This window comes from Cuculus canorus, chromosome 19 (genome assembly GCF_017976375.1).
Source record: "Cuculus canorus isolate bCucCan1 chromosome 19, bCucCan1.pri, whole genome shotgun sequence".
Taxonomy (NCBI): domain Eukaryota; kingdom Metazoa; phylum Chordata; class Aves; order Cuculiformes; family Cuculidae; genus Cuculus; species Cuculus canorus.
In genome coordinates, this window is record NC_071419.1 from 2782834 (window position 1) to 2906048 (window position 123215).

General features: G+C 44.5%; 4 protein-coding genes across 11 annotated transcripts; all 4 read right to left on the reverse strand.

Annotated features, from left to right (window-relative positions):
• Window positions 1-37067: 37067 nt before the first annotated feature.
• Window positions 37068-43759, reverse strand: LHX3 (LIM homeobox 3). Of its 2 annotated transcripts, XM_054083766.1 has the most exons (6): window positions 43626-43759; window positions 41280-41451; window positions 40861-41063; window positions 40499-40650; window positions 40233-40404; window positions 37068-38639 (listed from the first exon to the last, which is right to left on the reverse strand). In XM_054083766.1, the coding sequence occupies exons 1-6, from the start codon at window positions 43693-43695 to the stop codon at window positions 38221-38223; spliced, it is 1188 nt and encodes a 395-aa protein (XP_053939741.1). In that variant the 5' UTR covers window positions 43696-43759; the 3' UTR covers window positions 37068-38220. The 2 variants fall into 2 exon arrangements, with proteins under 2 accessions (XP_053939741.1, XP_053939740.1); XM_054083765.1 differs by having other exon boundaries at window positions 40499-41063.
• A 2391-nt stretch (window positions 43760-46150) lies between these two features.
• QSOX2 (quiescin sulfhydryl oxidase 2) lies at window positions 46151-74338 on the reverse strand. Of its 2 annotated transcripts, none has more exons than XM_054084344.1 (12): window positions 74092-74338; window positions 68229-68329; window positions 66949-66997; window positions 65719-65824; window positions 65447-65537; window positions 63539-63684; window positions 62748-62891; window positions 60839-60968; window positions 58490-58612; window positions 57190-57340; window positions 53063-53251; window positions 46151-50481 (listed from the first exon to the last, which is right to left on the reverse strand). In XM_054084344.1, exons 1-12 carry the CDS (start codon window positions 74327-74329, stop codon window positions 49931-49933), a joined length of 2019 nt encoding a protein of 672 aa, XP_053940319.1. In that variant the 5' UTR covers window positions 74330-74338; the 3' UTR covers window positions 46151-49930. The 2 variants fall into 2 exon arrangements, with proteins under 2 accessions (XP_053940319.1, XP_053940318.1); XM_054084343.1 differs by having other exon boundaries at window positions 65719-65827.
• A 2507-nt stretch (window positions 74339-76845) lies between these two features.
• Window positions 76846-110808, reverse strand: CCDC187 (coiled-coil domain containing 187). 6 transcript variants are annotated; one of them, XM_054084521.1, is made up of 24 exons: window positions 110566-110806; window positions 107778-107906; window positions 106655-107400; window positions 106226-106317; window positions 105298-105971; window positions 104498-104597; window positions 99291-99475; window positions 92818-92924; window positions 92323-92433; window positions 91861-91973; window positions 91136-91242; window positions 90481-90626; window positions 90165-90352; window positions 89482-89569; window positions 88333-88500; window positions 88055-88239; window positions 85840-86021; window positions 85161-85273; window positions 84478-84646; window positions 81012-83881; window positions 80495-80836; window positions 79674-79817; window positions 79093-79218; window positions 76846-78797 (listed from the first exon to the last, which is right to left on the reverse strand). In XM_054084521.1, exons 1-24 carry the CDS (start codon window positions 110627-110629, stop codon window positions 78642-78644), a joined length of 7305 nt encoding a protein of 2434 aa, XP_053940496.1. In that variant the 5' UTR covers window positions 110630-110806; the 3' UTR covers window positions 76846-78641. The 6 variants fall into 6 exon arrangements, 4 of the variants coding, with proteins under 4 accessions (XP_053940496.1, XP_053940497.1, XP_053940495.1 ...); XM_054084522.1 differs by lacking the exon at window positions 79093-79218 and having other exon boundaries at window positions 76847-78797; window positions 110566-110805; XM_054084520.1 differs by having other exon boundaries at window positions 78657-79218; window positions 110566-110807.
• Window positions 110809-111065: 257 nt separating this feature from the next.
• On the reverse strand, window positions 111066-117033 carry LOC128854126 (uncharacterized). The gene is made up of 7 exons (XM_054084563.1): window positions 116705-117033; window positions 116280-116363; window positions 115507-115550; window positions 114601-114694; window positions 113603-113672; window positions 112550-113067; window positions 111066-111196 (listed from the first exon to the last, which is right to left on the reverse strand). Exons 2-7 carry the CDS (start codon window positions 116320-116322, stop codon window positions 111066-111068), a joined length of 900 nt encoding a protein of 299 aa, XP_053940538.1. The 5' UTR covers window positions 116323-116363; window positions 116705-117033.
• Between the last annotated feature and the right edge of the window lie 6182 nt (window positions 117034-123215).

Below are 123215 nucleotides of genomic sequence, written 5' to 3' on the forward strand. Positions count from 1 at the left end.
TAATGAAAATTATTATAGTGACTAAATAACGTACAGTGACTAAACAATGGCTCTGCTGTCGGGTAAGGGAATGATCATAACTGAACCGGCAGCTTCCCGAGGTCCAACTGAATTAACCCTTTTCCCCTGACTTCAGAGGACCTGGTGTCAAAGCAGGCTACCAGCCCTGCTCCTTGGACTGCAGGAACCGAGTCTGCCTGATCCAATGCTCTCACCACCCAGGGAGATCTGGGCAACACCAGAGCAACCGCAGTAACTGCAGCTGCCTACAGACAAAAATCAACATCTGTCCTTCCAGTCACCAGGTAAGAGACACCCTTCTCCCTGCATCTCTTGCTGGGTCACTGCCTCAACAGGAGTTTGAGAGGAAAGCAAGATCCCAAACCGCTACAGCTTAACTCAACAGCAAGGTCAGAAGAGTGACCAGATATTTGTTGCAACAGGAAGGCTGTGGATGGAGCAGTGGAAGAAGAGAAATATGCTGTGCTGGGGTACCTGCCCAGAAAGGCCAGAATTTCATCTGAGTGAGGAGGGTCACGCTTGGGAGCATGGGGAAATGTCCTTTATTTCCCTCTCTGCAAGGCACAGAACCAGCCCGAGCTGGCTGCCCACCTCCCAGGGAGGCACATTCAGAAGGTATCGATCCTGCCCCATCAATTCACACACCTATCTCCCCTCTGAGGTGCAAAACATGCAATGTCCCTGTGGACACGCAGCTCCGGGTGGGTACAGAGCATCACCTGGCAGGGCAAGCACAGCAACATAGTCCTGTCTCACAGGCACATTTAATGTGTGCTTTTGGGGGGCTGTGGCCAGAGCGCCCCAGACAGGGAAATTATGCTCATCAAAACCTCCTCCAAGTGCCTGCGGTGCTGAGCGCTGGAGGGACTCTGGTGCGTTTTTCAAGGCAGAAGTTTGCAGTAATTCCTGGGCTCAGATTAAACGGAAAAAAGGCTCGAGTTCAGAGCAATAAATAAACAGTCCTCTCTCTGCCTCAACATGCTTCTCATGGATTCATTCGTGAGCTTTCCCGCATCTTCCTCCTTAGCTTGCTTGTGCCCAGCTCCTCGTGGCACCCATTTTGCATTGGCAGAACAGCCCACAAATCATAGTGACACACCAATCAAGAACTCTGAGATTTTTTACACCACTCTACCTCTTGAAAGATGAGTCACCTTCTGCACCACGTTCCTGGGCATCCCGATAAATCTGTCACAAACTTCTCCTTCCCTCAAGGTGGACAATTCTTTCCCTTTTTTCAGTAGAGCTGTATTTCCTCTTTTTAAGCTCCTCTTTCTCACCCCAACACGCATTCACATCCCTCAGCCATCTCAGTATATTTCTCCCTTTGTTCCTGTTTCACTGACAACTTCATCCTAATAGTCTCCTCAAAGGAATGATGAATGCATAAGCTGCATATTGATCACTGCAGTGATTGATTACTGGATCTCTTTGACAGATGAGCCTACTAAGGTAGTTGCCAATATGGAGGTATGGATGGCAGGGCCCCCTTGTACAACAGTCTAATGGTATCTGACCTGATAGGGCAGAAAGGCAACTCCCTCATTTCAGCAGGAAGAAAGGCCTCTTTATACTCTTTATAAAATAATTCATAGGAAACTTAAAACACTCAGACACAGAGAGATTGCAAATGGGGAAATATGATGGATTATGGGTTGAAAGGAGCCGACTTCTAGAAGCTAAATTGATCCCCAGGAAAATGTTTTTGTCTGCTGTGAAAAATGGGCAATATCTCAGCAGCTCTGGAGGGCTATAATCTGGAAAATAATTTGCTTTTGATTTCCTTTAGTTTCATGCAGGGTTTTTTTTTTTTTTCAAGTTGGTTCCTTGCAGGCTTTGTTGCTCAGCTGGGAGAATCAGTGATGAAACAGGCAAGGGATTAGCCGTGCCGACAAATACGAGCTGATCCTTACTTATGGCTATAAAGCCCTTACCCCACCCATTGTCACTTGTTCCACGGGAGATGTTACATCCCCTCCAGAAAGTACTCTGCTTACACAAAAAAAAGAAAGTCAAGCACTTAAGTGAGTATGAGTGCATCTGTGAGGAGTTAGAGAATCCCCAGCCAGGATCCTGCGGAGCCCTGCAATCAACCGGTGCATGTAAATGTTGGACACACAGCTCATTCTCTAAATGTTTCCTGGTTGCCTGCGTACTTCACTAACAAGAAGAGAGTGCACAGGGATTGCGCAGCTTCCTTAGTCCTTGCTCAGCAAGAAAACCTCTGTGTGAGACCCTGAGAAGCAGCAGTAATAATTTGTGGACAGCTAGCAACAAAGAGCCCTGCAGGGAGAGAATCCCAGCAGCAAAAGAGGTTGCTGGGGTGGGTGCTTCACCTGCTGAGCAATTCCACTGCAGAGCTCTGGCTCCCTCCCAGAACTACAGAGAAGCAGGGCAAAACAAAGAGCAAACTGACTTTTCCTAACCGCCTCTAACTCAATGCTCGATGACTGTTGAACAGTCATTGCACATAGCTCATCAATGAGGCGGCCACAGCACCAGCCCTGTTTGTGGGCAGGGAAACTGAGGCACGGAAATACCGAGTCATCTCGGATCTCAAGAGCTTGAGCTGGACAGATTCTGGGGTCAAAACTAAGGTTTTTAACTGCTGCTTCTGCACTCCTGTCACAGACTGTCCTGCTTCCCTGGCTTAGGGGCTGGTAAGAGAGAGAACAGAGTCAGTAAAACACATTTTGAAGCTTCTTGTCAGAAAAGGAGTTTCTCTGGCTCTCCTTTTTTAATCAGCTTCCCTCTTCTATTGCTAATAATGAGAAATGTTGTTCTGGCAATAACAAGAAGAGTTTTTTCTGAGTCCAAAGTGCTAAGAAGAAAATTTATAGGGAAGTATAATAGTTACAGCCTCCCAGTGCCTGGAAATTCCTTGGCAGTAGGCTTTTGCTCCAGAGAAACACTGAATCAATGGTGTGCTAACAGCCCAGGAGCCTATTACAATAACATGCATACCTCGAGTCCAGACAATCGATAACTCAGCAGGATGCAGCTACCAGAAAACAACAAATTAGTTAGATTTCCGTAGACTATACATTTGGTGAGTAATAATCAGTAAGTAAGAATGAACCTAGCCTGGAGAGACCATCGAGCCAAACGGAGATCTTTTATTCATGGCTTCAACTACTGCATTCACTGAGAAGGATGTTTGTGGAGGGTTTCAATCCTGTAAATATACACGTGCATGTTTGACTTTACACATATTCCTACTGATTTCAGTTATTTTACTGTTAATGCGACTTTGCATTAACAGCGGGTTTTCAGTATAAGCGGGTATAGAGGTCCATAGCGAAGGCTGAGCAGGCTTAACTTATCTTATTATTTGCACACTTCTGCTTTGAGATACAACCGAAGATGCCCTCTGCCTATCAGTAAAGACAGTGGAGAGGTCAGATCTTTCTCAATTTATACATTCCTGCTGCTGGCTTATATACCTACAAGTCAGCCAGAATTGACCTCTTGCTGTATTAAAGCACTTTGAGCATAGGATCTCTAGGAACAGCAGAACCACAAATCACCACGTCCAAGTACTACAGTTTTAAGGCTACTTCCACAGTACCTACACAGCCAAACCGTTGTTTCATTGGAAAACCTAAGTTTATTTTTCTCCCTCCAGAACAAAGAGCGTTTTAATTTCTTTTTAATCATAAATACCTACCGAAAGCTGATTAACTCCTTATTGCCAGAGCTTCTGAGAACTAAAGCAAAATGATAAAGCAAAGCTTGCAAAAGCACAAGTAACATCCGTACACTCCAAATGAATTCATTCAGGCCCCAGTTGTGGTTGTCCTTCCCCCCATAGCTTTGTGTCTCAGCAGCTGACTTACATTTTGCCTAATACCTTTACAGAAGGGGAGGGGGCACAACTGATGAGCTAAATTACACTTGGCTGTATTCAAAGCAGCTCAACTTACCTAAGTGTAAAATTAGAAGAGGAAGTAGCCCTAAAGCATTAGAATTTTAAATGTTTTTCACACTCATTTGTTAGGCAGTTTCTGAGGAGCCAGATTTCACAAGCTGGTAGTGGATTTTATCTGCTCAGGTATTAAAATCTCTTATTATTCTGGACAGATTTTAAGGAGCTTTTTTTCTGAATACAAGGTTTTATTTAATAGTAATTCTTCCTAGCAAACTTGAGCTCAATCTACTCAGTTCCCTACAGCTCAGAGCTTCTATAGGATATTTCTGTGAACTAACATAACTTTATACCTGCCAGCAATATTTGGCGTACCCATGTGCGCTCCTTTAAAATAAATACCACTCCTGAAACCCTTCTAAGGTTGTACCTTTCAGTAGAACCAACCCTTTCAGCTTCACTAAGACAAAGAATACTTGGTTTATTCGGTACCTGGTCAGAAAGGAAAAAAGAGGCTACAGTTGGCAGCCGCTCACTTTCTCACTATAGGAAGTGTTTCATGCTTATTTTCATTTCGCTATTCATTTGTTTTGATGGGAATGCTGATTAACCATGCTGTGCTTCAGGATTTGCAGCTGCACTCCCTGTTTCTAGCCCTATCTCCACAGATGCAGTTGCTCTCCATCAGAGCACCCAGTCACTCTCAGGTGCAGACCCCCAAATCTACCCCTCTGAGCAAACATGTTAGCTGGTGGCAGGAAAAGTGAGCAGGAATGGGCAGAAGGGTTGCAACGCAAAAAATAAAACATGGTAAAAATGAGCTTTGTGTTGTGCGAAGGGATTGTCCACTCCTGCCTTGCTCCAATCGCAAGCCCGCTGCAGGATCAAGGTTATTCACAGCCTGTGAGCTCATCAGGCATTGCTTGTCTCTTCCTACACATTTGCACTGCCCCGAGCACCCTGCTGTCAGCACACAGATGATAAGTAAGAACTGCAGAAGCAGCAGCACAAAGCAAATGGTCAACTTGAGGGAGCTCCCCGCTCCAGAAATGCGGCGATCCAGGGAGACACATCTTAGTTTGCATTCCCATCATTTGACTTGCCCGAGAGTTCATTGCATGAAACATCGTCCAAGGGTTTGTCAGGAAGTTGTGCTTAACGGCAGACTCTCATAGGAGGCACTTGATTATATTAGACAGATAATTATTGATCCAGCTATAGTTTATCCTTGCTGCCTAATTTCAATAAACAGCAGCGTGGGGGAATTAGCAAGGGATTCTGTTCCACCTCCCCCTGCTTCTTCAGGATTTGTCAGAAACAAGATGATTTATGTGTATTCCAGTAAGATTCTCGTTTGTTGGCAGGCTGCAGGGATTGTTTGGGGTTGGAAGTACTAAGCTTTTATATTTAAATGCTTCCATGCGAGTATTCACAGGTCTCACTGCCTTGCATTGTAATATCTGAATAATAACTGTGACTTATGCAAACCAGTTTTCAGCTCTTCACTGTGATCAATTTTTCATTTTAAGCAACTCCCTGTCATCCCAGGGAAAAAAAATATAACCTGATAGGCAAGAAGAGTGAGATCCGAGGAAGGCAGTAATACTCTTCCTTTTTTAAGTAATGCACAACTCATTTCTGGAACACTTTCAAATGTGTTGCTTTCTATTAAGCACAGACAATATTCTGAAGATGTTCCTTCCCTCCCCCCCTTCTCCTTTCAAGTGAAGCTTTTGGAATAACAAAGTGTAAGAATGCGATTCTATTTAGTACAACACGGACCAAGTCTTGGCTGGGCAAACATCCACCAAGTACAGGCAGGACTGCAGCAGCTCAATGTTTGGCATAAAAGCAACTAGGAGAATTATTGCCCGGTGCTGTGTGCTGGTACAGCACCTCCTCCACCCCACCCGAGGCATACCCACGTTCTTAGCAGTGACTAGTATTTTTAGAACTAGCAATATATGAAAAGCATTGCACAGACACAACACAGCAGACTCTTCCAAAAGCTTCTAAAGGAATAGACCATCTCTCTCCGAAGAAGCCAGTTTGGCCTAAAGGGCAACGGTCACTGTTGGACTGCGAAAATATTCACTCCCTGGCAATATTCAAGCAGACCAAGTCAACTAATGAGAACAGGTTCTTCTGCTAGCAAGAAAAGTAATGCTTAACTAGAGAACTTCACTTGATAAATGTGAGCATCCCAGACAATTTCACCCAAATGTGAGCTCGTGGCCATTCTCCCAGGCTGATTTCACCAATGTGCAGTGGATGTCTCTGAATGTCACTCACAGGATGATAAATAACTTCAGTTTGCTTAGGGAACGGTTCAGTATCTTTTATCTTTTGTAATGAAAACCTCCCACTTGGGAAGTGAAAGAAAATTCTTACTGCTAATGGTTGCACCAAAGCTGGTAAGCAAGTTCTAGCATAACCTTGGTTTTATTCCTGCTTTCTACCTCATTTGGGAGCTTAAGTTGCTGGAAGACTGCTGGGGATTTAGTTCTCTCTTACTAGTACAATTTAGAAGCTTGCTGTATAATAAACACTTCATTAAGCATCAGATTTATGCACTATGCCACTATTTACAGCTTGGAAATCAACTGCTCGCTTCCAGGCCTGAGCTTCCCAATGGGAACCAGCTTACTGCACGCAGTTTTCTGAAGGCCAGTTAGATTGATGCTCTGGTATTTCACTAATGCCTGGGAGTCAGAGTAGCCAAAAGTCTTTCTTCAGCTATCAGATAGAAAGGTCACTTAGAAAATGACTTTCATGCGTATTGATGAAGAATCCCTGAATCAGCAATATCCACATACTACCAGTCCGAGATGTTTCATGAAGCTGTCTGGAGTTAGGAGGAGCCTGGACTTCTTATGGGCACCAGCGAGGAGTCCTTTTGTCCAGCAAAATATAAGAAAGGCAGATTCTACACATGACTTATTTCACGCTGTCGCTTAATTAGTTACTTTACTTTTGGGAAAGGTTTCAGGACAATCCTTTTATTGTGTTAACCTTTGAAAAGTAAAAAACAAACAAACAAAAAAACCCCACAACCTTCTTCCCATCTCAATTTCAAGGCTCCTTGAGACGTAGCCCTTATCACCAATTGTAGATTTTGTCTAAAAAGGTGAGGGAAGCATCGGTTGTAGCTGGCAACCCCAAGAGAAGCTGTAAAGGTGGCTGGCACAGCCTGCATGTTTCCTTTTACCTCCCCCAGATGGGCTAAAGCCCTCTGTCCAGAAGCTTTTGCAGCGGCTGAGCAAGAGAACAACCTTCTGACTGGCACCTGGCCTTGTTTGAGACCTAAGAGATGAACATCACCACAGCCCATCGGAAGTCAGCCCAGCAGTGAGGCACTAGCACAGAACCGCCTGCGAAAACCTGACAGGTTCAGTCAAAAATTATGGGAGTAGAGATGGTTTTCACAGAATATTGAGGCTCCTTCAGAAGAGATCCTGGGTTGTTTTTCACTCTTGCAGTACAGTGGTGGAGAATCTCCTTTGCTGAATATTTAGTGAACAGCATCTGCAGCATCTTAATTACAGTAGCTGTTCTCATCTTAATCTCTTGCTTCAGAATAAGGTTAAGTGTAATCTGTCCTAGATTCTTATACAGATGGTTCGTTTCTTAAATACTTGAGAAGAGTTTAGTCGATCTTTAATTCCTTAATCTGGGAACCAAGACCAACCAACCTGATTCAGAGTGATATTTTACCAAGTTTTACCAGAAAAATAACACGCACACCCCAGCAGGGGTTGATTTCAATGAAAGTCGCTGCAGTCGAGGAGATCCACACACAATTCTCCCTTCCTCCCATTAACCCCAATAACTACACAGCATTATGGATAAAGAGCATCTGAATGGCAGGAGAAGCTGACGAGTACCTTTTCCTTTTGCTCAAACACAGTGGTTTCTAAACAGTTCAATCAAATATTCAACAAATGGGTTTTTATCTATAGCCAGATTGCCGGCATCACCAAACCATGCAAATTGCGATCAGGCACAGATTCCCTTTCTGCAAGAAAACTGTACCTAACCAATTATGATTCTGGCAAGGACCAAAGTATGACACATAATGGCAGCTTTCAATTAGGTTAGAATTGAAACAGAACACGATTACAGCTGTGAAAATTGCTGAGAGAAAAATTTAAAGCAGAGTTTTGTCTTGTAATTTTTTATCTGAGTCTTAAATCAAATTCCTTGACCTTCATGCAGCTATAAACAAAAAAAGAGAAGATATTTCACTTAGACTGGAGGAATAAAATGCACAAGGGTTTTGACCACGCTCTTTCTTGTCTGGTTCAATTTCCCTCTACTAGCAGAGTTGCTCTCTCAGTAGAGAGAGCTTTTCTCAGTATTGTACCAAGGGAACACTAGCTGATAGGAGAGCATTATGCTCGCTACTCTTCACTCCAAGCGATGCCAGCCCCCAAAATCAGCCAGAGAAAGTTGTTTCAACCTCAATCTATTTCACATTTTGCTTCAAATGAGGAATCGCAGCCCCAAAGTCCTGTGGCAGAGTCAGCCCAGGGCCCCACACCTCTGGAGTGTGACCCACAGTTGAGCACACAGCCATTCTTTGCAGAGGAAACAACTGTGTTCACTTCTTTAAGCTAATAATCACTTCACCATTTTAATTCCACAGCTCTTGGCTTGCGCTTATGATTTCAAGCTTTGTGGTCAGTAAGACCCTAAAGGGAGCTCAAGAAATGAGCTCCCCAATAGAGTCACATCTCTGTGAACTCCTCCAGAAGAGGCTCTGCCTACACTGGCTTTGGCAAGCCTCCAGGGAGGCATTTTGACACCCTTTCCAACAGTCCTGGTAGCTCTACCTAAGAATAATTGAGAAGTTTTATTTCCCTGGCCTTGAACACGTCCAGGGAGGGGGCAGCCACAACTTTTCTGGTCAGCCTGGGCCAAGGCCTCTCCACCCTCACAGAAAAACATTTCTTCCTAACATCTCATCTCAATCTCCCCTCTTTCAGCTTAATACCACTCCGCCTTGTTCTATCCTTGCAAACCCTGATCCCTCCCCAGCTTTCCTGGAGTCCCTTTCAGTACTGGAAGGGGAAAGATTACCTACATACTTTAGGCGTGAGTGTTGGACTAGACCTGCAAAGGTCCCTTCCAACCCAAACCATTCTATGATTCTATGTAAATGCCACCTCAATCGTTGCAAATTTTTTTTCAGAACGAGGGACGTCAGCAAGAGGAATTCATTTTGGGGATGCAAACGCCTGTCAGCAGTGACAGAACCCAAGGTCTCTTTGTTGACCTGGGAGCCAAACAGGGACCCCGAGGAGCCTCTCACTGTGCCAGCTCTGGTGATGCCCCCAGGAGCCTCCAGGTTGTGTGCATTGACACATTGATCTTTTGTGTTGACAGTAATCATTATCACCCCTTAATGCATCCATGGCTCTCCAGACTGAAGCCAGGTAGATAAGAAGCTCAGGGATGGTTCAGTAGCAGACAGGTATGGTTGGAGCTCAAGGATAGCTCAGTAGCAGACAGGTACCGTTGGAGCTCAGGGATGGCTCTGCAGCAGACAGGAATGGTTGGAGCTCAGGGATGGCTCTGTAGCAGACAGGTATGGTTGGAGCTCAGGGATGGCTCTGTAGCAGACAGGAATGGTTGGAGCTCAGGGATGGCTCTGTAGCAGACAGGTATGGTTGGAGCTCAGGGATGGCTCTGTAGCAGACAGGTATGGTTGGAGCTCAGGGATGGCTCTGTAGCAGACAGGTATGGTTGGAGCTCAGGGATGGCTCTGCAGCAGACAGGTATGGTTGGAGCTCAGGGATGGCTCTGTAGCAGACAGGAATGGTTGGAGCTCAGGGATGGCTCTGCAGCAGACAGGTATGGTTGGAGCTCAGAGATGGCCCTGTAGCAGACAGGAATGGTTGGAGCTCAGGGATGGCTCTGTAGCAGACAGGTACCGTTGGAGCTCAGGGATGGCTCTGTAGCAGACAGGTACTGTTTGGGCTCAGGGATGGTTCGGTAACAGACCAGTACAGTTGGACCCAATCACAAAGGTCTTTTCCAACCAAACACTTCTCCGGTTCTACAACCCCTCCAGCACCGTGCAGGCTCTTTGTCACCACTCCTGCCTCCCTCTGCGCTCTCAACTTCCCCAACTTCCTAATGGGCCTCTTGGCAAGCAGCAATTTTTCTCCACGATTATAAATTTCAGCAGTTGCCCCGATCCAGCAGATGTTGCTCTTCCAGCTCGCCTCGATTGGTCCCCGGTGACAGAAAACGATCGATTTTTTTCCCTTTTTTTTTTTTTCCTGCCTCAGACCGCGCGGACGGATTAACACAGTGATAAATGGCTCAGGATTGATTTGCACTTAATTGACAATTTGGTGAACCTGTTCTAAAACCGCGAGGTTTGGCCCCCGGGCATGGGGGGGGGGGGGGGGGGGGGGCGCCGGGGTGATGAACGGCACGATCGATGCTGCCCCGGCCTCGCACCTCCTCCTCCTCCTCCTCGTCCTCCTCCTCGTCCCCGGCTCCACCGGGGGGCGGCAGGGGGAGCCAGAGCCCGCGGGACCGGCCCTCAACAGGCGTTACGAGGCCTGAAGAGCCGTTGGGGCCGTTAAAAAGCCGTTGTCGCGCGTCCCTGAGCCTCGGGGTCAGGTTCCATCCCGGCCGCGCGTGGGCAGAGAGGGGATAAGCACAGAATCACAAGGTAGTTTGGGGCAGAAGGGACATCAAAGCCCATCCAGTCCCACCCCTGCCATGGGCAGGGACACCTCCCACTGGATCAGGGGCTCCAAGCCCCATCCAACCTGGCCTGGAACCCCTCCAGGGATGGGGCAGACACCACTGCTCTGGGCAACCTGGGCCAGGGCCTCCCCACCCTCACAGCAAAACATTTCTTCCTGAGATCTCATCTCAATCTCCTCTCTTTCACCTTAAAACCATTCCCCCTCATCCTATCCCTGCACTCCCTGATCAAGAGCCCCTCCCCAGCTTTCCTGGAGCCCCTTTCAGCACTGGAAGCTGCTCTAAGGTCTCCCCGCAGCCTTCTCCAGGATGAACAACCCCGACTCTCTCACCCTGCCCTCATACAGGAGGTGCTCCAGCCCTTGCATCATCTTTGTGACCTCCTCTGGACCTACCCTAACAGGTCTATTTCTTTCCTCTGCTGAGGGCTCCAGAGCTGGACGCAGTATTCCAGGTGTGGCCCCACCAGAGCAGAGCAGAGGGGCAGAATCCCCTCCCTCGACCTGCTGGCAACGCTTCTTTTGATGCATCCCAGGACCCCGTTGGCTTTCTGGGCTGCGAGCACACATTGTCAGCTCAGGTTTAGCTTCCCATCCACTAGCATCCCCTGTTTCTTCTTGCAGGGCTGATTTTCTCCCTCTACTTCACTCTTGTGAAATTCCCACCTGGAGTCCTGTGTCCAGTTCGGGACTGTCCAACATAAGGAGGATATGGAACTGTTGGAACAGCTCCAGAGGAGGCCACAGAAGTGATGCAAGGGTTGGAGCACCTCTGCTATGAGGACAGGCTGAGAGGGTTGGGGTTATTCATCCTGGAGAGAAGGCCCCCAGGTTGCCCAGAGCAGTGGTGGCTGCCCCATCCCTGGAGGAGTTCAAGGCCAGGTTGGATGGGGCTTGGAGCAACTGCATCCAGTGGGAGGTGTCCCTGCCTGTGGCAGGGGGATTGGAAATGGGTGATCTTTAAGGTCCCTTCCAACCCAAACCATCCTATGATTCACAGCGTGGTGACAGCAGGGACCATGCCACCTTTCCAATTCTGCACCAGAGAGGGAAAGAAACCCCCCGGACCTGGGCTCTCTGCTTCCACACCACATCCATCGACCCCTTCAGGACACAGGCTCTCCTGACCACCTCCCTCGCTGCACTGCCTGTCCCTGCTGTGCTCTATGACCAAACTCTTCCAAAAGCTCCATTTTGTGGGCTGCCTTCCTTACCAGTAGATAACTTAACCCCACCAGACTTGGGTGGTGGAGTTTCCCTTGCCCAGCTGCTCCGGGAGTGGTTCCAAACTCATTACCACTGGCTTACCTCTGGCCTTATGTTTATCTTAAATGTAACATAAACTCCCCCTTGGATCAGTCACCTGTGCTACACGGCTTTATGGACAAAAGTAGGGAATTAGATTGCCAGCAGTAGTGAAAGTAAAGGCCAAGAAGGAAGTTAATTAACAAAAAACATAACCTCTCTTTGCCTTTTCTGACATCTTTTGTTCTTTCCTTCTGTTGTGCCAAATCCCAGAGCTTTTAACCAGGCAAAAGCCCTACAACATAGTCTACATTGAGAGATGAAAGCCCTGTGCAATTCATGACAGTGGAGCAACATTATCCTCCAGTATTTATCTATTATTTAACCACAAGTACTTTTAGAGTTGACAAGAGAAGCACTATGAAGTCAATCTGTGGAACAACCTGATTCAGTCCCACCTCCTGCGTATGAGTTTCCCGATGGGCTGTGTGGCTGTACCCCCAGTGAGCATAACCCAGTCATCCCCTGAACATAAATGATGTCTGAATTAGAATCTTTTCCAATAGCTTTCCAATTCCAACTAACCCGGGCTTCCGCTCCAGCAACAGCATCCAGAACCTCCTCTGGATTTCTGTCTCCAACTTACAACCACAGCTGCTAAGTCTCGTAAAACAAATTGTGAACAAAGCTAAATCCTTCATCTTGAAGAATAACCTTAGGCTACAAACCTTCTCACCCCAGCCCTGTCTCACCCCTGGGAAGCTGGACAAACGCTGCAATGAGTTTAGGCTTATGAAATAAAAGCAGGACCCCAGACTTGATAAGCCCAGCAGAGCAGACCCTACCTTCCCATAACCATGCTGTGCACACGCAGAGCCCCTCTTCGTGCAATTGCAAAGCTCCTCTGAGTAATGGAAGCTCCAAAACTAATTACGTGGCCCATGGCAGGCATCCCCGTCGCAATGGGCTCTGACACGGCAAAGGCAGCCCTTCCTCTTGGGCAATTGGGCTTTGTGGAGCACACAGAAATGAGGCAGTGGAAAGGCTCTGATTGAGGGCAGTGAGTTTAATTCACATCTGCCTGCTGCATGCCTAACTTGCAAACCTGGGCTGCTCACTAACTTTGGGGTTTTTTTTCCTTGAGAACAGAACTGCTGTTGCTGCTTTCTCTACTGCTTTCTCCTTTATCACATCTTGGCTCTGAAAATGCGTGGAGTGCTAGCCACTGGCCACATGCTTTGCGTTTATTTTGAAGCAGTGAAGGGACATCTCACCAGCACAAAAATTATAGGGTAAGGAGAGATGAAAACTTCCCAGATTTTTGTGTCTTCCTCTTAAAATTCCATCTCAAATACAAAAAAATAATCTTTGTTTTCCCAAACCGCAGGACTTCAGCTCTGCTTCACCCAAGGAAGCCCAGCTCTACTGAAAAATTAGGCCCACCTTCTTCTCTAAGGCAGCTTCCTGGGCTATTTGGTTACACTGCTTATATAATGGAATGGAGTGGAGACAGAGGCAATTAATTATGTGGGATAAAGAAAAGTTCCTTTTAACATCACCTGTAGCTTTGTGGTGTCTCTGTATTGATTACACCAAAGGGAAAATGGTAGATTACAAGCCAAGTCGGAATGCACTGTCAATACATTCAATTGGAAATGAAAAGACAAGTTTACTAGTTAATTAAGAACCATATCAAAACGGCGGCTAAAATTACGTGGAAAGAAAAACTTAAAATTTGTCTGGCCTCAGAATGACCTTTTCTGCTGGCTGCAGCTTGCTTTGTGTTCAGCAGAGCCAGATCTGTATCCTTTGCCTGGAGAGATAGGTACCTAGCCAGTACGCAAAATAATTCCATATTCATTTGTTATGCCAGTGACTTATAACTCCTGAGCTTGGGGGGAGTTTAAATAATTATATGTTCAATAGTTTTATTTCTTTATGCAAGAATCAGTGGGTTATGTTAAAGGATTGTGCTGCTGATACTGCTAGAATGAAATAGCATCTTTGACAGCTTCAGCATGGTAAAAGTTGGTAAGTGCTGAGTATTAGGGTTTTAATTATTGGACACACACAAATCATTTATTAGACATTGATTTGCTTTTTAAGAATGTTCTGGTAGTGTGAAAATAGCTGGTAATTAACCTATGATTAGATAGATTTACCTCACTTAGCAAAGCAGGAGAAACTCTGAAGGTTGATATTTATCAACTATCCCACTGTTAGTCTTAAAAACAAGTCAAAAGTTCATGTGGCCTTGCTGACGACACAGAAATATTCATTTGAAAAGCCCTGAAAAGTTGTCAGAATTCTCACTGTCTGGAAGAACCAAGAGTAAGGATTCCAGATGCAGAAGATTTAGATTTGTGCCTGTGATCTTATTAGATTCCTGAAGTGTACCCAAAGGAACAGACAGCTAATTGGACATTAGGTGTTCATTAGCCGTCCAGAAAAGCAATATCGGTTGAAAATAGCTGAATCCTAAGGACAGCAGGATCTGTTGGACCGGTAGTTTGGCATAATATGCCACAGCATCGAGTTCTAAATTCTACAGTGGTCCTGAGCAAGCAGCTGCTGACAGCCAGCAATTTTAAGGAAAATGCAATTTATCAAATATTTGTTAGCTCAGGGAGAGAAAAGACCTAGCAAACCAAGCAGTATCTTTATTCAGCCAAGAATGGAACTTAATTCCCATTAGATGCTTACTACTGATACCCATTTCAGCCACAGTTTCCCTATGGCGAAGTTCCCTGATCTTTCAGAGTGTGTTTTGTTGTTCTGGATGGGAATATTTGGGGAAAAAAAACCCAAAAAAAACCTGAGTGGAGTGACAACAGTGCCTTTGTTGAGTTCACTTTCTGAAGTTGGAGGTGTGAGGTGGCAACCTCTGAATTTGTGCATTCAGATCATCCTGTAAGAATTATTATTTCCATTTCCATAACAGCTTTCAGCCAAGGATTTCAAATCACTACTAGCCCCAGATGAATTAAACTTCCACCTGGCAGGTACAGGAATATTATCCATCATTTCAGCAAAAGGACGGGTTTTAGATAGCGCACAGCTAGGAAACAGAATCCACACTTTCCAGCTCCTTGTCTGCTTCGTTGCTAAGATGACCCTTCTGGGGAGCAGGGCCAAAATGAGACGTTTGGGGTAAAATCCCAGGCTCGCTGAAAACGAGAGCCAGGTATCCACTGGCTCCTGTGGAGTCAGAGCTTCATCCAAAAGCTTGAAAACTTCTTCTCAGTTGATAAGTTATTTTATTTGTGGCACTTCCACAATGGAGCTCTTAGAGACTTTAAAAACAAACACAAAGAAACGGAAATGAACCACTTTGTAATCAGCCAAGTCAGTGCAGCAAATGAGACAGACTGGCTTGAATTTCTCATTCAGATGCCATTCAATACCACTGTTATTTCTGAGCATGACAGTGCAGCCAAGTCTGGAAATGGAGGGATTTGAAGAGACAACAGGAAGAAACTCCATATCCCCTACCTGTCCTGTGAGATGGTGGGAGACCCGAGGATAATTATTACCAGGCTGTACTGATTGCAATCTGGGTCTGCACCAGGTGACAAAGGGTTAAGCCCGAGTTATTTTGAACAATAGATTTCACTTTATTTTCTGTGTTTCCTACTTTGCAGACTTACGTTCTGAGGCTTTACTACTTAATCCCCACTGTAGTAATAAAATTTTTTAATCCTGTGTTTAAAATATGAGATTTACTTGTCAAAATCTGGATATACAGCAGGAATTATAATTGCTGTTCAGCAAAAGCAATTCCTCTCAGGTTTAGGCTGGTGTTCAGAAGAGTTTGCCAGGTGCTTTGTGTTAGCGCTTTAGGTATGTGGATTGCAGAGGGCAGAGAAGCTTTCCCTTTGCACTGGGGACACTAAGTTCACATGCATTTCATAGGTACCAGCTCAGGTTTCCCATTTTTCTCCTCTGTTTTTAATCCATCCATTCTTTCTGTGATGTTAACGGTAACATCAGCTCCCTCCGGCAACACCTGCCGGGCAGTTCATGGGCAGAGAGTCTTTGGCCAGAACTGAAGGGCAGAGCAGGTTTGCCACATCAGCATCTCAGTAGCACTTAGTTAAGCCTTTTGCACAAGTCTTTAGTTGGGGAGTTTGAAGTAGTGGTGTGCAGTGTGACCTAGAGAAGGAACAGCAGAAGCTACACTGAGCACCCTAAGCAGGTGCAGGATGGCCAAACCTCCTCAGCACAGGCTCTGCTTCAATGGGTCAAGGCTCAACCTCAGTTCCGGAGCAGCACACATGCTGATAAGGAGCAGATGTGGAATCTAACACAGATTAACCTTCAATTGACAGTACTGCCTTTCTAGGAGAGTGACTTTCAGGCTGGAGGACAGACATAGCCTGGCCACTTTACTGTTAAACTTCAAATATATTCCTCACTTGACCAAAACTTATTTTCTTCACCCAATATTTATTCAGAGCAGATTTGGAGTGTGCCACCCACACCTACCAATCTTTTGTTATAGTAATATGACAGAGAAGATGAAACTCCTTTATGTTTTAGTGTGCTAAAATTAATGCCAATATCCCCGAGCTGCTCAGTGAATTCCTAAACGGGTCTAAGTCCTCATACTTGTATCTGTATCTAGTACAGACATATTGGCGTAATTCTGTTTCCAACAAATGCATCTCCAGGAAAAAGGTTAAATGTCAATTTATCAGCAGTTATGTCTGATTTTCTGGGGTTGGGTTGATTTTGAGACCAATAGGCTGGAACATTGTATTTGTCATAATGTCACCTTTCCTAGTGTTAATCTTAAAAAAAAAAAAAAGACGTCACTGCTAGGATATCTATATTTCATTTAAACAAAATCTACTGGTTTGGTAATTGCACCATTTCCTTTGCATTTTTGCAGCTCATCTTGCATTATTGATTCAAACATTTGGTGCTTGGAAAGGAACATACATCTGAGCTAACCCACATTCATGGCAGGGGAAGGTAGTTATTCTGGGGTTGGTCTTTGCAGACTAGCTGGTTATTTCAGCATTGCTTTGAGATTAGTTCCAAATGAGCCACTATTTCAACAGAGCAGCCCTTTTTCTTGTTCAATGGTAAGAATGTTTTTCCTTTCTGTCTAAAAGAGCGTTTAAGACCTTGATGAGGAAGGAAAAACTAGGAATAGTGATTATTTTTTAATAAAAATATAAGCAACTATCAACTAAATCATCTAGACATGACAGACTACTTTGAAATGGTTTTTTTTTTTAAGTGATGCTATGACTTTGTGGTTGAAGCAGTAGCACTTTTTGCTTCACTGGGCCCTATTTATCACTCTATTCCTTACCCAGCAGAGACTCCATTGTGCGGCGATGGGGACACTTCATTGCTAGCAATAAGATAGAATTAAATGATTTTATTTGTCTGATGCCCACGTGTCTCTGCCATACCAGGTCACGTGTACCACACAGGGCTGCCTTTATCTGACAAAAGTGCTGCCCTGCCTTCTTCCTTCTTCCTAAGAACTTCCCTACTGGCATTGTTTTGGTAAGACAACTGGGCAGAGCTGCTGCCTGTTCCACCCAACTCATACCTGCATCCAGCCCTGGCTTTCTCCCTGTTAGTTATCTGCTGCTTCATCCAGGCAAAAAAGGCCCAAGGAACACATGACAAACCTTTAAAATGCAATCAGCCCTCAGCTGAAAATTCTCACTCGATTATCTTCACTTGAAAAAACTGTTCTACAGAATCAGCTGTGGATTCCAGCTCCAGTATCTTCATAAAAATGAAGACGTTTTCCCTGCCTCATTGGACCCAGCACAAATTTCCTTCCTGGCACGTCCAGATGCATCTTTATTCAAATGCTGTGACTTAAACACAACAAATGTAGCCAACCCTTCCATCAAGAAAGGCTTAATTTATTGTGAGCAAAGAACAACAAATCATAGGCTTCCAGATTTATGGGCCCCAGGATCTGAATTGACCGTACAGCAAAGCAACCTTTCCAGCACTCTACTCATTTCTTTAATAAAGTTGAAAATGTAAAATATGCATGCATGCATGCAGAGGCTCCCGATCTGAATTTTATGTAAAGTGCACAATAAGTTTATGGATGGTAGTAACATATGACTCCTTGTAATTTCATTATGTAAAAAGACACAGTTGGGATCTCTTAGGCCCCTATTAAAACATTTGTGAATTAAATAATAGAATGTATGCAAGACTGGGATTGAGGAAAAACACTTTCCAACAGACAGAATTGATGAGGAAAAGGTTTTCAGTATTTTATGAAGCTGTAACAATCTTTGTTGCCCAATTAGGAAAGGGAATCTGACAGGGAGCAAGAGAAACACAAGCTAAAGCAGAAATCTGTCAAGATGGGGAGAAAGCAAAACCTAGAGCAAATTTAGGACCCTGGAACAAACCCACCCTGAACTGCAGATAATTCTAGGGTCAAATCTAGGTGCAAACTTTAAGACTTGCATCTGTCACCCTTTTACCAGTTGAAACAGTTCTTACTCTCATTATCACAGCATCAGTCTCATGGAAAGCACCAGAGCCCTAACCACTAATAAAAGAGGCCACACCAGACCTGAGAAACAACAAAAACTCCACCAACGAAGCGCAAAGACTGGCTTGGTGGTTCACGCACAGCCAGCATGCAGCAGTGACAATGGCACAAATACCATAGGGGAGTGCAGAGAAGGCAACAAACCAACCTTCTTGAACCATAGCCCCTCCACCCTTTGGCTCTCGCTCTGACCCCTCTCCCCGAATCCATGCACAAGCAGATGGCTAATATTCTCGGAAAGTCTGCAAGCTCTTCCATGGTCCTTCCCATAGGAAGTTTAAGGACACCATCAGGCACATCCAGCTACCTCCATCAAACTGCACCCCGTTAATGTAGGATCCCCTGGGGCTGGCAGTGGTACCCAATAATGACAAGTGGACCCCATACCTCCAGTCTGCCAGATCAGAGCACCTAAGGATTTCTAGAGCAGCTGTATGTGTGTATTATGAATGGGCCTTTGCTATATCTTGTCAGATAAAAAATATAAATGTTTTCATACTCTAGGTCTGTTCCCCTCCTCCACTCAAAACCCTTGTGTTTAATTTCATTAAACGCCTGTCACAAGTTTCTCTGTAAAACAGTTTGGTCACAGTGGCAGTATAACCAAGGGAGGAAAAGGATCCAGTCAGTTTTGGTTTTATGATGGTATGCATGGGACATTTCATGCCCTGAGTTAAGTAAACTCTAACCTGTTTGGGCAATACCTTTTGGTCAATAGAAATGCCATTATTTAGACTATCACAATCAATAAATTGGATTTTGCTTTTGCAAGTGAAAGGGCTGTTATTTTTCATACAGTTTGTCAATAGGCTCTAGGTTACAAGATATATGAAAGATATTCTACGCAGGCCAGAGAGTTATGAGCTCTCAGGCAGATGAATTATTTAAGTTCTTTTCACTTCTATAAAAAAAATAAATATAGAGATGGCCAAAACGAGTGCCATAAATTGTGAGTTTGATGTAGTATTTCTATCTTTTCTTGTCCGTTCTAAAAAGCCTGGGTTCTTTGTACTGAAAATCCTTTTACCATTTGCATCCATGCAGGGAAAAGCATCACTATACACCAAAATAGCACCCGATGAACTGGACTTAAAGGTGAAGACTTACTACGCTTGAAAACTGAGCCACAAGGGAAGTGTGCGGTTCTGGGTGGAAGCTGAAGGGAAAGATGTAATCTTTCCAGGCTGAAACCTTTTGTGGTCCAGTAGGGGCAGCTTGCAAACCACCATGGGGTTGCTGCTCTCTACAGACAAATAAAAAGCATCACCTCCTAACAAAAGCCCTGGCAGCCTTCCTCCTGGATGTTGCACTGGAGAATCAGAACGAACACTGCTTCCCAGGACACTTCTGAGCCCTGATGTGTAGCCCAAGGAAGGGCTGCAGCTCACCACCACCAGCCTGGCACAAGCTCTTGGCTCATCCAGGGAACTGCAGCAGCTGAAGACATTTCCTTCCCCCTCCCTTTGCTCTCCTCAGAGAGCCTCCCATCTCCAGTCCTCAGCATATCACAGCCAAGGAAAAGGCAAAAGAACAGAGTTTAACTTGCATTTTTTTCCTGACAGCTCCCCATATCATTCCTGCCTCTCTGCCATAGTCTGGAGATTATCTGTCCCCATGAGCTACTGCAAAGAGCCCTCAGCAAAGGAAACTAATTCATTGCAAATAGAAATGAATTATTGGAGAATATGGTAAAACCCCTGTAGTCCGGACAGAGCGCTTTTATGTCCCCATGGTCTAGAACTGTCTTTCAGCTCGCCCCCCTCTCTTTGGCTTCAGTAATTCTCTAGTCCTCACACTGGTTCAGCAGAGTTTTCTGCTCTACCTCTCCAGTCTGACACGATCCATTATTTAATCTTGATGTGCTCCATATATACCTCATCAGCACATTAACTGTATATTTTTTCATTTGCAAATGCGCTCAGAAGAGCCAGGGCAGAGAACGGAGCCTCTTTGTTGCCAGATGCTGCCAGGATGTTTAAGTAGAAGGGGAGTTCTTGGGTCCAATCTCATGTATTATGATAGTGCTTCCTTTTCCCCACTAGCATGAGCTTGGAGCACTCTAGGACAGCCCGCTCTGCCCTTGCTGTTTCCTTACCCAGTCCACTCTAGTTAAATACCTTTTTCATAAGGAGTTTTAAATTATAAGTCTAAATGAGGCCAATAAATTATACTTCATAAAATCCCATGCACATCATTTTCTCACAGAAAAGGCTCCAAAGAAATAGTTTCCATGCCACCACCTATGTTCCCATCCCTTTGCAATATAACATTTATTCTAATATTAAAATGGCAGCTGCTCTATAAATTGTGAATCATTAGCACTCTTCATTGATTTTTCCCTTGCAGCCTGCAACCCTGGGCAGCGACTGCATGTGAATATCAGTCTATTGGATTGAGATTCATATCCTATTTGAGGGTCAAAGACCGAGACCTCGTGAGCTTGAACTTCTATCAGCCTAAAACTGATCAATACTTGGAGATATATTTGATCCTGGCTGCTAGCACAGATTAAGTGGCCATAAATACAATCAAAAACGTGAGTGCTGCTGGGATAAGTGGCCGGGGAATGGGAGCACAACTGCACACATGCCAGCTCCAGGGGGCTTTCTGAGAGCAGGGAGGAACCTGCAGGTGCTTCCTCAGCCCAGAGCTGGGTCCCACACTTTTGGGGAGGGGGCTGGGGGCTCAGACCAGCGTGTGGCACTGCTGATGGAGGGGAAAAAGGATTTGTAACTGCAGGCACCTCAGAGACAGGATTCCACATGGTTTTGCAAGCCTGGTGTTCAGACTTGGACATGGAAATCCTTCAAGTTCCCACAGTCCACACGCAAGGTATTGCGGGAGGCAAGAAGGATTGGCTCCGGGCATGTCTCGGAGCCACCTGCACAACCACTGCTGCACTCAGCTTGGCCTCAGCACCACAGGCTGGCGCACCGCGAGGATTAGTTAGAAAATAAACAGATAAAATAAGTTCCTCTTTCTGCCTTCCCTCTCCTCCATCTCCGAGTAAAACTTGAAATATATGATTAAAATGACCTATTAAGGAGGAGAGACTTATTCCATTTCAGTATATTAGTGGTGATTCAGTGCTGGCTGAGAAGAAAAAATCCATAATCATAAGCCTTATTATAGAATAATATCCTTCTAGAGCTTTGTTTTCCCCTTTAGATAATGTGAAGCCTTGAAAAATAGACATAGAAACAGAAAGAAATAGAGACACTGTATTGCACTGCTACAGAGACCATGGCACCCAGGGAAATTGCTTTCCTTTTTTTAGGTACATATATAACATACAAATTTGCAGTATTACCTCTGATCCTAAACTTTAATTTAAATGATTCTTTTAAATGCTTAGGAGACCCAGAATGGAAATAATTAGAAATTGGCACAGTCAACAGGACGCTGAAAAAGGAAGGGACAAACTCTGCCTAAAGTGGTTGTGAGAGGACACCTAGGGTGGTTGTCTGGCTGAGCGGCAAAGGGCACAAACCAGCCCTCGCGGTGTGTGGGAAGGGACCCACCGCACCCCTGGGGCACCCGCCCGATGCAGCCGCCTACACCAGCATCCCTGCAGCTGACTTTAGGAGAGAAACCTCTGGTTACAGTCAAATGCAAGCTGCTGTTTGTATTTACGTGGCTCCACGTCCTTGTGTTGTCCTTGTAGGAAGAGACTTCATTATCATAAAGAATATGTTTTTATTCCGCTACATAAGTACTACTTATTATAGTCTCATATATTTTCTGACACAACCAAGGGGTCCTTATTGTTGTACATCGGGGTCACTGACAAGTAATATATTCAATCTATTAAGTTATTAGGGAGATAAATAATTTGGATGCCAGCTGAACTCTGAACTTTTACCTTTTCCCCCGACAGACGGGTAGTTTCTTGGCGTTCATACTAATCTCGCCTGGGCTCGAATAGTAATTCCATTAGGGTTATGACTGCAGCTGTACATATGCAATGACCTCGAATACAATTTCTTTATGGAGATGGGCAATAGGAATATTAAAATTTTAAGCCAAAGAGGATGTAAGGTAACTTTACGTTATTTATTGGAGACACAAATCCTCTGTAATATTAAAGGATAAAGAATTAATAAAAGAAAAACCCCATAAACAATCCATAAAGTCAAATGTAGTCCTTGATTTAATGCAATTGCTTTTTAGTGTCTTCTGGTTAGACTTGCACCTCAAAAAAAAAAAAGTCTAGTTAAGAATCAAGAGCCTTCTAACTTGATGGTCCCTGGGTGCTTCTGAAAGTAGCTTCTCAGCCCTCTGGTTCTCCTCCTACCCAGAGACAGCTACTCCTCAGCATGTTTGGGATTAATCTTAATCCAGAGTTTATTACCATTAATTGGTCCCTGAAAGAGGGACCTCCACACCCACTAAACAAAGCATCCCTCTCTGCAGGACCTCAGGGCAGGTCCCTTGGCACTGTCAGGAGACCCTGGGGTAGGCTTTAACCTGGCAATGACCCAGGGAGCATCTCTGGGATTTGGGAGTCAGGTTTTTAACTCACACTAATATTCTACCAAATAGTTTTCATTCCTGGTAAGCTTAGCTACAAAGCATGCTGAATTCTGGGAAAGGAAACATTTGGAGCATCCTCCCTGCATGCTGCAGCAAAGATGACGCTTCTGTATCAGCACAAACCACTATGGGATGCGGAGGGAGAAGCCATCACCCTCCAGACTCATCCATGAGTACCGCAGGGGCAGACAGGAATAGAGTGGCAGGTTCAGGAGCCACACGGCTGCCGTCGAAGCCAGCCAGCCCCAGCCCAGCTCTGACCACTCTCCCACGTGCCTTGGCCTAAACACAGGGACACAATCAGCTTCTGGGCCAGGCTGGGGAACCCAGTTGCACTCAACAGTTTTAAACTGGGATTTCAGTCTCAGTACAAGCACCCATCACCCTGACATCTTCCTCTGGGCTGATGTCATAGTGCGCGAGATTGCGATCCTGGTATCAAGAACGTTAACTGTGCCAAAATCACGTCGTATATTTAAAAGCTGCTGACAACCAATGTGCTAAAGCTGTTTACACGTCAATTCTCTTTCTAATTTAGACTTACGATGTCAGGAGAATGTTTTCAGCAAGGTTTACATCGGTAGTCTAAATAATTAACTAAACTTTGGAGCGAGCTTTTCTCTAATGAGAGCAGAATGAAAGTGGGGGGAAAAGAGCAATAAGGCTTTCCTACCATGACTATTAATTTTCCTGTTGCAAATACCAGTGTATTCAAATATCTCATTATTTTACCTAAGAGAATACTTAGCTTAATCAAAAAAGGAATTTGAATCACGAAAAATATGTCTTTAAATTCTAAACCTCCAGATGCTGTCAATGACCATCACCTTTTGCTGAAAATCCCCAAAATCCTACTGTAAAAATGATGAAACTGGAATTTTGCATCCAAGTTTCAAAGAAAGCAGGCTTGCCACTCATCACATCCCTGCAGCAGTTTTCATCTGCCTCACTTTTAGGACAATGCAGGAACCATTACCTGCCTGAAAGAGGAGCAGAGCAACCCAACTGGCAAACACCAGCATGAATTTTGTGCCCAGATTTTCTTCAAGCCTCATCTGCTCAGTGCAAAGATCACCTGTGTCTGAGCCACAGCCTGCAGGACCACAGGGAACAGAGGGACTCGGCATTTTCTCCTTTACATCCCCATGACACCCATGGAACACAGCTCAGCAAAGCGATCAGGCCAGCTGGTTTTACACTACAGACCAAAAAATTCTTTTGATTCAAATTTGATGTTTGTCTCAGTTTTGCTTTTTCAGCAGTGAATGTTCAGCTTTGGGCTGATCCGGCTCTGCTCCTGTTACAAACATCAGCTTTTGTATTGCAATAAACAAGGAGCAAAATTCATTTAACATTCCATTACCACTTTTAAATCCGATGTCCCACATGCGCTATTAATTTAGATACACTCAGAACTATCACTCATTAAATAATTGCCTATTGATTATAAGGGACATTCACTGAAGATGAATCATACCTGGCATATTACATGGCTGTTAATCCTCCTCTGGCATGCCTTAGATAGTTAATTGGTGATTTCTAAGTTTGCAAAGAGGCTCCTTAGGTAGTTACACTGCAGTGAAGCTCTTCTGCTCAGTGTTGCTCAGCACGGACAGTGGGACTCTTTCTGGAGAGCCAACACAAAGTCAAGCAGAGCAAAGAGCTTTGGGACTTCCCCACAGCAGCTGGTCCCTTACCCAAGTCTGCTGTAAAGCCACATCACATCAGTGACGGATGGGTCTGTCAGGTGGACATGAGCCCTAAATAACACCACCGAACTCTGCGGACAAGCTGTCTGGATGATGCTCATGTCCTCAGGGTAGGCTTAGGCCCTTTAAATGAGCAGCGCTGCCCAAGGAAGAGGTCTCCACCAGGCAGGGTGGGCTGAGTTATCACTGCAGCACGCTGGGGAGCACAAGTCCTCATTCTGGAGGGTGTAGGCTTTGCTGTTGCCAGTCAAATGAATGACATGGATTTCTGGCCTATCATCTTTTTCAGCCTCCTTTAAACTGCTTATTTTAAAACAGGATAAACAGAGGATTAATAACCTTGCAGAACAGAGCCTGGTTCCTCCCAGGGCAAAGGGAACAGGGAAGCCTCTGGAGCATCAAAGCTGGCACTGGATGAGGGTCTCACCCACCTCCTGCCCTGCCTCCTACGAACTCTGTCCCCAGAAGTGAGCTGTTTCTGCCTCAGTCCACAAAAACATTCTGCAGGTTCAGGATATGCCCCCGATTCGTTACAGGAATAAGGTAATACTGAACCCAGACCTTCCTCTGCACTGCTTGAATTAGGAAAGCTTCGCATTGTAAACCTGAAAACAACGTTTGACCAAAAAAAAGTCAAGACTAATCCTATAGCTCAGGAACCAACAGTGGGAGGGAAGACAAAGAAGTGGCTATAGAATATTCTAACCTGTCACAGAGAGACAGGGCTCAACTCAATTGCTCCACTCGGTACAAGTGTTCAAATAGAGACATTTCCTTACCCTCAGATGATGTCGGGGTGCGCCAGACGACTGCGCTGTCTGGGGAGCAGTTTTAGCTAACTAAAACATTGCTGTGCTCTGCAGCCACCCAGATGCCAGAGCTATCTCTCCGCGATTTCTGCCTTTTCCCAAAGATTAAGTCCATGCTCAAAAGAACTCATTTTTTTGTCAGCAGAAGATGTGAAAGCAAAACCAACAGAGAACCTTAACATCCTTTTGGAAAATTATCTATGGAATTGCTTTGAACCTTGGCAGCATCACATGCGGCTGCGTGTCAGCTCAGAAGGAAACTAATTTGAAGGTGATTGCAGTTGATTTTCTTAATTTGTCAAATAGAGTTACAGGCACAGTCTCGGTTTGTGTCAAACCTTGTATTTTTCTCAACCAAAATAAAAATCATTTCAAGGTCAAGTCATGTTTCAACGCTGAAGAAGAGTCTTTGCTGCTAAACACCAGCACACGCATATTTGCTGGTGAGTACCCACACTGAACAGCACGGGGAGGGGGCTGTTTCATGCAAGTCTCCACATCACTCCATCATTTCAGGGCAGATTTTCCATTTAGTACAGCAAGACAGCCCCACTGAGCCTGTGAGGTGTAAGGGTAAGTGCGTAGGGAAGAGCAAGAAGATCCCTCTCACACTTCTGTAAGACCTTGCTGACTCGAAAATGCCACATTTTCAGCAAAGCAGCAACACATCTAATAAATCACATCTGTACACTGCTTTATTCAAAGGCACTGACAGTTTAGGATTGACGACACCCAGGGCAACCTAGTGTCAAGCACTCCTAATGAAAACTATCCCATTTTGCTCCAGTAGTAGCAGCTGCCAACAGACATAATCTACTGGCATATGGAGAAGGCCATGCTAATCCCTGCAAGGTCATTAACAAGAGGGTGAAAATTACATGCAAAGCACCAGCTGTGGCATCCCCTGCTCCCTCACACTTGATGTAGCAGGGGCAACAGAGGTGAAAACTGCAAGTACAGCTCAGCGGGCCAAGCATTTCTATTAAGAGCACAGCTATTTCCCCCACCCCCTTCCCTAAACCTAAGGTTCAGTACTGTTGAAATTCTTCCCGTGCAGAAGAGCAGAAAGCTTTTCACAAGCATCACCCATTTTCACAGTCAGAAATGACTCAGGTGGAGATTATCTTCAAGTCGGCATCGCTGCAGACAGCTAGAGCAGACAAGGCTAACAAGAAGGTCCTGGCCCACCTTGTAATGTGGGCTGTGCTCTGCCACCGCAGGAGCTGGTAGCCACATCCAATCCTCCCTGACAGCCTGTCATCCCGGCATTATCGCCTTTTGAGGGACGGATGTGGGGCTTTCCCTTGTCAGATGCAACAAAAAAAGGTCTTTACACCCTTCTTTCCAAGTGTTTTTCTTTAAAACACACTGACAAGCCTGAACCTTGTTTTTTAACACTCAGCTTAGTTCCACAGTCCCTGCTGGCCACCCTTCTCCGATCAGGAGCCTCCTCTTCTGCGTCCATGCGATGTTTTGCGCTTCATGGAAACATGGAATAGTTTGGGTTGGAAGGGATCTTAAAGATCATCCAGTTCCACCCCCTGCCATGGGCAGGAACACCTCCCACTGGCTCAGGTTGCTCAAAGCTCGCTCCATCCAACCTGTCCTACTCGGTATTGAAGTTGGAGGTCATAGGTACCATAAACCCACAACTGATCATTCCTGTCCCAGCTGATGGTGACACCAGGCAGAACTGAACTCCAGATTTTGCGCTTGGACTGCATCCTTGGAGAGTGCTTTACATGTACAGAAGTCTGCCAGTCTTTGTGCACTCTGTGCACTGCCAGGAGCACAGAGACCCAAATGCCCTCTTGGCAGTGAGGAGCAGCACTACACAGGGCTAAGAGAAAACCAAACGTCCGACCTATCTTCCCTTCAACCCTTAATCTGCAAGTAAAGGGCACCGTGCCTTCAGGGTCACCTCACATTACCATACTTTCACATTTACACACAAGCTCTGCTTCCACAATCCCAAATTCTCTCCTAAGAAATATTCTACCCACATACTTGTAAAGGAACTCAGGATTGGATTTTGTCTTTTCATTACATCATGCAAGCATTTTTATAAGTAATAAATCAGAAATTCTCTTAACCTCCCCCCAACAACTACCTAAAACAAATCTTTTCCAATTTAAATCCCAGCCTGTGTAACGATCAATCCCATAATCCCCATGATTGTTAACATTACTTTGGGTAATGTTTAAAAACATTAATTTCAAAAAAACATAATAGGAAAAAAGCTCTTTAAATCGGCAAAAGAGATGAATGGGCTCCAGCAGCATGACCTTTTTCCATACTACAGTGACATTGAATCATTTTAAAGTTATTTACATTTTCATTCTTCCTTGGAAAAATGTTGACAAGGCTTTCACGGGCCATAATGGATACTCAGCAGCATCTATGGAACTGTAACTGCTTCAAGAGCCCTTCCTCAATTCCTCTTCACTACTTCACACCAAACAGCTTTAATTAATGGAGGAGAGGTGACTTCAGAGTGAGCCTTCTCATTAGCGCAACTAACTGATCTGTGGGAAGTGACACAGTTCCCCAAAACACAGCTAATGCAACCTGCTTTATTTTCTTAACCACCAGTGTCTTTCTGCCTCAAGCAGATGAGCCTTCAACTCCACTCCTCAAAGATGAATTTGACCTCCACGCTGGTAATTGCCATCAGACTGCAGGTTGGTCTGTGACAGCTGAAAAATACCCGAGATAACTCTTGGCTTTACTTTCCAATCTGTAACTGGCGTCTCCACCCACTGCTGGCTGCCTGGTGAGAGGCAGTGTCACATACACATAACCCACGGGGCCCGACACACAGCGTGTGTGTTATATATAACGCCCTCGCAGGCACGTGTGGAGCTATAGCTGTGTCTCCAGTAGAGCTATCGGCACAGGGATCTTTCAGATTCCCTTGCACACGAGCGTGATGGGGCACAGGTAACACCCAACAGAGTTTGGAGCCGCACGTTGTAACTACGGCTCTGCCTCGAGTGCTGGTGCAAAGACCTGTTAATTCACAAAGCCCTTCCCTGGGGTGGGCTAAAGCCTGACACCTTCCCTGCCCTAAACTGCAGCAGAAGCGGGAATAGTCTTAAAGGAAAGACTGCCTTTCCCTTCCTCCATCCTTTGCGGACCTTCTGGGTATTTCTGCCAAGACTAGCAGAAAGGAAAACGCCTGCCACGCTGGAAGCAGGTGACTCCCAAGCAATTCCTTTCCCCTCAGTTCTGGCTCATAAGCCTTCACCTTCCTGCTGCCAGTTCCACTCCAGGCACCCCAGTTCCACCCGAGGTGTCCCAGCCCTCTCCCTGCAGCCTGTTGGGCACAGCAGGGAAAGCACAACTGTACCGAGGCACTGCAACTCGATCCCAGCTTCACTTGATATATTATTAATGACAAGTAATGTGTCAACCCTCAGAGCCGCAACAGCGATCGTATTCCACCTGTGCTACGCCTGAAGGAGAAACACAGGCTCACTTTGACTCGAGGGCTGTGCTGGGACCCAAAAGCCCTGCAAATGCATGGGTGAAGAAGTTCCTCACACCCTGAAGCCCTGGATCTCCTGTCTCTGCCTCCCTCTGATGCCAAGTGTATTGGTGCTGTAAGGAAAAGCGCAGACAGCTCAGGTGGAGTGGGACACCTCACCCAGCACAGCACCTCTCCCTCAGGCATGGAGAGGGTTCCTACACCTGGGACAGCTGTTGGGGCACAAGGACACGTCTTGTGGGTGCCCACCGCAGCCGGACCTGACACCAGGCACCATCCTACAAAGATCTAAACTGAGCACACAGTTATGTCAGCGGCAGCTCCTGTGGATTCTCCTCATTGCTCAGGACCCCACTGCATTGCACTGCACTTGGTCTGAACAGTGGAATTTGCATATAGGACTTAATGCTCTACTCCTTATATCAAAGGGGGAAAGAATTATCCCATCTGACTAAAGCATGTCCAATTAGCGTTCTTCTAACTTAATGAAATGCTTCAGTTAACACAAGGGAATTTATTTCTGAAAATTGTTATCTTTCTGTTGGCAAATCTAGTGGTAAAAACCTGCACAAATCTGTATCTCGATGATCTGGGCTACAGCAATGTCTCCAGACTGACTCGGTGTGGTTACACTGCCCCTGTTGCTGCGGCACAGCTAATATCAGCATCCCACAATTAGCATGCAGCATATTAATCAATGCAAATAAATGAGCTTGGTCCTCTAGTCCAGAAAAACACTTGAGGGACCAATTCTTTATTTCTGAGTGTATGATTAGTACAAATTAAAACCAAAATAAGTTTTAATTTTGCCACATCAGGCAGGTTCATCACAACGCTCTCATCCCCCAGAGTCAAGTCCCAATAAGAGCATAACAAGGGGATGTTTCAACTACAATGATTAGGGTAGTCCAGGAAAATTAATTTTGAAGTTCGTGGCAGCCTCCTGTCAGAAACAGACCACAGCGAGGAGAGTGTGTTCAGAAAATGAAAATGAAAAGCCTGTGCTAAGTGCTGCTGGTGGCGAGGAACAGAAGCGGGCTCTGGCTCTGCTCCTGCTCAATCGCTCTCATAAAAGCCCCATTTACTATGAAGCCAATTCAACATAAACTCAACAACCGGAGCTCCGTTCCCGATCAGGGAGATCTGCTGTCCAAATCCTCTCTCATTTAGCTAAAGGCTCGCGATGGCTCTGGGTTAGGGCTGGTCAGAGCAGTTGCTGCTAGACTTGAGCCTGAACTGGGCCTGACCGAGACAAGCAGGATACCCTGTACCACGTGCGATATTTCATTGAACTCTCTAAAGAGCATAGTTACAGCAAATATCTTTTTAACATACAGACCATCTGCCTCCTTGGTCTGCTCAGCACGCAGAGCCTCGCTTTGCTCAGTCATCCTCAGGCACCACCTGGGCTCTGGGACCTCCATCCCACTGCACCTGAGAAACCAATGGTCCTGGTGCAGAGATGCACAACCTTCAGCCCTTCCTCAGCCAGAGGGAATCACCATCCCTCCTCTTCTACACACACAAACACAGCTTGGTTTGTCCCTCTCGTTTGCCAGGACCCTCCCATCCCCAGCACACAGAGCCTCTACAGATGAGGCAGCAGCAGACCCAGGGTAGGACTCCCTCCAGGAGCAAGCAAGAAGGAATTTGAGCATCCAGGCTCTAGAAATTCTCCTTCTTTTCCAATTATAATTTGTATTTGGGAAAACAAAACAAATGAAAATAAATCCTAGTCCAATTTACAGCATAGAGGATGAAAAGCAGGTGCAACTCAGCAATGTGTGGCATCACAAAAAGGAACCAGCAAACAACTCCAACCCCTCAAACCCAGGCTGGCGCTAAAGTAAAGGCTCACTGTGCACCAAGATGAGCTCGCCCGAGGTTTGCTTTGAGGTGTTGTAGTTGAAAAAAGAACCACACTTTGAGAACCAACCTGCCCATGGATATAAAGATGCACAGTCCTTAGTCACGAGCAAGACCAACACCAGGACAGATGCTGGGGAAACACCAGGCAGCATCTTCCAGAGATGAGATCAGCCCAACAGCCTGTGAACTTGCAGCAGCTTCCCCCCAAACCAGCCCCACAGCGCACACAACTGACCTTCAGCACAGAGGGAAGGCTCAGTCCCAGGTCCCAAACAGTCAGTGCAGAGTGACCCCACAGTGCTTGAGGGAAGCCAGGAATCAGCAAGGACACAGCCTTGGGAATAAGAGGCATTAAATAACTTCCCTCTGGCTTCACCTGCAGAACCCAGGTGGAACTTGTTGAAGCTGATCCCTCTTTACAGGCAGGTTTGAGTAAATCAGCTGTTTCAAAGGGAATTAAACCTTCCACCCCAAATCCTGCCCAGCCCTATGTGAGGTGTTTGTGTGGGACTGAGCTCCTGTCTGTGTGGGGACTCGGCTCTGGGACCCCCATTTCCCTCTGCTGCCTTACACTTCTGTGAAATGCCCCCTGATTTACACCACTATAAGAGAGGGAAGCTTAGAGTTGCACCCCCCGTGCCTGCTGTTAATAAGTATTCCGATGTGCTATTTCCATAGATTGTGAACAACATCCTCCTTTGGAAAAACAGACGTGATTCCTGAATTAATTTAGATTTCCCGCTGCCTTGTTAGACCAGCTGGATATGGCACGCTTCATCTTCTCTGCAAACAGTGCCCCCGTCCCTCTGGGACACTCAGCACTTTATAAACCTGTCAAGCCCTTAAAGCCGGTGACCATGAGGCTTCACAACAAAACACGCTGAGGTTTATGGCCACACACACGCACAGAGCCAGCCCTGGAGAGGAGAACCAGCACGGATGGTTTTGGAAGTGAGGGGATGATGGTTTGTGCTACGGTTTCATTTAGAAGCAAAGGGGGGGAAAAAAAAATGCACCGCATGATTTATTTTAAAGCATCCAAGCTGCTGCACGCTGCAATGCTTTGAGAGCATATGTATATACATGGGAAACAGGAGATTGTCTCCAAAATCATTTGCATTTGTCCCTTCCCTCCCTCATGCAGTTTTTAAAAGGCCTCATCCCGGAGGCAGCTGGAATACCTGCTACTCCTGCGGAAATCAGAGCCTTCTGGGTACAGAGCCACTGATCAGCCTGGTTTTCATTTACAAAACACATTGCTCCCCCAGCTCCCCCCGGTCCGGCACCTCCGAGGCTGGTTTATTTTCTTTACTCTTCCAACAAGCTTCAGATGGTATTTTTTTTACACAAACAACACCGATTCAGCGTCCGTGCGACCTGCCTGAGTCCAAGGGCTCCCCGCGACCCTTGGTGTGCAGCTCTGGGCAGAGCAACACGGACAACGTGTGACCGGCGTGCCCTCGCATCCCCTGGGCTGCTCCTTCTGCCCATCCATGCCCATCCCCGGGGCATCAGGCCACATGGTTCGGGGTTTGGAGCTGCAGGTTGGTCCCTGCGAGCCGCGCTCAGCTGGCGGACGCTGGCTGTCTCCCAGCTGGAGGGGCTGCCAGCTCCCGGCCGCTCCGCTTTCCTCCCTCCTGACAGTTTGCTCAGCCTAACAAGTCAGCATCTGATGAAGTCTCTGCCGTTTGGGTCCCTCAGGGATTATAATATGACTGCAGCAGGTCCCAGCTATTCTCTGCAGCCCAGCATGTTGTTGCTTCATTAAACTCCAAATTGTTACATTAATTCTAACTGCCCTGTAGAGATGTAGCTGTCAGGAATGATTTACTCGCCTCCAGCTGACTCGGAGACTTTTTTCAAGCTCCTGCATAGGAGCTGGAAGAGGCCAGTGCCGAGTGGGAGTGGGATGCGGGACGTGAGTCCGGCCAGATACTGGCAGCAAGTGGCTCTGCCCTCCCTGGAGAGACGGAGACGCTCTTCAAACCACAGGGGAAAAATAACTGGAGAGCTAAAAAAAGGTGTGGAGTTGGGTTTTGCTTGCACTGGGGGCTGCTGATGGGCAAAATTGCCTGTTCAAATGCAGCATTTTTGCCGGAATATCTACTGACTCCAAAGCTCTGGGATCTCTCTTTCACCCTAGCAGGCAGCTCTGGATTACATACAAGTGTCAAAAAACGTTCCTGGTGAGTCAAGGCTGAGCCATTTATTAGCTTCCCTCTCTGTTTTTCCTGTGTTCAGAGCAGGAATCTCAGTGCTTCATCCCCAGGAAATCAGTCAGGTCATCAGCTGTGTGGGAAGGGACGCAGGTCTCTCCCTTTGGATACTCCTCTCTAGGGAGCATGGGTGTTCCCAGAGCCCTGGAAGAGCAGTGAGGGTGCGTTGGATGATGCTGGTCCATGCCTGGACCCAGAGCCCCCATAGCTGCCCCAGACCTCTTTTATTTGTTTGTTAAAAATTATCCAAGTCTTCATTCAAAATGGAAAGAAAATTTCTTGATAGCCGAAATGTAATTTCTGCTTATAAACCGGAGAAGATGATTTAAATAACATCTTCTGTCAGGCGATCATGGTCTGGGTTTTCCATGGACACTACACATACCTTCCAGAGACACCACCCACCCCCGCCCCCCCATAGACGGTTATTGTGCAAGAAAAATGATGTGCAGAGACTGCCGGTGTTCTTACGGGGAAAAGTTCATTTAAATCCAGAAGCTTTGCAGATTTGGCCATTAAATTATTTTTCGTCCCCAGACTGCAGAATACTGAGCACAAAAGCTGCGCTTTCCACGTCCTAAATCAACATTTTCCCCAGGGTCTGTTCCCTTTCCACTACACCCATGTGCCAACAAACACCTGCATGTGCAGTTTAGTGCAAAATGCGCTCCCACCTACAGACATGATAAAGATGTCAGAAAGGGGAAAACATTAATTTAAATGCCTTTGCTTTTTTTTTCTCGTAGCTTAGTGTTCTTGTCAGGTTTTAACAAAGTCATTTGCTGCTTTTAAATGTTATTTCAGTGTATAAATCACGCCGGTCTTTGCTTTCCTGCCGCGTTCCCGCAGCCCTTGGTGCTTTCAGGGAGAGGCAAGGTAGGATGTGCAGAGCGGTGCGAACGCCTTTGCTCGGAGGCTCTGACCCATCTGGGAGAAGCTGGAGGGGACCCTGAGGATGACCTGGCCTCAGATAACTTCTCTGCTCCCTGTAGGTGAGGGCTTACATCCTCAGAGGTGCACTGAAGTGTCCAAAAAGGGGCACTGATGCCCCCAAGCCCTTCACCCCAAGGAAGAGGGCTGTCTCCAGGCCAACCCCAGATCCCCAGCTGTAGACATCCCCCTCTTGCCTCACCATTCCCCTTTTTTCAGGCTGGACAAACCCTCCACGCCCCAGCTCGGCTCCCACCGGCTCCAGAAGCTGTAGCTCCCGCAGAAGCTGTATGAGCCGAGCCGGATGGATTAGCCGCTCTCCCAGCTCACAGATCCCACTGGCCTCGCTGCTCGCTCCCAGGCGTTGGGTTACTGCCTGCTGCAAGCGCCAAGCGGCCTCGGCCGCTGCAAGAAACAGGTCCCATCGCGAAGCTGACACCCCCGCAGCTGCTGCTGAAAATATTTAACAGTGGTGCCTTTCCCTCCCAGCACGAGAGCGTTGGTTTCATTGGCTTCATAGAGGAAATCTAAATAAGAGAAAAATAACATGTATTACTTGACACAAAATCTAATACTTTCTTGCATCCGTAGGGAATGTAAGTTTAGGCACAATTGCTTCTAAAAGATGAATGTGCTGTTTGGGAAAAAAAAAAAAGGTTCAGTTGTTAGGTTTTCCGCGCTAAAAGCACAGAAAAAAGTCCTGCACTCACGCGGATCATCAGGGGCTGTAAAGCTCACCTGCAAATTGAGCAATGCAAAAAAAACCCAAACCCTTCCTCCTAATTCTGTTTGAGTTTTACAAGCTGTCAGTCAGGTGGGTAGCGTTCGTTTTATTTGCTTCTTTCAAATTGGTTTTCTTTTTAACGGGAAGAAAGCATTTATAATAATGGAATCCTTGAGCCTCAGCCCTGAAAGGAGAGGCTGAAAAGCAATCCCTGAATTTTATATTAGGATGTTCGGGGAGCTCTTCTCCGAGTTCAGACGAGTACAAGCACGGGCAACTTTCAGCCCGTTCTGCCTTTCAAAGCAAAGCACAAAGGCAGACGGGGAAATTTGCATTTCTTCCTTTCTTAAATTCAGCCATCGCTGAGAATTCCCAGAGTGAGGAGTGAGGGCAACAACAGCACCCGTTATTTGCTGGGAGGGAAATGGTGAAAAAAAGGTCTATAAAATACTTGTTCGATTACTACAGATCCCAGACAGTGGTTTTATAACAGCAGCTTATCCTAAAATCAACTACATTTCTGTCTATCTGTTCTTATTTCCTTCTTTTTTTTAGGAAATGAGTCTTTTTTAATCTTTTGTAGGAAAATATTCTCTATACTTGAACTGCCAAAATGTTTTGATGCAAAACACACAGATTTGGGGGGGGGGGTCAGGTGGGAGGCGTTGTTTCTATATCGTAGGGCAAGAGAACAGAAACTACTGAATTTATGACAACACAAACTCTTGTCTTCTGTTTGGGTGAAGTTTTGTAATCTGCTTTTTAAAATCCTGTAATTTCCTAATTCCTCCATGAATTTAATAAGCAATGTCCTTGCTCTGTGCCTATGAGATAACGGCAACGGTGGTTTCTTTATTATTCAGTTCTGGAGAAGGCTCTGCGCTCGGGCTCGAAAGCTCAGACCTGAATGAGGCAAATTCCTGCCTTGGCTGCAGGAAACAGAGCTTCACAAATCGTCCCCGTGGAGCAGAGACACGAGCAAATTTGTGCGTATTAACCCCAGGTCCAAGTTGCTGTGTTTTTACACCAAAAGCCCCACAGTGTCACACAGTGGGGCTTCTCCCTTCCCTGCCATAACTCATGGACTGGGTCTCCTGAAAAAAAAGAGTGAGTTTCTCTGTTGAGTGAATATCGCAGCTCTAAGGCACGGTGTAAGTATCTGTTTTGCTTTGGGCAGGCTTCTGAGATCTCGCTGAGAGCAAAAACGGGACACGTTTCTCCTCCTGAAGTGCAATTCATTAGCAATAGAAGGGGGGAAAGCTGTAAAGATGCTGACAAGGCACTGGGGGTCAACAAGGAATTTGCAAATCTAAATCTTTCCATAAATATTCTCCATACCTGCTGGCTGCCGGAGGCATCGGTGCCTCACCGTGCAAAGGCCCAGAGCAGCCAGAAAGCAGGGAGTGACGCCGGGTGTGACGGCAAGCGCACAGCAGCAGCAAAACAGCGAGAGTGTTTACAGCAAGAGACCAGCGACGAGGCCAGGTCACCCAGTTCCTGCAGTGATGACGTGTCCTTTGGAAAAGGTGAGGTATAAAAGCTCCGTCTTCCCAGGTGTCTCTGCTTGACACCTGGTCCCCGCGCTGGACGCCGGCAGCCTCTGGAGCGGCACAGCCCTTCCAGCTCTTCCCTTGGGATCCCCAGTGCTGCCTCCCCGCCCAAGGGGGCTGCCCGTCTCCCATTCACGCACTCTCAAAGATGAGTAATGCACTGGAGATCCCGGTACAAATATTCCCTGGCTTCCCAGGGGAGTGAGAGCCTCAAAGCCCAAGTGCTTCAAAAAGCATCTCCCACCTGATTCCTAAATCAGAGACTTCAGCAGAGCGCTCGCTCTGCTCTGAGGAGCTGAGCACGGGCAGTTGTGCATGAAGATGAACATGTGCGTGCGCCTCTCATGTGTGCACACACACAAGCGCTGCGTGTGTTCGATCGAGCTTCATTCCTTGGGCTTGTTTTTTCCCTTTTCTTTCTGATTTCTCTTTGCAATATTCCAGTATTTTTTGCTCACACATAGACAGTATTTCCCTGCCATTTCCTATCATCACAGATTTCTGCTTTACATATTTCTAGTGTGGAATAAATAACCACAATCCATCAAAAATTGCTTGACCACAACCAAAGCCTGTGCCTGCATAAAGCAGGAGTTTTGGATGTCTCCAGGACTGCCAGCCTCCAAAACTGTGCTTTTTTTGTTTCAGCTTGTCAAAGCGTTTTTACATCAGTGGGATTGTTCCTCTATTAAAAAGGCAAAGTGCATTTCTACCCTTCGTTGAATCACGGCATTGAGTTGTGAGGGCTTAGTTTCAGGTATTGTATTTGCCTATATCGATGCTTTTGATGTGAATTTAGCAAAAGACTGTTTAAAGTTTGATGAATTTATTTGTAATCTTGAAGTATTTGATCATCAGAGAGAAAGCGAGAATTTAAATAAAGGACACTGGACATTCACATAATCTACAGTTAATTCAATCATTTTGTACAGATAATATACATAGTGTCTTGCCTTTCCTCACAATCAGCTCGCATGATATCTGCGGAAACATACAAACACGTGGAACAGAGAAGGGTCACCCGGAAAGCGTGTGCTCACTCCAACACGCTCCTGGGGTGTCTGGGGAATGGCTTGAACTAAACCGGCTGAACCCTCCTGCTGAGAGACAACCACCCCCCGAGAAGGTATTTGGCAACAAGACATCAGGGTGAATTTTGAGACACTTTGCAGTAAAACCATTGCAAAGGGATTTGAAATAAAAGCATAAGATTCACAGCCCAGAGCCGCTAGTGTTCCTGGGTCAAGAAAAATCACCTCTTGACCTCGTGATAAAAGTGTAGTTATTTGGTAATAAATACATCTATTCACGGTTTAATGCTTTATATGGAAGAATCAAACTACCAATCTACAAATCGAAGAGATGAGAAGCAGAATTAACATATGATTTCCATTTTACAAAGGAAAAGGGTTGTTGATAAATGATTGGCATGTGAAAGAGCATTTCATTTTAGAAAAGTTAACGTAAATTCAAAATAAAACAAAACATACCGCTTCGGCGCGCTTTTAAAAAATCAGCTGGAAGAACAGAGTTTTCTACCATGGGTTTCTGACGTGATTCACTATGAGCATTTCTCCTATAGAAATATAGACATTGTCACACCTTTTACCGTGGATGAGGACCTTTTTTTTTTCTCTTTAAAACGTTTCGGTGTGGATGGGTGATGAAGCAAGTCCTTGCCTTGGAGAATGCACTGACAACAGAAAGCAAAATACCTTATATCAAATCTGTAAAGCACAAGTCTTGGTGTTTAGTAAAGACACAAGAATCAGTTTCGTTTGGATGCTCCGTATCACTGCAGGGAAGCTGCCTTTGCCCACTGTCTTCTGCCAACCCACTGCTGGGTCGCCTTCTGAAAGCAAGTCCGCTCTCTCCATGTTGTCGTGCTTTCCTGCCTCGCTCGGCAGCCAGTTTGTCCTTCCTTTATTTCCAAGAGTAGATGACGTTAACAGCACCGAGTCCTTTCCCTTCCCACTGCATGGTGGTGGACCCTGTATCAAAATTGAGCGTGGTCAACTTCATCCAGCCAAGAGGCCGGGCTGGCAGGGAAATCTGGGTATCCCCCACTGCTGCCGGTGGAGAGGTCGGAGCTGGGTCCATTCCCAGCCAGGACCCTCATGGACTGGGGCACCCCTTGTCCGCTTTGTCCCATGATGCCCAAGCCGTTGTCTGGGTAAACCAAGCTGGAGATTAAAGGCTGGTGGCTGGGCAGCGCTTGCAAGGAAGCCGGTGACTGGGGTATCCCGTAGGGGCTGTTGGATCGCAGGTCATGGTACTGGTCCTGAGCTGGGATGCCGCTATGATCCAGAGCGAAGCTCCCGTTGGTCCCAGCCTGTCTCCCCAGAGCAGGGGATGCTTCGTTGAGATTGCTGTAAATCCCGTTGGAATGGCTCATTTCGGACATAGAGGGCTCATCTGAAAGGGAAATAGGCTGGTTTTACTGGGAGAGCAATGGCCACGGCTGGCAGCGGTCACAGGGGAGCTCCTGCAGGCTCTGGGTATAAATAGATTAGATGGATGGGAGCTGAGCAGCTATGCAGTTGCTACTTGTAATTCCTTATTATTCCCATCGCTGTTGACAGATCTTCAAAGAAGGACACGGGAGATTATTTTTTGCTGAGTACAAACATGTAATATATTTTGGATTTGAAAAATGTGCACGAAAAGTACATATTAAAATATAAGACTGTGATTTAAAAATAATCCTGTAAAGGAGGATGCGAGTTCAACGTTTTTCCACCTTTTGTTCTGCACTTCTATTTGTTGTTGAGGTTTATCTTGAATTTTGATAACATTTTTAGGAGCTACCTGAGCACCCACTGATGCAGGAAAACCTCTCCATTGCTCAGGAAAAAAAGGTATTAAATCTCAGCAGCGTTTGTCTGCTCAGGCACAGGCGAATGAAATGTATTTGTATGACCTCAAAACACTTCTGAAAAATGAGCGATATTTTTAAAGTTACCAGCAAAAATTGTTTGCATTCGTTAGGGGCTTTATGGACAGTGAGGGCTGCTCTGTTGCCTAGGATACAAACCTGTTCGTGGCATCAAGCTATCAATAATTGTTCAACAGTTTTTAAGTTATTATTTATAGTCTATTCATATTTAATGATGCTGATGCCCAGTGTGTATAAACAGACTAGAAAATCAAATAGTTTTAGGAACGCGGGAGAGAAGGTGAGATGAAAATCTCTGTATGCATGAACATATATGCATTACGGACGTGTATCAATGTAAATATGTACACAGACTTTTGCATTTCAGCTCTTCTCCCCTATTCCTGAGTACGACACACACGCACATGTGGGTACTGCGGTAGAACAGAGAAGAGAACATTGACAGAGACCACCTGAGGCAGCTCTGGGCTGGAGCTGGGGCCGTGCACAGTAAGGGGACACAGGGTAAGAGCCAGAGTGTCTGTGCCCCTGAGTTTATCAACAAAAATCACTGCTCCAAAAATAGGACCCTTCAACGCAGAAACCTCCGAAGACGCAGCAATCTCCCTTTTACAGCGCAGAGGCGAGCGAACAACTCTCACAGAACTGGGAATGGTCCTAATTAGTAGCTACACAAATAAAACCACCCCTAAACAAGATGAGGGGGGGGAAAAGTATCCCATGTACTTTTCCCATGGAAATGTTCGGTTATCCTGGACTGTTTTTTTTCGTATTTCCAGGGGACCCGTTGAAAGGTTGTGCGGGAGCAGCGGCTCTGACACCCCCAGCACCTGCCCGGCAGCTCTCCCAGTTCTCCCTCCACTTTTTGGGGGTCCCACACAGCCCCGGCGGGGAAGGAGCGGAGTTTCCCGTGCGGTTCCTCAGCCACCGCTGCCCCTAGCTGCGCGGATCTCCCCCCCCCCCTCTCCCCGCAGGGGCCGCGCAGCCTCCGGCACTCGCTTTCCCTCATTATATTATGGTTGAAAATTATTAACGGGGCAGCGAGGGGGTGGAAGGAGCCTCGACACGGACAGCAGCTCGCAGGGACCGCGCTCGGAGCTCCGGGGACCGACCTGTGAAGGAGACCTCGGCGTCGCTGTCGGGCCCCTCCTCCTGGATGCTGTCCTTGTCGGATTTGGAGGTCCCTCGGGAACGCTTCATGTTCCTGAAGTACTGACCCCAGCGCTGCCTCCCCGCGTCTTTCTTCAGCCTTTTCTCCTTGGCCCTGCGGTTCTGGAACCAGACCTGCAAGCAGGGCAGGCCGAGGAGCTCGCTCCGCCCGGGACAGGCTCCTTCCCAGCCCCGGCCCCGGCGCGGGGCGAGGCCCGCCCCGTCTCACCTGCACCACCCGCATGTCCAGCCCCGTCTCCGACGAGAGCTGCTCCCGAACGTGCCGCGCCGGCTTGGGCGAGTTGTTGTAAGCGTTTTTGAGGGTTTCCAGCTGCTTGGCCGTGATGGTGGTGCGGGGTCTCTTGGCCGTGGACTCAGCCTCTGCCGACACGGTGAGAGTTAGAGAAGAAGTCACCGCGGAGCATCCCCAGCGACGTGGGGTCCCGGTTGTCCCTCCAGCCGCGCCCCCTGACAGCAGATGTTCCCGGCACCCCTCCCGCCCGCTGCATGAGCGTGTCCCGGAGGACGGAAGGGCCCCGGGCAGTCTCCCTCTTGCCCTGGAGGGATGAGAGGGACGGGAAAAGGGGGTACCTCTCTGCTTGGCCGTCTCGTAGTCCGCTTTGCAGACCAGCCTGCTGTCCTCCATGAGATAGAACTCGTCGCCGGTGGCCAGCTGCCGTTTGCAGACGATGCAGGCAAAGCAGTGCAGGTGGTAAACGAAGTCTTGGGCCCGGCGAACCACCTGGGTCGGGGGGATGCCCTGCTGGCAGGCGGCACACTTCGTCCCGAAGCGCCTGAGCGAGGGGGGGACAAACGGCGGCGGCGGCTGAGCGCGGCGGGAGTGGGGGGAGCTCCCCCCGGCCCGGCGCTGTCCGCGGTGCTGAACCCTCCCGCCGTGCCGCTGTCCGCGGTGCTGAACCCCACGCGTGTCCTCTCCGCGGTGCTGTCACCCACCCCGAACACCGAACCCCGAACGCTCTCTCCCCGTCTCCCATCCCGTCCCCACGCACTTGAAGAAGTCCTCCTTGCAGTAAACGCCGTCCCCGCGGCTGAAGCACTTCTCGGCCAGCTGCGTCTGGCAGTCGGAGCATTTCAGGCATTTGCTGTGCCAGTGCCGGTCCAGGACCTTCAGGATGAACCTATCCACGATGTGCTGATTGCAGCCGGCGCACAGCGGGATCTCTGCGGGGAAGAAAACCCCGTCAGCCCTTTCTCCATGGCCTCGATGCCTCCCGCTACCACCCGAGACAGCCCGGCCCGCCGCCCCAGAGGTTGCTGCCTCCCGAACTCGAAAAAAAATGCAATATTCGTTGAAATTCGTTGCCGCGGCACCGTGTGAGCCTCTCCCCGCGGCGTGCACACCGGGGAAGCGCCTGAAGGCACCGGGGAAAACGAGAAGGGAAGTGATGGGAACAGAATTAACTCCCCCGGCCGAGCCACCGGCAAAGTTGCATTGCAATTGTTCCAGGCTCTTTTTCCTTTTCCTACACTTTTAAAATCAACCTGCAAATAATGGCAGGTTAGCCCAGACAAAGTGGGGAAGAACTACGAGAATTACACAGAAATTACGAGAATTACACAGAAAATAAAAACACCCTAAGCTTGTCCAGTCGCCCTGCAGATACCGACAGAGATGATATAGAAAGAGGTGATATAAAGCTACAGATATAGAAAAATAGAGATATAAAACCGAACAGATATAGTAGATGGAGAACGAAAATGTACAGATATGTAAACATAAATCTATAGATATCTGTATACAGGTATAGTTATAGGCAGGTCGGTAAAATGTGGAAATAGAGGTACGTAAATATAGATATATCAGTATAGATACAGATGGGGAGATATATAGACGCGTAGATACAGATGGATGCAGACAGAAGCGAATCTATACATAAAGATAGGGATACGGAACTATACAGAGGTGTATCGCTGAGCGCAGGGGTAGAGCTGGAGATGATCCCGTTATAGATATAATCGTTTCCTCAACAATTCACCGCGTCCGAACAAATAACCCCAATAACGGCAGCGCTAAAACCAGCGGCCCCGGGATGCCCGGGGAGGACCGGCACCGGCTCGGTAACGGGGCACAGCCGAGGTCCCGTCCCACGGCTCTTACGCTGCATGGCGACTCGCTCAGGGCCGCGGGCACCGGCGCATCTTCCGCGGGGCTCAGCGCCCCCCGCCCCGCCGCTGCCCCCCTCGGGATGGGATGCGGAGCCGCCGCTCCCCAAATCGCGCTGTTCCCCCCTTCCCCGCCGCTCCCACCCCCGCGGCGCAGGGGATTGAGTTGGCCAAAGCGGGTTATTTTTAGCGGCCGGTGCCGGTCCGAAGCGCCGGGCAGGGCGCTGTATTTAATCCCCTCCCGCCGCCCCTTCCCTCTGGGGCGCCCCGCAACGAAACCCGGGCGGGGACCCCCCCCGGCGGGCCTGGCGCGGGGCAGCTCGTTGTGAGCCGAAAATCTGTTTTTTTCAAGGGGTAAACCCTTCGAGAGCACTACCCGCGCGCCCCGGTGAGCCCTTCCCGCCCCGACGGAGCCGGGGACGGCGGTCCCTGAACGGGCATCGAGTCCTGCGGCAAACGGTGTTTTGATGACGGTCGTTCTACCGCGGCGGGGTTCGCTTTGGCCGTGTCGCCTCCTTTACCCCGACAGCGAAAGCATCGCCTGATCGCCGGGTCAAACGGAAAGACAAACCGGAGGCACCGTCCCGACAGCGGGGTCGATGCCTCTCCCGGTGACACCCCGGTGCCCCCGCCCCGGCTCCCCGTTCTTTTGGTTTCCAGCCCCCGTTGGCCGCGGTCGATGCTGGCGAGAACCGGGACGGATCCTGTCCCCGGTGAGACCCCCGGTGCCCCGTTCCCCCCGCCCCGACAGCGCTGCTCCCGTTCGTTAGCGGGGAGGGAAAAAAAAAACCTTTAGGGAAAGGAGGAATTAACGGGAGCTTCTCCGGAGGGGGAAGAGCAGGCTCGGGGCTGGGAAGGGTGGCCCCAGGGCTGCCCGCCGTCGGGGGGAACCGGCGGGTAGAAAGCCCCTGTCCCGTCCCTGCCCGGCGGGGCCGCGGGGAGGAGAGCCCGGGGCTGGGCACGGGGAGGCAGCCGCTGGGTCCCCCGGAGCGGGCGGAGAGCCCCGGTCAGACCCGACGGGACCCGAACGGGCGCGGGGGGCAGAGGGGAGGACTCGAGTGTCGGGGATGAGGGGGCAGAGAACGGGAGGGAGAGAACCGGGATGGAACCCCCGGTGCCGTCGGGTCACCAGATCTCCCCTCATCCACCCCCGACGGTTCCCGCTCCCACCGGGGCTCCCAGAGCCGCTACCGGAGGGGGCACGCGGAGGTTTGCAGTCCCTCTTCCCTCACCTGGGCTCCGCGGGAAGGGGCAAAGCTCCGCTGCCTTCTCCGAGCCGGCACGGACCCGTTCCAGCAACATCGCGGGCGCCGTCCGAGGTGCGGAGTGGCGGAGCGGCGCGGAGCGGAGCGCAGGGAGCGGCGCGGGGCGGGGCGGGCGGGGGGCGGCCCCGCGGGGCTCCTTAGCATCACAAAAGCGGGAGGGGAGGCGGCACTGAGTGTCCCCCCGTCCCACGCGTGGCCGGGGCCGCCCCTCCCGACAGCGTGGGCTCAGGCTGCAGCCGGAAAACGCAAAGCCCCCGCGAGGTCCCCGAGGGCAGCACCGCGGCAGGGCTGGGGGGGAGTGGGAGCTGCCGTCGGGAGGGGCTCCTCCCCGGGACCCCGCGACCCCCGCTCGCCCCCGCGCCCGGATTTCGTTTGTGCCCCTGGCTTGGGTCTCCCCCGACGTGTGTGTGAGTGTGTGTGTGCGAGTGTATTCACCCTCCTCCACTAATTAGTTAATGAGAGCTGAGAGGTAATGGATGAGGACTTGTATCTGACCCGTGGCAATCAGCGCCCCGCAGCTGGAAGGGGTTAATTGCACTAATTGAGGGTGGGGCAGACATGGATGTGCACGTGTGTTTGTGTGTATTTGTATGTGCAAGCGGGTGTGGGTGTGCAGGAGCACACGTGTCCACAGGGATCAGGGGTGCACCCCTGTGCTAGCATGTGTGTGCATGCAGGGGGACAGGGGTGCACGCGTGTCCAAGCAGGTGTGTACTTGTGGGGTGCAGCAGGGTGCGCGTGTGCTAGCATGCGTGTGCACACAGGGATACAGGGGTACATACATGCACTGGCACGTATGTACACATGGGGGTGTGCATGTGCTAGCACACACGTGCAAATAGGGTTGTAGGCTGTGCACGTGCAAGGCTGTGTCTGCAGTTGTGTGTGTAGGCACCAGCGTGTGCTTGTTTGTGTGTGGGTGCACTTGTGTGTGCGAGGGTGGGTGTGTGCCCAGTGTATCCACAGGGCTGAGCATGATGGGGTGTGTAGATTTCTCTCTGTGTGTGCAGGTGCGTGTGCCGATGTCTGTCCCTGAGTGTTTGTGCTCTGCTCTGCAGGCGTCTGTGTGTCTGCGTGTGCAGAGGTGTTTACATGTGTGTAAAGAGGTGTGGGCATGTGTCCATGGGGGTGTCTGCGCCGGGGGAGACATGCGTGTGTGCCCCGCTTGCCCCAGGCAGCCGGAGCTGATAATTGTGGTTGTTACTGTGAGCCCATTAATCCCCTGAATCCCTTTACCTCCTGCTCGCGGGGGATTACAAATTAATAAAAGCAGCTTAGGGGCGGGAGCCTCCAAACACACATATGTTCCTGCCGGACAGCAGCACGGGGACTTTCGCCGGCACATGGGGGTACCTGGGGGGGAGTGGACCCAGTGCTGAGCTCCTGAGGGTCCCAACATCACAGCACCACCAGCATTGAGCACCACCACTGAGCACCCCTGGGTGCCAGGCTGCCTTCCTGCCTGCTCTGGGTCCTGCAGGGCTGCAGGAGCCCGCGGTTGGGTCAGGACCATCCGCTTAGATGGGTCTCCTGGCAGAGGGACAGGTCCCAGCCGAGGGAACAGCAGTAGGGTTGGAAAACAGTGCAGGGAGACATTTCCGGGACCAGGATCTGTGATCCCCAGCTAAAGAACTTGGAGATGCCAGGCTAGAGCTGGGGTACAGGTAGGGCACTGGTGAAGCATCACCAGGACCATGCTGGAGTAATCCCAGGCACCATGGTGAATCCTGGTGGGTATCAGCAGCACCAGCTGCACTGGGGCATCTCAAACCTCCTCGGGGCCACGAACAGCTTTGAGGGAGGGGAGCAGGTGATGAAACACACGGGCTCTTTTAAGCCTAGTTTTATAAGTGGATTTTTAGTCTGATCCTCTAAGGAAGCATTTTAAGAAGTGTGTGTGTGTTTCTGTGTGGTGGTGGCTGTCCCCCTGCGCACACGGCACAGGGCAGGGTGGTGCTGGTTGTGGCTTTGCAGGATGCAGGGCAACAGCCCACGTCCCACCCAGCTCCATTTCAGGCTTTCAGCCCCATGGGTTGCTCACACTGCGGCCCCATCTCCGCAGGTTTCCACAATAACCCTGTGGGATGATCTCTGTTTTTAACCAGTCCCCCATCCCATCTCCTTGGTGGCACTGTGGATGCCAGCAGTAGCTCCAGAGATTCCAAAGTGGCCTGTGGAGGTTTGCACTGCCCTGGCTGAGATGAAAGTGTTCAGGTTTAAGGGGAAGGTCAATGTTGTGTTTTCAGCTTAAAACCGTTCCCCTCATCCTGTCCCTGCACTCCCCAATGAAGAGCCCCTCCCCGCCTTGCTTGGAGCCCCTTTCAGCACTGGAAGCTGCTCTAAGGTCTCCCCAGAGCCTTCCCTTCTCCAAGCTGAACAATACCTGGAGATGCTGGAAATGTCCTTGTGTACAAACTGTCCTTGCAACACAGTTCAGCTAAGAAGAACTTGAAAATAGAGGTAAAAAGACAAAATGCATCGCTTTGCCCAAATCTTTGCAATTTATTTTAAACAAGCACATTAGTTTACAATTTAGTACAAAACGGTCACTTTTCCTTCCTAGAGAGGATGAGACTGAGTAAAAAAAACAAACAACTCAAAATACACGTGAAAGTGTCAAGTTATTGACTTAAAATAAATAAAACATTTAAATTATTGAACTGTTACATTCACAACTTTCAACGCCTCATCTGCAAAGTGCAGACCCAGTCAGCACACCCTGGACCTTCTGTTAGGATGATCATTCCCATCCAGCTCCGAGCAGGAAGAGCAGGATGGATACGCTGGAAATTAAAGAGTTTCCAGGAACAAACACATTAGGTTTCTTCAGCACTTGCAGCTTTTCTCCTGACACGTCCCACAGTTCTCCTTTTACTTTTGTCGCAGGTTTAATATTTCCCCTATAAAAACATCTGAAGGGCAAGGGCAGCTCCATGAATTACCAAGGGCCAAGAAGTTCTTCTTGGAGATGACAGCCACCAGCACAGCACGATCCACAAACGAACGTGGCACCACAGGAACTTCCACAGTGCAGCACAACGCCAACCAAACCTCCAGGGCTGAGGAGATGGCAGCTTGAGGGAATTTTTACAGAGGAAACACCTTTGTGTGTCTCCCCCACCAATAACATACCACAAAGCAGCACCACATGTTCCTCACCAGACAGAACACATCTTCACAATCAAAAAAGGACGGAATTTGTCATTATGAAGACAGAAAATAAGAACGAGAAAATCAAGATTTACACAACTTAATTCAAAGCCAAGAAAACTTCTCCAGACAAGGTCACTACGAGCAATTACAGCAAGAGCCTTCACCCATTAACTGGTGACAGAGTTAGAGCAGCAACATGGAGAATCAATCCTAAATTCATACTTTTGCACTCCTAAGAAGCGAGAAACAGAACACTGGGGGTCTGAGTATCGGTTCATTTTGACACATTTCCAGCAGGGTCACAGCAACATGAATGTTAATGGTGTGTAGCAAACCCCCACCTTTTCCAAACTCGCATTTGCTGCCGTTTTATTGGCAAAATCATTCCCACAAGCCTTTTATTTTCATTTGCAGATGCAAACAAGCAGGAGTCAAAGCTAACAACTTCAGGTCTATACATTTGACAGAGTTCTGATAAACAGCAGCAATGACTGATTTTCAACTTCAAAACGTGCGACAATACTGTCAGCAGGAAACTTGGTCCCACAGAAACTGGCCAGAATTTCCAGATCCAATACCTGCTGTGCTGTAGTTCTGTTCTTTTGGTGTTTGGGTGGTTTTTTTTTGAGGCTGAATGTCCCTGCTTGCTGGCCGATAAACACCTTCCCAGATCAGGTCAGTGAAAAGCTCTCTCATTTTCAAAACCAAATGTGGAAACTCTGAGATTTCTGCTTAACCAGCCTTCTCCTGGCACCTCTCACTGGATTCCAGCACCAAGCAAGAAGCGCTGAGGAGCCAGCCTGGCCCACCTTCCGCCCCTGGTTCTCTGTCTTTCTAGTTACTTACATGCTGTTCTAATATTCAAGCCCAGGTGCTATAAAGATAATTACAAGGACTCTTCTAAATTCCTAAAGAGAGACCCACGATTGCTCTTTGTGCCAGAACTCTCGGACAGTGGGGGGTCCTTAAAACGCACGAAGTGACTGACTGTCAAAATTAGAGCGAGGTTTCCATGTTAGACTGCAGGCAGAGGCAGTTGGCCACTGCTCCCAGCAGCTCTCAGCTACGGAGGCATCAAGTGGCAGAAGGCAGCTTTGTGGAGAGAGCATGGAGTCAAGTTTCCCACATTGGAGCAAAAACCATCGGGTGCGTACAATAAACAGTGAAGATGGCTTAAGGAAACCACAGATACTGTGCCTTTTCACATACATCAGACTGGCAACATCGTTTCTCCCGCTGACACAGTTTACAACCACCCCACAGGGCTATTGCTTTATGTACATGTTATTTCTATAAACTTCAGGAAATGGGGACAGTAAATCTTTGAAGCTCAATTTCGCTATTCCACTCGGAAGCTGCAGGAACTCACGTCAGAAACATACAGTTTTGTGAACAAAGAAGATTTGATAATGAAAAAAATACCCCTGATGAGTTTTTGTGCTTTTGGACCATTCTTGTTGCCAGGCCTTAAACTTTTGTGCTAGGGCTTACGACAGAAACAAGAAGAGGCCACACTATCAGCATAAATACTATGAATTGGCCAGGGACTATTTATTCCTTCTCGTGTAACAGAAGAGCTAGTGACCATTCAATTAAATTAAAAGTTGCAAATGTAGAATTGAAAGGAAAAGCCTTTTTATATAACATAATTAATCTGTAGAAGTCACTGCCACAAGAAAACATTGAGGCCAAAACCTATTAGGATTAACTAAAGATTAGGTAATGGATAACTAGAACATGCTCAATTACATTGGATAGGATTATAAACTTCACTATCCAGGATGTGAATTATCCCCACGGCCAGGATCAGAAAGGAACTCCTGCTCTGAATGGTAATTTTATAACTGCTTTCATGGTTTCTTCTAGTTGCTGCCAGCCAGGACTCCAGCCAGACCTGTAAAGGCAACTGCCACGTTCCCATTGCTGCCACATCCCAGAATGCAGCAGCTTGGCCTTAACCATTCATTAAACCCTTCTTGACCCAAACGGAGGAGCACTCCAGCAGAGGGGCAAGAGAAATGGCCTGTTTGTCCAAGCACTGGACAGACAGCTGGACCGCCAGCGAGCGATGCTTCCTGTGAGCTCAGCATTTGAAAAACCAAGCGAAGCGTTTACGCCACAGGAAGAACAATCACTGTACTGCAACAGAGCCATCCAACATCATAAGAAATGTAGTATTTCCAGTCCATAAATTTGTTTGCAAATATCACTGTCCTTCACTAAAAACAGTGTTTCTTTTTATTGGAACTCATCTGAACTGGCTTCCATCTGGATACCACAATCATTACTCAGCTACTTTTCTGGGCCATCAATGAGTAAGGAGAGTTATCAAATGCTCTATCAACACATCCAATAGAGGAGCAAGGAAAGCACGAGCTCTGAGTTTGTCCTTGCTTACATCTAAACTCCATTAAAACAGATGACAGCATCAGCAATCAGAGTCAGGCTGCTTACCGAGATAAAAACTGCCCCAAACTCTCTGAGCAGAGACACACACATACTTGGCTGGAACACAGGGGAGAATGGAAGATTTCCTGGAACACGTAATGCTTTATACTTTAAATATGCAATGTGAATAATATTTGAGAAAGTCACATAGGTTTAGAATTGATTTAATCAGAATAAAAACTCTTGTTTCCTGAAAAAAAAAAAAATCAGAATTCTTGCTTCTCCAAATGAAGCAGTCAAGGTATCAGCGTAACCTTTCAGTACTCTGGTAGGTAAAATCAGCTCTGGGTAAATTAAAGAAAACCCTGACTTGAAATACACAAACCATTATCCAATTTCCTTGAAAACCAGGCACAGCTGATTGCATAACGTAATGTTTACTCTGAAAATGAGTAAAGGATGTAGGTGGTAATTCATGGAAAAACCTTAACTGAAAAATGCCGTGCTTGCTTCAGTGGACATTTTATGACAGCACAGCGTGCCTCAGTTAGAGATCGGGGTTCTCGCAGTGAGCTCCACGCATTAAGCCAGAACATTTGTGAAATGACTTGGGAAGAAAGGGGGTTTTAAACAAGGAATACTGCATATAAAATCCCTGATCATAAATATTAAAGCTGTATCTGGGACTGAACAGCCACATACAATGAAGACTCTGTTTCCGCTTTACACTTCTATACAGATGAGCGATAATACTTCACTTTCCATCGTTTAGATCTCATCCGGAAAAAAAAGTACATTATCATTAAAAATAAGGACGAGGCTACATACAGGATGACACACAGGCTCATGTCGATGTTCGAGAAGCCGATCCCCAAGAAGGACATGGCCTGCTTTGTCTCTTTAAGGTTAACTGATTCAACTGCACCTTTACCACTATCTTTGACAGGTCCACGATTTGCTATATGCTGATTTAACATCTCAGATTCAGAATCTAGCATGTTTTCTTTATCCTGGATCTTATTTTCCCTGTTTCCACTTGATTTCTTCATTAGGCTTTTGTCTTTCCCTTCCCCTGTATCTCCTTGTTCAGCTTCACTGGCATCAGTCTGGCTTTCAGTGTATTTATACAGAATATTTTCACTGTTGTAGTGATACTTCAGGAACTGTAGAACTTGGGCTTCATTCCAGCTATGCAATCCTTTAATTTCTTCATGACAGGCAGGACAAATGTCTGGAGTTGGCCACTGAACTTTGGGAAATTTGGGATCTTCAGTCAAATCACCTAATTGTGAGGAGGAAAAAAAAAATAATCAGAATCGAACGCGCTGGGAAAACTGAACCATCAGACCCTTTCCTGAGTGGAAACTGCAGAGTATTTTCCAATCATGAACAGTGAGACTGGCAAACGCAGCCTGCAGCACAACAGTGTCTGTATTAAACTGAAGACAAACAGATTTGGAAATTCATACGTTTCCTTACAGACGCATCAATTCTACCCAGAAGCATCAATGCCTCTTTCAAAATACAAACACTAAATCATAATTATTTTCCTTTCTTCTCAGTAAAAGCTGTAGGGTTCAAAACTCTACTACAACCAGGCACGAGAATTGCTGTTTCTAGAAGGCATGAAAACACCTCCACCTGAGCCCTTCAGGGGTTAACGTGAATTATGGTTCAAATCAAACTGCTCTTTCGAACTCCATACGCTTTAATCCTGCCTGGTTGCAGAAAGCAGTTTCAAGGCCAAACACTGGCAGATATTTCCATGTTTCTACATTGTGAACCATTCCATCCTGAGTTCGCTTTTTCATGGCTTACATCATTACTACAGCAAACTATTTCCAGTGCTTTAAAAATCATTATCATATTTAAGATGTATTTTTCAGCTTGCTTTTTAGCATTTAAACAGATAATGCTGTCTTGAATGAAACCCAATTTTAACATTGCAGTTGCTCGTAGCTCTGGCCCCTTTCTGTCTCCACGGCAAAGAGCTGAACGCTGTAGCCAGTGCTGCACTCTGCTCTATAAAATAACATTTGAAAATGTGGATGGAGGTGATTTTTAGAACAAAAAGCTCTACCTGGTAAAAAAAGCAAATTTATTTAGCTGGTTGTTATTAGAACAGCAACACTTTTAAATATTTCAGAAAGAAATATATACTTAGTTTATTACTATTTTTGTCCTTTTTAAAGGCAGGGAACTTCCTCATTGAGCAAAATATTGTTTAGGGATTCAAAGGACGCTTACATATATTTTTCTCCCTGATATATGCAAGTAAGAGAGCAAGTTTGATTTCAGATACCTTAAATAAAGACAATTTGGTAATCAATTTGTTTCGGTAGAGAAAGTAGAAATGAAACATCTTACAGTAGCAATACAAACAGAAAACTCACTGTACTTCATGATTTCCTGCCAAAGAGAAGAATGCTATAAATCCTGTACATTCTAAAGCAACAGGAAAGAATTAAATATACACCAGTCTCATGACCCACACTTGAAGGCTGTGCCAAGGTGTTTTCATTGACCAGACACCATTTCTCATTCAAAGCCATCTATTACCAGGAATACAGATGCAGCTTTTAAGGATTAAAATACATCACTGTACCAAAGAGAAATTTTAGCAAACTTAAAAAGCATAATTTAGCATTATTATTTATTCCAGTATGTTTATATTTCTTACTAAAAGGGTATTACAGCCGGCTGTTGCATCATCCAAATCAATATCCATGTGAGTTTTCCAATAACTTAATGTTCTAAATAAGTCCATTGCTCCACTACTTAGCAACTTCAAGTCAACAGCACTACCTTTTCCTCTGTTCAACCTGGCGATAGTAACAAACATTAGAGGATGTTTGTATTTAATGTCTCATCATTTGCTTTTTTCTCCTTGGAGTAAGGAGACAAACTGTTTATACTCACAACGGTATTTAATACTTCATAAATCTTGGGAATTCAGCATAACCATAATATAAACACAATATAGCATATTTAAATTCTAACTAATGCTACATTACACAGATCCATAACAGCAGACAGGGATTTAGTGCAAAGAGAAACCAATTTTCTTTAGTGCTTTAGTTACTTAATATCCCCATAACAGAACGGATTAAATACAACTCCTATTTTAACGGTACTTTCAGTCTAACTGAAAACACAGCAATCTAGCAGGGGAACAGATTTTCTTCATGTAGTCATTTTATTTTATTTGGTTGCTGATATGCTAATACTTGAGGCTCTTTTATCCTGAGAAAGTCTCCTGTTCAATTATCATCATTTTCTATGCAGTATCTCTCTAGAACAGAATGAAGACAGGTTTTAATTTCTATTTAAACCGTTACGGAAAGAAACTTCGAATTTTTTTTTTAATCCACTGATGAGTAGCTGAGCTCTATTGCTCTTTTTGAAATGGCTTTGATTTGTACTCCAGAAAGATGCTCTCACCAAGCAAGGAGAAATCTCAGCAGAAACAGTATTTTTGAGAATGGTGAAGTTTCCCCATTACCCACCACAAGAGGTAACCGCGCTCCTGGAGGACACGGCACCTCAGGGGCGATTCTCACCCATGCAAAGGTCAGCATGCTAGTCGTTAGAGCTGTAGTGGGTTGGGATAGGTTTTGCTCTACACAAAAGTACCCTTTCCTGTACACCAGTGTACGTGTGGAGTTAGGCTTTTGAAGTCAGTATTTAATAAAAGCAATGTCAAGCTGTAACAGCTGCCACCGTTGTTTCTAAACCTACGTTCCAGTGGCTAATTTGCACATCTCTCTCTGTTCAAATACAAACCACGTTGTATAAAGTCTCACAGCCTTGTCTTTCAGGCACAGCTGCCTCCAGTGGGTTTTCCTAAGCAAGGTCTTCCATACCTGCGAGCCTGTTGTTCACCACGTTGTGTTTCTCCCAGAGCCAGAGAACAGCCTGGTCTAAGGTTTTGATGGAATCCATGGACTCTTTAGCCATTTCTTCAAAATGCTGAGCGCAAGCCTTGCATCCAAAAAAGTGGTGAATGTATCTTCGCATGACCTGAAGCACTATTTGGGGATCGTCTTCAAGACCTAGGAAGACAGATGACAGACGCATTTAGCACCATCCGGACAAACACAGCTTCAACACAGGCACTTTAATGTATGAAAAAGTGAACCGTTGGAAAAGGAAATGCTGCTACCTTCTTGTTCTATGCAAGTTTACACCTCCACTGTAGAGATAACACACTACCCACTTCTATAATTTAAAGATATCCATAGTACATGTGACATCATGCAGAACCTACACAGTACAAAGATATTAGAGGGATGAAAACTTCACATGTTCTTGGACAAAACACCTCTCCCCAGAAATACATACATGACATTGTCACTAAGTAGCTGAGGTGAGATATTTGGAAACCAAGTTATTTGACGATAAATAATGTAGAGTTTAAAGTTATCTAAAACAGTACATCTCAAAACACACTGCTTTGAAATTTGTCTGGGATATAAGAAAGAACTACAAGGGAATAATTTCAAACACACTTTAAGTGAGCAACAGCATTATTAAAAATGCAAAGTAGCTCTTTATAATAATATGCACAAACACATTTAGTCTATACAAGTGTGTTCAAAGTTACCTGAACAACTGAGGAAAACAAGTGTTAAAGGTTAAGTGTTCTTCACAGTGAAATTTCTCCTTTCTGGGAATATCTTACAATTTAAAGAGGGAACAAACGTCGCTACAAGAAAACATGAATTCTTTTTCAGAAGCCGCTTATCGGCGCACACTTCGAATTTGCTAAAACATGCAAAGCCCACACTGTCCTTATTGCACACAGTTCTTCTGGAAGCAGAGAATCTCTCCAATATCTTGCCAAATAAGTGAATGAATATTTACGTGATGCATTCACCATTTCATTCATGCTCAGGCACTGAAGTTACGGTGACGTTGCTGCTGAAAAACCAAGAGTCAATCACACCCCCGTAAGCATTTCACAAGGAGCCTGTGATATTTGTTTGTTAATCCATAACTCCGAGGTGTTACAGAATACCCGAATCTCACTACAGTTACCAATTCCATGGCTTTTTTGGCAGGCTCTGAATACATATCAACTACTTAGCAACATTGAGCTTTCAAGAGTAACTCAGGAATTCCTTCTAAAAGAAACACACACTATTCTCTCTACAACATCCACACTTCTACATTAAAGATAACCCACAAGAATCATTATTTTATTCAGAAGCAAGCTAAGGTCTTTACAGATTGCAAACTTCATCCTGGGCCTCTATTGTAGCCTCTACATCCATGAGTGGCTTGAAAACCTGACATAATTCCTTGGAATCCTAATGGTTTCATCTCTGCCTCGCTGATTTTCTGATTCATGCTTAATTGACCTAGTAAATTATGCCAAAATGTATTTACAAGTCCACGAACACACACTTGTCAAAGGGAACACATTTTATGCTGCAGATTGATCAAATTACTGACTCCTGCAGTTGAAAACCTCTAGCACCAGTAATTTACAGTGCAGGTTTTGTAGGTTCTGCAGTAAAGGGTTACGGTGCTTTGCCACTGTCCTGCTCTGTAGAGAATAACAAACAGTTTGCTAGGGCACGTGTCCTCTGTACATGAATTGTTTCTCGGAAAAAGAAAGATCCTCAACAAAAACTGTTCAGAACCATCAGAGTACTGATCTGTTTTGTAGATAAAAATGCACAGAGACTGCCATAAACACCTTTATTTAAAACAACAACGTTCTATTCTTAAACACGGCAGCAAAAAAGTCTTTAAAGCTAAAAAGAAATCATAAAAAGCAAACAATCTCTACTCAGACATTCAATATCTGTGATTGAATAGGCATGTATAAATAAAAGCTATGAGATTAAAGCAGATTAAATTACAATATTAAAAGAAAGACTGGAAAATAATTTTGGAAAGTTGAAATGAATTTCAGGCAAACCAGTTTCCCCATGTCTGCTAAAATCTATACTTAGAAAGAAATAACAAATGCAACAAAAGTAACCACTCACAAATCACCTCTTTATGGAGGAAAAGAGATTCATATACAGATTTAATTATAATCGTTCTCCTGTGTTAACGTTAGGCTCTTGAAAACTCACTTTGGGGGAAATCTTTCAAATTTAGCGGCAGATTAAAATGAATTGAGATTTTTTTTTTTTATGAAATCCACAAGTCTGCCTTATTCACTCTTAACAGATCCCATTACTGAAACCACATTTCACATAATAAAGCATGTTGAGGACTAGGTTTCTGCAATGATTTCACCCATCCTCAGATGGGAGCAGTTCTTTTGGATTCTTTTGGTTCTCAAATTTCCTTTGGATTCCCTTAAACTGATCCCACTGCAGGTTCAAATTACACTGTTCAACATTAAAATGTGTCAAATATAAACCAGTAAAACCATTGTATCACGAAAGCCACAGTGAATTCAAACCAACTGCCAGAGTCTGCAAGTAGAGGAAACTATCAAGAAAAATACAGCTGCTTTCAAAAGAAAACAAACAATTGGAAAATGGCTCATTTTGTTTGTTTTTCTTTTATCAGCCCAGAGATGAATCTTCTATTAACATCTGCCATGTATCATCGTGTAATCCTCCTTTTCTCTTTCCTCCCAAACTACTGCAATTCAGGGTAACCCTAATCTTTAAAGTGGACAAGAACCATAAAACCCTACCTGTGGTGGGAAGGATTAGGGAGTACATCATGCTTTTTAGTAGATGGGATTTAAACAAGCAATAAGGAGAGGAAAACCTCCCAAGACATAATCCGACAGTCTCAGACTGACCCAATTCTTTCGCCGTAAGAAGTGATCATCACATATCTGTCCCGATTTAAATCGATGGTTAAGCGTGCCAAAGAGTTTTGAGGTCCTGCAATGTATTTTTAACTTTAGACTGATGAGACCTCATGCTTGAAACATGGGAGCAGTTTAAGATGCAATTTTGTACCATTAAATATTGAGAATGTTTTATACATACTAATTAGAACAGTTTTGGCAATTGGGACAAAAGGGAAAATTTAACTCGTATGTGATCCTTTTGGACAGCTGAAGTACCATCCGGTACGAAAAACCATAAACTCACCACACAGAGCACGGTACAAAATTAAAAGGATTCAACCTACTGTCCCAATAACAAACAAAAGACAAAACAAAGAGAGAGAAACAAAAATCAACAACAGACAATCAGCTATCCAGAAAAAGCTGGATCAACTATCTATATATTAAAAGGCTTTAAATGAAAACTAAATAGCACCCTACCCTAACGAAGCACTGTCCCAGCAAGAATGAAAACAAATGATGTCCCGTATTTTGGCATTTGTGATTCTATTTTCATTGTGCCAGGAAAACAGATAATATACATTTCTTAAATAGAAATAATCACTAGAATAATAACACTCTGCTTCACAAGATGCTGCAGGTCTAAAAATGAGCAATTTTACAGAGCACTTGCAGAGCAGTGAATCCCTGCACATATCAGCGAACACTGGGCGCATTCAGCTGAAAAGCTCGCTCATAACATTTGGTATTTAAGAAATAACACTCCAGTATTGGCTAATGGCTGTACAGCTTTACAGCTACTAAATTGTACAGCTAAATCTCATTCTGCTCAAATTAAATTAACAATGCCATCTCAGGTAACTGGAACAATCTTCATCCCTCTTCAGGTAGTTAAAAATGTCTTTGTCTGAAATTCTCTCCTTTTTTGCCTTTATTGCTCACATCTTTAAAGCCATGCACTTTATCTACCAGGTTTCTAAGCAAGGACAAAGTGACAGGCTTTCTGTCAAAACCTCCCCGCTGCAGTAAAGCTCGGCTCTGACCCCTGCTGGTACAAACCAAAAGCTGAGTCTGGAAAGCCACTGTCCACCACTAAAGTATCAATAATCGGCTGAGTATTTGCACACAGAAGTTTGCTCTAACCTGTTAATTTTTCTATCACACAGCAGAACTGCTGCACATATTTGTCTGGTCCCTGAACCCTCTCGCATAACTGCTGCTCACCTGTATTTATCAAAGCTTTTGGTCGCAGCGCAGCTTGAACAGTCAGGGTATGAAAGAGCTTCCAAAGGGAGCAGGTATAACCTCTCAGCTCTGGTCTGCTGCCCTGACACCCGACCCACTGAACTTTCTTAGGGAGAAAGATCCCGGAAATCTGGAAAAAAATGCGTTTAAGATATATGCAGCTCTGGGATCTCAATTCTCTAGTGAACATAACAGCAGTTACAGTTGATCTTACCTTGAAATTGAGGCGAATAAGGATAAAGAACAGTAAATAACTGCATTTGTTGCTAATGAACTCGCTTAGGGCAAACCAATTTTAAACTTAGAGCAGTCCTTAAGCCTGAGATATTGACAAATCATTACAAAACCTCATCTCTCTTGCACGCATATTTCATGATATACAGTCACAGTCTAATCGGTCTGCCAGAATGCATTAAGTAGCCTAACCTGTCAAGTTTTTTTAAGCATGGTAATAAACACAACACAGACACACAAATACTACTGAAACTCCGAGAGCTACATTTCCCTGTGCACATTGAAAAAATCACATTACTCAGCAAGATCTACATGACTTACACTGGTAAAGTCCTAACAGGCTAAGATGTAGAATTAATTATTAATTTTTTCTTAAAATAAATGACTACTTTGTCATTTATCATAAAATAAATGACTAATTGTACTTAAAATCCAGTGCAAGATTTTAGTTTCTGACACTTCTTGGCTTCCTAAAGTACATAGAAGGTTTCCGAATTTCAGACAGCAATCCCATTTTAAGGGAAGAAAGCTTCAGATTGACTTCAGAACAAAGCTAGTCCTATCTCCCCGTTTTGCCTCACCAAAGCGAGACGGGATTCCTAGTAAGGCCTCTCCTATGCTAGGAAATTCGGAAGTATTTTGAGAAACTCTTTTGGAACGCTGCCCATTTCAAGTGGGAAATTTCCCATTGCTTAAACTCCGACCTTCCAGAGAACCCTGCTGACAGCAGTCAGAGCAAGCAACGGCACCTCAAACATATCTGCTGGGAATCTTGCAACATTTGAAGCTGACGTTAGGGAACATGTCTACTTTAACGATTGCTTGCTCATTATAAACCAGACAGGATTGTGTATTTCCATTCTCTCATTTCAATTCCATCCTGCATCTTTTTTTTTTTTAGCAATGATTTCACTTAATTTTTCATTTTAACCTTCTTATAACTCCATTACGATCAACGGACATCAGTAAGTGATGTCTTAGATTTATACAGAATCTTATCCTTAGCTAATGCTGTATTTTATGCTGGAAACTAGTAACAGCTTACCCGCATTTTGTTGTTGACCAGATCTAGGATAGCATCATAAGGGATTTTGTCTAATGGAAGGCTCACCAGCCACTCTTGCAAGGTCTCTAACAACTTTACCACAGGCTGGCGGCCAGGAAACAGCTGAGAAAAAAAAAACAAGAAGAAAACACCCACATTTTAAAGCACAGATTTCATTAGCAGCAAGACACTTATCTTTATCTAAATGTGAGTTTCCTGTTTAAAATACTTCAGATTTTCTTTTGTCATGAGAAAATAAATTACTTGGTTTGCTTTCAATAAAAAAGCCATCTTACACTAAGTTTTGCTTACAAAATTTAACAAGTTGCACGCACAAAATGTTAACCGGTAAAACGAAGCTATTCAATAGTGGGCAGAAATTCTACAGAATGACTTTTGACAGATTATATAACATTAAGGTAACTCAGCTCAGTGTATAGAGCTCAGAAAGACCTAAGTGAATCAGAGAGGCTGAAGTCCTCATTCTTAGAAGATAAATCACAAAAATTAGTTCTGATAGAATATTTGTTCAGATTTCTGTAAACGTAGGTGATGTTGATTACTTAGAAGAGCATTTGCAAAGTGACTTGGAAATAATGACTTCCTTAACTTACAACTTAGGAAGTAAAAGCCCAGCAGATGCGTGAGGGATTGTAAAGCAAAGGTAATGCCATTATTTTACACTAGTAATGGTATTTCGCTTTAGTGATGGTTGTAATCACTATAGAGTTAATTAGAGTGTGCAGACCATCTTCTAAGCAGCCTTCCAGAGCAAGTAACATTTCAACAGATAGGGAAAATCAAGTCCCTGTATCTGCTACATCAAACACAGAGCAATTTATGAAAGACCATACGCTAGTCACTCTGCAGCCGCTGTCCCACTATCAATAACATCTCTAATTCACAGACTGCTCACTTGATACCACACAAATCTGATGGGCAGGAACTCCCTTTGGCTAACTGTATTGCATCTACGACAAGGGGCCGTGTGCACTGTTTGGGTTAAAAGAGGACTCTAATAGTCTGTAAAAACACAGGACACCTCTGGACTACAGACTGCATGCTGTAATTACGTTTACTCCTGTAGGAGCCCCAGAATATCGTGCCTTACTACTGAAAAGACAACAGTATCTTAGGTAGGTATCAGGCTCAGCAAGGATTCAAAAAACAATGGACTTCTGCACTGATTAACAAAAGAACCTAATTCTACAACCATGAAAATTCCCCAAGTGGGGAACCAGAGCCCTCTGTGACTTAGGATTTGTCCTCGCTATAAATGCTGTTATATCTGAGAATCATGAATGAGAACTACGAGGAATGTGTTACACAACCAAGGAATGCAAATAAATGCCAGCAGCCCCCACTGTCTGGAGATGAGCAGACAACTAAGAGAGCATTCCACATTTATGCACTAATGGCCAGGGAAGCAAATGACATCAGCTGGCCAGCAGCCATTTGAAGAACAGAGGATGTTTTAGGGATAATATGATGGAAAGATTACCACAACACTTTCTTAAAGAAATGAGGCCAGCTACAGATTTCTGCCCTCCGACGGCCGCGGGGGGGCAAGAAACGGTCTGTCTGATTTTCAGATAAGCCCAGATATTTGGAAATCATTCATATAGGCCTTAGTATTCCCCTAAACAGATGCTGATCCACCTTCTTTAAAACAAACCAAAATGTTAGCTGCTCGGTAAGTAAATATAGAGACATCGGTCACTTCATTAGGCTGACATTATAAAGTGAAATGATTTAAATGTTTATTTCCAAGTCATATCACATTAGATTACACATATCATCCCTTCAGTCAAATGCAGTTATGGAACCATCTTTATTTTTGAACTACTCACTTGCATTCAATACTTAATTATTTTGAAATACTCCATTAGTTAAATTCCGTCCCTCAATTATATTCAAAATTTAGCCAGGAGTTACTATATCTCTAAATAGAACACCATTTGTCAAGTATGCACTAACAAAATCCAAAAGTCAAAAATGAAAAACAAAGTTATTTTTAATCGAACTCAGTTACAATAGCTACTTATCCTGAAAATCTGATAAATGGGCTGTATTTACAGTGTTTTCTCAATATGCTGCAGCCAACTTAAGCTTTATTTAATTTCAAGCCCTTCAAGATTAAATTAAAATGCATTTCAACTCTGTGTGTCAGAATGCCATGCAATAACTCAAAAATAACATTTAAAGAAACCAAGAAAATTAATTTCTGGTTTAGTAAGGAAGCATATTTAAAACATTCTGAAAGACATTTTGAGACACTTATGTCACATAATAAATTTTATGTTAGAGTTACTTTATTATTACAAATAATCAAAGACTAGAAGTGTATACCTTGGCAGAGACAGTAACAAAATCCTTGAAGGTCTTTAGCTCAGCTCCCTCAAGTGTCTTGTGCGTAGCGAGCTCTACCCTGAGCAGGTAATGCAATCCCGACTCAAGGTCAGCCATGTACAGCTTCGATCTGAAAGACACATATATAATGGTATAAAGTGGCAGGTTTCTTTTGCTCATTTTCTCACCAGTCATGAAGGTAAATTTGATATATAGAAGGTGTCATTAAAACCTCAACATTTGCCACTCCGCAATGATTGCAGTCCATTCTGCAGCAGGGCGGGAAGGCACAGCAGTCACTTCAGGTGCTCGGCATGGTGAATGTCAAGTTCAATGACTTTCACTGTATCCTTAAGAGAGTAATTTTATGTCACTTTATTGAGAGATTAGACAAATGACACATAAACACACACAAGAATTTCTTTTATGTTTGACTGAACTTTCTGCCTTCCAGCCAGCTTTACCTTGTCATGAAATTATAACCCTGACACTGGCAGCTGGTGTAATGAAATTACAGCTTCTCTTCAGGATTGACCACAACCAGGAAAATGACATGCTATCAGGAAAAGAAAACTTTTGTTGAACAAAAGTACATTGTACACGGAGCAGAAGAGCAAATGAGACTGAAAGAGGTCAGTTTTGGAAAAGACTGAATCTAGAAATCCTCTCCCAAACGCAGAGTTTTACCGCAGGTTCTTTGCATGCAACTCAATTTTAATCACACCAGCTCTTCAGACAGAATTAGGCACCTTATGACAGGCACAAATAAAACATCTGAAGCAAATCAAAGATTTTAAGAGCTTCTTCTCCAACCAAGTATCTTCATAACAACAACAACAACAAAAAAAAAAACTTCACAAAGAACAAATGAATCAAGTAAACCACCCCACCTTTCAATGCTTTCAGAGCACAAACTTTAGACGGTATGATACAGAGCAATGGAACCAAACAAATAAGTTCGAAGTTAACAGAGGTAGCACTAAGAGTCCAGCAGCACCACTATTTCTAAAACAAATATAATTAAAACCACAATCACTGAAGAAATTGGCTGGCCTCACTTCCTAAATAGGATGTAGGAAATAACATATTAAAACACAGAATAATCTATTACCTTAACAACCCAAACTACAGACCAATTCTGAATTTATCTCCTTCACTAATGAGGTACTCACTTAAATTTTAAAAACCAGCAAAATCAGCAAAATTCTGCTTCAAGTTTCTTAAACAAAGATATCCATATGAATGCATGAGGTTCTCACAAAGAATCCTATCTAGAAGATACCTGGACTGGAAATTCATATCAAGAAGATTTTGTCTTGCTGGGAAGCAGCTTGATTTAACCAAGTTGTTTTGATAGCAGAATGTTTCATATAAAGTATTTTATAATAGCCATTGAAAGAAGACAACACTAATAGTGTCCAGGAAAGGAAAGTAAGTACAAAATGAAAGCACTCAGTGCTATATCTTTTCCATCTAAAGATGCTGAGGGATTATCTCTCTGCAAAGCCTTTGCATCCTTCTCTCAAAGAGACGAAGAGGGGAAAAGAGTGAAGATAAACCTTACCAGATTTAGTATGATAAACATCTTTTACGGTGACTTTAGTATTTTCTATTATATTTGCATATGAGCAGCAATTTTTAGCAGGCACTGTCTTGCTATTACACACAGAGAGAATTCTCCTTTTCTTCAGGAATGTAATAGCTTGTTATTTTACTATTTATTCTTTCAGGGACAGCGACTACCTGGCTGAAGTTTTCCAACCATTCAAATCATTGATCTATATACTTCAGGCAATGAGTGCTAAGTCCTTGGTATTTTTAAGTATTAAGCGTTCCAATGTGGCAAGAAAAAACTGCAAGCAAAGTTTAGTAACCAAGCATTGATCCGAAAATCGAGGGTATTACTTACTTATCGAACTCTTTCCACACCTTGATTTCCATACTCTCCTCTTTGTTTTCTTGAACAGGCAGCTGAAGCGGCAAAAGAAGTTTTTTTCTTACACCTGGCAGCGACTTTAAATATGAAGAAAAGAAAGACCGTAGAGGCTTCAAACTGCATATAAATGGACAAAGTAAAGATTACTTTTAATCTCAGACTAAGTGAATACCCAAAGCAAATCAGAGTATTTATAAAGCAAGATATTAACTTTGTTTTACATTTTACAATAATACTAGGCCTCTTATTAAAAACTACAGGTAATGATATTAAATCAATAGCAGAACATCAATAACAGCGAGCTCATTCTCAGCATATCAAACGCCAGGTAACAACATTGTCTTAGAACTTTTATTTCCAGTTAGAAACACTACTCCAAATCAACCACTCAACAATGGAGTTTTGTCAGCAGTGTAAACTTGGTTTTGTAGTCAAAGACCACAAGGGCTATAATTAGCCACCACGACAGTTTGGCTGATCTTCCCTACTCTGACAGAATCTAACTCTCATTCGCACAATCCTGTCTGTTTACTACAAGCTCTCATGAAGAGTAAACAAGACCACTTGATTAACTGCTAGAGCGCTCAAGAAAGGCAATTTTCAAACACAAAGAAGTGTGTTGATTACACGCCAGGACACGATGTCATTACACACATGCAAAAGGTGTCTACAGAACAATGTACTTTGTATGGAAGGAAGCTATGGAAATTGTTTCTATGGCTTAAATGAACCTTCCCATATTCGTCAGATGGAAAACTACTTACATGTTAATTAATCCATGAGACCCATTTGGATGCACCAGGTAGCATGAAGGGACTGAGGTAATGCCAAATTTCTCAAGAAAAGGCTTGTCAAAATTCAAGGCTCTCTTTACAACAATGTTTTCATACTGGATCAAGTCTAAGATAACCTGGATAATGAAAAGATGAAAAGAAAACATTGTTCAAAGAATATCCAGTCTTGTAGGCATATAAACAGGTGAAGTGCCCCTTTCTTTAAGGATATAATTAAGCTGTTCACCAAGGAAGTCACCTACAAGTATTCTGCGGACACTATCAATCTCAGTTAAAGAAGATTTACTCTTCTCTAGAAATCATTTACTCCTTTCTTCCACAGGAGGAGGCAGAAGAGGGTGGTAATATCAGGGTGCCCAAAGATGTGCCAGGACTCAACTATCAAAGTTCTTTGCAAGTAACAAAGCTGCACCTGTGATATGATGACTGAATTATAAGAAATGAAAATTTGCACTTAAAAAGCTTAAATACTCATTTATTCCCTTCTTAAATCCTTCAGGATCGCACTGCTAAAAGCATCCTCTTAGCCATTCTAATGGCTACACGCGTCACAGCACTCCATGAGCCTATGGTCTTACACTGCCGTTTCAAAAGTTCCATTCTTACCTACAAAACACCATCCATGCTTCCAACTCTTCTTGCACTTCTACTTGTCATTCTTTTACCCCTCTTTGCCTCTTCTGTTTCTTTTCTCTGCTGTTAGTTTTACAGTTTCCACTATACTTTTCCCTTTCACGTGAATATTACATTTGCTACGTTTCCCTTCACTTTCAAATCTGTCATTTAAGAGACTGCCTTCCTTTCATCTGCAATAAACACAGGGCCTTCCTTTCTTCAGCTCTTGTGACTTCTATTAGATTTGTCCATATTGCCTTATACTATCAACTTGAGATCAATGTTCTTTTCTATTTCACTAAGCTATTCTATAAAGCTAAACTACTACATGCCATTAGCAAATATCTTTTCTCCTGAAAGCAGCCTCCACTTTCTGTTAATCAGACGACACTTAGTCTCTCCCTATAACAGCAGGCAATAAAATTGAAGCGAGTATGATAAAATGCTGAAGAACTTTATAATCATCACATTTCTTGTCTTCAGTAATGCCCACTTGTATCAACACAGCAGCTTCCAGAAAACAAATGTCTGGAAGCAGCCTGCTTCTCAAAGCGATTCTCGCTTTTGGCAGCACATCCTCCTCCATTTATGCAACTGGGCCACCTCAGCATCAAATCTAATTAGAAACATTTCACAGACATTGGATGTTTCTACACAAGATTATGCCTAGATAATTATGCAATTTATTTTCTTTACTTATCCTAGATCTTGGCAGGAATAGAAAAGTAACAGTTGTCTAAGCTAACGGCAGGCTCATTAAGTGGTTAAATGATGCCAAACCAAATATTTTATTGGTGGGGTGGGGGAAGCAGAAAACCAAAGACTTTCACTTCCTCAGTGCCTCAGAGCTGTGAAAATAATTCTATGCTATCATTTTAATTTAGAACATAACTTCCTAAAACCTACACGTGAAGGAAGAGATCCATAGAATATGAATTATTATCAAACAGCTGAAATCACAAAAGCTGCCCAGAAGAAAGAATATTATGAATGGTTGAAACTAATAAATCAATCTTACACTAAAATGTGAATGGAAGCAGTTAACATGACATCATATTTATTTGTACACTAGTTGCTCTGTGTGACTAAACACACAGCCCTATACAAGCCCTTGACTGCATTATCTCAAATCTGTGTGACCAGACCTTTATGATCCTTTCCTATAATCAGAAATTTTGTTGCTCGGCTAAATAACATAAAATTCAGTGGTGTTATGATACCATTCATTCATATTCATCATGTCATTCATAAGTCATACATTACCTCTCGTCCAATGTAAGAGTTATTGCTTTCAAACACGATGGCAGTATAATGATGGCTGTTCTTAGCAAAAAGAGAAGCAACATCGTTGGACCTTTTAAGAGAAGAAAAGCTATTTAGCACAAGTAGAATGCAATACACCCAGTGTTATTGATGGAATTTCCTTTTATAATCTCATATAAGCAAAAAGCTTAGTTCATCTTTAATCGGACCTTCTATTTTATTCGGTTAATACAGTCCACATACACCAGCCGTACTTCAAGAAAGGAACTTACGAAACTGGATCTAATGGTGGGCAAGCAGGTGGTCTCGACTCTTGGGAATGGTTCTGTAAGAAGTCAATCATCATCTGACGAACTGTTTGCAGCTCTCGATCCGCTCCTGCTGAGCACAGGTGACAAAAAACCCCAAACACTTCAGAAAACTGGGCGAAAATTACTTACATGCAGGTTTTCATACATTCTCATGCTGTTCTGTGTTGGGTTTTTGTTTTAAATTTGGACTTAAAAAACAGAATACTATTTGGATGAAGAACGGGGACTAAGGATTTAGTGGTAAGATTTCATTTTAATGCTGAGAAGAGATCATATTTAAAACTGTCATCCCTTCCTTAAAGTAATAAAACCTCAAGATTTTTCCACATCTAACCACCTGCCTGCCTTGCTGACTTTCTCTTCATGCAATTCTTCCTTCTAAACCTGTGCTCATTTTCACCACAGTTTGTGTGGGTGACTTCAGTAGCTTTTGTGCTGTAAGGATCTTCATCATGCATTAAAAACTGCAAAGGTGCAGCATGCTTACCAAATGGGCCAGGTGAGCTTACAAAGCCACAGAGCAACGCCAGGAAATAAGGAATTTATTTAAAAGAAATAAATTAAAAAGCAGAAGCTCTCACAGATGTCAAAAAGTAACAGGTAAAACTATGGTCTACATGAAGGGTTAATGGTGCAGGTGGTCTTTCTTCTGACCTCTGGCCTTTTAAATGTTAATCCACTGAAAAAGACAACATCACTTTTGTCCCCAGACAAACCACCTCAAGCTGCGATCCTGTCAGACACACAGGATAAGCCTGCTTTCAGTTAGTCAACATCTGAATGGGGGCTCTCCCACTGAGACTCAGGATGCCTGAAAAGTGGCTGACAGATCAAAAAGCTCCATAGGGATTGAGCAAACTGGATCTAGTGCTGATGAGGTGTGTGGTAGGAAAAAAAGGAATTTTAATAATTATCTGCCATTTGTGAAAATTAAGAACTACATTTAATAAAAACAATCCCTGAGGAACATGAGCCCCAAGTTCTCGAACAAATATTACATCTAAAATCCTGCCTGACATTCCATTTTCATACAATACTTGTAATATCGTATCTTAAAAAGCTATTTACTGTCCATCCCATCTCTTGCTGTCTAAACTAACTGACAGGCAAAAGGATTGTGCTGACAGTGTGAGACATTCATGGCTGGAAGGAGAACTGCTCTGGGTACTTCTCACAGCAGGATATTCTTACCTTTGTAATTTTCTCCAGTAGTAAATTGCTTTATAAATGCTTTGAAGAACTACATGGGAAGAAAAAGAAAGTATTATTGCTTTGAAAACGCCTCGCTGTATCAGATGGAAGCTCAGCTTAGAAACTGTTAAGATTTTTTACTTTTTACAGCTCTACTTACATAACATTTTTATCTAGCTCTTCATAAGACAGTCTTCCCTCTTAGCCTACGAGTTCCAAAGACCTGCTTCCCAACTGCATGGGAGTAGCTCACAGGTCCCAGTTGAAACCATCATCTACAATCAAGCCAACTTTGAGAGGGAAAATACCATAATGTATAATTCAACACTGTGTATGACCCACTACTGTGGATTACACAGAACGCTATCCACATTTTCTTAACTCCCTCCAGTGGTTAAGCAGGATATACAATAGAGCCTGACTGTTTCCTTCTATAAAAGAATAGAATAGAAAAGATTCCGTGTCTAATAAAAGTGCATTCCATTTCAGACCCAAAATTTTAAACATAAAAAACCACTGTTCTTTGGGTCAAACATTACAAATTCTACAGTGAAACGTCTCCTGTTCCCTCTCCTATCACAACAAACACAGTTTACTCAACTCTCTTCATCCATCACATTCTGCTCACACTTGCTGTTTATAATGTGATTATCTGATATTATTACAGATTGACAAAGACGTTACAATTTGCACTTAGACCTGAAAATAAACAATGGTTGATGCTTCTGGTGAACACAAGATCCCTTTTAGAAGCCAGTTTAAACAAATTATTAAATCAACTACATATGCACTGAAGGATCAGACAAGGGGAAATCTTTAATTGGAGCCCTGGTCATGAAATCAGCTGATTTTGTGATGCCTGAAATGCATTATCTTTACTTTCACATAGCAAAACTAAAACCACAATTAATAATCACAAACATTTGAATTTGAAAAACATTTACACAAATTCTTACTATCTAACGAATACATCACAGCAAGGTGTTACACCAAATGTCACAAAACAGTACTTTCTAGAACAGTATCTTCTTCCAATAAGAATTTATCACATTCAGAACTGAGGAGTGAATCACTGCTATGAATAACTGCATCGGCTATTGCATTCAGCAAGAACTCAAATTCATCTTTTATCAACCCTGCTGTTTTCTTTGCAAAAGCAGAGCAGAAATCCGGCTAGAGAACACCCAGCTACAGGTAACACTGAGCAAGCATGTTTGTTGCAGTTTTAGTTACTGCAAAGCATGAATCATTTACCTAAGACAATATACTATGCCACTTACCCTAAAAGTTGGGTAGTAGTGAATACCATATTCTTTGCACGTCTCGTAGTTCTCTTCTTCCCCACAGTCCAGCACACCAACTCTAATTGCAGATTCCCAGTCTGAAAACAAAGATATCTTTCAATTTTCAGCAGAAGCGATCGCGGATCCCAGCTGATGGATTACCCTGCTTCCCAAGGAAACCAACAAAGGAACTCCGATAGACTCCAATGGCACAAAAATCAAGCCCTCTGTTGATTCTCATTTGCTATTCATTTCTATCCTCAAGTGTAATACAAGCTACTGAGTTTAAAATAACTAAAACCTCCCTATTTTTCTTAGCTGCATCAGTATTTCCAAATACACCTGAACAAGGAGAATGCCAACACATGACGTAGCAGTTCCAGGCTGAACGCATTTTACTGAATCCAGGAAGATGAAAGAGGAGCCAACCCAACACTTGCAAGATACCAGATTGTATTCCCTAGCTTTCTTTCCCCATTAGCGAAGCTCATAAAATAAAGCATGCATAACATATAGCTGCATAAAAGGAATACAACAGTTATTCATCCACATGGCTGTCAATTATGAAACAATAAATTTGATGCATCTTGTATTACAGAGGTTTTAACAAGGACTGTCTATTTACTGAACTTACAATGTTCTCAGAGGCCTCCAGAACTCACACAATACCAGGCTCCGGTATCGCCTACCAAAAGCCATCTTTACCCTTTAGCACCATTCAGGAATACATTAGCTACAACTCAAAAAATACCTGAGTTTTAAGCAGAGCACTAAACAGTTGAGTTTGAACATCACTGTAAGTTTTGTTTATAAATGTTTCATAACAATAACCACAAGAGTTCACGTCTTTCTATAAATACGCTTCTATGACTTCAACAAAAGCTTTCAACTCATTTATAGCTTTTCCCTTCTCATTTTGCTAGCAACTTCTCTTTTTGAGCCATGCTCCACTGCAGCAATCACTTTAAGGCAGAACCACTCCAACAGACTCCTCAGACAATTAGTTTTTAATGCTAAGCTAAATCAAAACAGCTGTGGGCAGAATTGAAGATACACCACAATTCCCAAGTATCAATAAAACGTAAAAAGCACTAACATTAAACTTGCTTTTATAGCAAAGAGCAGGAAAGCTTCATCAAGTTCAAGATCTGATTGACAGCTGTATGCCTAGCTGCTTCTGAAACTTGGCTTGACCTTTATTTGTCTTTGGAGGAGAATGGGACAGGATTTCAGTTGTGCCGAACATGCCAACAGCTGAAGAGGCACCAGGAGGAACTACAAGCATGCTGGAGCAGATGGGCACGTATTCAGAGGAGCACAAAAGCTACAACAGTCTATTTCATCAACTAAAATGCAAAATAAAAAAGAAGTTTGGCTTCTGCGTATCTATCTCATTCAACTTTCACCGCTCCTCCTCCCTTTTCCACCACTCTTGATCCTCCTCCACACAATGAATAGAAGCGTGATGATCCTAATGCAAATAGCCTCCTCGAAACAATGCCAACCCACCCCTAGCTAAACACTTGGGTTAAAGGGCACCAGCTGGGATGTGTGCTGCTTAGCATTCACTTCTGCTAGAAAAGAGGCTTTTGCTTTCTAAAGGATGCGAAAGTTGCTGGCGTGCACAGCCTGGGCTGTTCCAGTTTACAGGGGTAACATAGCCCCGGTTGGTTTTTCTTAAACGCTGACGAATTCTAAATTAACATCAGAATCTTTGACATACCAACTCACAACTCCATGAAAGGGGTAGGTGAGCAATATCACGCTGACCAATACTATTTCTGTTTATGCTAAACACGTTCCAGTCTGTGACAGGGATGGAGTGAAAATCCAGCAGGTTGGTCAAAGCTCTAGCTGAAGAAATACTATGGAATCCCAACACAGCAAACATCGTGTATCACCAGGAAGATCTTTTGTTTTCTCAAACCTTGTGTGTTCCCTGTCCATGCACTGCCACATGTTTTTCTCCACTATGAAGTTTCAGTCAGGGGAATCTCACAAGGAACCTCTCACTGCGTGCTGCTTGAGAGTTACGGATTGTAACACACTGGCTGCGTCCTGCACCATGCCAAGGCTTTGGCATTCCCCACCAAATGCGTTTAAGGAACAATTTCTAGAAGGAAATAATAATTGCTAGTTCTGAACAACAGTTGCTGCATTTGGAACAGCAGGTCCAAACCCAGAGGAGCGGATTACTTCTGCACATAATTCAAGGGTTGTTGCATACAGGATTTCCAAGGGTTCGTTACTTCTACACAGAAAATTACTACACATAATTCCAGCCCGCAGGCATTTTGGTGTATGGATACAATCATCTTTTAAGACAGAAAAAGTACAATTAACTATAATGGCCACTTTGCACACCACTGTAATAAAACTAAATGTATGATTAGGAATGCCGCAGCAATGACTGTGCTTTAAAGCCTTTCTGAGACGAGAGTAAGCATCAAACTCAAAACACAAATTACACAAGAGCAAGCACTGCTCCTGTTTCTCAGGAGAATTACATTCTGCTATAAAGTTTGCAGTGATAATATTGCCAAGACTTAAGAAATGAGAAATTAAAAAAAAATTAAGTACATTAGCACAGGCCTTTTATGGACAAAGTAACTGTGCCAGTTTAACTGGACTGCACCAAATTAGCAAATACAAACACGGAGACGTAGGAGTTCACTAACGCAGATGAGTCTGCATCCTTGAAGGCAGCTGTAAAATCTTCGCAGATGAGTAAATACTTTTGAAAAATAAATGTTGAGACAGCCTAAATGGGTGAAATGGTTTGGGGATGGTTTTTTTTGCAGATAATACCACCAAAAAAAGTGTGACTGTTCTCAGTCTCTTACTGAAATCCATTCATTCCAACTTCAAAGCGGAAACATTTTGCTGACAAGTAAAAGTAGAAACCAATTGCATTTGCTGGTAGTGCCAATATCCACAAACATAAAAATCCACTTGGTAAATGAAAGTCTTCATAAAAACTGAATGGATTAAAGACCAGACAGGCATTTACCTGGTTACAGCAATACAAGTGCATAACAGCATTTGCAGTTATCAGGACTGTAGATGAGAAAGAAAATATATCTATTTGAAGAGGTCACTAAAAGTTACAAAAAATTGCCTGTGAAGGTATCACGCTGCTGTAGAAACGTATAAATGTGTCCCTGCCTTATTTTGACAATAGCTTTGGTCAGTTCAGACTCTTCATGATCTTCACTGCAGCGTTCAAACACTTCTTCGCTTTTTCTTCAAAGAAGAAAAAAAAAATCTAACATTATTTTGGCCACCAGCAAATCAAATCAGAAGGTGAAAATGTTACACAAACTTCCGTAAAGAAAACAGAAAAAACTTACCGCAAGTAGAAAAACTCCCATGCAAGTAAGGAGCATTTGAAACACTCTGAAACCATTACTGCCCTGTGTTTCTTAGTTTTTGAGTTTCTGCTCATCAGTCAGCAATCCTCAGCATGTGATGAGCTTATCAGGACCTATTTTGGGGTAGGCCCCCACTCCCGTATATCTAAAACAATGCACACCTATTACTACACCCACAATTCATCTTAACCATTAACACTCCGCATACGAGGCTGCCAGGGAAACACCAGAGCTCTTCACACCCTCTCTAACTGAAACCATACAAATGCATTAGAACCTGCAAAGGTCTCTTCTGTCAAATACTACACTCAGAGTGGTTTAAAAGCCTCTAATATCACTCTATTAAGCATATCTTTTCCTACAAATTTGACCTCAGGTCTTCTCCCCACCAAAAGTATTGCATTTAACCGATACTGGAAGGGCTGTTTCCTTACCTTAGATCTACAGAGTAAAACACTTCAGCTCCTGCCAAAGAGCCTGAGCAGACTAAGACACAGGGAGGCTAAGCCTCCCTCATCATAAATTGCAGAGGCCAGCATTTCTTTTTAAGTCACTGCTTGATAAATCTGAAAATCTGACTCTCACTTAACTTGATTTTTGTATTATTTCCTTTTCTCCTTTCTAACCTATCCAAGCTGTACTGAATTTAAGATATAAATCAAACACACGCATGGTCTCTGCAGTACCACAACATTTATCTTTCGTTTAGCTTCCACTCTCTTTACAAAAAGTTTAGAAGATGCAGACTTTGACTCAAAGAGCCGAGTCCAAACACACCTCCTGTGCCTCAGCACATCCCCTCGCACACTGCAAGCACAGAGCTGCCTGCGAGTCACCCCACAGCTGCATCGCTCTGCATGCAAGAGGTCGGGATGATTTATCCTATGAAACCTTTAACTTGGAGTCTGGGTGCTATCATCCACACCTCACTCTCTCCCGTGTGCCATTTTGGCAGTGTGGCAAGGGCTGTGGCCATCACCAAAGCAGTGAGAAGAGGGGCGATGCTCATGGGCTGAGGCACGGCCACAGGTCCACAGGTGACAGAGTGAGCCTGTGTGTGGCCAGCCCATGGGCGACACCGGGCTTGCACGTGGCAGACCTGCGCATGGTGAGCCCAAAGGCAACAGGGACAGCCCATATATAGCAGAGTGAACCCACACATCATGAGCCCTCGGGTGACAGAGCAAGCCGACGCGTGGCAGAACAAGTTTGCGTAGGGTTAGCCCACATGTGACAAGACAGCCCATGCATGGCAAGCCCAAGGGCAACAGAGCAAACCCACATGGATGGCAAGCCCACGGGTGACAGAGCGAGCCCATGGGTGACACAGTGAGCCCACGGGGTGACAGAGTAAGCCCATGGGTGCCAAGGCCACAGGTGACAGAATGAGCCTTTGGGTGACAGAGCAAGACTGTGGTAACACAGCAAGCCCACATGGGTGACAGAGCAAGTCAGTGGGTCTGAACCCACACGGGTGACAGACACAGCGAGACCACATGGGTGACAGAGCGTGCCAGTGGGTGCCCAGCTCATGGGTGATGGAGCGAGCCCGGGGGTGACACAGCAGCTGATGGGTGACACAGCAAGCTGGTGGGTGCGAAGCCCCCAGGTGACACTGAGCCCACACGGGTGACACAGCAAGCTCTCACGAGCGACACAGCAGCCGGTGGGTGACACAGCGAGCTGGTGGGTGCCCAGCTCATGGGTCACAGAGTGAGCCCAGGGGTGAAAGAGTGAGCTCACACGGCTGACACAGCGAGCCAGTGGATGCCCAGCTCATGGGTGATAGAGCGAGCCCAGGGGTGACACACTGGCCAGTGGGTGCAAAGCCACATGGGTGACACAGTAGCCGGTGGGTGCCCACCCCTGAGTGACACAACAGCCAGTTGGTGCAAAGCCACACTGGTGACACAGCGAGCCAGTGGGCGCAAAGCCACATTGGTGACACAATGAGCGCACACAGTGAGCCAGTGGGTGCCCAGCTGATGGGCGATGGAGTGATCCCATGGGTGACCCAGCGAGCCAGTGGGTGAAACCTCCAGGTGACACAGCAGCCGGTGGGTGTAAAGCCACAGCAACCAGTGGGTGCCACCCCCGGGTGACACAGTGAGCTCACACAGGTGACACAGCAGCCAGTGGGTAACACAGTGAGCTTGTGGATGACGAGCTCATGTGTCCCAGAGCGAGCCCAGGGGTGACCCAGCGAGCCAGTGGGTGCCACCCCCGGGTGCCACAGCAGCTGGTGGGTGCAAAGCCACACGGGTGACAGAGCAGCCAGTGGGTGGCACAGCGAGCTGGTGGGTGCTGAGCTCATGTGTCACACAGCGAGCTCAGGGGTGACACAGCGAGCTCCCATGGGTGACACAGCGGGCCAGTGGGTGCCCAGCTCATGGGTGATGGAGAGAGCCCAGGGGTGCCCCAGCGGCCGGTGAGTGCCCCTCCGCCCCCCCTCCCGCCGGCCCGTGGATGCCGCTCGCCCCCCCCCTCACCTCTGACGTCCCCCGCCAGCGCCCGCCAGGTGGGGGCGAAGGCGATGCAGTGTCCGCAGGACGAGCTGTAGAACTGCACCACCCACGCTGCCGAAGAGTTGAGCAGCGCCTGCCGCACCGAGCCCGCCGCCAGCACGGTCAGCGGGTCCGAGCCGGCCCGGTACAGCCGAGCCGCCGCTCCCAGCGCCGCCGCCACCGCCAGCAGCGCCGGCAGCACCCGCCGGCCCAGCGCCGCCATCTTGGGAGCGGGGGGGGGGGAGCGGAGGGGGGGGGCGGGGCGGGGGCGGCTCCTCCTGCGCCTCACGGAACACGGGGTGGGGGCGCTGTTTGAGGTAGAGACATGGTTGGGGTTAAAAGGGACCTCAAAGCCCATCCAGTGCCACTCCGTGCCAGGGGCGGGGACACCTCCCACTGCATCAGAGCCTCGAAGCCTCATCCGAGCTGGCCTTGGACATCTCTGGGGATGGGGCAGCCACCACTGCTCTGGGCAGCCTGTTCCAGGGCCTCCCCGCCCTCCTGGTGAAGAAACTGTCCTTATGTCCAGTCTAAATCTGCCCCTCTCCAGTTTATACCCGTTCCCCCTCATCCTATCCCTATAAGCCTTTGTGAACAGCCCCTCTCCAGCTTCCTTGTAGCCCCTTCAGGTACTGGAAGCTGCTCTGAGGTCTCCTGGGAGCCTTTTCCAGGCTGAACAACCCCAACTCTCTCAGCCAGGCTCATAGGGAAGGTGCTCCAGCCCTCTCATCATCTTTGTAGCCTCCTCTGGACCCGTTCCAACAGCTCCATCTCCTTCTTACATTGAGGATTCCAGAACTGGACACAATACTCCAGATGAGGTCTCCCAAGAGAGGAACAGAAGGGCAGAATCCCCTCCCTCCCTGCTGGCCACGCTGCTTTGGATGCAGCCCAGGGGACGGGGGGCTTCTGGGCTGTGAGCGCACGTTGCCGGCTCATGTTGAGCTTCTCATGTTCCAGCACCCCAAGTCCTCCTCTGCAGGGCAGCTCTCAATCACATCATTCCCCATCCTCTATTGAACCCGGGGATTGCCCTGACCCAGGTGTAGGACCTTGCACTTGGCCTTGTTGAACCTCATGAGATTCTCCAGTCTGTCCAGGTCCCACTGGATGACATCCTGTCCTTCCAGTGTGGCAACTACACCCCTCAGCTTGGTGCTATCTGCAAACTTAGTGAGGGTACGCTCAATCTCACTGTCAATATATTGATGATATTGTCTCCAAAGAAAGCGAGATAGCATCACCCAAGCATTACCAGTCATCACAGAACGGTTTGGGCTGGAAGGGACCTCAAAGCCTCATCTAAATCTCCCCTCTTTCAGCTGATATCTATTCCTTCTCATCCTATCGCTATACCTCCGATAAAAAGGTCTCACAAGAAGGTGTTAGAAACCCTGACCTTTCAATAGATTCAAAGTGGCTGTGCGCTAGTGATGGATTTTAGCACCTTTTATAGCCATAGCCACAGAATGGGTCTCCTTTGATTTGTAAATGCAGGCTCAAGAATTTTCATTACATCAACAGAGGCAGAAAACCAGTAGAGAAAAACATCCCTGGAGGACAACTTCAGAGGAGTTGAAAACTCAGATGGTGAAAGACTGATGTCCCCAGAAGGGTAATTCTTGCTTCTGTTCCTCACGAATACTTCTTTTAATCCTTAAAGAGCAAGTAGGAAACAAATGGGTCCAAATTCTCACTTCCAGTGAGATTTCCAGAGAAATTCTCATGCCCAGTGGTGTAAAAGCAGGGGGTAGAATCTTGTTTGTTATTGTTTCTGGCCAGCGATCCACTGGCAGGACAAGGGTGGGAATCTCATACACAGCAAAACCCCTCTCCTCTGAGAACAGAGTCACAGATTCTGCCACCTTTGCCTTTTCCTGATCTTTTTCTGACCAGTAATACCTGAAGCATGTCAGTCACAGATCTTTTGTACCAATACCCACAGCTGTAAGTTACGTGGTTGCTTGTATCACACCCCAGCTGAGGGGTTTCTATCTCTATTTTCCCCAGGTACTATGAACTACAAAATCAGATGATTACAATAACGGAGTCCAACCACTTCAAAGAACTGAAAAATCTTGTGGCAGCTGCTAACTAGGATTTTAAAAATCTGCAGCGCCCAAGATACTTTAGAGTGCATTTTGTTCAGAAGAATTGTTAAAAGTATGAAGATGAAAGAGATGGATTACAGGAAAATTAAATGTAAGGTTTAACTGAGAAATAATCATTTTCTATGAAAGATAATGACTCCTCCTGAGGCTAGTATCAAGATTTATTGACCCAGGAGGTTAATATTGATCAAAACCAAGGCAAAAAAAAATATTAGACCTTGAAGGAGAGTAATCTTGATATTGAAGTCTTGCCACTGATGGAACAGGTCAATATATCTGGGTGCCAGAATCTGAGGTTTTGAACACAGAATGGTTGGGGATATTAAATATGTCTGACGTTCTATGTATACACTTTTTATTCTCATCAGCAGTAGTTACTTTATAGCTCTGTCCTTCTGTATAAAGCACCTTGCAATGCTTCAGGGTTCACTCACAAACCTAATTGCAAATATAATGGTTATCTTCTTCCCATGTCACATAGAGCATAACATAAGGCACCAGTCTGAAATTAAATGAGTCCTTCGTCTATTCATCCATATATATAGTTGATATTTTTAATAGCTTTCATTCCAAACACAACAAGGATCCTGCTGCTGCTGCAAAACCATAGTGACAATAACCTGAAAAACTGTACTGCTTCAATATATGGATTTGTCATCGTATCCAGCACTTTGTCTATAAATCCAAGAGGAAAAAAAAATAAAGTTAAATTTTACTATAAACTGACAACAACAAAAGATTATTCTTAGAACAAATGACTTATCTGGATTAATTAATCAATGAGGATAGAAGTCGGAGACTGAAGAAAATGTACCACTAGGGACATGAAAATAGCATACAGGATAAGAGCAACAGTTAATGCGCTTGGGGCAGAAGTTGCCTTTTTATTTGTGTTCATATGGCAACTAGCAGGACAGGGCTTTTGATTGTCCCCAGGAGCTGTCTGCAAAATAACAAAGCCACTCCTATTCACTAATGTGAACAGCAGTGTATACAATGTGATCTGAAATCAATTAGAATTGCACTAAAAATATTACTGATACATAGGGTTTATTTTGTTTAATCAGAAACCAAACAATTCAGTATGAAAACAGTAAAGCCATCAGTATTTAAAAACAGAGACATAAAATGTATTTCTATTTTTCCCACCAAAAGCAGACTGTAAATATTGTGATTTTAAATGTAAGTTTATATATAGTTTGAATTTAATTGTCCTGCTTTTCATTTTATTTGAAATGAATGATATTTGAATAAGTCATATCTACTTACATTCAGTTATTCAATAATGAATGGTTACTGAATTCCAGTAAGAAATATTTGCATAGTGTTTATTTAAAAAAAACAAATAAAAATTTATCATTGGTCTTCTCTTATTGCAAAATAGATGGGACCATAGAAGTTTACATAGTGAACAATTAGCATGCTTGGAAATGTTTATATTTCCTTGTTAAAATACTAAACAACAGCATTATTGATTTCCTCTCTTTTGCCAGTTAAAGTACATCCTTAGCACCCTGTGTTTAGATGGAAGAATTCAGAGGGCTCATGTGAACTGCATAATAACTAACCTAATCACACACAAATATTTAATTTTCAGAAGTTGGAGTTACTGGTAGAAGAGTATCCCATTTAAAGTGTGTTACATCAGCATTGTAGAGATTAAAACTGCATGCCTGGCTCTAGATGCTGCCAAGGCAAGATCATCCATGTGCCACATCTCTGAAGCCGTCTCTGGGCTACTTTTAAACAGTTCCATGATGTATTAAAAGAAAAGGTGCACAGTTACCTCTATAACTGCTCAACCCAGCAGGAGAAGTTTCAGACTTGTTCCAATTAAAGCAATTTATTCCAAACTACGGAGGTTCACAGCGCAATTCAGTTTCTAGGAGATTTAATTCCACCTGCACATTTACATTTTAAGACAGTCACCTACGATTTTCTGAGCACTATGTTCAAAGAAGGATTCGCAAGTCATCATTCTCAATCTGAACATCGTAACAAAGAATAGGATAATTTACACATAAATCAGTTTTGAAGCATATTTGAATAGACTTATACACAATTTTAAAACATATTGTGCTCTTAAAATGCATAAGCAAATAAAGTGCTATCTTGACTAAAACCAGACAAGAATAAAATTTGCACCCTTTAGATTCTGTGCAGCATCAGTCTAAGAAGATTAATCTTAATGAGCATTCCCGAAGCATAAAACACACACAGAATATTTTGTGCGAATTTTTCTATCTGTTTAAGTCTCTGCTGCATCCTTTCAGTGTAAACATGAACATATAAATTAGGCCAAGGCTACCCTGCTATTTGGTACAAGTTCAGAGTTAAAGTTCTTAAATGGTGCATTTCTCACCTAAAAAAAAGTAAAAATCAATATATTAAAATTCCTCCATTAGGGCCTTTTAGGGAAAACTTCTAATCATGGGCTTTTATTTGATAAATCTTATTAAGAATTCCAATTGTATCATGGATCAAACCATCAAATATATCTTCAGTCATTCTCATCTTCACAGTTAGTTCATCATCATCATAGCAAGTCCACTGAGATTCTTCTTTGCGGAGTTCCTGAATCTAAAATATAACATGTATATGAATTCTTACTTCAAGACTAAGAGTAGGGTCAGTTCTGAAAGGTATTAAGATGCTATACCGAATCGACAACTTTATTTATACATTGCTGATTTAATTGATTTAATCTAAACCTCTCAAGAACAGGAAATACTGGGGTATTATTGCAAGTGTTCTGAAAAGGAAGGCAAGAACTTGAAGTTCTGAAGTTAAGTAAACAGGATTCTTGCAAAAGCAAGAGAATTTCTAGTTTAAACCTAGAGAAAGTGAACAATTCTCCACTTGGAAGTCTGCTTACCAGAATAAGGTCCACTCTGTCTCTCTTATAGTTTCCATACTTGGTCATATTAAGGAATTTTCTTTTCATTTCTAAGTCATTCTTTTCCAGGTTCATTATTTTAATAATTTCACCCTGAACAAATGTCTACAAAATAAAAAAGGCTGAAAGGAATTGTTCTTATAGGGATTCTGTCACTGTCAAAGCTGCAAATGAGTGACGAGTGCCAGTGTGAAGATCCAGTTTTAAACCTAGAGATGTCCCACGCTTTAGGAACTGATGTAGAAGCATCTGATCAATACTGGCCAGCCAACAGATTTTAAACATAACATTCCTTCAGAGGTTACACGCAAGGTAGCCAGGGAGAGTTAGCAGACTGATTTCCATTCCTCTACAGAGCTCCATCCGCTTAGAATATTTAGACTAGTTAGCTCAGTCTATATTTATCCAAACATTTCAGAGCAATGCTGTGTTATTCTCTAATCACCTTGGTTACACTGCCATAATCCTCCCAAATTTCATATTTTTTTGTCTTTTTGCTGTTGCAATATCTGTTCTCTTCAGACCCCTATTATTGTACACTTTCCATTTCCTGAACATACCTTGACTTCACTGACATCTGTTCTTCTGCAAAGATGCCTGGAACAGTAAGATCCCAGGTTTTCTTTCATCCCTGGAAATGTATTTGTATTTGCAGTTGCTTGATACTCTGCACATAGAAACTCACGGGTCAAATCAAATATAACCTGTAACAACAACACAGTACCAGCATAACACGAATCTCTCACTGATGCCCTTTGAAAATTTTCCTTAGCGCTTCTGAAGGATGATAGGCTGCTGGCAGTGTAATCTCAGTGTAAAATACCACCTGCATCACTGATGTTCCTATAGCTGATGACCATCACCTAAAGAGCATAAACTTATGCAGCAGAAGATAATGGACAGCAACATGTGACCTCTCGCTAATTAGAGATGGCTTATAAAAGAGGCCCTGATGAGAACCTTTAACGTCCTTGTGTAGACAGATGTCCACAAAACTCAATAGTTTCAGGATGGCGAGGAACAGAAAGATCTCTCCCAACTCAGCAGGACTACCAAGGCAGGAGGAGGCTTAGACTTTTTAGACTGCAGCTTTCCAAGAAGCTTGGCTTTTTCTGAACAGACCCAAACCCAACACTGGACTTGGTGTCCAGGGTCTTAGGACTGAAGAGCTCAGCAGAAGGCTGGTATCAAATCAAGGACATCTATTCTATTAGAATTATTGTGCAGTAGATTACCAGAAGGAATATATTGCAATACCTCTTTCAGTAGTCCCTTCACTATATTTAGTGTTAGCAGCAAGAATAATATCACATGCTAGTGAATATGAGTCAGCCTACAGAACGCTAGAGAAGTTTAATAACAGTTAGTGCTTTAAAAATACCTGGTTATACATCCTCTTGCTTTCTGTTTCCAAATCATTCCCTGGGAGATTGTTACATTCAAGGTGCTTTGGCACGCTGATTCTTTTGAAACTGGAATATCTGTTTGCTGGAGTCCATAGCTGTTCCACAGCACATGCAGACAGTTTCTTAACGTATGAACTGCAGTGTGGTATCACAAGAGGGACTTCCTCAGTTTTCTTCCAAGGAGCTGAGTGCCACTGATCCCATTTGTACAAGTATTGCTTTGGAGTTTGTCTCGCCAGGATGTGTTGGTCAGAAATAGGCTGCTCAAAGTCTTCAGAGCTTCCAAAAACACCAGCATCAAGGATTTTTATAAGGAACTTTAGTAGAGAGAAAAAGAAAAGCCAGGTGACATACTCCACGTTTTTCCACAATTTTTAGAGGTATTGCGATTATGAGCAACTGATTAAGGTTACACTTAAAACCATCTTCTTAGATAGACCCCATTTCAGGTCTAACACTTAAGTAAACAAAAAACTTTCTGTCTGGACTTACTGGCAAAGTGGTAGTAGAGGTCTCTGAAGATGAATTAAATATCTTGTCTGCTTTTGATCCATGTTTTCTTTTAATCTTCATGTATTCTTTAACTGTATCATCTACAAATTTAGTTACAATTCTTTCTGCTGCCGTGTGACAACCGTGGACGCTAGAGATATTGGAATTGCTCAGTAAAACATCAGAAATCTTTGCTGATTGTTCAAATAACAAAGCAATTGAATTTTCTTTGAGGAGAAACATTTTCTGATCATTGTCTTGTCTTAGGCCTTTGACATAATTCATCATGTCTTTTTCAAAGGCATTTTTATGCTTGTGTTGAGCTGCTGCAGAAAGTGCTGTTAAAGTCTCAAACAGAAGGTCTTTACTGAGCTCATTTGCAATATCATCAGCAAGGTTATTTCTTTTCCGATCCTCTATCAAACAACAAATATTTTTCCTTGTGTTCATTTCATCTGTGTTACCAATCTCACTTTTCACTGGAAGCACATTGGCAAGTATGCTTTGTTTTAGTTGTGTCAGTTCTGTTATTTCTTTATCTGATTCCAAACGTATTAAGTTATTTTGACAGAGGAATTCATTACACTTACGCTGGTCAGAATGTGGAAGCTTTTGCCCTTTTCCAGACAACAAGGCGATGTCTAACCTAGACTGGTTTTTTTTCACTTCTGATCCTCCTGTGCTCTTAGTGTCTTCTGCTTTCTGCTCTCTAAGCCCTCGTCCCTGCTTATCATCTTCAGAGTATTTGCAGTCTCCTTTAAAGGATTCCTCATCATAGAAGGAGTCAGAGTCTTCATCCCCAGTGTAATTGGAACCATTTTCATTGGCCTCCAACAGGTGTGAGATCTCATCAGGTCTGACAAAGATACCACAGTTCTGAGCACACTCAAAATACTTCACCCCTTTGTATGTTCCAGCATGATCGCCTTCAGCTTTGTCAAGTGCAACACCAGCCCAATGGCCACTATCGAAGCAAGTCTGTCCTTTGAACATTAGGGTTCCTGGCTGGGTCTGCTTTACTAACACTCTGTCCCCAATTTCAAATGACAATAATGGGTCATCACTGTCTCCCTCAGCTTTGGGCAGCGTTAGGCTTGGTTTGCATTGTTCCATGGTGAAGTCAGGACTTTTACTGGCCCGACTGGAAGAAATAGGATTTAACACAGGCAGAGACTCCAAATGCTGCGAAGGTGTCTTGTGTTCTCCTTGGTATTCTAATAAGCCCTCCTTTACACTGGGAATACCTTTAACTAAAGATTGTTCTGAGCAACTACTATCTAGAGTTGAAAAAGTATCAGTTGTCTCTCGATTGAGTATAGGAAAACTTTCAGGCACAGTACTATCAGGTAATGGGGGTAACATATCCATTTTCAGTGATAGATCTTCATCCGTACACTGTCCGTTCTCCGAGACTGTCATTTGTTCTGGTGGAGATGGGAAATCATCTGTACTGAAGGTAGAATCATCATTTTTCATTGCATCTGCGCATAAGGTGGGAGGAGGAAGATCTTCACTTGGAAATGACAAATCCTTTTTATTAGAGGATGGCAAGTCAGCACTTCTGTAGGACAACACTTCATCAACAGGAGACAGTATTTCTATCAAAGCGTCCTCATCAGTTGGAGGGAGACCCTCATCGCTAATAAAAATTGTATCATCTTCACCTTTAGAAGAGCGGTTCTCAGCTTGAAACAATTGGGCTTTTGAGGAGACAGAAGAAAACTCTTCCCTCCTTGCTTCCTCCACGGCTTGCCTTTCAGTTGTGAAGTTACTTTGATTTCCTGTGGCCACCCTTCGCAAAGATTCAAGCGAATTGGGTTCTGTATGTATGGCCTCAGAAATTCCTGGCATGGGTATACTAGATGCAAGTCTCTCATTCAAAAGCTGTGCATGATTATTTTTGCCTCCTGAAATTGGTAAGTTTCCTGAAGACAGATACACTAATAACTTGTTCTCTGTAATCTCTTTGCTAGGTGGAAAAGAGACAGTGTTCCTAAGCTGGTCAGTAGCCAAATCTAGGTGTCTCAAAGAACCTGTCAGTGGAAACCCCATTACGTCTCCATTTTGATCCACAGATAACCTGTTAACTCTACCATCCTTTTCCATTCTGTTAGTTGTAGAACTAGGGTTCTGCTGTTCGTAGCTCTTAGGTGAGTAAATATCATCACTGCATGAAGAGATGGCAACTGCACCCTGCTTTGTGATGTCCTGAAAACTGGTTTTGTTTCTGCTGTAGCTCTCTGAGGAATCCAGATGTGGCTCATCCATTCCCTTGGCAGGGCGATCAGATTGGGAGGAATCTGCTAACTTCATTTTGGAGGCATTTGCTTTGTCTGATGGAATGAAAGAAAGCAAGTTATCAGTGCAGCCATGGTCCAAAGCGGCCCCGGGGTATTTCTGGGAGTGTGATGAAGTCTCACTGCTGTCATCTTTGGGCACTTCATGTTCATCGGGTTTGTCACTAGGTAATGTTTCCTCCCCAGTACTTATGGCTATTAATGTCTCTTTTGAAACATCAAGAAACACATCACCATTGTCACAGACAAACTCTTCTGGGACACTGACATCTGTGTCCTCTCCATTTTTCAGCTCTAATTCAGAGTCTGAAATGGAGCTTTCCGAGATGTCAATCCAAAGTGCAGATACTTTCTGAAATTCTGGGAGAAAAGAATCTGATTTGGTGCTTCTGCATCTCAGAAAGAAGTTGTTTGATTTGGGTGATGATTCAGTGGAAGCTAATCCTTCAGAAAATGCTTTTAAATTTAGCTCTTTGTCAGAAGCTTCATGAGAAATATGGTCCAATTGCTTCAAACACCGACTACCATCCACCTGATGAGTCTCATAAAGGACAGGCACTTCCACTTCTTTAACTGGAACATTTAAAAGAAAATATTAAGGAAATCAGGTTTCAGAAATTATTTTATGGAACAGGTGGCTGACCGGTAACTTAGGATTCAAATCCAGTAATCCTCTGCTGAAAATTGCATTTAGAAGACAGTAGTGTTAAATACACAGTCAAAATTAGGACTATTTTTAATATACTAAAAAAAAAAATCCCTTAGACTTATCAAGTAAAGATGAGGAACTCTGTAAGGCAGCAAGAAATATGAACTGAGGATAAAACCTGGAAACAAAAATAACTCTAGCATGTCCTGTCAAAGTCCATCTTCCACTGATCTATGTTCTTTTAAAAAGAACACCCTTAGATTATTAAAAAAATGCCTCAAAAGAAAGTAAATTGTTATTGACACAATCAGAATAAGCTATGAAGAAGCAGCATAATCATATCTCATAATAAACCTTTGAGAGATCTCCACTATCTTGCCTCGCAGTGATTTATACATTGGGTACAGTGAGCAAGACACTTAGGTAATAAATGAGAAGATTGTCTCTCTTTTTGTCTGGATTAAAGTTTGATTGAAGTGGTTGAAACAGATTGGACATAATAGCATTAAATATGATTTACCAGTTCCTTGAAGAGTATTTTCTGCCTGGTTCGGGCATAAGTTACACGAAGTAGAAAGCATCTGCAAGCCTTTCCCTGTGAACCTGCTGTCATATGGATTGATATCTTCATTGTCTTTAGGATCTATCTCTGGCTTTGAAATAAATGCCTTTTCCTCCAGCGCAGATTCCTAGAATGTAAACGTTTAAGATGAAGAATTAATGCCTCAAAAGAAAAGGACTTTGCTGGTGGCAGACTAGTTAACAGTTTAGAGATTACGCTGTTCACACTAAAATATATAAGTGCATATGGACTTCTGTGTGTATAGACCCATGTTGGGGCTGTGTCGCTGATGTAGGAAATAAGGAAGGGACTAGTCTCCATGACTGCTGTGGGCAAATAGCTGTTTATGCTGCAGGGACAGGTTCAGTTTCTCCTGGAGCAGCACAGCTCTTACCCATGGGGGATGGATTAAACACAGTGTCACCAGTTAACAGAGAATGTGGAAAGGGCATGAAAGTTGTGATAAACCAACACATGCTAAAATTTAGTCTTTAGCTGCGGTGCACAGAATCACACAAGACTGATTTCTACTCTACATTCAGAACTGCTGAAGCAGTCTTGTGCTGACCCTGCCTTAAGGCAAATATAAGCTGGGGAACCGTTTCTGCAGGCAGAAATGGAATTGCGGAGGTGATCCTTACCGGAAATGCACACTTTCTGCCTTCTCTTGTAATGGATGTGGAAACAGGTCCATCCATTCTAGCTGAGTTTGCTTGTTCCAGAGGTGATAAAACAGGACCCTGAGCATTCAGCTCTGAAAGGTACAACATTAAATTACAGTGTCTCCAAGGCTGCATTTTTTTTGGCATGAATAACTTCACTGTAGCTTTTTGTTTAGCTTGGTCAAAGAAGGTTTATTTAAAGGCATTCATAGTTTGAGCAACTTAGTTTTGCTCTACGCATTCGTTGTCACACCAACAGAAACTCAAAGGACCAATGACTGTATTTATCCAGTCATCACCTTACCCATCATCCAGTTACACGACAGCAACTGCAAACCCCACTTCCAGAACTGTCTACTCTCTCTCTCTCTCTCTCTCCATCCAGCAATACCTCAGCAATAAAACTTACACCTTTGTTATACTTCCTTCTTGCTAATCCTGAAAAGATCCTGGCTCCAAAACCCACGTTGGAGGCAACCGAGGAACAGATCAACATCAAAAGTTCTCTCTCCTGGGCTAATTAGCTTGACAGTGCTCTTCTGAAAAATCATTTGAACCATTCCAAAGAAAACTTGAGACTTCAGCATTTGCACTAAGTTGTTCACTTTGCCCAAGTGTTCGCAAACCATTCGCTACAGAAGACTTCTTGATCGAGTACCTGTATTTTTGCAATCCTTCATCGTAAGGACCAAGCCTGTGGTTTGGCTGGTGGCACCACACACCTTCTTAGCCACTGTTCCAGATTCATCAGGACCTTGGCCATCAAGGGACTGCTCCAAACCTGGGGACTCCTCTGCCTCTTTCTGATATTGTGCCAGTGTTTTGTGCTCAGCAGAAAAGCTGTGAACAGTTAGATAAGGAATAAATGATTGGAAATTGGATTCATGTTCCCAAGTTAATCATGACAAATCTATTTGAAGTCAATAAAGATACAAATTAAATGCTTCTGGTAGTGCTTGATAGTACCTGCATGGTGCTCACATGCATATATGTTTATAAACCAGCAAATGAGCAGAGCCCAAAGCACTTTCAATCATTTATTTATTTCTCACTTGATATTGTGTTTTATACCATCAGATTTATAATCTCCGTAGAGAAGAATAGAAGGAGACCAGAAAAATCATCAGAACTGAAAAGGCAAAACTAGGGTCTAAAGCTGAACCTGTATGCTTTCTCCATTTCTAATCAGTGATATTGCATCAGATTTCACAGATCTCATTAAATTTTCCACTTTAAATATAGCATTGCAGCTTTCTGGATATTTGGGACAGCAGATATTGATTGTGATAGTGACTTTGTACTTTTGCAGTAAGGAGACTGTTTAGAAAGCATAACACAACACAATTCATATTCACAGACTGTTCCATTAGTGGTACAAGTTCTAAAGTATGCAGTTGAATAAGTTATCTTGTTCAGAAAAAAACACAGTGAACTTCACGTGTGTTCTTCTGTTTCGGTTTTGTTGTTTGGGTTTTTTAACTGCAATAACAGTTTAGAAAGTTAAAACATGTTCTTGAATAGATTAAAATTAATGATACAAGAGTCTCTACAAGCTAAATCCCTATTCAATTTTTAATGTGAAAGCAGCAGGCCTATGGAGTATTCAACAGCACTAATGTGGGCCTCAAAATAATCGTCTTAATTCAGAAAACCAAGACCAATCCCAAACCTTAGCTAAAAGCTTGCCTGTTTATAATAACTACAAGTTCTTGTATTCCTTGCTTCTAGTATTTAACATCCATTAACAAACCCCCAAACCAGCAGCTTTTTCCACACGTTGGTGATTTATTTCCTCAGTTTGCCCTCATTTTTAAAGGTATTTCCCATTCCCTTACATCCCCACTTATTAACCATCTTTCTGGGCAGTATAAAATACGAACACACCTGCACTGGTGGATTGAGGCGCAATTACCACTCTGCACTCTTACATAGGAAAGAGATCCATCACAATCACAGCGCTGTGCAGCAGGCAGAGTCTGGGGGCACGGCAAGTTCCTCCAGGCCCTGTCTGCTCTAGACTGACGCCAATATTCACTGTCCTCCTATGAGCAGGCTTGTCAGCAATAAGAAGTGAAAGCAGAGCCAAGAAACCTTTTAAAGATTTCTGTGACTTGTAATCAATAACACCATGAATTATAGATCAGTTGCATGAAGGGATTTATTTGAAAGCCTTTCCCTGTGGGAACTTAAGTAAATGCACAAACCTCACTTACCAGTCTGCTAAAGGTCTGGGGAACACTGAATGAAAGAGGGGGGCTTTAATTCATATATAGATCTATATTTGGGTTTAACTGCATTTATTTTTTTTCTCTGAAGCAAACTAGATTTTTGTTCATCTGAGCTTTGGAAGGCTGCTGCTCTGAGCAGTGTGGGGACTTGCTGGTTCCCCATCTGCACTGCTCAGTGGAAAGCACACACCCCCACCTTGCACAGAAGGGTGCTTCATCTTTTTAAAGCATGGGAAAATCTGAGCTAAATACACTGTTTCTTACTGATATATTGAAGTGATGTATGTATTCTACCTAAAGAATTTAATAAGGATCTCCAGTTAGGGATCTAGGCAATTTACTTAATATTCCTATTTGTAACAGCATTAACAATAAAAGAGTCTCTGAGGAGCTTACTGGTTTGGATCTTAGATGGTTGGACATACAGAGGAGACAAAAACAGCGAAGCAGTGTGGGTCAGGATGCTAAATAGTGATCTTGATTCATCAACTGCTTGAATACAGAGCTTTTCTGAACTTATCATTATAAAACTCCCTCTTGGGAGCATTTAAAGCCCACACAATTATCTGACACTTAACTACTCCCACCTTCTCCACTGGCTTGGTTCTTATCTTCAGCTATCACTGTGGAAAGAGTTTTACTTACCCCTCATATTTATCTCTTTGTTTATTCTTTAGGTGGACACAGCTCGCTCTGCTCCCTGACAGATCAGACCTTTCTGGATGAGCTGCAGGCTCTGTTGAGGAGGAGGAGTGGTATAACTTTGGGCTAGAAGTAAGTCTCATTGCATTCAGCTTTATTGCTTCTTCTGTTGTTGCGCTACGTGTAAGCTAAGAGGAAAAAGTAATAGATAAGGCTTCACCTGTGTTCCTCAGCTGTAGTGTCAGCTCAGACTTCAGTTATTACCCACTGAAAAAACCCACCGAGACATCTAGTGACTTAACCTCTTGATTCCCAGTCATATTATGCAGCTTTTCCTGGAGTCGTGCTGTTGAATGTTGCATCCTTAAAATTTCTCTTTGCTGCTTTAATAAAAGCTTTCTTTCTTGATGGGCTTCCCTATAGATGTTTTGCAGGTGTTGAATTTCTGCCTATACAAAACAGAAAAACAAAGGAGCATAAGAGAGCTCAGATAACAGAAAAGAGACCTACTAAACATGTGTTTAGTATTTCTTAACATAAGGCAATGCTACCCACAAAATATCCTGAAAACTCAATATCCAGGCTTAGTTCTTTTTTTTGTAAAACATTTTCAGTTTTGTTTTTCACTACAGCTGACTGGGGGTCACCTGTGAAAACCAGTGACTGGTAAGGGCATATTTCACTGCTCAGGAGATGAGAGTCTCAGAGGGGAGACCTTTGGAAAGGAATTATCTTCAGGTCAATTCAAAACTACAGGAAGCTTATGGAATCATAGAATTGTTTTGAGTTGGAAGAGACCTTAAAGATCACCCAGTTCCAACCCCCTGCCATGGGCAGGGACACATCCCACTAGATCAGGGCTCAAAGCCTCATCCAACCTGGCCTTGAATACCTCCAGGGATGGGGCAGCCACCACTGCTCTGGGCCAGGGCCTGTTCCAGGGCTTGTGGTTTTCACTGTTTGCAAAGGAATTCCTTGAAGTAAAGGACAGGCTTGTACTACATAAGAAGTAAGACAGAGATTTTCTGATTACCAATTGTAATTATGAGCCCAGCATTCCTCTCAGCAGCAGGAGAACTGAGTCTATAAAATTAGCTGTCAGATTAATTTAATATATTTCAACATCAGAAGCATAAATCAGTGGAAGCTTACATTATATGACCTCCTTGTTATGACACAAATAGAAAAATCCACAGTAACAGTGGAGTAGCAGGGAAAAAAAAAAAAAGGTGTTTTCTTTTCTCAAAGATTTACAAGCTGCTGACTTTGGCACAAAACCCCCTCAACCGAAGTTAGGAAGCAAAGCGGAATAATGCATGTGAAATTACACCAGTGACTGTTTTAAAAAACAAACCCCACTTGCTTCAGCAGCTCCAGGCACCTCCCACTGTTTATAAGATGAGATCCAGCTCCTCTTGCCGTAGCATTACCTGCTCCTGTTTGAGCTCCGTTAGGATTTTGCACTGCTTTGTGGCCGTGGCAGAGGCTCCCTCACTGTCTTGCAGGCTTTCCAGACATCTGGAGACCAGAGAAGGATGGGAATCACAATCAGATAATTAAATGCCATAAATTTAATGCTCTTCAGAAAACAACACTAGGGATAGGAGCAAAGCTCCTCTGGAAGGAGGTGTAAAAGCAGCAGGAGCTATGGAAGGCTCCGTGGAAAGTGCTGCTAGACTTGCAGGGCACCTCGTGACCTTGGGACCATATTGCCTGGACGTCTCTGAGGCAACTGTCTTCCCTGAGCATTCAGTACCCAGCGCTGACTACTGAGGGACACCTCCCATGGGGGAGGTCATTGGGTCCCCAAGGACACCTCAGTCCAGTCAGCACTGAGGGACACCTTGCACCACGGTGGTCACACTGTTCCCAGGGACCTCGAGCCTAGGCTGAAAAAGGAAGCTCCTCTATGCTTGGAGAGGATAAAACTGTACAGACTCCTCTCCCTCTGCTTTACCAGCACTTACTCCATATGAGAAGGATTTTATATTTGCTCTCTTCCCCAGAGCCGGGACAGTTTTCCTTCCTTTGAGCAGGCAGTGATACCTAATGCTGAGGGACCTGTTCCTGTCAGGCAGTCATATAGCATCCTGCCCGTGTGTCCCCTCCTCACCTTTTCTGGTGGCCCAGCCAGGCCAGCTCAGCCCTGGCTTTCTCCTGGAGAGCTTTTTTGCGGAGCTCAAGCAGGGCAGCCTGGTGTCGAGCTCGCAGCTCTTCTCCCCTGAGACACTGCTCTGCCATGGCCAAGCTGAAACAGCAGAAGGTGCTGGAGCCTCCATAGTGCCGGCCAACTTCGCTCCACTAGGGATAGAGCAGAGCATCGTGTTTATCGGAGAAATGCCATGCAGATGATGAGTTTGACTTATGGGCTAAACAGCCAAAAATACAACCTCAAAAAGCCACCCAGCTGGTACAAGAGCTGGCGTTACCTGGCTGTTGGAGCTGGCCTGTTCGCTGCTCTCTCCAGAGTCCTCCCCTACACAGGTCTCCTCGTGGGGCAGGTTCACTGGCACTGACAACAGATTCAATGTTTGGTGGTCGTGCAGTGGCTCCTGGTACTCTGCTGGCTGGGATACTAGAGAGAATATTTAAAGTCACCATAAGCAAAACGTTTCTCTCTAACAGAGCGAACAACATAGTTCCAAAATTGTTCCTACAATACATGAGTTCGCATCCCTTCCTGAATTCAAGGCGCTTTTGCAGACCTGTGGCAGCCAGGCCTGTGCGCTGCCCTCAGCGGGTGCCTGAGGGAGTCACCCCATGGCAAGGGGTGAACACTAACCTTGCTTTCCACTGAAATCATGGTAAAATCTGCAGAAAGTGCTGCTAGACTCCCTAAATCATGCAAAAAAGAGACCTATAAATAGGGTAAATAATTCCCAACACCCGAATTTATTTCCTGTAGGAGCATCAAGAGTACAAAGAGAGACTGCTATGGTTTAAATATGCATAACGGATATAAGTATCAGGTCAAAATCGCTTAAGGAAAACAGTGAAATTGGCGACTCTGTGTTCCAGCCCCTGGATGCTGTGCCATTTCTCATGGCAGGCTATAAAGTATTGTTTGCCCTGAGCAATACGAACCCCATCCTCCCAGAGGTTCTCTTTCTCCCACTGATTTGGTATCCACTGGGCTGTGATCTCTTTCCATCTTCAACACAGAGTGTTTCAGTGAATATGCCTCTTGATTGCTGGAGATAAGGAAGAAGGGAAATATTTTCTTGTTGCAGTCAGAGAGACTATTTCTATTCCTGGCTTTTATAGCGAAATTCTCTGTGGAGGCTGAATCCTTTTCAGACTATCGTGGTGCTCACTTTTATGCAATACTGGCAGTTTCGCTTGTGAAAAGTGCCTTTCTGGTGATTGTATCCATAAGACTCTAGAAGCAATTCTTAAATCTTTAATCTATACCACTTCAAATGAATATAAAGGTACCCGTGCAATATTCTCACTTATTGCTTATGATGGAAAAGCAAAATGAGGGAAGTTATATTTTTCCCCACAAGTTTCAAGGGTCTTCTACCTTTTAAAAAATTAAAAAATCTCCCACAACATTAGAAAGGTTTTTATACTGTGGTTTGTGCATAAATCTGACTGGAAAAACTGTATTACAGAAATGGATGCTTCTCGGCAGAAAGAAATGGTTGGGCCATAGTCTTAAAGATAATGTGATGACCATGTAAGCTGTTCTGAAATGACTCAAAATGAGCACCCATTTTAGAAACAATGCAGTGCAAATGCTTTATTGCCCCAAGTCATTCGCACAGTCAACCTATGGCTAAACCATCAGAGTGCCTTTTTTTTATCACCTTCTGTACTTGCCAGCTGCATTGTCTCCTTTGGATTGGTGTCCTCTCCTCACTTGCTCTGCATGGTCCAATCTTGGTGCAGAAGGATCACTGCCTTTGGAGTTACTGCACTCCTACAAACACAGGAATTGCCCATAGACCCAGATGAATTATTTGAAAGGTAGAACTCCTAAGCTGCCTTCTCTTATCCTCTTGGGAAAGCTCTTCATTGTAGATAATGCTTTTCATACACCAACAATTCCTAAAGGGTTGGATTAGCTAATGAGCTAGACACTACTTACAGTGAAAAAAACTATGTGGGCGTATGGAAGTAAGGCAGTATAACAGCTCACAAACTGTTGTGTATTTGGAGCTGCTTTCATGGGAGTTAGGGTACTGCGTTCACCCTAAAGGCTTTAAAAAAATCCCAACATACTGAGGACACTTCTGTGTGAGCTGTTCAAACAGGGTGTTCAAACTTACCTCTAGATTGTGCTGAAGCAGGTCGCTCAAAACCCTCTGGCTTTCTTGAACCTCTATCTTTGCTTTCTCCCTCAGCACTAAAAGCTGCTGTTTCTGCTGGAGCTGATGGACCTGCAGGAGAAAATGACCCACTATAAGTGATATTTTTAATCAAGCCACACTGTTCCTCAGAGCTGGGGCCAAAGGACAGCCACACAAGAGAAGGCAGCATGGGTATTGTACGGCCAGCTCCTGATGCCTTTGGAAGGCAGGACAAATTCCTACCTCAGGTGCAGCATAGCAATGCATTCTTGCCCACCAGCACTACCTGTGATTTCCAAACAGCAGATCAAGGCTAGCACCTCTTTTACAGCTACATAGGGTTTATAAACTGGATGCAGAGTCAGCTGATACCAACTGATTGTAACCTAACACACCTGAGTCCAGAGATAGCAAGCACCTTTTTACCTGAGGTAGTGGAGCTTAACTCCCTCTTTTCTTGGTTACTTACTGTACCTTCAGTTTGTGAGCCAGCAGTAGGGAGGTTTGCCTCAAATTGTCCAGATGGCTTCTGTGTTTCTCTTCCAGGTCTGTGTAGCTCTGGTCTCCCTCACCTGCATAAGCTTAGGAAATAAGTGGTAACAATCACTAGTTCTGAATTAAAAAAAACCTGAGCTCCATTTAATAGGTGCCAGCTGAAGAAAGCATCAGAGTTAAGCAGAGAGATGGAGTAGAAGCAGATTCCTTCAGGTTCCAGTTGTTCTGAAAAATACATTTCTACGCTGTCAAAGTCCTTTGGGATTTAAGCATTTGGGAAAGTGTTTTGCCAGTAGGATGGACTTGCTGGGCCACTGCTGAGGCCAGTACGACCTTGTAAGTAATCTAACAGTGTCATGTCTGCTCCTTAGCGTTCTTTCCTGCATTTCAGGCCTGACTGCACTTCTCAAAACATGCCTGAGGGGAAGAAGGTATGTGTACTTTGTTCCTAACTGCATTTTCCTTTTGAATGTTCCCTGGCCCTGTTTTTTGAAGCCTTCCAAATCTGATGTCTGCCTTTATTCCTAGAGTAAGTTCTCTGTATGCATTTACTTCTTCTACCGTATCTGAATAAGAAAAAGATCATTACCTGCATCCTGTTAAGAAATCTGCTAGCATAAAGTCCTGCAAGTACTGGGAATAGGGGGAGAGGCAGGACTCGAGGCTGCCTGTGCAAGGTAGGAAGATAACTGGGGAACAATTGCCATTCAAAGCCTAAAGTTCAGAGCATGGTTTATTGCCACACTTGTCCCCACTGCTCCTTTGCTGCACCAACAGGATAAGACGCACTCGTCATAAAAGGAGAAAAGTTTTCTAACCTGGTCACCTTTTTAGGAACTCTAGCAGCATCGCGGGTGCCCTCTCCATCTTACAGCTTCTTCCTATGCAGGGGTGCAGGCTTGATTTCTCTGTTTTTTCACAGCGGTGGACAAAGCCATGGAAAAAAACCTTTCACTTCTAAGCAGGGAAAACAACTCTTGTTCCAGGTGCACCTATTTCACTGCTGCTTCCTTATTGTCACTCTCCTGCCTGTCTTTTGCAGTACAGGTGATGTAATGTTTACCACTGATACGTTCTTGGCTGCTTCAAGCTTCTCAGATGAATTGCTAAGCTTATGCAAACAGGTTGTGTGTTTACTCTGTGCTGTGCCACTGTCACAGCAACCAGAGTCGTAAATGAAGTGTGGGTCATAAATAGAAATAGGTTTGACTCGGAAACTTGAGATAAAATCTGTATCCCTATCCAGATTGTCTGAATCCAAATTACCCTGTGCCTTAGGTTAAGCCCACAGCATGCAAGGTTTGTTTTTTGCTTTAAATGCTAAAAGATCTTTAGCACAGAAAGATCAGAGATGTGGGCTTCTTTGCGTGCCAGTATGGTTTGGTTTTGTGTGTGTGTGTTAAGCCTGAGGCAGATTTGCTATTAGAATGCTGTGTGTTTACAAACAGCTTGGTTGCAGAGTTCACTTACCTCTAAAGGAGGCTTTTTTTACCCCCCCACCTTTCAGAATAAAAGGACTGGATGAAAATATCATCTTTTATTTCAATAATATATATCTCCTGATTCTGGGGGGGGATGGCTGTTTGAAAAGGCAAAACAGTACTGAATTACCCAGAAATCACACAGCCAATAAAGAGTTCATACTTTTTAAAAGATTTTTGGTTTTACTTCAATCTTTTTAATTTTGAGGACTGATTCAGACTCTTTAATGCTTATAGTTACCAGAGAGGATTATGTGAAATAGCGTATTTAGGAAAATCTTGTGGGTGAAAGAGCTGTTGTTTCTATAGGGAAGTTTTATTTTTACTGGTTTTAAGCAACGTAATAGAAAAAAGACGAATGAACATCTCTTCAATGGGTGCGCAGACAGCTCACCCCTTTCAAAAGCCAGATGAAGATGCCTCCTTCAATACTAACAAATAAGGTCATTTTAGTAAAATTTTTTCAAGTTGATTTTATTCATGCTAAGTTCATAGAATCATAGAATGGTTTGTGTTGGATGGGACCTAAAGATCATCCAGTTACAACCCCCTGCCATGGACAGGGTCACCTTCCACTGGATCAGGCTGCTCAAAGCCTCATCCAAGTTCTCTGAGAAGCTTTGAACACAGATATCTGAGCTATTCTGGCGTACAGTAATCTCTTAGGGTATCATTTAAAACTGGCAAGTCTTTTCAATTTGTGCCTTAAAGTGAACAATGCTATCATTGTTCTGCTTAAAGCCTGACCAATGGGATTGGTCACAAACTGATAAAAGTTTGTTCTGATCTGTTTTCACTGATTTTGAGCATAACTTTCCTAACTGTGCTATTTCCAGATGCATTTCTTGTGATGCAACATCTTGTGTTTAAAAAAAAAAAAACACCATCTGGTTAAACTTCACGTCCTCTTATATTGTGATGAATGGCATTTTACTGCGTGTCCAGATAGCTCCAGTGCACATACACTCTGTCTTCTTAAAAAAACGCTATTTGTTAAATCACTTTCCGCTGCACCTGCAGAATCTCTCTAAAGCCCTGTAGAATCTCTGTGACATGTAATTAAAAAAGCTGGGCTAAAAGTCTCATTTTTCTAATCACTTGAAGCTAGGTAGAAGCACTTACTGCTGCTTAACTTATGGACAGCTTTTTCTCATTCTGCCCATGTCAGCAATCAGTCCAAACCAGTTATTACAGAAACATACTTGCAACTGTAGATGTAAGCCCAACTTTGACTACATTATTTCCTGGAGGTGTATGAAGATGAGGTGTGAAAAGTCCTTAAATGCTTTTGTAGAACAGAGCAACAGGTCCAGAAGGAGTTGACCCATTTGATATCCAGGTCAGGGCAATCCTTCCCATCTCCAAAATTGCCGTGCTTGCTCCATTGCCTTATCAGTTTAGGATGCTTTTCGGGCAAGGGAGGGAATGGATGAAATACCACCCAGGCATTTCAGTACTTTGTTAGCATGCAGGAACTGAGCTGTAGTGACAACAGGGAAACGGTGATACTGAAAAGAGGTTTGCTAACTCCTGGTCACAGGTGGACAGGATGGCTCTTTGGGCCTTCTTCAGCAAGACCTGTGAGCTCAGGAAAATCAATGGGCTTATCTGCATCCTTGAGTACCTCAGAGAATCTGTGTTTCCACGCCTGCTGAATCAGTTTCTTCTCTGTTCTATAAATATGCCTGGTATCCCACTTGTCATTGAAGAGTAGCTGCTTGCTAAACAAGGGGATTAATGTGGCCTATGCTGCCCCTGTCCTCCGCATATTTTGTGTTTATATCTAAATCCTCTAGTGCAGAGGGCTGGCTGGAGTTCAATGTCCAGCCAGATGTTGCAGCACATGGCAATGCCTCACCCTGCTGCTGCCCCTTCCACGTGTGGCATGTTGCATGCAGAGCAGCTCTTGCCGCAACCTGGCAAGAGAGAGCTGGGGCTGAACCCTGAATTTCCATGGAATGTTCCTTCTATCACTCATCGATTATACCGAATTCCCTCAACCCACTACACTTCCAGGATGGATACCAAAGCCCCAGCCTGTATAGCAGAGCAACACCAGAGTCCGCAGAGCAAGAAATGCACACGTGTCCACGTGCTTTGCAGTGGCATTTGACAAGTAACAGCACATTATGGGGTAGAAGCATGGAGAGGGACAAACTCCTGACTACTGGTGCACACGCAGGCTGTAGGATGAGTTATCAGCCAGCTAATAAACAGTGCAAATACAGTTTGTAGGTAGGAAAGAAGCCAGTTCAGAGGGAGAAAACGATTGTCAAAGGAAGTGAGAGCAGTTCCAAAGAGCAATTTTTCTGTTGTCTGCCATAGAGTCAAGCACATTACATCGTGCTTCAACACTGCCGTATTGCAGACTACGTTAGAGATATTTGATGGAGGTCACCGAAGGTAGAAGTTTTGTAAAATGCAAAAGACAGTGTAGGATTTTGAAACGAAACATGAGAAGCCGTATTATCTCAGAACTATCAGTCTGGGACAATTAGCTGAAACCATGCTGTTACACTTCTTGGCCGATTCCACTGATTTAATCAGTTCTCTTTCTGCTACAAGCGAGAAAGCAGCTCCCTCTAGCGATAAGAGAAAATATGTCAATCAGCAGTCGAGGGGAAAGACGTTACCTACGATATCTTTTCTTTGTAATCCAGGTTAAAATTCTGTGCTTTAAGAATAACGAAGAGCTTCCAATTAGCTTTCCCAATGCAAATGACTTTAAACCAGTAGCCACGCTTCTGCTTCAACATTTAGAAAAATACTTTTTTAACAATTAATTTCAGCTTAACCCTTGTTAACCCTCAAATATAAAAAAGGGAAACACAAGTCTTGCTCGACAAAATGATTTTTCTGGCTCGTCTAGTTCAATGTGGCTCACAGTTCAACCACAAGACTGTAGGAAGGGGCACAGGGAAAATAGCGGTTTTAATCACCTAGTTCCCTTATTCGGTAGCAATGCAGAAACTTGAGCACTGCAGGCTGTATTCAAAGCGTGTGCTGCAGTACCAAGGAAAGTACAACTTATCTTCCCAGCTCTGTGGAAGAGACCTGGTGGGAATGATGGAAAGGCTTTCTATAGTGGTGTGTCTGAGATTAGCAGAGTGTGCGAACTGCTTCCTCATCAGGTTATGCTGAGTTTTGTGCGTAAAACTGAGTAGAGATGCGTATAAGAGCTATGTGAAATACTTTCCAATGACGCCTGTGGAGATGGTTTGTTGTTCATCACAGCATGTGCTTAAAGTATTCACCATTCTGGATTTTTGTATTGGCTGTGTTTAAAAAGAAAATTCAACACTTTGGTTCACTATCTTACCCCAAGCAGTAAATGGTTACAAATACTTTGTGAATATCTGCTTCCTATCTTGTGCTTTATTGTCTCTGAAAATGAAATTTGTTATTTTGGCAGCTATATCTAGCACAGAAAATGTTTATGTCTTGGGCAAGCAATTAGTAGTATTTGAAGGTAAATATTGATGTGTTGCAGCAGTTGTGTAATTGCACATCATTATGCTGCATCCGCACGGTGACTTCTGTGTTCTGTGAAAGCAAACAGGATCAACTGCTGGTGTGATGCATTATAGCAAACAATGCAGCCTTGCGTCTGAACGCCCTTTTCCTGATAAGAGTGGTGGACGGATTCACTTGTGACCCATATTTCAAACCCACATTGTCTTCAGAATGACAGTTCTGTGCCTCATCTGCAGCAACATGGCCCAGAGTGGAACTGCTGGCTTGCAGTCAAACCCTGGGCTTGAGCACACTCAAAGCTGTCAGCTCTTCAAATGTTTGGAGAAGGTAAAGGTTCCTCCTGCCATAGACACGGGGCAGCAGTTCCTATTGTCGCCATGGTGAATAGCGGATGGCAGGGTCTTTTTGCCAAATAGCTTCCAGAACTGGAGCCCTTAGTTATTAATGTTAAATAAATACGATGTCTTTTGCTTACGGTAAACACTTCAGACAACAGACTTACAGTCCAATCATGTAAAATGCCCTCCTAGTCCCTGAGGGGAGGGGAGAAGCATAGCAAACAATGCTGGCTCCTCCACCGCCTCAAAATCCAATATTACATATAAAATTTTGTGGGGAAAACAATGAAGAATCCTTAATAAGAGCAAAGGCTTTTTGTAAGTACCCTCTTTGAGGAAAGGTTATCTGATCTTGTTCTTTTGTCTCAGAAAAAGCCCTTAAAACAATGCACCATCTGCTACTGTTTGGTGGAAGCAGGCAGAGATCTTTTCAGACAGAGTGGCCTGCAAGCTACTGTTTGCTGTTTAACCCTTTCAGCCACAAAGTCTCCCTTCTTTCCATGCAAACATTTGTTTTGAGCAGAGTGGTGATGATCTGCACCTCACCCTCACCTCACCTGCAGGATCCCTGAGCTGATCTCTCCATCCAGCCTGCACCCTTTGTTAACCCCTGTAAGTGTTCTGTGCCTTGGTGTCTCTCGCTATACGAGTAGGATAATATCCCTCACTTATCTAATGTGGTAATGATGAAGAATTAATTGCAAAGCTCCTTGCGACCCGTAGTTGAAGCTGCAAGCTGAAGCTGTCTCTGATCTGAGTGGGGTTTGTTCCATCAGGGCCATCCGTAGCTGTTGCTGTGTAACAGCACAGGAGCAACCTGAGGTGCCGCTGCACTGAATTCACACCTGTGAGACTCTACAGCACTGCACTGAAAAGGAAAAGCTTTTCTATGGCATTTTCTACTGGGGTGTATCTGTTAAACGGGACATGAAGGTTGAGGGGATGGTTTTCCATATAGACATTCTTCACCTTTGAAACTGGAGCGTGAACCAGCTATTGGAATCCCCCCATCGCCCCAGAAGACCTAGGGTGGTTAGAACTATTAGCAAGAATTCCCTTGCAATGAAGGGCTGTTCTTTTTTTTGCAACAGCATAAAAAGCACCGGGGTGGGAACTGAGTAACCGCTGTGCTCTGATGCTTTGGGGAATGCCACCTTACCGAAGTCAAAGCGGTGGTGGATCTTGGCTCCAGGGCTGGAGGTGGCAGAGGGCTGAAGCCTGAGGCTGCCCGGTGTCCGCAGGCTCTCTCTGGGAGACCGAATGGCAATTTCCTCTCGGTTCTGAACTTTCAAAGTGGTCTCACACTGGTGGTGGTTTCTCTGAGCTGTGAGATCTCTCTGCAGGCTGAGTCAAGGTAACAACAACAATTACTCTGAGAGTTTTTCAGATCGTGCATGTTTATAAGCAATCTTTTGAACTAAAAAAAATGGTTATTTCATTTTAACAAAGCTATCACTTTTTGAATTGTGTTAAATGGAAACAAGAGACACACTGAAAAGTCATACCTGCCAAGGTACAAAATCCCATTTCTTGTACCTTGTTGCTGTCAAGAACGCTAACAGTGCTCCTCTTGACCTACTCTAAATACTGGTCTGAAAGAGCTGGATATTTTGCGACCTAGTGGCAAACAAACAACAACCTTGCAGCTTTGAAGCTTAATTTATGAGGACTACGTTGTACAATCTGTGCCATTGTTAGGACTTAGTTGCACAATGTAGCTCTGAACCTTGGCAAAGCTTTCTGAAATCGTTTTAGAAACAAGAAGTGCCAAAGCGCTGCTCTCTGTTCCTGCATTTCTGGGACATGTGTTGAGCATGGCTAAGATTTGCCGTATATACTTCAATATTTCAAACCAATGTTGGCATCAGATCCTGTGATCCTGATGAACATCTCGGCTAACTGGTTTTACTTCATTTTGATCTGTAACTGTCTGAGCTTAACTAAAAAGATTAGGAAGAAAGGTGTGAAAATGGGCATTTATTGATGAAGCCTCAGCTGAAACACATGCAGGGACACTGAGACGTGATGAAACAGTGACAGATGTTTTCTTTTTTATACAGAAAAATGAATGTGAATTTTTTTCTAGTCGGCAATCAGCTTAGGGAAATCTCATTTCATTTTTCTCATTAATAAGCTTTTCTTTGTTTTTCATGACCCAGAAAGTACTAAAACGATTAGGACAGCTCCCACTAACGCATCTTGGATGTAGTCTTCAGAAACTGGGAGCAAAAGTGGATGAGAGAGAAAGAGAAGAGGTAACAGGGATTTCCTGAAAAGCAGTTCTAATACTTGTTGGACAAATGCACTGAGTATTGTCTGTGCATGTGTGTTGTGTTAGTTTCTTAGTGAATGCCACTGTTTCCTTTGCCTACTTCTCTTTCAAAAGACTGATGTCAAGGTCCAGATCCAATCCTGCCCGTTTCCTGGGAAGGCTATTTTCAACATCAGTGGAAATGGATGCAGGTTTTACAGAAAGTACTGAGATCGCACAGGAGTGGCCATCAGCCCCTTTCCTCTAGACACAACCAGTTCTGCAGTGGGCATGAACCATCACAATTCTCAGATGAGACTCTTTGGATTTGCAACGGCTAAAGAGAAAGTATTATTGGGTCCGCAGTAGGAGGCAGAGCTGTGAGCTAACAGCTCAGCACATCAGGGCTCTGCCTGGCGGCTGCTTGCTCTGCCCCCTCACCAGTGAGGCTGCCCAGCTCATTGAGCTTATGGCAAAGCGTTTGGATGTTTTTGACTCTCGGGAGATGCTGAATGTAGGAGAAAGCCACTTCTGAAGGTAACTGGATCAAAATAAGGATGAAATTGCATCCACATTTTCTGGCAGTTTGGGTAATTCCCATCAGTGAGTCATTTGCATTAGCAACAAATCTCTGCCAGCCGCCCCTGTGGACGGCAGAGCAGCCGTGCATGAAATGAGAACATTTCTGATGGAAAGAGGCACCTGCGGGATTTCTTGCATGAACATGATTCACTGTTTTCACAGCTCTAATTAAAGATGTAAACATAGAACTGTGCTGTCAAAACTGGCTGTGGGTAAGATCATGGTTAAGAGCGCTGGTTTGGTAACATGGGATGTTTTGTATTTGTGGATGAGGCTGACAAAGAGTCTGCTTTTAGCAGGTGGCTTTGTTTAGGTGAACTCCTGAAGAGAATATTTGTTGCAGCCAAGTGCGGACTCATAACTCGGTATCACCGATAGCAACAGTGGAAATCAAAGCACAGACCCAGTTCAGGAGCTTTTACTCTCACATTTTCTGTCCTAGCTCTGGCTACATTGGTGATGAGCTACACCGGCACAGATTTACCAAGGGCTGAGAACACAGTGATGTTCCCGCCTGTTAGCGGAGTCCTGTTAGTTTTTGTATGCTAGTCAAGAGACTGGCTTCCTTCACTCCTTCCAGAATTCTTCCCTATGGAGTTCATGGACTCACAGTGTGGAAGTGTCTGAAGCAGGAGAACAATATAGCAATGCTTTCCACTTCTAATCTCTAAATACAGTGATATTTTATCTGCAAGTACCTCTCCTCATCTTTTGAAACAGCACTTGCAACAGGGGGATGATTTATTGTTTGAGAGGTTTTATTGGTGGGGGTTTTTTTCTCTCTTGCTCTTTGAAGGCTTTGACTCCACTGCTCCAACACACCGGAGCTTTGCTTTCTCAGTAATTACATTGTTCAGGAAATCACTGCAATCTGTCTTATTTCTACTCTGTCTGATGCTTGCCCATTACAGCGGAGGGGCTATTCCCATTGGGGCCAACAGGATTCCACACCTACCTTCCATTATAGTGAATTAGAGTTGCATATAAACATATACGCATCAAGACAAGAGTAATGGACCCCATCGTTTCCTTCAGCCTGGCGGCTGCACTCTCTAAGGTGCAGTGCATCTGCAGTTCTGAGTCCCTTCACTGCATGCTCCAAGTGCCGAGTGCTCATGTTTCATACATTTGCCATCATCTGTGACAGAACAGCTCCATAATCCTTGCAACTGATCTCTCTGAGCAGAAATCAGCAGAGCCTTGGTGAATGTGGTAGTTGCGCACAAAGAACAGGATTTTAACTCTCAGTAATTCCAGTAATTACTGTTCATAACTTTGGTAAGCTGAGCTGTCTGGGCTTATCTCTCCAATTTTCATTTTCCTCTTGTTTACTTTGCACTGTAAACAATCTTCTTAAAAAGAATGCTGTGCCTTATATCCTGCCTTCAGTTAAAAAACCTGCTTGCCTATCCACTAGAGCTTTCTGCAGTTTAACTGCAAGCAGGTTGGCACAGCCAGCTCGGTCCCAGGCTCCGGGGAAGTGCTGTTGCACAAAGCCACACTGTCCCTGCCTGCACCGGGATCCCACAGCACCAACACCACATTCTTTTCTCTGAATGGGAAGTTGGGGACACGGTGGCCAGTTTGCTGCACATATGTTCTTTCTTCTGTAATGCCTGTCCAAGGCATATTTAATCTTCCAGGGCTCAGGGGATTTATCCTCTAAGGGCGGACTTCTTGGCAGAGATGTGTGGCCCCTGCAGGGGCAAGGATTTGTCCTTCTCTATGGCTGGACAGGGTCACAACCTGGCTTGCAGTCAGCAGTTGTGTCTGAACTAACAAGTTCCTGCATGGTCCATACTGCCAGAGAGATGACCCACCTGGGGCAGTTATACAAGCGTGTTCTTGCTCGCCAAGATACAGGCTAAACACAAAGGGGTTTCTATTGACTGCCATTTATGTTAAACAATTTATTAATGTAGAGTGACTGAAAAGAACTTTCATTAATGTAATCCTTTTTTCTAAACTTGCTACTCCAAAGCCTGTTTTCCGTGCTAATCACTGTGCTCTGACATGTGTCCACTTCAACAAAACCTGGCATTTGTGAGTAGGTGTTGCTCTACGTGCACACAGCCTGTAGAGCTGCAGCAATTAGACTTTTTCACTCTCTTCTGGAGCAAAGTGAGTGAAAACAATAACAAAAAAAGTGAATTTATAGTATTCAATTGATTAAATCACTTTTTAACCCCCTGCAAAAAGAAGCTCAGTGGAGATGTAACTAGGTACTCATAAAGACAATCAGTTTACTCTTCTGCAATGCCATACAGAATCATGGAAGGGTTTGCATTGAAAGGGACCTTAGAGATCCTCCAGTCCCACCCCCTGCCATGGGCAGGGACACCTCCCACTGGATCACAGGCTCCAAGCCTCATCCAACCTGGCCTGGAACACCTCCAGGGATGGGGCAGTCAGGGCAACCTGGGCCAGCACTTCCCCACCCTCACAGGAAAACATTTCTTCCTAAGATCTCATCTCAATCTCCTCTCTTTCAGCTTAAAACCTTTCCCCTCATCCTGTCCCTGCCCTCCCTGATCCAGAGCCTCTCCCCAGCTTTCCTGGAGCCCCTTCCAGCACTGGAAGCTGACAGGTCTCCCCAGAGCCTTCTCCAGGCTGAACCCCAGCTCTCTCAGCCTGTCCTCCCACAGGAGATGCTGCAGCCCTCGGATCATCCCCGTGGCTCCCCTGGACCCTCTCTAACGGGCTTTAATGCTCTGAACGGGTTGAGATGCTGCGGGCTCCCCCTTGGGGGCTCGGGCGGGCTCGTGGCGCCTCCCGGCGGGCAGTGCCGGTACCGCAGCCCCCGGCGGGGGGAGCTGGAGCCCCGGCAGCAGGGACCGGGCTGGGCTGCAGGGCGGACACCTCCCCACCAGCTCTCCCGGTGTCCGTTCTCTGCTGGAAGGTTCTCTCTGGGGCAAAACCGCTTTCAGAGGCATCCATCTCTCCGGAAGATCCCGGCTGAACCGTAGAAATCATAGAATCGTTTGGTTGGAAAAGACCTTTGAGATCATCGAGTCCAACCATGCCCGTCCACTGCTAAGCCATCCCTGAGCTCCTCATCTACCCGTCTTCTGAACACCTCCAGGGGTGGTGGCTCTACCACTGCCCTGGGCAGCCTCTGCCAGTGTTTCACCATTCTTTCAGTAAAGAAATTTTCCTAACATCCAATCTAAACCTCCCTGGTACATCTTGAGGACATTTCTTCTCCTATCTTCTTCTTCTCCTATCTTCTCATTCCTATCACTTGTTCCTTGGGAGTAGAGACCAGCATCCACTTTGCTATAACCTCCTTCCAGGTATTTGTAGACAGTGGTAAGAGTGCCCCTCAGCCTCCTTCTCATTCCTATCGATCTCCCAGCTCTCTCAAAAGAGGTGGTTCCCTCTTCCAGTTCATCTTGTCAGAATCTGCCTACTTGGCAATTCCCTGGGTGGGGAGTAAAGAGCAGTCTGGCTTCGCTCTGAATTGGTGCTATTTATTTTAACTACGTGTGTATGTGGCACATTTAGCAAAGAATAATATATCCAGATTTGTTTACCTTCCAGTGAGGAATCTGTGAGGTGGAGAGGCTGGGCTGGTTATTGGCTTTTCATGCAATAGGTTTACATCCACCTCAGAGCCCTTATTCACAGGGAAACCTTTTAAAAAGACAAATGAAGGCATTTAATAAATATGCTCTTTGTAGAATTGAAATAGCCTGAGCTTTGGCATCTATTCTCTGCCTCCTTATGTGTGCGCACTTAACTGCTGTATAGCTCTTCTTATCCACAGATTTCTAAATATGTGTGGTAAGGCTTGTAATTCCTTTCTTACTTCTGGGAAAGCCTGGCACCAGAAGGTGAAGCAATGTGTCCAAAATCCGTGGCAAAGCCACAGATAAAATTAAGAGATATAGTTTCACAGGTGTGATGAGAGGAGAAGAAAGTAATTTTAGATCATTACCCAAGTTAGAGTGTTACTTCTTAATGTGATTTGCTGGAATTGTGGTTCAGCCCTACTGATCTAAACATACTGAAAGCGTATGTAGTGGCACTTGCATTTGCTGCTGCCAGAGGATCCCGAGGCTGCCTGTGCTGCTTGCTGAGGGTGCATGTGACTCCTCTTGGTGTTAGAGTTGTGAGCTGTGCAGAGAACAAGCTGCAAACACTCAAGGCTCCAGTGTCTGCTCCTTCTGAGCAGTATAGATACAGCCTAGAAGACCCACTGCCCAGGGATTTCCCGAGACACAGCATTTCTAACAGCCAAGGGGAAACAAGGCTTAAACACCACTTTGTAGCTTGGAAAGACTTGGGCTGTGGCATCTGAGTCTCACTGTTTCATCATGTCAATGTGACTTACCTTGCAATGCATTTCCAGGGTCTTCCCCAGTGTTGAGATGCCTCCGTCCTACATTATGAGTGACCCATGGTAATTCTTTGCTTACAGCACTCCCACCAGGCAAAGGTATTCCCTTCTGTCTGTCCAGGGCTGTTGCTCCCTCAGTGCTACCTACAAGGTTAATCCTGCCCAGTCCATTAAATTCCCTATCTGATGACACACGTAACATATCAGGGTCTGGGGTATCCAGAAGCATTTGTATGGCCATTGTCCTGTTTTGCTTATCCTTGTATGTCTCGGGTTCTGAGACACAACCAGATCCCTTGTAAAGGTCCAATGTTGTCTCTGTCAATGTTTTGTCAGCAGAGTCTCTAACCCAGCTTGCTGCACTCAGTCTCTTAGTTGCCATCTCAATCTTTTCTGTGAGTTCTTTGGACAGACTGTGTATGGCTTTCACTCGGTCCTCTTTACTTCTGTATGGAGAAAGACCGGGAGTCGAGTCCTTGGAATAAGGTTTTGCATCTTTCTGAGGAAGGGAAAAGCTCAGAGGAGGCGTATGCAGAGCTGGGGGAGAGCAGTTCCTCAAGTCTCTGCGTTTCAGAGGACTGAGAAACCAGCATTCAGATTCCAGTGGTGCTGCAGAAGCTAATGCCTCTCTTTTTCTAGGTGACTGAACTGTTTCTAGAAGTTGACTCCTGTTTAAACAAAAAGGAGAAATGTCACAGCGTAAAGACAAAGTAACAGCAGCTTTCTGCACACACCAGTATCCTCAGCTGAAGCCCTTCTCAAAAGAAAAAGAAACAGCTTCCCGTGTCTATAGATACATTTCTCAAATGATAGATTCATGATGGAGCATGAGCTGCTGACAGATGCAGAGTAGACCCACTACACCGTGAAAAGTCTGCAGTATGTGCTTAGAAAGAGGCATTCTGGGATGCTTTTTATGTACCTGCCTCTGTGATCTTTACTTGATAGAGTACAGTATGTTTTATCCACCCAGGCCATGGAACTGCTCTCCGGGATTCCAGCACTGGTTTGCTCCTGAAACACAAGTGAGCATTAGTGTAAGGTTTGGCTTTTGTTTCACTTAATAACTGGTTCATCCTACTGGAAAACAGCATGCACCAAACAGCAAACCTGTTCTTTTAGCTCAAGTGATGAAGATTTCCGGGCTTTAGGCTGGAAACTCAAGGGTTCCAGCCTTACTAATGAGCCTTGCAGTTCTTGCCATAATTAGAAGTTAATTGCTCTATCTTTTCCACGAAAGCATTTTTCTCCCTGACACTTCAAAGCATTTGGATGAAGTGTTTCGTCTCCCACATGGTGCTGTACTGATCAAGATTGGAGGGTTTCAGCCTGCCTCTCCTTTATGACTTACCTGCTTGCGTCTACACTGAGGACTTTCTTTTGCAGAAGCTGTTTCCCTGATGAGCTTGTGCATCTGGTCAGAATATGTTTTCTTTCCCACAGCTTCTTTCTGTTTCCTGTAAACTTCTTGCAATTTCTTATTTCTCATCTCCATGGCCTGCACCAAAGACTTCTTCTCCTCTAGCCTTTTTTTCTTTCTTTCTTCAATCTTTCGATACATAAACTCCTGAACAATTTCAGGGCTGTAGGGGTGAGGTTTTTTAATGTTTACCCTCTTTTTTGAAGGGTGCTTAAGATTTTCTTTCTCAGACCTTTTCTGTGCAGGGCTGCTTGAGCTTTTCTGTGTCTGAGCTGCGCTTTTTCCTCCGCTGCATCTTCCTGGGGTGCTGGGCTTGGTTCCAGCCTTCATTAATGAAGATTGCATCTTCTGCCCACTGAAGGCAGAGAGAGTTATGCCCCGAGATCCAGGTGAAGGAGAACGGATCCCAAGGTATCTCTGCAGAACATCTACCTTCCCTTTCACAGTATCTTTCGGGAGGTTGGTTTGCCTGTGTTCCCCACGGTACTGGCTTTGCAAGTGTAGGTTCCTCAGTATTTGTTTTGTATCCTTGGTGGGTGCATTGCTGCCCATTTCAATAGGCTCGCCGTGGGGAACCACACAGCTTTTAAATCTTGGGCTTTTCCCCACAGCTTCATTTCCCTTTTCTCTGGAGCTGTTTTGCATCGCTGGCACTGCTACAAATCCTCTATCAGGTTCTGTGGAAAGCATTTGGAAACAACAGTGGTGTTATTACTTCAGAGATCTGCCAATTCCTGCGTCTATTGCGTGCACCTCAAAACCTGCTTCCTACTCTAGGTCTGAGGACTTACATGCGTAGCCCAGGCTTGTATGTCTGCTGTAATATCTGCAATGTTCTAGGGAGAAGAAAAATCTGTAAAGGTGATATTTGAATCTACAGTGGCCAATTGTACAAATGATGTGTAGTTTGTTAACCTGACAAGTGAGTTATTGCGGGGGTTATTTAAGATAGGTGCTCAGAAGGGCTTTGAAACCTTATATTTCAGCTAGTTTTAATAACCCAATTTTCTGTTTGTGTGCCAAACCAACCAGTGTTGTAGAGAGGCAACCATACCAAAGGTTTCTTCTGTGGTCTGCACTTCAGCTCTGCTCCTCAGATTTGGAAATGCAGGGGGTGGACCAAGCAACTTTCTAGCTAACTTCTGACCTTCTCTCCATGCAGAAGCACCTGGCAGCTTTGCACCTGAAATAGAGGATTTTTATTTAATTACTGAACCCTGACATGTTCTTTGAAAGAAAATTGTAACTCTATTATAAATCTTTTTAACGCGATTTCCAGGAATCACCCTCAAAGTGAAGGGATTGAAAAAGTGCCAGTCAGCAGGTTTAGAAAAGAAGTTGATGCTGCTTTTGCTAACAAGAAGTTTTTAAAGCACTCAAACTTTGGACGCTGTCACTCTGCTAGGATCTATTCACCGGCTGACAGAGAGCTGGTTCATGAGCTGATTGAGGGCAACACGATTCAGTGATTTCCTAAGGCTTTACCATTAGCATTTATAGAATTTATATAATAATAATTTAATACTTGTCGCTTGTTCACACAATTCTTACAAGTTTTACTCAGAAATCATTGACTCTCAGAGTCCTCAAGAATACAAAGAGGAGGTCAGGACGTGAACATGAGAGCATTTGAGAACATCCTTCTATGATGGCAGAGGCAGACAGCTGGTACTTACTAGGTACCTGCAGATTTGAGAACTGAAGAAAGGGGGGTAATGAAAATATTCTTTCTCTTGTGATTACTTCAAACTCACTAGAGTAAACTAATTCATTTTTAAACTGGTGAGAATCAGCAGGATGTGGTGTGGAATCAATGAACGATACAGGATGAGGGACAATATGTAATGCAAAATAAACGATGCACTATGCAGCACAAACAAATTATTCTTGCTTAATAGGCAGTGTCACATAATTGACAACATTTATCACTGTTTTACTTCATAATTTCCAATTCCATTCACAGCATGCCAATACTTGCACTGCTGGAACCATGTGTTTATTGCAAACACTCCTCCTGCAGCAGGTGGCTGAACAGGTATGTATCGGGCTCGTCTTAATTGTGCAGTTTAGGTCACATCACAAGGGGAATGATGTTTTTCAGTCAAGGAAAAGCTTCACTTTCTATGGGGTGAAGTCACTTGCTAGAATCATGTGGGCTTCCTTGGGAAGCTTTGGGAAGACTCATTCCATAGATCTGTGCAGTTTGGTGTCTGATAGCAGGAACTATGGCTGGAATTGCCAGGAACTGTTGATCTCAGGAGGGCTGAGATCCGTCAGTGTCTTTAATGAAACACCTTGCTGTATTACTTCATTTTCTGATTTAGCAGCATTTAAAACACTGGATGCATCTATATTGGACGCTGTCTTATTTTCTCTGAATGCAACTGAGAAATTAATATGTAGATCTAACAAACTTTGCTTCACCATGTTGTCCAATTTCAATTAATTATTTTATCTACACGGTGTTTATTAACTACAGAAACCATTATGCTAAAGTTCAAGAGCAGCCTGCATTTCTGATGGAAAGAGTTGCTAGAAGAACATCTTTAGATTTAAATATTCTCCTGCTTTTTTCCTACCTATGAACACATGAATATTTTATAGCTGCTGTGACTTAATTTTTTGTTAACTACAGCAAATTTGTAATTCATCAAATTCCTGAGTACTCTGGCTCTGACCCTTGCCCCTCATTCATCTCTTCGTAGCCCTGCCTTGGCTCTTCCACTGACAGAAACTAATAGCCAATAAAGACACCGTGACACTGGCAGTTACAATGATGAATGCTTCATGTGGCATGGTCTTATTATGACCCACTTGCAGAGGAAGATCAAGCCATTTTTCAAACAATCCATTAAAACAAAAAAAAAAAGGGGGGGGGGGAAGAAAGAAATTATTATATATTTCATGCATTTTAAATAGTACTTATGTAGTAGAGCACATGATGCCACTATGCTCATAATTTCACCTGCACGCTGTTAAAAAGCTTGGGTTTTTTTCTTCCTGGTTTGCACAAGTTACGTATCCAACAACTTGGCTGATGTAGAACACAACGCCTTTGATGGAGCAGTGCCCACAGTGCTGCCACTGTTTCCCTTGTTTCCCACAAAGTCTGAACACAACCATTTCCTATGCAAAGTGATAGCATCAAATGGATAAAATTACTCCAGTCACTCAAATCTGCACTTACAGACACCAGTCAAAGAAAACCAAGAACTAGTGGGATTCCTGTTCTCGCTGTTGACTTTGTAGTGTGGCTGTGGATAATTCATCTGACTTTTCACTGCTTTGATTTGGTCTCTATTTTGTAGGCCAGGAAATCCCTGCCTTTTGGTGGCACTCAATCCATCAGGGAACGCAGAACTGAATAGGTGACAGACAGCTCTTCCCAGCCCAGATGTATGGCTTATTTTTCATTGCTGATGATTTTTAATCCTAGCAGGTTGGGAATTCAACTGCTGTGGGCAATGGTGTGATGAATTGTCAAAGGTTACAAGGGCTGGTTCTTGGGTAACGCCTGAGGGTGCAGGCATGCGGCATGCTGCAAATCTTTTGCACGTGGAGTGCCTGGGATGGGGACATGTGGAAGGGACTGGCTAAAAATCTGATAGCTCATCCTGGGAGCCTTTGCACGATTCACCAGCAGCTAACCCAGAAACTCAGCCTTGTGTCCTGCTGCCGGTGGTCATCTTCTGCCTCCTTTCTTGTCTGTTCCCTGAGTGGTTTTCTTGGTTACCTACTTGGTCTAACTATGCTCTAGTCCTTGAGTGTGGATCCTAGGATTTGTTTACCAGATGAAGATTTTGGCAGTCTATCAGTCCCTGTAATTTCTGATGATTTCTTACCTTTAACCGTTGCTGGTCTCTCCAGAACAGAGGACTTGGGTGAAGGCTGCCTCTGGCTTTGCATTTGAGTTCTTTGTGCTGAGTTTCTCTTTCTTTGGTCTTTAATCAGGGTGATGGGAAAGATAGAAAAGAATTAGTGTGCAGCTAAAAGCAAAGTTCTGACACGGCTGCTGTCACCAATGAGCCAAATCCAGTCCGATTCACTTGGAATGCAAAAGCATGAGTCTTTAACGACACTGGTCACTGAACAAGTAGGACTGTTCTTTTATGGTACTGGAGATGTGCCAGCATTGGTCTGGATCCCCGAGCTTACATCCACTGCCCCTTCTACCCATAAAGCAACGTACTGTGCCAACAGCCCTGACTTAACTGGCACATCCAGTGGGTGCAGTGGGATACCTTTCTCCTGGGATTCTCTCTGGAGATCCAGACTAACCTTTCTCTGCAGAGAACACAAACACTGCATGCTTGGGCAGGTTGCCTGTTACGATACAGTATTGCTAACCTGTGATCTTGAGGACATTTTTATGATCCCTCCTTTGTCCAGGGATGGTAAATTCTTCTCTGGCTGGTGTTCTGTGCTCTTCATCAGGCAAGTAGAGAGCAGACCTCAGGTTCACAGTACCAAAACCTAGACGAGCAGACATATAGAAACTTGTGATGCCACAAGGGGAAGTGCAGACGCTGGTATCTGATAGAAGAGAGCTCCTGCATGTGTGAAAAGCAGAGGCAGGCTTCCTAGGCCAGGCTGCAGGTCTCTGACTGGGGCAATATCTGGCAAAGCAGCTGTGACACATGTTTTTCAGTGGGAGAGTAGTTGGGCAAACTGAACAAGCTTCATCTGAACTAAGCATCTGGAGCTGTTAAACTTCAGCCTCAGAGGCTGCCTCTGTTGTGCAAATTGTATTGTTTGTCTGGTAGCTCCCTGACTCAGTTATGTAAAATAATCTAGGGTAAAACCAAACAAAACTAGCTGTCCTTTGAGAATGTTTGAAAGAGGCTCAGCAGGGATTGTGGCTTTGGCTTCTGGGTATTAGGAGGGGAAATTGTGCGCAGGTGACAGAAAGTGCTGCCTGGTTCAGCTGAAAGCAGGGACGGCAGCACAGATGTGTGCTCCCCTGAGAACCAAGGTGAGTACCATCAGATGCTTCCATACATCATTGTAAAAGGTGATCTGGAGCAAACCTAAGAGAAATGCCCATGGAAGCTGATGAGGTGTGATGGGGATCGTAGTGCCCAATGCATTAACGCTAATGCTATTATAGCAATAAGATTTATTATGTACAGATTTTCAGCTTGTCTTTCCCAGTCTAATACACCCTTGATAATCCCTCACTGGCTGAAAAGATGGCCAAGGCTGTAGGCAGCCCTTGCTCTCGAGTCCATGCTTTACTTACAGCAACGTGAGATCTGAAATCACGCTAAACTGAAGTGACAGCTATAGGTGAATGGTACTTCAAGCCCAAATTTAGCAGCAAAGCAGGATAAGGAAGTCTGATAATATTTGCTTTCAGATCCACACTAGTTCCACTGAATGAACTGTTAAATCCTCTCTAATGCCTCTAAACTTCACAATTCCTGCTTTAAATACCTGTGATGCTTCTCCGTGCTACCGCACTGCTATTTCCCATTCTATACTTTATATCTCGCAAGAGGAAGAATGTGGGAAGAAAGGGGAGAAAAGAATACACTTGTGGCAAATTCTTTCCTATTTTGTGGAAAGAAATTTATAATTTTGTGCGTGCTGGGGAGTAAATCCCATGGAGAAGTGAACTCAGTAGGCAGGTTGGTATGTATAGCACAGAGAGGTTTATAGCTCCCCCAAGGACTGCAGAACTAAATGAGTTTATCACACAAGCATAGTTGCTGCCCAACACAAACCAAAGTGTGAGGCGGAAGCTGTGTTTAGTTATTCAGTTATGCCAAAGCACTGCTAGGTAACACAGTTTCAGCCTTTCTCCATAGACACTGGGCTACTACTGACCTCTATAAGGTAGAGCAGGAGGAGCAGATGCCACTTTGCACACCTTTCTCTTCAAGGGTCTTTTTTGCATTGGCTCTTTGGTACGAGGAGAAATCATGCACTTTTGCTCCTGAGATGCTGCTTGCTGCTTTTGCTTCTGCTCCTGGATTCTCTTCTTGAGTTGCTCTAACTTGTTTTGGGGTGATTTTTTCCACAGTCCATCCAGCTTCTGATCTCTGGCTGTGCTGGCTGATGGAAGATAGTATGTAGGTAGCAGGATGGGAATGGGAGCATTGCTCCAGCTGCCACATGGGACAGCTAAGAACGGTCTGCTCCCTGCAGAGGAGTGAGGTGGGTGATGCAGAGAGCGGGGAGACTTCTCCTTTTGTAATGCGCGACCTCTTGAATCTGCCGGCTGCCTGAAATTGTCCCTTCTTGGTTTGCACAGGCTCTTTGCAGGAGACCACGTCCTAGCTGTACCTTCACCATCTGCAGTCTCCCTCCTGACAGGGCTGCAAGGTGCTGAGCGGGATCTTCCCCTGGGGAACAGAGGGGTCATTCTGGGTGGGCCAGAACTCTTGAGGAAAAAGGTCTGTGACCAAGCAGGGGAGAGAGCAGCACAGCTTCCCTTTCTTAAGAAAAAGAAAACCAAGCCTGAATATGTGGGTTGTGCTATTAAATGATCCAATAAACTGCTAATATGAATGAAAGTTGAGTTTCTAGAACATGCTCCGATGATGATCTCAGTATCTCCACAGCACTTTGCCCATTACCAGCAGTTTGGCAAATGAAAATAATGCTGGGAAAGAGCAAAGCAAACTGTAGTCTGATAAGAATTCCTACAAGCATGGGCAGACGGGCTGGCACAGAGAACTGATGTCAGGGCACTGGCTGTTCCACTGGCTTGGTCAGCACTTCTGAGGGTGAAATTGCCTGGTGACATTTTGTTTTTATCTAATAAATATCAAGGCGTTAAACCTTTTCTGAAGTCTTGCATCCCAGAATTTTAAAACCTTTTATGCGTGCCTTGGCCTCTTCATCCACCAAGTGCTGTACCTTAAGGATATTATTTACCTGTAGGCTGAAGGGATCGCATTGCTCTTTTTCTCATTCAAAGCTGTTTCGTTTCTGTTCCTCTCGCCATCTACAGTGTAGCAAAATCATGTCAACATCAAAAAGTCAAGTGTTCCTTAACAATTAAATTACATCAAATCAGTTCCTTATTCCCCAACTGAAGCTGGCCCTTTGGACACCTGGGTACAATTTAGTTCATACTTGGTAAAGAGCCTGCTGGCTTTGCAGTGCTAGGATGGAAAAGCGAGAGTTTGTTCTTCTGTTTAAAAATCCCTGCGTACATTTCTCTCCCCTTCCCTTGTGCAAAAGGCTTGGGAGCAAGAATAAAAGAGTCATGTGCAAACCCACAAGCTCCAGCAAAGCTTCTAACAGATCAACACACGCTTCTCTTGCTATCCTCGTGTCAGACACCAGGTTCCAGGCAGTGAGCCCTCTCTGTGAGCGTGGTACAAAGCCCTGCTTCTTAGGGGGGAAATTGCATCCATAAATATTAAAGGCTGGCAGCTAAACTGTTCCCAGCCAAACAGCCATCTCAAAACCAAATACCCAGCAGATGCAACAATAAGTGAAGTCTGTTCTTATTAGTTTTTAAGAGTTTCGTGGAATTTGGCTCAGTTTTTTGCTTTTTTCCTTATCCCATTTTGTCTTTTAGAGATGATTTAAAATGCATTATGTATTTCCTGCAAAAGCAAAAGAACAAAATTCTGTATTTACATCCCTTCAGTTATCTGTAGGGGAAAAAACTTCAGCAGTGAAGCACAAGAGGCTTTTCCTTTGCTGTAGCCACTGGGCATTAATGCTGCATTTCTCGCCTGAGCGCTCTCCAATAAGGTGTGACTGCCTGTACATTGTGACATATTCTGGGAACATTAGTAGATATCTGGTGAAAATATACACATTTTCCAATAAAGAGGACTTATCACTGTCTCTTATCACCTTGCCTTAAGCACCAAAGCAGTCCCCCCATCTCAGCAGTTTCCCATTAACTCAGAACTCACCAAAGCCTTTTTCACACCAGAGCTTTCTTCTGGCTGCCTGTGATTTGGCACAACTCCACGTTTGATGATAAAATTTGTTTTCAATCCTTTGTAGCTGTGAAAAGGCAGATTTTTTCTTTTGAAGGGAGACATATGGTTTTTTTCCATGGTAGCCTTTTGCTGGCATACGCTGCTGCTCTGATTAATTTTGCAGCTCGTAGTTACTCTGTAAACACTGGCATGTCTGAGCGTGTTCCATGTGGTATTTGCTACAGTTGGAAAGAATGCAATTGACTGGGAAGATAAGAGATGAAATCACCTCTCTCCATTATTTATACTTGGTATGTCTGTGTGCTTCAGATTTTTACCAGAGCTGCTCTGGTGTTTTTAAAACAGCGTAAGCTGGGAGTAACCCCAGCCAACAGCAACTCCAACAGCGAGATAGCGATGTCAGGCCTTGACTGCACAAGCAACACCCCATGCATTTGGATAATATGATGCATTCATTCAAGCAATTTCACTGTTATCATTGCAGCTGCTGTGCCCAATCTAAACATTGTTATGTTTCCTACTAAGAGGACAATGAGACAGGGAGAATTCAGAGGGTGTCCCAGCTTAGTATCTGCTATTATTCTGCTCAGGGCTTCAAACACAAGCAAGGCAAATCTTTCTGTATTCTAATTAATTTGAAAAGCGTTGTGAAATCTGGTAAGACTCCTCACTCTTCTCCTTATCTACTTTTTGTCATTTAGCAAATGATTAAAGAGGTTATATCTTCATTGCAAAAGGACAAAAAAAATTGGCATATTTACATCACTTTCAATTGTGTTATAGCCATGAAAGAAAACCCTGTGGAGGTGATATGCAGGTAGCTGACAGAGAATGATAAAGGTATACGACAGCAAGTGTATCCTGAACCCCACCTACCACTGCTTTAGCTTTCTGAAGACTCTTCCAAGCTAAGGCCACATCTGTGAAAGCAAAAGATGAAAGACATTGTTTAGCATCTCTTCACACCTGTCTTCACCACAGATAATTTCCCCTAATGTCCAAACCAGCGCAGATTATAGAGCTGGTGGCTGAAACACAGAACTGCTCCTGAAGAACTCTGTCCTGCTTTTATATACAGCTTGTTTTCAATGTGCGCTTAGTTCCATCACAGCTAGCACTCTTTGAGCTATGTTAGTGCTTATCCAGCAAAATCCTCACTGATAGTAGCTGGTAGTTTTGCATGCATTTAAGAAAGACTGAACTGAATTTCCCAATTCAGTCCTATTAGTTACAACAAAAAAAGCATACAGGATTATGTGTGAGAGTAAGAATGGCTTGGGTCTTTTTACAGGAGAAACAAAGCCACCCTTCAGAGAGAGCAAAGCTTCCAGTGTGAATTTACTCCCTAGATTCAACAGCAACTATCTTGGCGACATCAGGCTGAGGAAGATTCATAGAGCAGTTTTCTGTAGAAAGCAGCACAAAATAGGGAGCTTTGGTGTTGCTGCAAGAGCTATGAACAGTTAGAAAACTCTCCAACACTCTCCAAACTTCAAAATATTTACTCCATTGTGTCTGAAGTCAAGCAATCCAGATTACACTAAGCGCTAAATTCTTTCAATAAGCAATAATTTCTTGTTTTAAAATAAAGTTGTCCAAGACTCTGCTGTGACCATACAGAGGAAAATGGAAGCTCGTGACCCACGTACCAGATAGAGGATCACATTCTCCAGATGCAAAACTGTTCTCCATCTTTCAGCAGTACTAGAGCTCTACTCACTCGATGTCCATGTCTGAAACAACCATGTGAAAGGACTTGTCAATGCTGCCCTTTGAGAACAGCCTTGGTCATTTTTATGCCTTTATATATTTTTTCTCAATTATGCTGACTACCCCTCTTCATTTACATTTTTGTGGTGTTGGCTAATGTTATTTGTATCATTAATTTTCTCAGCCTTGTGATGGATCTCAGGGAGAGACAGGGATATGACACCATTGGTCAATACACCTCAAAGAGCTGCCCTGGGAGCTCAGGATTCTCATGCATTCACTTGGGGTAGTGACTATATGATCAGGGAGTCAAGAAACTCACCTCCTTCCCATGTCCCTCTGTTACTGCCTGGTTAACACTTACCTTTTGAAGCCTCATCCATGCATGGAACAAAGCCTCCACTTAGGAGCTGTGCAAAAGCACCTAGAGAAGCACTTTAGAGACGATCTGTAGGAGGGTTGCAGTCTTTCTGCACTGGCTAATCCCAGAAGTCACTTCCAAAGGAAGGTGTGAGAAAGATCTCGGCACTGAACATCCCATTTGCTGCTCCTTCCCTGGGCTGAGCCATCCGTGGCACCAGTTGGAAACACAGAAGTTCCTTGGAGACAAGCACCAAGCTGGTCCCTGCCCACGAGCTCTGGGAGGTGCAGGAGGCTGTGCAGAGGAGTCCCACCAGCTCAGCAAGCCCTCAACCATCACCACACCTTTGTTTGAGCCCCTCTGTGCAGGGCGACAGTAGCGACAACACAAGGAGAGCCTGTTAGGAACAGAGAAGAAAACAAAGAGCAACGAAAGGAGCCTGAAGGCTGATCTCAGCTTGCAAACATGTGGCAAAATGCCAGCAGCTTTCTTGACAAGCCCTTGCGTCCTTCCCAGGGCGCCTGGCATCCTGGGGACGACCGCACTCAGAGCTGGGCAGCTGCAGAGGAGAGGGCAGGGCAGCAGAGAGGCAGGGTCACCAACCTGGGGCCCAGGTGGAAATAGCTCTGCAGGTCTGGGATGGAGAGAGAACGTAGTGCCAGACCTGGGGGTGGAAACCAGACCTATCTGTGTCCTCATTCCAGGGCACCTTTCCTCATTACAGAGCACCTCTTGTCATCCCAGGGCACATCTCCTCACACCCTCCTCTGTGGGCTCATCCAGCCGTTGATCCTGCTTTCAGAACACTCTGTCACACCATAATCCCTGGTCTCGAGCAGGGGGCTTAAATTTGAATATTGGCTTTTATTTAGAGGGTAATGAAAAAAAGTGTTTCTAGTCTTTGTGATTATAGAGAAAAGTGTAAGAATATGAAGTATGTGCTAAAGTGTCAGATAAGGCTTTTCTACCTCTGTTGGTGTCGCTTTTTCCAAAGTGTCACAGTGTTTAAGTATTTGAAATCTGAGGGCAACCGTTCTGGTTCTTCAGGTCTTGCTCTTCTCCCTCTCCCGTTTTGGACTGAGCAGAGGGAACAGTTTATCCAGCAAACAGCAGAGGGCAAACTCAGCTCACAGACAGCAGATGAAGCATCCCGTGCTGGGAGGCTCCGGCCCCGGTTTCTGCCAGGACAACCCAGGAGTCTGGCAGCTGCCACAACCCGGAATGGGTAGCAGCAGAAAAAATCTTGCTATAGCAGTGATTCCCTCTCCTTTTCATTTTCATGCCCAGCCTTTTCACAGAGCATCTTTCTGATGGGCTTTGATGGGCAGTGACAGCCTGGACCGAACCCTGCCAGTGCATTTCTGAGATTATGAGATGCAGATGGCCCAGCATCCCTTAAGATGCGTCTCAGCTGGTGAATTTGCCTTCTCTTTGCATGCTGCCGGTGCACTGCTTTGGGAGACTTCGTTTGTCCCAGAGACAATCACAGCTGATTCCTGGATCTGTGGGTACAACCAAAACTACTACAATCAACATATAATGGCCAAGACTAGGCTGTACATTCAGTGCTGCTTCTTTTCCTTGGATGGATGGTCCTTAGGCATTGGTTTCCTGTGAAATTTTTCCATTTCTGAATTGTAAATTTGCTTTGCACAAATATCCTTTCATATGTGCTAAAATTCTGCAAGTCCCAAGGCTGTACTTACTGTTGGTTCAGGTATCATGGAAGGCATGTGAATATGAGAAAGACAAATAGAAATAAACCACATTTCTTGTTACCATACAGCAGTGACCAACACTTACTGCTAACATGGGTTGAATTTCAGTGAGCACCATGAGAGGAGGCTTTGTATACTCCTCTAGGTCCCACCTCATTGCAGAGCAGAGGAGGCTGATGTACCACAGAGACATGGGATAGTTTACCTGAAAGGGACCTTAAAGATCATCCAGTTCCACCCCTTCTCCCACAGGCAGGGATACCTTCCCCTGGATCAGTTTCCTCAAAGCCCCATCCAACCTGGCCTCGAACACCGCTAGGGATGGGGCAGCCATGACTTCTCTGGGCAAATTGTGCCAGGGCTTCTCCACCCTCACAGGAAAACAATTCTTCCTAGGATCTAATCTAAATTTTCCCTCTTTCAGCCTAAAACTGTTCCCCCTTGTCCTACCCCTGTACTCCATGAGAAAGAGCCCCTTCCCATCTGTACTGTTTCATCGGCATTTTGGTTTATATTGAGTTTTCTGGTTTACGTCCCCAATTATTTGTTCATGCTTTATAATTCTACAGATCTGCTTTAGGCAGCGCTGCTAGTATTGTAAGTGTTATTACTGGAAAGCACTCAGATGGTGAGGCAAGATACCGACACCACATCCTTTCATGTACATGCATCCCTGTGGTCTCTAGAGAAGGTCTCTTGAAAGAACAGGCTCAGACTGCTAATCTAATGAATGTCACTGCAGTCTGGGCTTAGATATCTCCAGCGTTTCAGCTTTTCAAGTCTAACCAAACAAGGAATTCCTGAGCTGCAGACTGGAGTCATGAAGTTCCCGTTTCAAGCTGTTCCAAGTCAACATTTTGGCCTGATTAGAGGTTTCAGTGCTGGGAATGCAGAGCTTGTCCAAGAGGGGAGCCACAGCTATTCAGGGTGTGCAAGTGATAAGCACCCTAATTGCAGCCTCAGGATTCACGGGCAGCCGTTGTGCCAAGTGAATTGGTCCACCAGAGAGGGAGGAGAGAACGGCAATGTGAAACCTCAGCAGTGGGAGGACAATTTTCAGTGAAGGTTTGGTAACCTTCAACGGGAAAGTGTGACAGCAACCAGAAAAGCCCAGGGCTGGTCCCAGCCTACTCGGTTGATGGAGGAGCCAAGTGGAGCAGGGATGCACGTGCTGCGACAGGCAGAGCTTTCAGCTGTGTGCCGGTGATGCTTCCCAAGTCCCTCAGGTTGGACTGGCATCTATTTTGGCACTGTTTTTTCTCAGCAAGCTGTTGATGCTGACAAGAGCCAGGAGAGCGACAGATTGCCAGTGTGTTATGCTGCACATCTTGGAGTGTTAGACCACAAATCTGCTGAGAGATGAAGTGAAACCCATCACTGGGCCAAATCCCCCTTCTGCAGTGTGTGAAACTCCCAAGCCAGGGAGCCAAGTGTGACCCAAGACAGGAGCAAACCCATTTGGATTTGTATTTTAAATCTGTATGAGTACAATGAGCCAGTTGGGTATGGTTCTGGCCTGCCGACTCCGCAGCTCCTGTCACATGGAACTGAGACAAAATTAGGCACTGTGTTTTCACTTATATGGCATTTGTGATGCATCCGCCCTCAAACACTGAATTTCCTCTGCAGAGGGACTCACACTGCCACCCACTCGTTTTAGCAAATTAGACTACAGGCTATCGCGTAGGGGGAGGTTTTACAAAAGCCACTTTAGGCTTTTTCTGGAAAGGATATTGCAAAGTTTCTTGCAGCTAACAATCTGCCAAGAGAGATGCTGCTAACTCATCGCATGGGATTATCCCACAGAGAATATTGAATCATAGAATCACAGAATCATAGAATGGTTCAGGTCGGAAGGAACCTCAAAGGCCACCCAGTTCAAACTCCTGCCATGGGCAGGGACACCTCCCACTGGATCAGGGGCTCCAAGCCCCATCCGACCTGGCCTTGAACACCTCCAGGGATGGGGCAGCCACCACTGCTCTGGGCAACGCCTCCCTGCCCTGACAGGAAAACTTTTTTCTTGATACCTCATCTTAATCTCTTCTCTTTCAGTTTAAAACCATTCCCCCTCATCCTGTCCCTGCCCTCCATAATCAAGAGCCCCTCCCCAGCTTTCCTGGAGCCTCTTTCAGTACCAGAAGCTGCTCTAAAGTCTCCCTGCAGCCTTCCCTTCTCCAGGCTGAACAATCCCACTCTCTCAGCCTGTCCTCATATTGGAGGTGCTCCAGCTTTCAGATCATCTTCACGGCCTCCTCTCGACTCACTCTAAGAGATCCATGTCCTTTCTGTGCTGAAATCTGCCAAAAGAGATGCTGCTAACCCATTGCATGGGATTATCCCACAGACAATATATTGACCAGGTATCAGTCTCTGCTTTTTCCAACTGAGCAGTTCCCATTGCTGTCACACTTCCAAGCACAGTGATGAAGTGAGACAAGAAGTGCCACACTGCAGCACTCTGAGCTTCAGCGTGGCTTTCTGGTGTTTCTGCAAGCAAAGGCCAGCAGGCTTGGTGATTGTTCAACCCTGTTTGGAGTCTGGAGGTTTGTTTGACACGCTCAGGCTGCAGGCTCACCTCCCAGAGGCTTCAGTTTCCGCTGTTGTGCGATGTCACTGTTTAGGAAATATTTACACCGATAACCCACAAGGCCTAGCAAAATTCAGGAAGTGCATTTGTCTCTGAACCAAACCAGAAATTCCTCCTAAGTGGCTGTGTTTTAAATAGGCTGCATATCGTGCACCCACACTCCTGCACCCACCAGATACACTCCAAGGATGTTAGAAGCAATAATTCGCAGCTCCGGCAGACTCATCCCTTTCTTTCTCTTGCTGCTTTGCTCTGTGTGCCTGGCTTTGGGAGACCCTTGTGTATTTCCCTCATTTTTGGGAAATACATCCAGCAAAAAGGAAAGGAAATGGTACTTGTTTGTTAGGGTTTTTTTTACAGTGCTTAAGCAATTTACATTGTAAACCACTTTTCACAGCAGCTCTCAGTTAGCAAACAATCAAAGCACAAACCCAGGCTTCGATTGCAAGCTGGATGTGACATGAATTTTGTAGTAAGCATATGGTGGGAAGAGGCAGCTGATAAAAAACAGTGTAGTGCTCTGAAGTCTGACAGCCCGGGGCCCAATCCTGCACCCACTGGGACAAAACATGAGCTGAAGTTAAAAGAGACAAGGATAAAGACACTTAATAAATTGGGATTTGATTTGAACCTGCAAAGAGCTTCGAGTTGACCACTACATATTGAAGTCATTCTTAAGGGTACTTATCGTCTCTGAAATCAGCAGCATAATAAGACTGAGATAAATGGGCTGCCCCATTAACGCTGCCTTGTCACAGTTTCTGAGATAAGACACAAACGTCTTCCTCCACAGACAATGCTGTCGAATAGCAATATTTGTGTGAGGCGCTCAGAGAGAGGGAGGACTCTGACCCCAGCTGCAGAATTCTTGCTGGTGCCACTGATTTTACTTCTATCTAGCAGCTCACGCAGTTTCCCATGTCATCAGGAATAAGCAGATACTCTTCCCAGGGTCCGCGTCATATACTCAGTTACAGAGTTGGACGGAATGCTGTCCAGAACAGCTCAGGTGCAGGTGGGAGGCGCCAGGAGGCTGCCCCAAGCCCAGGGAGGGATTTGCTGGGATAGAGAGATACGCTTCCTTTGCAGCGACTGCAGCCAGAAACAAAAGGAAATATTAAGCTTGCATTTTCCTATTGGTGTCCTAAAATAACAAGAGTAATATCTGTCAGGAAGGAACTAGACCTTCAGAATATCTGAATGTCATCGTGTGTGCCAAATGATGTCTGGAAAAGGGCAAGTGTTGTCTTTACGTACTGAAACACATATCTATCATCCAGTTACTGGGGAAAGCATGCTAAGAGAGGAAATAGCTGTCCATGGCCCATTTGGGTTTTTATCCTATGTGAATGGAATGTGAAGTGAGGAAGGAGGGGGGGGCTGCCTGCACTGTGCCGCTGAACGTGGAGGAGCCATTGCCATGGAAACTTGCTATAGTAGACGGGGCTCTCCAGCCGCAAGAGAGGATTTACATTGCTGGGCTGGGGCCAGGCAATTTAAATCAACACTCTACAGGTAAAACGGCACATTTCCTTGCACGTTGACTCTGTGCACTGTAAAATGAAAAAGAAAGGGCAGGTGAATGGGGAGAATTACAGGACCACAAAGTTATGAGGTGTCTTAAAGCCCAACCTAAACCCCACAGAAGCTGATGCAAAGATCTTTGTGGCTTTTGGTGGGGCTGGACCAGGCATGCAAGGAACAGGCACACGTTTTCTGTGCACCAACGGAGCAGCTGGCACAAGGATGCAGCATATCTTTGCCCAGCAACTCAGAGAGAGGAGGAACAGAGTCTACTCCTGGCTTGCACAACCCTGCAGGTGGGACCCCACAGCTCAGGAAATGCTGCCCACTTTGCGCTTTGGGTTTGGAGGTGGGCAAGAGCCCATCTGGCAAAGGCCACCAAAACAGCTCGTTACACCTTAAATGAGATCAAGTGTGCTATAAGCCACAAACAGTGCTACTGAGATAAGGGATCAGATGAGTAGGGAATGATTTAGTGTTTTCAGATTGTCCCATGTATTGACATTCCAGCCCAGTGATATATGGAGCGCTGTGAGACAGCAACAACATTATTTTTGCAGTGCTGCCTTCATCACCATACATTATCGAGACCTAAGCGACAGCGCCACATAATCTTCTCCAGGATCAGACACCACACACTGATCTGATCCCACTCCCAGCTAAGGGCAATGGTTAAATCTAA

Excerpts from the sequence above, each read along its gene's own strand:
- QSOX2 (XM_054084343.1), bottom strand. The coding sequence starts at position 74,329 with ATGGCGGCGCTGGGCCGGCGGGTGCTGCCGGCGCTGCTGGCGGTGGCG. Across the intron at positions 65,538-65,718 it reads CCACCATTAGATCCAGTTTC|GTCCAACGATGTTGCTTCTC; the intron begins GTAAGTTCCTTT and ends TTCTCTTAAAAG. Across the intron at positions 50,482-53,062 it reads GGTGAACAACAGGCTCGCAG|GTGATTTGACTGAAGATCCC; the intron begins GTATGGAAGACC and ends CCTCACAATTAG.
- CCDC187 (XM_054084520.1), bottom strand. The coding sequence starts at position 110,629 with ATGCAAAGCCAGAGGCAGCCTTCACCCAAGTCCTCTGTTCTGGAGAGA. Across the intron at positions 105,972-106,225 it reads AGTAAAGATCACAGAGGCAG|GAGTCAACTTCTAGAAACAG; the intron begins GTACATAAAAAG and ends TTGTTTAAACAG. Across the intron at positions 80,837-81,011 it reads CCTCTACTACCACTTTGCCA|TTCCTTATAAAAATCCTTGA; the intron begins GTAAGTCCAGAC and ends TCTCTACTAAAG.
- LOC128854126 (XM_054084563.1), bottom strand. The coding sequence starts at position 116,322 with ATGGAGAACAGTTTTGCATCTGGAGAATGTGATCCTCTATCTG. Across the intron at positions 113,673-114,600 it reads CTGGTGTGAAAAAGGCTTTG|ATGGCGAGAGGAACAGAAAC; the intron begins GTGAGTTCTGAG and ends GCTACACTGTAG. Across the intron at positions 111,197-112,549 it reads TCCTGCTCTACCTTATAGAG|GTTTTGGTACTGTGAACCTG; the intron begins GTCAGTAGTAGC and ends CTGCTCGTCTAG.
- LHX3 (XM_054083765.1), bottom strand. The coding sequence starts at position 43,695 with ATGTTGCTGGAACGGGTCCGTGCCGGCTCGGAGAAGGCAGCGGAGCTT. Across the intron at positions 41,452-43,625 it reads CCCCTTCCCGCGGAGCCCAG|AGATCCCGCTGTGCGCCGGC; the intron begins GTGAGGGAAGAG and ends TCTTCCCCGCAG. Across the intron at positions 38,640-40,232 it reads CGCCGAGGTCTCCTTCACAG|ATGAGCCCTCTATGTCCGAA; the intron begins GTCGGTCCCCGG and ends TTTCCCTTTCAG.